General features: G+C 46.2%; 2 protein-coding genes across 4 annotated transcripts; one reads left to right on the forward strand and one right to left on the reverse strand.

Annotated features, from left to right (window-relative positions):
* Nucleotides 1-884: 884 nt before the first annotated feature.
* On the forward strand, nucleotides 885-58,903 carry Zfyve1 (zinc finger FYVE-type containing 1). 2 transcript variants are annotated; one of them, XM_048449110.3, is made up of 12 exons: nucleotides 885-1,097; nucleotides 2,786-3,736; nucleotides 25,925-26,429; nucleotides 32,031-32,245; nucleotides 44,055-44,161; nucleotides 46,749-46,857; nucleotides 47,324-47,421; nucleotides 47,517-47,634; nucleotides 51,600-51,770; nucleotides 53,405-53,585; nucleotides 54,125-54,238; nucleotides 57,293-58,903. In XM_048449110.3, exons 2-12 carry the CDS (start codon nucleotides 3,254-3,256, stop codon nucleotides 57,523-57,525), a joined length of 2,334 nt encoding a protein of 777 aa, XP_048305067.1. In that variant the 5' UTR covers nucleotides 885-1,097; nucleotides 2,786-3,253; the 3' UTR covers nucleotides 57,526-58,903. The 2 variants fall into 2 exon arrangements, with proteins under 2 accessions (XP_048305067.1, XP_048305068.1); XM_048449111.3 differs by lacking the exons at nucleotides 885-1,097; nucleotides 2,786-3,736; nucleotides 25,925-26,429; nucleotides 32,031-32,245 and adding an exon at nucleotides 38,424-38,542.
* A 3,581-nt stretch (nucleotides 58,904-62,484) lies between these two features.
* Nucleotides 62,485-86,750, reverse strand: Dcaf4 (DDB1 and CUL4 associated factor 4). 2 transcript variants are annotated; one of them, XM_048449100.3, is made up of 14 exons: nucleotides 86,634-86,750; nucleotides 78,108-78,288; nucleotides 75,565-75,665; nucleotides 75,065-75,222; nucleotides 74,177-74,259; nucleotides 72,312-72,414; nucleotides 70,687-70,830; nucleotides 69,137-69,186; nucleotides 67,910-67,989; nucleotides 66,525-66,623; nucleotides 66,300-66,397; nucleotides 65,358-65,531; nucleotides 64,782-64,896; nucleotides 62,485-63,632 (listed from the first exon to the last, which is right to left on the reverse strand). In XM_048449100.3, exons 2-14 carry the CDS (start codon nucleotides 78,278-78,280, stop codon nucleotides 63,400-63,402), a joined length of 1,611 nt encoding a protein of 536 aa, XP_048305057.3. In that variant the 5' UTR covers nucleotides 78,281-78,288; nucleotides 86,634-86,750; the 3' UTR covers nucleotides 62,485-63,399. The 2 variants fall into 2 exon arrangements, with proteins under 2 accessions (XP_048305057.3, XP_048305058.1); XM_048449101.3 differs by lacking the exon at nucleotides 86,634-86,750 and having other exon boundaries at nucleotides 78,195-78,310.
* Between the last annotated feature and the right edge of the window lie 28,498 nt (nucleotides 86,751-115,248).

Genomic DNA, 115,248 nt, shown 5'->3' on the forward strand with positions numbered 1-115,248 from the left:
TTAGTTTTCTCTCTCAGGTTAACCATTATCGAGATAAAATCATACAACGTTAAAATTGGCCGAACCTTAGAAATTACACAGCAAAATTCCTTTATTTTATGGAGAGATTAAGTGATTCATGCTAACCACCTATGTAGTTAGCTTTCTTAGGTGTTACAGACCAGTATCTTTTCCACACATCGTGTTTTCTCTCACTGCTGTCGCAAGAAATAAATGAAAAAAAAGTAAAAGCACTAAACAAATATAAAGCTATTTTTAAAAACTCAGATAATAGTGTTAACATTAGCAGGCACAGGAATCTTAATGTTTACTGGAAGGTGTGCTCCCGTTATCTTGCACAATTTAAAAATTAAAATTTATGAAGTCTATATAGGGAAAAAGACAGAGAAAGAGTAGACAGGAACAAAATTACAGTGGGTTTGTTAAATACCTTTGAAGGAAAATCAAAATACCCTCAAGTACACTAATATCCTTTCAATGTTTACTAATCTTTTCCCACTTTAAGCATTTCTGAAGGAAACATGCACATTAATAATATACCGTTCCACTTTTCGCTTACATAAACATTACATTCTTTATCGAATTTACAGAACTTCTTCCCAGGCCACTGCACTAAACAACGGGCTGCTACTTGGGGGGAAAAAAATCCACAGTCGCAGCGGAGACTCCAAGTCCCGAAACGCTCGTCGGCCTATCTGCACCGCCTGTTCGCAAGGGCGACATTTCCATTTGGGAGTTGTAGTCATCTGGAGCCCGTATTTCTGGACTGTGGGACAGAGGGACGCACCTAGAAAACTACACCTCCCAAGAGGCCACGCGCGCCCTTCCCGCCCCGCAGCCGTCGTGCTCCGCCCCTCGGCTGCTCCTCCCTCGCTGGGCTGCGCTGCTCATGCCTTCCTGTTGGTCAGAGCTGGGAGAAGTTCACTCTGATCAGCTGATTCCAACTGACAACAAGAGAGGAGGAAGCCTGGGAGGCAGCAGAGGAGGAGGGGGCGGAGATGTTGCTGAGGATGGATCCGTCGGGGCCCTAGAGCAACCTAGGTCCCGTCGGTAACCCGCGTCGCCCACATCGCCTTGCCGCGGCCAAGCTGCTCCGGGTGGGCTCTGCGGGCCACGACGGGCACAACGGGCAGGGCGGGGGCAGCTCGGCCCAACCCCGGGCGAACGCTAGTCCCGGGGCTCTGGTCGCTCCTAGGAGGAAGGGGGCACGGGTGCGGCTCGGGTGGGGGTGGGGTGGCATAAACAATGGATTCGGCTCCGGGATGTGCGGGTGTGGGAGAGATTTGGGGGGCCTTCTTTGTTCTTCGGCTCCGCTGCCACCCCTCGGGTTGTGGTGGCGGTGTCCGGGAACAAGGTGGGGTAAGGAACCCGGGATTGGAGAGAGGCGTCATGGTGGGGGGCGCGAGAGGGCAGATTGTTTGCTATGCCTGGTAGGGGTCAGGTATTCTAAAGGTTGATTTTTCTGTTTTTCTCAGTAGTGACAAGTTTTGATTTTTGTTTCCCTTTTGGGGAGCTGGCTGGGCACGTCTGAGGTTAGGGTGTAAATAAGGTCCCCTGGTTACTCCGTTGCCTTCCTTGTTTATCTGAAGATCAGATGGATAGATTACTGTAAGGGAGGAGTGACTATCTGAAAGGACTTTACACTTTGTTGTGCTCTTGGAATAGAAGGCAAAGCTAGAGGAAATTAGTGTAATTACATGAAGAAGTGACCCAAACCCCTTTTCTGTCTCCCCACATTTTTTTCTTTAAAGTTACTAAGTTTTTGAGTGTCAAGAGAAAATTAGTTGTTCTGACTTACTATAGGGCCTGACTCTACTGTGCACCAGAGTACAGGAATTCTGCCTCCTGTTGCACCCAGCTCCCTTGCTCTAGACAGAGAAATAAGGAACAAAAGGAAGCATAGTGTTTGAATGTGAAATTGAGACTATTGTTGCCAACTTAGAGCCCTTGCTAGGCCTTTACCTGGCCAAAGCTGAAGCAGTCCACTTGTAAGGATAAGTAGGTTTTGTTCAGGTCTTTCAGGGAGGTCTAAAGTTTATTGTTATAATTTTTTTCTTTGCCTTTCTAAAGACTGCCTTCTTGACTGGGTGGTGGTGGCACATGGTTTTAATCCTAGCACTTGGGAGGCAGAGGCAGGCAGATCTCTCTACAAAGAAAGTTCTTTCTAGGACAGCCAGGACTGTTAGACAGAGAAACCACGTCTCAAACTCCTCCCCACCCCCCAAAAAAAGACTACCTTCTCCATTCCTCACTTAAGGAGCAGGTGCAAAGGGCTAGCCTCCCAAGGACTGTTTGTTTAGTGATTTTGAATCAGAATTTAATAAAACAAACAGAGCATTTTGCCAACAACAAAGCTGTAAAATCTTGTAGAGGCTCTGGGCCCAGAAGTATTTGGTTGTTGATATATGTGAGACAGGGTTTCTGTAGGTAGCCCTGGACTGGTGCGGCTCCATGCAGCCTGGGTGGGCATGGAGTGCTATAAGGCTTTTTGAGGTAAGGTTTTTGTAGGTAGTCCGGTAGCCTTGCTTCAGCCTTTTGAGTGCTTGGGTTACAGATGTACCACCATACCTAGCATGGCGATTGTTTTTTAGAAAGAAGCTCCTTAGCCATCATTTTGAGATGGAATTTCTAGTCCTGGAAGTAAGCCACTGTAAGTTTCTTAAGCAAGAACGAGAGTTCTCTCAGTGGTTTCGGCCTGGCATTTAGGTGTTCTTTTTGTTTGTTCATTTTAAGGTGCACTTCTGCTTTTTTTCCAGCTGAGTGAAATCCTCTTCCCCTGTTCTAGGGAGCCCTTGAAATACTGGCTGGAGGAGGTTCACGAGTGTCAGACAGCTCCTCCCTCCCCACCTTCTTTCGTCACTACGACTTTGTGACTTTGTGGCTGAGGCCCAGCTGATGAGTCTACTACCTTTGTGAACCCAGCAAACCTCTCACCGCACATCCAAGACTCAGCCCAGTTCCTTCTGACCACAACTTTCTCTGCACTTTGCAGAGAATGAAACCTTCAAACTCAGTCGACATTGCTGCTGAAACAAGAGCCTGGGAGGCAGAGCACTAAAAATTTGGACATTTGTGCGTGTGCAAAAATTCTTAGCCCGACAGGTTTTTTTTTTTTTGTTTTGTTTTTTTAAAGTGTTCAGAACCCTGTGGAAGCACTAGCCACCTTCAGACTCAAAGCCTTTGTCTTCCTTCATTCCTGGGAGAGTATAGTAGTGAGTGTTCCAGGTGGGCTGATTTTTAGACAGTCTAAGTTATGAGTGCCCAGGCTTCCCCAGCGGAGAAGGGCCTGAATCCGGGCCTCCTGTGCCAGGAGAGCTATGCCTGCAGTGGGACTGACGAAGCCGTCTTCGAATGTGATGAGTGTTGTAGTTTGCAGTGTCTCCGCTGTGAGGAGGAACTGCACAGGCAGGAGCGCCTTCGAAACCACGAGCGGATAAGACTCAAAGCTGGCCATGTCCCTTACTGTGACCCCTGCAAGGGCCCCAACGGGCATTCTCCAGGTGTGCGGCAGAGGGCCGCCGTGAGGTGCCAGACCTGCAAAATCAACCTGTGTCTGGAATGCCAGAAGAGGACTCATTCGGGAGGCAACAAGCGGAGGCACCCTGTTACTGTGTACCATGTCAGTAAGGTCCAGGAATCCCTGGAGGGGGAAGAGATGGATGAGGAGACCAAGAGGAAGAAGATGACAGAGAGGGTTGTGAGCTTCCTCCTGGTCGATGAAAATGAAGAGATTCAGGTAAGCACCCTGCCATTATGGGACTCCTGTTGGTCTATTGATCTCTGGGAGGTTGCTCTGCAAAACAGTCTTGGAGTGCTCCTTAGAAGCAGAAAAGCCAAGGCCTCAGAAGCCTCCAATTGCCTGGTGTCATCTTTATTTAGTTTTATTGTTATTGTTGTTTGTTTTGAGGAATTTCACTCTGTAGCTCAGCTGGCCTGGAATTCCCAGCAGTCCTCCTGCCTCAGCTTCCTAAGTGCTGGGACTGTAGGTGTGGTAGGTGTGAGCCACTATGCTCACTTGCTGTGTAGTCCAGGCTGGCCTTGATCCTCCTACCTCAGCCTCCTGAGGTGCTGAGACTGTGGAGTGAGATGGAGTTATTTACCAGCTGGATAATTCATTTTCCTTTCCCCTTGGCCTTTGTTTTCTCATCTGTACTGTGGCAGCAGTGGCTGTGTGGTGACATGAGGCGGTGCAGGCTGTCGCTGACCAGCACTGTCATTAGTAATAGCAGGCAGAGCATCTTAGAACAGGGGATCTGCAGGAGAGCACTCAGAAAACCAAGAACAATGCAACAGATAAGGGACTGTGTATCCTCATTATTGAGGGAAGTGTCTTTCCCCGCCCTGCCCCGCCCCCACAGGGTTTCTCTGTGTTACAGTCCTAGCTGTCCTGGAACTTGCTCTGTCGACTAGGCTGGCCCTGACCTCACAGAGATCCACCTGCCTCTGCCTCTGCCTCCCGAGTGCTGGAATTAAAAGTGTGTGCCGCCACCGCCCAGCGAGGGAATTTTTTTTTTACAAAGACAATATTCTTTCTATGGCCTCTTGGTTTTCTTATACAAGCTTCTTAGTCTGTTATTTGTTGCTATAGCAAACTATCTGAATCTAGGTAACTTATTCACGAGGAATAAAAGTTCCTTTTGCTCACAGGACTGGAGGCTGGGAAGTATCTGAGCGCCTGGGGGCTTTATGGTGTGACAGGGGGCTATCAGGGTCCTGCTCAAGGGTCACGACTTGATTAATCACCTCTCCCAGCACAGGGCTCCAGCTTTATGACCTTATCTCAGTTACTTGTAGGGTCCACCTCTAGAACATCAGCATATAAATACCACAAGGATTAGGTGTGGGTGGGGCAGGACTGGTTGTTGGTTTAGAGCAGTGGATTGTTCTTGCAGAGGACCGAAGTTCACTTCCAGCACTCCTATTAGGAGCCGATCAGCAACCTGTAATTCCAGTCCCAGGGATCCAGTGCCCTCTTTGGTCCTCCTGTGCACAAACCTCTACTACACATGAGCATACATCATTTAAAAAATAGTTTCAGAAGAATAATCCAACCATAGTGACTTCTAATGCATAGAAGCCAGTGAGAGTGAGGTCTTCCAGGATGCCTAGAGGGTCTTTGGTTGTTTCCCATGTGGTGGGAGGATTGCAAGAGATAGGAGATGTAAAATAGTAAGTTCAAAGGGCACCTCCCTTAACCTGGGAGGGAGGTGGTGATGGCCTGTGACCATCAGGAGTAGATAATGTTTTTTGTTTTGTTTCTTCTTCTTCTTCTTTTTTTTTTTAAATATTTTCATTTTATTTGCATTAGTGTGTTTGTCTGCATGTGTGTGTGAGGGTGTGAGATCTTGGAGTTACAGACAGTTGTTAGCTGCCATATGGATGCTGGGAATTGAACCCAGGTCCCCCGGAAGAGCAGTCAGTGCTCTTAACCACTGAGCCATTTCTCCAGCCCCATTTTGTTTTGTTTCTTCTTTGTTTGTTTGTTTTGTTTTGGGTTTTTTTTGTTTTTTTGGAGACAAGGTTTCTTAAGTCCTGGCTGTCCTAGAACCCCCCCGTCAGTAGACAAAGATCTACCTGTCTCTGCCTCCCAAGTGCTGGGATTAAAGGCCTATGCTGCCCTGCCCTGCTAGGGAAATGTTATTTATTTATTTATTTATTTGAGTTGGCTTTTTTGTTTGTTTTTTCGAGATAGAGTTTCTCTGTAGCTTTGGAACCTGTCTTGGAACTAGCTCTTATAGACCAGGCTGGCCTTGAAATCACAGAGCTCTGCCTGCCTCTGCTTCCCGAATGCTGGGATTAAAGGTGTGCGCCACCACTGTCCAGCTGTCAGGATAATTTTTAAGAGTTGATTCTCTCCCTCTACATGTTTCCCTAGGACTGAACTCAGTGTTGGTGGTAACAAGCTTCTCACTGGATAAGCCATCTTGATTGAGGCGGACCCTTTAGTTGGCTGTCCAGGGAAGACTGCCTCCGTGTTGACATTCACATGCTAGCCGGTGCTCACAGGCTATGCAGCCACAGCGAGTTAGAGTTATTCCAGCTTCACCATCTCAGCTTCATAGAACTGTTGAGGATTCAGAGATTAGGGGTGGAAAAGACTTATCACCGGGCCTGGAACCTCATGTCCAGTACCAGTTTGTTGTTGCAGTATCCCTGTGGTATTTGTGGCCCACTGACTTAGTACCTGTGGTGATGACTCAGACCTCAGAAGGAGGAAAACCAATATAAGTCACCATTAGCGAGACTTCCCAATTGTCCACTAAGTATGTTTTACCTCTGCCTTTTTCCTATGTGGATAAGCTGATGGAAATGAATTACGTCATGATTCCTATTGGTTTCCACTCTCGCACTGTTGCTGGATACTTGGCTAACACAGACTTCCTTTTATTGGTTTGAGAGGAACTAACAGAGTTATGGAAGAATGACCCAGATCCCATTCTGCCTCCCTTGTCAGCAGTAATGTCTTCATTATGGATTATGCTCTAATTGGGCAACATTGTGGACTGAATATTTTATAAGTGGAGCAGTTGGGTTTGGATGGCTCCTGCTTGTTCTGGTATGATGTCAGCCTCTGAAAGTCCCAGTTCATGCTATTGACACTTTTCCAAAGGGAGAGGAAGATTTTTGAGGAACCAGTAATTTTCTTTCATGAATGAAAAGCTGTGCTCTACTTAAAATTAAGGTCCATGCTCATTTTAAACTGACATTTCCTCCACCCTTTGTGTGAGGGTGAGGGTGGATATGTCTTTTTGCCTGCTGAAGCTAGAGGCCAAGCTTTGTGGTTCTCGGAGACAGGGACAGCCACTGAACATAGAACTCACTGTCTGAAGCTAGACTGTCTGGCTTGAAAGCCCTTGGGATCCTCCTCCCTCTTCTTCCACCGTTAGCCATACCATATGTCAGCACTAGGGTTGCTGCCCCCACACCCCACATCTTCATCTCCTCCTCAAACTCTTCTTTTTAGAGACTTTTAAAAGACATTATCCTCAAACTCTTTGCAATAGAGGATGACCTTAATTTTTTTCCCCCCTATTGAGACAGGGGTCACACCCCTGGATATTCTGTGATTTAATCTTGAGTTAAGATCCCTTTTGGTCTTGAGTTACGATTCCTTTTGACACTACTTGTTCTTGTTTGTTTATTTGTTTGCTTTTTGAAACAGGGTTTTCTAGCTGTCCTGGATACCAACCAGGCTGGCCTCGAACTCAGAGATCCGCCTGCCTCTGCCTCTCCAGTGCTGAAATTAAAGGCATGCACCACCACTGCCTGGTTTGATACCACTTCTTGCTGGGATTGCAGATTGTACCAACACACATGGTTTATCTGGTGCTAGGGTTCGAACCTAGGGCTTGCTTTATCATACTTGGCCAGCACTTGACCAACAGAGCTCCATTCCCAGCACAATCCAGTCAATCTGTCTGTCCATCAGTTTACTTCTATCTTGTTCTCTTAAATTATTTTTTCCCCAAAACAGATTGGAAAAAAAAACCCTCAGTATCATCACTTTCAAATAACCTGATTTTTTTTTTTGTGTGTGGACCAGTATCTTTATTTAGGGGTACTTAAAGGAACATGGGAAGTTTACCAGTGACTACACCCGAGAAGAAAATATTTTCCCTTCCCTAGCAACTATTAAATGCCTAGAGCTTCCCAGGAAGGCATATTTATTTTTTTAATTAAAAATTATTTTTATTTGTGTGTGTGTGCTTGTTTTGAGTTCATGTGTACCACATGTGCTCAGGTGCCAGGGAAGGCCAGATGAGGGTGTTGGAGGGAAACGAGTTATGGGCAGTTGTGACCCACCTAATGTGGTTGCTGGGAAGCAATCTCTGGTTCTCTGCAGGAATGGTATATGCCCTTAACCTCTGAGTCACCTCTCCAGCCCCCTCTTAGAGTTTGTGGCAGGGTCTCACTGTGTACCTGGTGCCATGTTTCTTTCTTTCATTTTTGAGACCGTTTCTCTATACAGCCCTTGCTGTCCTAGAACTCGCTCTGTAGAGTTCTGCCTGCCTCCACCTTCTGAGGGTTGGGATTCAAGGTGTTCGACACCACAAAATAGTCCCTGATTCTTAGCAAGGGATGAAGAAGATAGAAAGAAATGTAATGAGATGAGTCCAGCTCCCTGTGTTGGGAAACAAAAAGTTGTATGATAACAAATGTAGTCTATGAATTTAGCAAGTGTATGCTTGTTTGTCTGACGTGTGCAAGTGCTCTCTCTGCATGGACACCTTTATGCCGGAAGGGAGCATCAGGTCCCACTGACAGATGGTTGTGAGCCACCATGTGGTGCTGGGAGGACCTCTGAAGAGCAGCCAGTGCTCTTAACCTCTGAACTGTCTCTCCAGCACCAACGCGCTCATGTTTTACACCCTGCTATACAGTATCATCTGCAATGGATAAGCACATTATTAGTGTTGACTTCCTTTTTTAGACAGGCTAGGGAGATGGTGCAGTAGGCGAAGATGCTTGTCACCAGGAGAGCCTGGGATACTCTTCCTCCGATTGCCACTTGTGCTCCGTGTCCATCCATGCAGTCTTACACAGAAATAAATAAAAGTTAAAAAAACAGAGTCTTATTATGTAGCCTATGGTCTTGAACTGTAGCTTTGGAGCCTGTCCTCTCCAGGAGATTAAAGCAGCATGCTGCCCAGAACTCTCTCACCTTCATGCTGACTGACCACTGACTGAGAGTCAGAGGGTCTGGGGATTTGTTTTCTGAGGAGACCCTGTGGCTCATAGGGGAAAGAGAGGCTAATGGCGTCTGGTGTGTCAGGCCCTCCTTGTTAGACGCTTCTGTAGGCTACTGGGAACCCAAGCTGAGTCTTCTGCTTTTCCCTTTGCCTGACCGTGGCCTACCTCACCGAGACTGGTCCTTTAAGAAGACCCAACTCACTGCTTGGCTTCCTCACTTGTTTACGGTCCCAGAATAGCGCTGCTCAAAATACTGGGACTTGTCTTTTTCTTTTCTTTTTTTTTTAAATTGGCCAAAAGAGACCTCATTTTAGTAGGCCTCAAAAATGGAAAACAGCTGAGGATGTTTTCTTACTGGATGAGACGTCTTTACCCTGACTGACTGGGCAGGTCTGCCACATTTCTGTTTTCATGTCATGTGCCGTGGGCCTGCTTCACGCTGTGCTCTGGCTCCTGGTCTAGATAGCTTCTCGGGCTCTGCTCCTTCTGGGCCCTCTGGGGGCAGGCTTGTTTAAATCCCCAAGACTTAGTCATTAGCCAGAGGAATCCTAATTTTCTACATTGTTGAACTTTTTTTCCCATTCTTATTTTTAATAGTCAGACAGAAAGTAAGAACTGACTTTGGTACATCTGCAAATTCTGGCCAGAACATAAGGTGCATTTTGCCATTAGTTTTGTAGGTGAAATGCCAAGAAAATAAAACACAAGACTCTCTGCCACTGTCAAAATAATAAGCAATAATTGCATGAATGGTAATGTCCCCCCTCTTTACTCATAGAGAGGAAAAGCCTCTTTGTTTAGTGATGGTGGTGGGCTGGACTGCCTTAAACGGATCCCTGGGAAACAGCATTGGTGATGACTTGGACAGACAGAAAGATGAAAGAGCCTTACATGTGCGTGCCTTCACTCTGCTCAGGGTCTTGGGAGTGTCCTCAGTTTTGGGCTCATTCTGGTGTGACTGACTTCTGGGTTTTAGCCTAGGAGATTATTTTCTTTAGTACAAGGCTGTTTAAAATTTGACCCATACAATCAAAAATCACAGTGGGTCAGCTTTTTAAGGAATGCATCTTTTTTTAGTTTTAATTTATTTATTATGTTTGTAGTGTTCTGGGCACCAGATCTCATTATAGATGGGTGTGAGCCACCATGTGGTTGCTGGGAATTGAACTCGGGACCTCCAAGACAGCAGTCAGTTCTCTAAACCTCTGAGCCATCTCTCCAGCCCTAAGGAATGTGTTTTTAACTGTTATAATTTACCTCCACTTTGTGTGTTCTCCCCATCCTCCGCCCCCTCTTCCTTGTCTGTCAGTTTTGAAGTGATCTTTTTGAATTGGGCAAGTGCTTTTCTTTTGAGCCAAGATTACTATAGAAGGCAGGTTTCTTCTTTGTGCCTTTTCTCTGGGGATGTGCTTGCTGGCTGGGCCACTCCTGGGGCTTTCCTCAGGCGGTGTGGCTCTTGTGGCTGGTCTGTGTGGGGGCACCTGGCCTGCTTTGGAAGGAGTGCCTAGGAGCAACTCAAGAATTGAGCACAACTGATTGGTAATGAGAAATTAGAGGGATCTAGTGGTGGGGAGACCATGACGAAGGGAAGGGACTCAAGGGTATAGAATGTTCCGGGCGTGAACACTTCCAAAAGTCTCTGGGAAAGGACACAGAAGGACTTCCTGAGGCAGGAATGGGTGATGCTTCCTTGGAATTTGTTTCTGTTGCACGCCCCCCCATCCCAGGTAGAATTTTGTGTAGTCCAGGCTGATTGAACTCAGCTGGTAGCTGAGGATGACTCTGAACTTCTGATCCTCAAACTCTACCTTAGAATTGGGATAAGCAGGTTTGCATCTCCACTGATTTATGCAGTGCTGGAGACCATACCCAAGACTCCATCAAACAATCTACCAAGTGAGCTATATTCCCAGCTCTCAATTTTGCCTTTCTTTTTAAAAAATTAAAAACTTTATTATGTGTCTGTGTGCATGACGTGTGGTAGGCATGTGTGTCACTGTCTGAGTGTGGAGGTCAGAGGATAATTTGCACAAATCCATTCTCTGCTTTTTTTTTAATAAAAATATTTATTCATTTATTATGCATTCAATACCTGCCTACGTGTGTGCCTGCAGGCCAGAGAGGACACCAGATCTCATTACAGATGGTTGTGAGCCACCATATGGTTGCTGGGAATTGAACTCAAGACCTTTGGAAGAGCAGACAATGCTCTTAACCACTGAACCATCTCTCCAGCTCCCCATTCTCTGCTTTTAACACGAGGGCTGAGGGTTGAATTTAGGTCATCAGGCTTGGCAACATACGGATTTTCTACATTGAGCCATCTCACCAGCCCCTTGGCCTTATTTATTATTTTTTTTTTTAAAGACAGGTTTTTAACACTGGTTAGCCTGGAACTTGATTTGTAGACCAGGCTGGTCTTAAACTCACAGAGATCCACCTCCCTCTGCCTCCCAAGTGCTAGGATTAAAAGTGTGTACCACCATATCTGGCCATCAGTTAAGAGGTTCATATGATTGATTTGTGGGTCACAGTGGCAGTGTTGGAATTTTAGGGCGGAGAGTCTACTACTTATAGTTAAGAACCCAACCACTGGCTGGACATCTTTGGAGGATGGTTTGATTTTCTGGTAGCCCCTGGAACTCCCCCCCCCCATTTTTCCTAATACTGGATCATTTCTGTTTAAAAAGAGCTAACCAGGTTTGGTCCTTTCAGACACTACAAGTTCAAATTAAGTGACAACACAGTCCTGAGCAGCTTAGCAGTCAAAGAATACTTTAGAAAATTTTCCACTTTCTAATTCAAGCTGTACTTGAATGTCATCCACATGGCTAAACTGTTCTGTATCCTTTTGTAATCTTTTCTTTCAAAGCTCAGACAGACGTCAGTACACTGCCTTGAAATGGAAGTTCTTACTTACTCTGTGCAAACTTTTTCTATCCTGTAGAACTGGGATTCGAACCCGTAGCTTTATGCATGGCAGGCAAATGCTCTGCCGCCGAGCTACATCCCTACCTCACTCCAAAACGTTCTTACAGTGGAAACTCACAATGGTGAGTGAGCCTGGCAGGGGTGATAGAAGCCAGCATTGCTTGGAATGCCCAGTTCTCGGTTGTCCTGAGTAGAGGTTATTTGAGGATTCTGTGTTTTTTTTTGCACAGCCTTTCTGGTCCTGGTGACCATGGTTTTAATTTAGTTAGTAGGTCACTGTTGTGCCCCTCCTCTGCCTGCTGCCTGTGTTTCAGTAAACTCTATTTAGATCTGGATTATTTGGCAGGCAGGCAGACGAGCAAACAACTTCCACCTTCCCTGCTTGCTTCCTTCCTTTCTCGTTTTCCCTTTTCCTCTCCTTTTCCCAACCTCTTTTCTTTCCTGGTTGTGAATTAAGAGTTAAAGTCTCCCATTGTTAGGAAAAACAGTTGGTATAACCAAATACAAGTGATTTTAGGTTACGTTTCGTTCTGGATTGTTCTTGAAATTTTTTTCTTCCTTTACTACAGAAATTTGGCTGTGTGTGCTGTTTATTTATTTATAATGAGTCTCACTATGTAGCCCTTGCTGACCTGTATGTGTACTGAACTGGTCTTGAACTCCAAGAGTTCTGCCTTGGCAGGTAGAGGTAGGAGGATTGGGAATTTAGGAATTGAGAGCCTGTCTATAAGACAGAACTCAACAAAGAACAGAACCCAACTTCATTAAAATGTGTAGTTTTTTTATGAGTTGACAGATGTGTGTATCTATGACCACTACAATCAAGACATGGAGCATTATGTTTGAGAGATGCTTGGTGGCTAAGGGCACTTGTTCTTGCAGAGGACCTGAGTTTGATTCCCAGCACCCACATAGATGACAACCTTCTAATTCCAGTTCCAGGGAATCCAGCTCCCTCTTCTGACTGCCTAGGATACCAAACATGCAAGCATGCATATGGCATATAGATACACATGTAAGTAAAGCATTTATACATATAAATCTTGCCAGGCAGTGGTGGTGCATGCCTTTAATCCCAGCACTTAGGAGGCAGAGGCTGGCAGATCTCTGAGTTCAAGGTTAGCCTGGTCTACAAGAACTGGTTCCAGGATAGCTAAGGTTGTTATACAGAGAAACCCTGTCTCGAGGGGAAAAAAAAACCACATGAAACATTTCCACCAGCTGGGCAGCGGTGCACATGCCTTTCATCCCAGCACTCATGAGGCAGAGAGGCAGATCTCTGAATCTGAGAATTGTATGAACTACAGGGTTAGTTCCAGGAAAGCCAGGGCTATATAGAGAAACCCTGTCTCAGAAAACCAAAAAATAAAACACAAAGAAGAAAAGAAAGAGAAAAATTTCCACCAACTTCAGAGAGTTTTCTTGTGCCTCTAAGAAGTCAGTCTCCAGCAGTCACCGAATGACTTTCTGTCACTATGGATTAGAGATCTAATGCCCTAGAGTTTTATGTAAATGACTGACCATACTCCATCACAATACTAGATAAATTCATAGTCTGGTCCCTGTGAGGACTCCTACCACTGATCACATTGATATACCCTGCCAGTAAGTTGTCCTGGCTGGCCTTGAATTTAGGGTATTCCTTCCTCACTTTCCTAAGTGCCTAGGCTTCTAGCTGTTACACCCAGCTTACTGTGCTTTTGAGAGTCATCCATAGTTTTGTATATTTTTCATGGTAGTTCATTTTATTGCTGAACTATATGGATATACTGTAATTTATTCATTCATTCATTGATGAATATGTTATATGTGTATATATGTATATGTATGTGTATGTGTATATATATATATATATATATATATATATATATATATATAAAATTTATTTGCAGATAGGGTCTTAAACTCATGATCCTTCTGCATCAGTCTTTCTGAGTGCTAGAATTTTAGTTGTGACCCTGGGACTCTGCTTATACTGATATATTTATATTGGATGGCATTCTTCTTTGTATCAGAATGTAAGCTCCAGGAAATAGTTACCTTAGTTACTGTTCTCACTGCTGTGATAAAATGCCCAACAAAGGTGAATTAAGGAATGCAGGATTTTATTCAGGCCTCAGTGCAATGATTTAGTCTCTCATAGCCTGAAAACGGCAGGAGGAAGGTGAGGCAGCTGGTCACATGGCATCTGTAGTCAGGAAACAGAGGAATGCTGGTGCTCAGCTGGCCTTTTTAATTTTTATTTAAATCTGAATCCTTTTCCTTTTTTTTCTATTTTCTCTTTTATTCAGTGGAATTCCAGCTCATGGATAGTGTCCCCCATACTCAGGTGGCTGTTCTATCTTTAGTTAAGCTTCTGGAAACACCTTCATGGATGTGGCCAGAGGGTGAGTCTCCCTGATGCTTCTAGATGGTCAACTTGGCCGTCAAAATAACCATCATAGCCTTAAAAATAGCAGAATAAATTAAATTGCTTCATTCACCTCACAGTGGACAGTTGAGGCCAAGAGAAGTTAACCAAGTGTGTCAAGAGTCAGCTGGACTAAACCTTCCATGGTGACAGTGCTCTTTTCCCTTAGAGGGAACATGGCATCTAGACATTGTGTGTTGCCTTCATCCATTCATTTAACCATACACACTGTTGTGCTAGGCAGGCGATACTGGATAGCATAGACGAGATCCTGCCTCTTCCTCCCTCCCTCCCTCCCTCCCTCTCTCCCTCCCTCCCTCCCTCCCTCCCTTCCTTCCTCTGTTTTCTTTTTTCTTTTTCTTTTTTTTTTTTGTGGCCTGTTTCTTTGTCTTCTAGTCTGGTACTTTCCCTTCTAAGGTCCCATGTGTCACCAGAGCTCATGCTGGTTTTGTTGTAGCTGAATAGGAGTTAGCCATGCTGTGGGAAAGGGGGCTGTGTGTCCATTCGGAAAGGCTTTGACTCTCTTGAGTTGGTGTTTCCTGTCCTCAGGATTGGAAGACTTTTTATTCGGATATAAAAGGAGAGCTGAACTGGGTTAGTTGGGTATGTCAAAGAAACTCGTCATGGAGCTACAAAGAACTGTTCTTGAAGAAGTTGTGTGAACATCACTTCTGTGTGGATGTGTTCTCCTTCTCACTGCTGAGTCAGTGGAGGATCCGTGGGCAGTGTCTGAGTTAGGGCCCGGCACTGTTGGAGAGGTGTAAGACTTGGGAGGGGAATTCCTGACCTTTCAAGTCATGGGACACGTTGGGGACAATGGAGTGGAAGAAAGTGATCTTTGTCCTTACCAAATGTACTGTGTTTGTGAGATCAAACCGTGACTCCAGTCACCTTAAGAAAACCTTTGATAGGGAAGTGGCTGTTTCTAGTGAGGAACTCTGCCATCTCCTGTGAACCTCCAGGGAGTGTGCTCTCTCTTTTGGGAGCAACTGCAGGGAAACCTTCTGAACATCCTGTGATGTAGAAGCAGAGGTTCTAGAATGTTTTGGTTATAGGGATTTTTTTTTCTTTTTTTTTTTTTTCTTTTCGAGACAGTGTTTCTTTGTGTAGCAGCCTCGACTATCCTGGAACTCATTTGTAGACCAGGCTGGCCTTGAACTCAAAGAGATCTGCCTGCCTCTGCTTCATGATTTGTTACTGCTTCAGGGATTTGTTACTGGAATAGAACCTTGGTTGGGACAAAAATACTAGAGTACTGATCTGTTTGACATAGTTTTAGTAAAGTCCTATTTGATTTATTTTTATTTCACGTGCATTGGTGTTTTGCCTGTGCATATGTCTGTATGAGGGTGTCGGATGCCCTGGCACTGGAGTTACAGACAGTTGTGAACTGTCATGTGGTGCCTGGTCCTCTGGAAGAGCATCCCCAGTGCTCTGAACCGCTGAGCCATTTCTGCAGCCCTGTAAAATCCTATTTGAAAAAATTAGAACTTTTTTGGTAGGTTTTTTGAGACAGGGTTTCTCTGTGTAGCTTTGGTGCCCGTCCTGGAACTAGCTTTTGTAGACCAGGCTGGCCTCGAACTCACAGAGATCGGCCTGCCTCTGCCTCCCCAATGCTGGGATTAAAGACATGTGCCACCACTGCCCGCTTAGAACTTTTTATTCAGCCAAATTAGACCATGAACATAAATCATTGCCTGATGTTCTTTTATTTTGGGAGAATTGGAACCTCAAGGGCCTCACAGTGCCCTACCACTGAGCTTCTGATGGTTTTTTAAAAAGGCTTGTTATTTTTATTTATGGGTATGTGTTTATGTCTGTGAGTGAGTGCCATGTGTGTGCAGATACCCATGGATGCCAGGAGAGGATGTCAGAGTCTCTGGAGCAGCATTACAGTAGTTGTGAGCCACCTGACATGGGTTCTGGGACCTGAACTCAGATCCTTTGGAAGAGCAACCAGTGCTTTTAATTGCTGAGACAACTCTCCTGCCCTGTTCTTTTGAATGTGGTGGAAACGACTTTGGGTTTCTCAAGGGGAAATCCCTTCACTTTGCATCTCTTTTCTTCCTCTAGAAGAAGACAAGACTGTATTATCGGGTCTGTGTGTGAGTGAGTGGTTTGTCGTCATCAGGGCAGTGGTGGTTGTGGGCAAGCTCTCTGGATTTAGGGTGTGGTCTCAGTTCTAACTAGAGACTCTTGCTTGGGTTCTTTGACTTTCTTGCTCTGAACTCAGCCAAAAAAGAAAAGAAAGCAAGATGAACTAGAAACCAACAAATAAAAATCATTAATAGAAACTCAATATCGAGAATAACTTACAAATCTCAATGGAAAATTATAAAATAATCGTTGGATGGGGCGGAATTTATCATGAGCTTTCTGTTGTCATGGGATAGTGGAGCTTTTGCAAGCTTGTTGTGTTACTTGGGAAAGGAGTTGAGCTGGAGGTCCTGGCGCTGGGAACAGCTTAGTAAGCTAGAGAGGGATGCCTGATGGTTGGTACAGATGGGATCTTCCTTAGAGGCCAGGACTGGAAGGGCTTTGATGTTGACCGCCATCAGAGCACTTCCTGCTGTCTGTGTGTCTCGTCTTCTGGAGGGTGACTGGGCTGGTGATGTGCTCTTCTTGTTGGGCACTTTCCACCCGTGAAGTACTCTGATTTTCAAATAGAAATAGTGGGTGGGGATCATTGAAAAACATTAATTCATTTTACAAACTGGGCTTGGAGTAAGGGAGGAAAGTGGGAGAGAGAAGTGGGTAAATAGAGGTGTTTTCTGAGTTTCTTTTTGAAAGACTGACCTTTAATTGTGTGTATGTATATGTGTGTATGTGTGTGAGGGCATGTGCATGTGAGTGCAGGTTAGAGACGGTGGGTCCCTGGAGCTGGGCTACATTCCTGGTGTAGGTGCTGGGGGTCCTCTGGAAGAACAGTACATACTGCTGAGCTATCTTTCCAGCTCCTTGTCGGGTTCCTTTCCACTTAGTGAAGTGGTCGCTTTACTAAGAGTAATTATTAATTACTATTAATAATACGCTTTTACGTTAGATTTTTGTTTTGTTTTTTGAGACAGCCTCACCAGGCTTGGCAGCAAGTGCCTTTACCCACTGGGCCATCTTGCCTGACTCCTTGTTTGTCTGTCTCTCTCTTTTTCTTAGACATGGTCTCACTGTGTATCCCTGGCTGGCCTAGAACTCACAGCAGTGAGTTTGCCTTTGCCAGCTGAGTCTTGGGATTCAGACCTGTGCCTTGTTAAATGTTACTTTGGTGAGGGAGAGGAAAGGCATTATTTGAACTGTGCAGTGGAAATGTCCATTTTTAGATAGAAATGGTTTAGATCTGGCCATGCTGCTGACTTAGTGACTTCCTGGATGACAGGCAGGTGTGAGCTGTGTTGCCAGACACTTGGGTGTTTTCCGAATGGGCTGGTTTTAAGTAATAATGGCTCCTGTTCTCCCTCACTGCTGCGCACTGGGCTGTGCCCTTTGCTTTTTTATCTTAGGCAGTGCTTTATCTTAGGCAGTCCTCTGTGTCCCCAGGAGGTTGGATAGTCTGTTGTTATCTAATGTCCCTGAGGCTTCTCAGTGAAGTAGTTCTTTCAGGCCCTGCATTGGCTAAGCCTAGGGTAGAATCTGGGAGCAGCTGACTTGCCTGAGGTCTCGAGTCCAGGCTCTGGTGGGGGAAGGGGGAGCCAAGGTGATAGACTGGAGAGCTGGAGAGGGATGGCTTTGGTGCTGCTCCTGCGTTTGCTGTTGTGGCAGGGCCAAGGTCTATTTCAGAATTGGGTGGGGTGGCAAGGGAGTTCCTTCACCTCAGAAGTGGAGTGAAAATGGGGTTGATGAGTATAAACAGACAGAAATAGAAGAACAGAAATATAGGAATATTGTTCTTTCCGGAGCCTTCCTTCTGTTATCAAAGGGAATCCCCCACCCTCCGTTTTTTGAGATGTGGTTTTACCAGGTAGTCCAGGCTGACTAGAACTCCTGCAGACCTGATCCTCCAGCCACAGCCTCCTGCACACCTGACCTCTTATCTTCCTTGACCTTTGCTTTCCCAGGTTGAAAACCGGTCCTGCTACAAGCTGGATGGTGGTTTAAGCCTTTAATCCCAGCATTTAGAAGGCGGAGACAGGTGGATCTCTGTGAGTTCGAGGATAGCCTGGTCTAAGCAGCAAGTGCCAGGACAGGCTCCAAAGCTGCACAGAGAAACTGCATGGGAAAAACAAAACAAGAGAGGGGAAGAGAAAGGGAGAGAGAGGGAGCGAGAGGGAGAAAAAAGAAAACAGGTCTTGCTGTTACCAAAGTGAAGGCAGCTGAGTCTTTTCTGGCTCAGGGAAAGATGTCCATAGGTGGGGATGTGTTTAAAAGTGTTAGCGTTTGCAGGGCCTACTCTCAGATCTGCCAAGAATCATTTAGTTAGCCACTGTACTTTTCAGTTGGAGCTCACAGTGGTTATGTCCTCACTTTGCCGCTGGTGTGTGCTGATTGTCCGTAGACCATTGGAAGACAAACCTGCCAAAGATTTTGAGTTCTTCCTCTGAGTCTGCTCACTGGTTCAAGAAGCCATACCCAACAAAAGAACATACCTCAGGATATTAAATAAATACCAGATAATATATTCCAGATGTTAGTTTCAGCATCTACACATATATACAAACACACTGAGACAAGTGTATGTATTAATTTTGCTTTTTTTTTTTTGAGTTGGGTCTTATTCTATAGCTTCTGCTGGTCTTGAAATAAAGAGCCTCCTGTCTTTGCCTCCTGATTGTATTATTACAGGAGCCTGTCAGCACATCTGGCTTATTTATATATTACATACATCATTCGACAGCACTTGCTATTAATCTGGAAACAATTCTGTACCTAAAGGCTTCTATATGACTGTTCTTAACCGTATTCTGGGTACCAATTGCTGTTTCTGCACTGACAGTTTTATCACATGGTAGATTTTGAGGGGAAAAACCCAGAAGGCCTGGTCTTTTCTGCCTCAGGAGTGTTTGAGAAAGTGATGGTTCTTCCAGCTGGCTACCCTGACCTTAGCTGACATCTCACCAGTAGAAGTTTATGGGGCTTTTGTTTGTGTCTTGCAGGCCACCTTAGCAACTTAGAACCAGACAGTCTGAGTGACACAGGTCCAAAATGGACTGTTCTGTGTTACTTAAAATTTTTTGTTGGTTTCTTTTTTGAGACAGGGTCTCTGGATGTCCAGGAACTTTCTCTGTAGTTCAGGCTGGCTTCAAACTCACAGAGATTCTCCTGTCTCTGCCTCCAGAGTGCTGGAATTAAAGGCATGTATCACTACACCTGGAGACTTAAAATTTTTTTTGTTTGTCTTTTCTTTTCTTTTCTTTTTTTTTTTAAGACAGGCTTTCGCTGTGTAGTTTTGGAGCCTGTCCTGGAACTCGCTCTGCAGACTTGGCTGCCTCTGGCCTCGAACTCACATAGATCCCCCTGCCTCTGCTTGCTGAGTGCTGGGATTCAGGCTCTAAAGGCTTGTGCCACCACTGCCTAGCTCACTTAATGTTTTTTTAACTACCTGGAGGGACAGCCGTGGGTGCTGGGAACCGAACTCTTACATTTTTTTGTTGTGAGCCTTACAATTTTTTGTTGTTTGTGGCTGAGCCATCCCTCCAGGCCCACTTAAAATTTTTTAACTTAGTGTTTTGAGACAGAGTTTTATTGTGTAGCCCAAGTTAGTCTTGAACTTGTGGACCTCCTGCCTGTTTCCTCAGTGCTGGAATTACAGATCTGAACTCCCAACAGCAGCGTCTGGAGCTCTCATTTCTCAGGGGTGCCAGCTCACTCACGTAGCCCGTCCCCAAGCTTATCAAATGCTGCAGTATTCAGCTCTATGGAAGGGATGGGGCAGGTGAGGGGAATGATTAAAGTTTCCAGCAAGGTGTCGATCTCGTGTAGCAGGCGGACTGTTTCCTAAGTGCCATGCATGCAAAGATAAGGCAGACATGGCCCTGCGCGCTCTGTAGTGTGGGCCCTGTCGCTGCAGGATATTTAGTGAAGTATTGGTATTGTCATCAGCATTAAGGCACTTAATAATCTTAACAATGGTCACATTATTAATAATGAGTGCTTCACTTTGATGAGATTAAAGGAGATAATGGTTCATCTTCACACTCAGTAGTCTGTCTGCATTTCCATTCTCTGTCAAGCTGCAGACACTAGAACCAGACTTATGATTTTTTTTTCTCTGATGGCTGAAAGAAGTTGGTTATAAAGGCTTGTCACTTGTGCTGGATGGTGATTGCATACACCTTTAATCCCAGCACTTGGGAGACACAGGCAGAATCCCTTGAATTTGAGGCCAGCCTGGTCTACAGAGTTCCAGGACAGCCAGGGCTGCATAGAGAAACCCTGCCCTAACAAAACAAAAGGCTTGTTACTCCTGTGGTTAGAGGAGGGAGACCTGTATGGTGGAGGTATTGATGTGGGGTTTTGGGGTCTGTGTAGGGATCCTGAGGGGGGCTTTCTGATACTCTATTCTAGATTTAAAAACAACAACAACAACAAAAAATCCTGACATAGAGAGAGAGACTGTGTGTATATATGTATATGTATTCTGGCTCTTGAGCGCATGTATGGCGAGTGTGAATAGGTTGGAGGACTCCTGGTTACATACAGGTGGTAGCAAGTGAGCCATCCCACCCCTACATGTTCTTTAGCTTGCCAGGGGTTTATGAATGTGTGAAGCTGGAACCGTAAGCTCCTTAAAAACATCACAACTTTATTAAAATGGGATTCACATGCCACAAACCCATCCTTAATTGTATTTCAGAGTTGTCTTTTCAGTGTGAGGCTCAGATGTGGGGCCTTGCACATGCTAGAATAGTCTTGTTCTACGGCACTTGACCAGATTGATCTTTAAAGTGTGCAGTTCATTGGCAGCCCATGCGTGGTCTTCCCCAGCACCACAGATGAAGTAGTAAACGAGTGAGCTAGAGCATTCAGTGCATTTAGTATTTTCATAAAGCACGCAACCCAGGACACCAAGTGATTCCAGAACATTTTCGTCACCCCGAGCAGAGACCTTGTCCCCATTAACAGCCTCTCCGTGTGTCCTCCTCTCCCAGCTGCTGGCAGGCGCTATCTACTTCCTGCCTTATGAATGAGCTTTTTCTGAACATCTGATATAAATGGGTCACATCAAATGTGGTCGTTTGTGTCTGGTTATTGATTTAATTTCATTTTCCTATAATCATGTTTAGCATATGTTGGTACGTAGTTTTTTTAGTCTTCCCAGCATGTCAAGCAAATATTGATCAAATACTGATAGTTGTTACTTTTTGTTGTTGTTTTTGAGACAGGATTTCTCTGCATATCTCTTGCTGTCCTGGAATTCACTTTGTAGACCAGGTTGGCTTTGAAGTCAACATGATCTGTTTGCCTCTGCCTCCTGAGTGCTGGGATTAAAGGTGTGCGCCACCACTGCCTGGCAGTTTTTATTGTTTTTACTGGGATAATATTTTTATTTTTATTTTAGCATCTGTAGTTCTAGTTTGGGGGATGGTGAAGGTGTGCAAAACTGTCATTTGTCCACTCCATAAACACATATAGAGTATTAGATTACAAATAAAAATACTTTGTACCACAAAATGTTGTAAGTTTTTTAATTAGAACTGGAAATCACTTTAATGTAAGACAAATGTGATCCTGTTAATTTCATACAGTTTTCCAATTCAGGAGAAGGTTTGTTTTAAGTGGGGTTTGGGTGAAAAACTAGGATGTGTCTGAGAAGAATATGTCTTATAATAATCACTTTTCCTGCTGAAATGAAATTGAAATGATTTACGATACATTTTTCTAGCGGAATCCTTCAAGATTATAATTCCTCTCCAAAGCTATTCTCAGGCTTTTTGTTTGTTTGTTTGTTTTGCTTTTCTTCGAAACAGGGTTTCTCTGTAGCTTTAGTGCCTGTCCTAGTGAAAGACCCCCGGTGTGGGGAGACTCTCACTCAAGTCTCGGAATAATATGACCCCCCAGTAACTCACGAGAGACTATCCTTGCTACAGTCACATGAGGTTTATCTAACAGGACAGGAACCAGTGCACTGGGGCCGAGACTCATAACCCATGCAGGGGAGGAGTTTGACCCCGCGTATAACTGGGAGAAGGAGCTTTTAAGGGAAGAAACCACAACCCAGGAATCCGAAGGGGATAGGGAGAGCGTCATAGAAAATTCCGAAAATACCAGTGATTATAATCAGCTAGTTCCTGAAAAAGAGTATTCAAAAAATACCAGTGATAATCACAAGGGGGTAACTCCCTGTTTCTCAAGATTATTTTTAAGATTATAATCTTACTTTATCTTTAGCTAATTCCTGAAACAGAGTCACTGAACCTAGATTTTTGGCTCTATTTTTCCTGCTAGAGGGGTCTGGATTTATCCAGGTCTTTCACTGGAACTAGATCTTATAGACCAGGTTGGCCTCGAACTCAGAGATCTGCCTGCCTCTGCCTCCTGAGTGCTAGAATTAAAGGCATGCACCACCACCACCTGGTTTATTCTCAGGCTTTTTATAACCAATCAAAACAGGTCAGTATGGAAGCAGCTTGGTGAATAAGTGCGCCTGAGCTATAGATAGGTGGCCATTATTTCATGCAGTGCATTTTGCTTCCCAGCCGTGGGTCCATGTAGTCTCACTGTAACACTTCTGTCCTCAGCTGACGTTCAGTGAGCAGAGCCTCAGGAAGACTAGAAAGGGAGACCCTACACAGCCAGGACTAGGAACAGGAGTCCCAGAAGATTCAGCAGGTGAAGGTGCTTGCCTCCCTGCCTTGACAGCCTGAGTTTGATCCCTGGGACCTGAACAGTGAAAGGAGAGAACTGATTCCTTCAAGTTGTCCTTTGATCTCTGCAAACACACCATAGTTTACCTGGTGTGTGAGTGCGTGCGCATGAGCGCGCTCTCACACACACACACACACACACACACACAAATAAATAAATAAATAGAATTTAAAAGCTGGGCAGTCATGGCACACACCTTTAATCCCAGCATTAGGGAGGCAGAGGCAGGTGGATCTCTGTGAGTTTGAGGCCCAACCTGGTCTACAAAACAAGTGCCAGGACAGCTAGGACTGTTAACACACACACAATAAAACCTTGTCTCAGGGGCTGGAGAGATGACTCAGCGGTTAAGAGCACTGGCTGTTCTTCCAGAGGTCCTGAGTTTAATTCCCAGCAACCACATAGTGGCTCACAACCATCTGTGATAAGATCTGGTGCCCTCCTCTGGCCTACTGGCAGAACACTGTAAACATAGCAAATAAATCTTTTAAAAAAAAACAACAACAACAAAAAACCCCCAAAAAACCCTTGTCTCAAAAAATCAAAAACCAAGACAACAACAACAACAACAACAAAATAGGATGTAGTTTAAAAAATAGGGTCTGGAGAGATGGCCCAGTAGCATTTGTCGCTCTCCCAGAGAACCCGGGTTCGGTTCTCAGCATGTATATGGTGGCTTCTAGCTGCCTATAGCTCCAGTTCAGGGACTCCGACTTCCTCTCACGGCTTCCAAGGGCTCCAGGCACACATGGTGCATAGACATATAAGCAGGCAAAACACCCATACACATAAAATAATAATTAAACACAAACACATTTAAAAATTTAGCTGGGAATGGTGGCATATACCTTTAATCCCAACACTCTGGGAGGCAGAGGTGGTTGGATCTCTGAGTTTGAGGCAAGACAGTTGTAAGTTCTAGTAAGTTTCACACCAACCAGATCTACACAATGAGACCCTGTCTCAAAAGCAAAACACAACTTTTGCCAAATCAGCAAAAGGCATTTGTGTGCAAGCGTGAGGATCCGAGTTTGAATCCCCAGAGCCCGTGTACAGGTAGTGTGCATCAGTCCTGCCTCTCTCATCCCACTGTTGCTTCAGTGAGACGGGAGGTGGAGACCAGAGAGTCCTGCGAAATCTGCAGACCAGCAGGAGAAACAAAGAGACCCTGTCTCAAGTTGAGGCAAAGACTGCCAGCTGAAGTGACCCTCTGAGCGCCATAGTGTGCCATGGTGCATATGCACTCACAGTCAATACAAATACCCTAGAAATTTCTACAGAATCAGGTGGTAAGGATACATTTAAGCAATGTCTTAAAGGTGCAAATGATAGTTGCAATAATGAATGGAAAAGAGCTCATCCTTTTTTATGACTAAATAATAGTCATTGTGGGGATGTACCCCATTTTGTTCATGCATTCATCAGTTGATAGGCATCTGGGCTGGACTGACGTTTTGATTGGTGTGGCTAACGCTGCTGTTTATGTTCCACACAGAGAGGGTTTCTGTGGATGTGTGTTTTCATTTCTATTGGATATAAATCTAGACGTAGAATTTCTGAGCCATGGCAATCTTGCATATACTCTTTTCTTTATTGCATTTTAAAATTATTTTGTGTGTGGTTGTTTTGTCTGAATGTATGTCTGTGCACCTCGTGCATGTTTGGTGCCCATGAATGCTAGAAGAGGGCATTGGAGCCCCTGAAACTGAAGTTAAAGTTGTTGCTGGCTGCTTTGTGGATGCTGGGAACTGAACCTGGGTCCTGTAAAAGCAACAAGTGCTCTAAACCTCTGAGCCATCTCTTTGGCCCCAACTTTCCCCTGCCTCTTACCTCTCCTTCCTCCTTTTCTCCCATACCTCCTTTCTTCCTTCCTTTTGTACATTCACACACACATACACACACACCACATATGCATACATAATTAGAAAATAAACATTTCTATTATTTTTTCATCAAAACTTGTGTTTTTCCAGTCTCAGTCTCCCTAGGGGGATCATGAACATATGCCGGCATACCTGCTTTTTTTAAAATTAACTATTTCAGTGAGTGCTGCACTATTTCTAAAGTGACCATGCCATTCTGTGTTCCTGCAAGGCTGCAATTTCTGTTGTTGCCAACACTTGTTAATGCCTTTTTGAGTATAGCCATTCTGGTAGATGGGGAAAGTGCTGACATGGTTTTGAGTTGTGTTTCTCCACTGGTGAATGGTATGCAGATTTCAGGTACGTATGGCCATTTCCAGATCTTTGGAGGAATATCTGTTTCAATTCTTGGCTTTTTTTTTTAAAAAAAAAAACAATGCATTAATTTATATTTATTTTGTATGTATGACTGTTTGGCCTGCATATATGTATTTACATCACATGCATACCTGATGCCTGTGGAGACTAGAAGAAAGTATTGGAACCCCTGAGGCTGGAGTTACAGATGATTGTGAGCCAAGATAAGGGTTCTGGGACATGAAGCCCAGTCCTCTGGAAGAGCAGCCAGGGATCTTAACCACTGCGCCATCTCTCCAGCTCATCTTTGCACTGTCGTGGTGGTTTTACAGCACATGGTCTGAACTTAAACTATTAATTTGTCTATCTTTTAGAAACTGCTGCTTAATTCAGTGATTAACGTGTTTTCTTTTAAGAACTTTATGGTTTTAGCCCTTTATTAAGTTTTTTTAAGTTGTGTGTTTGTGTGTGCCTGTGTGCAGATGAATGCAGGTGCCCATTGGAAGCCAGAAGCAGGCATTCGATCCCCTGGAGCTAGAGTTACAGTTATGAGCATCTCAGTGTGGGTTCTGGGAACCAAATTTGGGTTCTCTGCAAGAGCAGCAAATACTTTTAACCATCAAGCTATCTCATTAGCCCCCATTTTAGCTCTTCCATGACTACTAAGTTCCTCCACTGACTGAAGCTTCAGAGGGTCCCATGAGCCGTTTGCTAAGGGTGGAGCTGGGACTTCTTTTTCCTTCCACTTCAACAGGTCAGAAAGGGCCTCGGCCCTGGGAAGCATTTCTGTTTTTTATAGAAGTTAGTTTTTCAGTTTCCATATTTTATTGTCTTTTCCTTTTTTTGTTTTTTTGTTTTTTTTTGTTTTTTGAAGGTAACAAATGAAGAGGACTTTATTAGGAAATTGGACTGTAAGCCTGATCAGCATCTCAAGGTGGTTTCCATTTTTGGAAATACTGGTGATGGAAAGTCCCATACCCTCAACCACACTTTCTTCTATGGCCGAGAAGTCTTCAAAACCTCCCCTGCTCAGGAGTCCTGCACGGTGGGAGTATGGGCAGCCTATGACCCAGTCCATAAAGTAACAGTGATAGACACAGAAGGACTCTTGGGGGCCACTGTGAACCTAAGCCAGAGAACACGGCTGCTGCTAAAGGTCCTGGCCATTTCAGACCTGGTCATCTATCGAACTCATGCAGACCGGCTACATAATGATCTCTTCAAATTCCTTGGGGATGCCTCGGAAGCTTACCTGAAGCACTTTACCAAGGAACTCAAGGCTACCACTGCACGCTGTGGCCTGGATGTCCCCTTATCCACCCTGGGCCCTGCAGTTATTATTTTCCATGAGACTGTGCACACTCAGCTCCTGGGTTCTGGTGAGTAGACAGTGCTGTCTCAGAATGACCTTTTTGGGGAAAAGGAGGTGGCCTCTGGGATGCAATATGGTGATGGTGGAGTGCTCAGGAGTGCCCGGGCAAGACTAAGAAAATGTTCCAGAAATGCTGGAGTAATCAACTATGGCAAGAATTAGGACATGCTAGTGGACTAAAGACCTGGGGTAATGGGGTCAGATGTGTTTCCTTGCAATGCTGGTAGTGAAAGCTCAGTCAGAATGGCATCAAGAGAAGCTAGAAGAGCCAGGGGGAATGATGTATGCCAGTAATTTCAATATTTGGGAACCTGGGGCAGGAGGATTATGAATTTTAGGCCAACCTGGGTTACATAGAGAGACCTTGTCACACTCAAACACAAGAAAGGCAGGTATGGCGGTGTGTGCCTATAGGCCCAGCACTCAAGAGCTAAAGGTCGGAGGATTGGAGGATTCGTATGTTCAAGGCCAGCATAGACTACATGGAACTCTGTCTCAGAAAATCCAGAAAGGAAGAAATGCAACTGTCATTGTCACTATTAAGATCGTGAGGATGTTAAACGAATTCTTTCCAAGAGTTTCACAGCGGGAAGCAGGAGTACAAAGTGGTAGCTAGTGGCTCACGGGGAATTTCTGCGAATTTCCCTCATAAATATTTAAGATATTGGTGTGCTGATGAGATGATTCATTAGAGACAGGGTAAATACAAGAAAGAGACCAGATACCTCCATGCTGGAGGCTCTGGTTGAACCCTGAGCACTAAGTACGTGTCTCAAGCTACCTGCTCGGGGTGACTTCTGCCAGGCCCCTAGCTGAGGTGGATTTGAACGTTCCTGGGTAGGAGCGTGAGAATTAGAATTTTTAGGCAAAAGGAGCATAGATATAGGAGAAATAAGAGACAAAAGCATAGGATAGGTCAGGAGTCCAGTGAATACTGAAGTCGCCCATGTTTAATTTCCATTTCCTTAAGTACCCCATCCCAAAAGGTGAAGTAAGATATATAAAAAAAACTGCATTGACGTGATACAAAGAGTGAACAGGTCAGTTGAAGGACTGCGGGCTACATTCTTAATTAAACATTCTGTCTCCAGAACAAGACAAGTAACGGCTCACACCCTAGACCAAAACATTCAGTAGGCCAACCACTCCCCGAGTGGAATCTATCTTCCAAAGGGAATAGAAACTTAAGTTGGACCTTTGAGGTAGAAATAGATCTACTTTACCTGAAATATCAGGTCTGGATATTAGCCACACCTGTTGACAGTAACCTTGAGAAGCAGAAGTTAGTTCAACTCTACCCCTTAGTCAAGATGGAATGGACCCATACCTCTGGGCCCTGTCAGGTACAAACCTGGGGTCCCAGCACTTAGGAGGCAGTACAATTACTGTAAGTAAGAACAGAAGCAGCTGGAGTGACTCTCGGGTGTAGGAGTTGGCCTAGAACATGACACTCCACCGGTGTTACAGGAGAGAGAATGGAATGTATGGAGGCATATGTGGTGTATACGTTACCTTAGTCTTTGTTTTCTTTGAGAAATACGGAACAGTCTTTTCAGGGGCAGCAATAGTTACTAGCCGTGGTGGGGATAGTAAGTAGTCTGGCCTCTAAAACAATTATACTGTTCACATCTATTTATTCAGCCAAGAAAGTACCCATATCGTGTTCTAAACAGTGAAGTGTAGAGCTAAAAGCACCTACCCTCAGTCTACTTGGAGAGACTGTGTGGGTCTTGGTTTTGTAGCATATGTAGGCAATGGGGCCGTGGGAATGGAGAGGAGGGACCGCACATCTTAGTGGGGTCTTCAGAAGAGGAAGTAGGGCCTGCAGATTGAGTCTCATAGGCAGAAGAGGGGAAGAGCATGTCCCGAGGGGGGCAAATCCCTGGGAATCCTAGAGCAGCCACATGCAGGGGTCTGCAGCTGGCTGTGCAGTCGATTCCTAAACCCCAGCATCAGCTCTTTGATGCCTTCGCTGTCTGCCTCCCAGAGGGCTCTCTTGAAAGAAAAGCTTCATTTATAATTTAGATATCCAGGCTTGTGATATTCCTGCTTGCTTTCTATTACATCAAAATGTAAACCAAGCCAAGAAAAAAAAAAGTAATCCAGTAGCTAGATATTGGCATGTATACCTGTAATCCCGGCACTTAGGAACCTGAGGCAGGAGGAGCTCAAGTTTGAGGCCAGCCTGAGACAGTGAGACCCTGTTCCAGAAACCAAAATAAGAACAAGTATAATCCAAACTCCTGAATGTGGTGCTCTGTCTAACCCCTGTCAGTGTGTCTGGTCACTAGGTATCTCCCCTTGGCCCGCTCCTCACTCTCTGAGTGTGTAGGTAGTATGGGTGTTTGCCCATGGGCACATGCAAATATATATATCTATATACATATGTGAATACACACACACACACACACACACACACACACACACACACACACGCTTCCCACTAGCTATAACACCTTTTTGGTGTCCTCACCTTGGCATACTCCTTCTGTCAGTCTGGACCACTTTGCCCCAGCTATCTGTCTATCTCTTATACTTAGCTCTCGTCTGGGCCAAGCCTTTCCTGACTCTAGGATGTGGTCGTTCCTGCACCCTAGTGTCACATCTGTCCTCTCATCTGCACGCCTCTCATCTGGAGTGTCCTGTGTGTGCTTGTTTGTTTGTGGAGTTATTTCCGTGAGAATGGAAACAACATGAAGGCAGAAACGTTGCCTACCTTACTTACTGCTGCTCGTGTGTTAGAGAACCAAGATGAATATTTGGGGCACAGATGTGTGTTAAATGATACATGAAGAGTTGTGCCCATCTGAAGCATAGCTATTTGTGTACTTGAGGATCAGACTGTGGGAGGCCTTGGATGAGTTCTCTGAAGGATCTTGGGCAGAGCCCGAAATAATGTCAGATCTGTATTTCAGAGCACCACTCCCTGTCCCCATCAACAAGTAGAGGAGCTTGCCTTGTGTTGGGGAGTCTCCATGGTAGTCAGGTAGGGAAATACAGGGACTGAGCCGTGACTGGGGTGGTAAGAGGGCAGAGGGCAGACTGGACCAGAAGAGAGGTTGTTTCGATAGGCCTGGGACTACTTGTTTGTGGTGGTTCCAGTGAGTCATGACTTTCCAGAGTGAAGGAAGAGACAAACAAGAAATGACTGTGAGATTGGTAAGGAAGCAGGAAGTGCTGACTCTAGATCGCCCCTTGCAATCAGCCCTCCTAAGTCATTCTGGGTTTTACAGCCTTAAGGGCAAGGATTGTCCGCCCAGACTTTTGTAATAGCCAGCCCACAGAAGCCATCTTTGTTGCATTGTGCTATGCACCGTGCTGTGTGTAGCAGCCCCAAATGACACAGAGAACTGCTCGCAGTCTGTAGCCAAGGCAGTCCTGGCAGAATTGGGGTGGAACCAAGGTCTTTGAATTCTGAAGTCCAGAGCCTTTTCTGGAGTAAGGCAGCTTCTTGAAGCCTTAGGACAGCGAGAAGAGCAGGGTAGGAGGCGGGTCAAAAAGTGGGCAAATCGAGCATTGCAGTTCTCTTGCTTCAGAGCTGTTTACTTTCAGGTTTCTGTTTGATCTTGCTGCTTTTCTGGATAGAGGAGTGCTAGGTGGGAGGAGTTAAATAGGAAATGGCAGGTTGAGTATTCCTTATGCAGAATGCTTGGGACCAGAAGTAAGATTGTGGGTTTTGGATTTTGGGATGTTTGCAAAGCCTTGTGAAAGGAACGTGCTGAATCTGAAAGTCTGAAATCTGAAGTGTTCTCCTGGTTTGTTTCAGAAGTCAGCTCGACAGAGCCCAGGGTTGCCTGAGGGAGTTTGGGAACAGGCTTGTTCAGATTGGTCTATGGGCATTTTCATGAGATTTTTTTTAAGGGTATGATGCTTTGCCTGCGTGTATCCTGCCCCATGCATGCAGTGTCTGTGAGGGCCAGAAGAGGGCATAATATCCTCTTGGAACTGGAGTTACAGAGGGTTGTTACTAACCATGTGAGTGCTGGGATTTGGACCTAGTCCTCTGAAGAGCAATCAGTGTTGCTTTTACCGAGCCATCTCTCCAGCCCATATTTTCTTAAGAAAAAAAAATTAATATGTGTGGGTTTTTTGTCTACATGTATGCCTATCTACCACATGCATGCCTTGATTCCTGAGGAGACCAGAAGAGGATGTTAGACTCCCTAGGACTCAAGTTACAAATCACTGTGAGCTGCCACGTGGGTGCTGGGAATTGAACCTATGTCCTCTGAATAAGCAGCCAGTGACCTTAACCTCTGGTCTGTCTCCCGCCCCAACCCGTTTTTTGATTGCTAATTAATACTGTGGGCAGTACCATCCCTCTGCAGGTAGGCCTAGGCTGTGCAAGAAAGTAATCTTTTTTCCCCAAGTTGCTTTTGGTCAGCCACAGAAATCAAGCTCCAGGACAGCATTGAAATCGTTTCTGAGTTAGGATATTCATTTTAGGAATGCACTGCCTGGATTTTGTTATATAGGTGAGCAGATGGATTCATTTGGGAGCAGTGATTGTGTGTTCAGGGAAAGGCATGTAGAGATGCTGGCATGAAGGGAAGCAGCCAGGTCAGGATCCTGTGCTGATCTGGAAGAAGACGGGGACTAACACTCCCACCACTTCTTTCAGACCTCAGCATGAGCTGGGTGTAGGGAGTAGGTCCAGAATTCTGATGGCTGCTTGTTAATGACTGCCCCTTTAAATCTGAACTAGTGTCTCTTCAATGTCTGCGTGATTTTATTACAGTGTTGGAGGAAGGTAAACCAAAGCATCTGTCTAAACACACCCTTACCTCTAAAACCTACACTGCCTCTGCCTAGCCCGTGGCTGCTGGACAGGTGCTGAGCCTGTGCGCGAGCCACTTCCCCTGTTTTGCTAGCTTGCCACAGCTTCGCAGCTTCATCGTGCAAGACCAGAGTTCCCGAAGTATAAAATTGTGAGTGCTCACTAGTAGACAACTGGCTAAGTATATCCACAGGCTAGAAAACTGTGTAGCTCCTGAAGAGAACACGGCTCTTCTTCAGTGTATGGTGTAACAGGCGAGTACGAAGCAGGCTGTATATGATGATAAGTGTGGCAGAGAGGGTGAGCGTGTGGGAGGAGGAAGACATGGGCAGTACTTGTCTTTCCCTTTATGCTGACATGTCTATATTTTTCTTCCAGTGAATCCTTTTTAAGATTCTCCTCTGATAGACATACAGACAAGTGCACATTATACCACAGTGTGTAAGGCCGTGCATCACACACCCATGTAATCAGCGGCAGCTTGTGAGATGCTCGTGTCCTCTCCTTGCTCCTTACCAGTCATGGCCAAGCAAATCCTATAATTCTTTCTTTTCGGGGGGTGGGGATGGGGTTGAGACAGGGTTTCTTTGTATAAGAGCCCTGGCTGTCCTGAAACTTACTATATTGACCAGGCTGACCTCGAACTCAGAGATCTGCCTGCCTCTGCCTCCCAGGTGCTAAGATTAAAGGTGTTTACAACCATCGCCTGACGGAATGCTGTAATTCTAAACATGTGCAGAGTAAAATTTATCCTCCGTTTACAGTGAGATGCAGGCGGCTTGTTTTCAGGAAAGGCACTCACCGCCCACACGCCCGTTTCTGTTTGTACAGATCACCCCGCAGAGGCGCCCGAGAAGCTCATCCAGGACCGCTTCAGGAAGTTGGGCCGCTTCCCCGAAGCCTTTAGCTCCATTCATTACAAGGGAACGAGGACTTACAACCCCCCTACAGACTTCTCCGGGCTTCGGCGCGCTTTGGAGCAGCTGCTAGAGAACAATACCACCAGGTCTCCCCGGCACCCGGGGGTCATCTTCAAAGCCCTGAAGGTCAGTTGGCTCCTGCCCTAGCTACTTCTCATGAGCATGCTGGTGGAACACGAGGTCCTCCAGGACTTAGTGCAGGTGCTCCGAGGCCTGGGCTGGAAAGAGTCCCTGTGGTACAGAAGAGGAAGTGCGAGTGGAGGTTGCTCATGCCATATGCCTTCAGCTTGCCAGGAGTTCCAGTGGGAAGGAATCTTGACTCGGTCAAACAGTTGATAAAGAGTGTGGAGGTTGTAGCTTGGTTGGTTGACTGCTTGCCTAGCAGGAATTTAGCTCCGTGTTGGCTCCCCTGTACCGCATGAACTGGGCATGGTTGTACGTGCCTATAATCTGGGTATTGGGGAAATGGAGACTGGAACATCAGAGTTCAAGCACGTTTTGACTGCTAATTATCAAGTTTGGGACTTATGAGCGGGGAATATTCAGGAGGATCTTTGCATGAGACTTTCTTCACAGCAGATGCTGAAACTTTAGGGAAAATCGCAAAGGGGATGATGTCCACCCTGGGATTTGATATCATTTGATGTGTCGCCTACAGGCCTGCCCCAGATCATCTGAAACCCGTTAAGTGATAGCGGGCTCACGGTTTGGGAAACTAACCTTTAAGAATTATATCGTTTTCGCTAGGCATGATGGTACATGCTTATAGAGGTAGATCTGTGAGTTCAAGGCCAGCTTGGTCTACAAAGAGAGTTCCAGGCTATTCAGAGCTACATAAGAGATCTGTCTTAAAGAACAAAACAAAACAAAACTATCATTTTCCTTTAAGTCAGGCGTATTGTGGATCCATTCAGGCGATAGGGTCAATCTGTTGTTTTGCTAGCACAGTGATGTGAAATCCTGTTGTAAAGCCCCTGTCTGACCATTTGTCGCATGTTCTAAGGGAGAGCGCTTACTGCCTTGGAGAGGCCTGCTCTTCAATTATGGCAGGTGCTTAGTAACCTATTAGGCAGATTCTGGTGCCCTTCATTTTTTTTGTTTGTTTGTTTTTGTTTTGTTTTAATTATTTTATTTTATTTGTGTGTATGGGTGTTTTACCTGCCTGTATGTTTGTGAATCAACTGTATTCCTGGTGCTGGTGGAGGCCAGAAGAGGAGACTGGTTTTACAGATGGCTGTGAGTTGCTATACCTGGTGGGTGCTGAGAATCAAACTGGGTCCTCTGCAAGAGCAGCAGTAGGTGCTCTAAACCTCTGAGCCTCCGTCACCCCCGTTTTTGAGACAGGGTCTTACTATGCAGCTCTGACTGTCTTGGAACTCCCAAAGTAGACCAGGCTGGCCTTGAACTCAGAGTGCTGGGACTAAAGGCCTGTGCCACCACCCAGCAAGCTTTATTTTGTAATCGTGCATATGCATATGAATGTGAACGGAGGTGTCCCTGGAAGCCAGAAAGAGACTTTGGATCACTTGGTGGTGGTAGAGTTACAGGCAACTGTGAGCCCCCTGTAGTGGATGCTGGGAAGCACACTTGGGTCCTGTATAAGAGCAGTACCTGCTCTTAACCACTGAGCCACAGGTGGCTTTTTTTAAAAATATTTATTTATTTACTTATTATGTATACAATATTCTGTCTGTGTGTATGCCTGCAGGCCAGAAGAGGGCACCAGACCTCATTACAGATGGTTGTGAGCCACCATGTGGTTGCCGGGAACTGAACTCAGGACCTTTGGAAGAGCAGTCAGTGCTCTTAACCGCTGAGCCATCTCTCAAGCCCCACAGGTGGCTTTTATTTGAGATAGGGTCTCATGTAGCTCAGGCTGGTCACAAATTTGCTGTTTGGAAACTGACCTTGAACTCCTGTTTCTCCTGCCTCTAACCCCAAGTGCTTTATGGAGTTTGCCATCAAGCCTGGTTGTGTTGATCCATATATATATGCTTGGTGTGCACGTGTATGCTTGCGTGCGAGAGTGTGTGCATGTGCTCTGGGCCTTATCTGGGGATATCTCTGCATTGTGTATTGTCTCTGTACTCCTGAAGTGTATCTTTAGTATATATATTTTAATTCACCACTCTTTGTACTAAACTCATTGGCTCATTCTTTCTCTGAGTATATTACTTAGGGTTTTTTTTTTTTTTTTGGTTTTTTGAGACGGTTTTTTCTGTAGCTTTGGAGCCTGTCTTGGAACCAGCTCTTGTAGAGCAGGCTAGCGTCGAACTCACAGAGATCCACATGCCTCCTCCTCCCGAGTGCTGGGAGTAAAGGCCCGACTAGTATACTTCTTTACTACTGTTTGCTTTGTGTTCTGTGTTGTATGCTTGCATGCAACATGCAATGGGTGACAGGAAAGGAGCAGGGTTGTGAGGCAGTGCTAACATTTGAGCTCTTGGAGAGGCACAAAGGGAACGCTGGCCAACAGATGGGAGCTAGGTTGAGGATACCCAGTGACTCAGCGGTTGGACTTGTGGACCTGGGAAGGGTGGGAAGGAAAAGATAGGAGTTGCCATAAAGCTGGGTGGGTTCTGGCTAACATATTCTGGTTTTGCTTACTGCAGTGGGGCACAGTGTAATAGTGAATTCATGGTTTTAGAGTTTTTGTTTTGAGAGTTTTCCTCTGTAGCCCAGGCTAGCTTCCTCCTGCCTTTAGCTTCTTTACCCCAGTGCTGGGATTATGGGTGAATACCACCACACCTGGCTCGTTTGCATAACTTGTGAATTGTATTCCTTAAGTTGTTCTTAAGGCTCTTATGCAAATTCATATGTAGAAATGAAAAGTCAACTGTGGGCCTTAAGGTGGCTTAAGGGTGCTGGCTGCTAAGCCCAATTACCTAATTTTGATCTCCAGGACTCATGGTGGAAGGACAGACCAAGTCTTGCAGACTATCTCCTGACCTCCAGACACATGCTATGGCAGGTGCATCAGCTCCCCATGAACATACATCTATAAATAAATATAATTTTAAAACTTCAGTATCTCCATTCTTGTGTGGCCACTGCTCTTTTGCAGTACTGTGACCTGGTGTCTAGTTTCCTTGCTTCTTTGAAAAACATCGGGTGGTAGCGTACTCCTTTAATCCCAGCATCTGGGAGGTGGAAGGCAGGCGGATCTATGTGTGAGTTAGAAACCAGCCTAGTCTACAGAGTGAGTTCCAGGACAGCCAGGGCTACACAGAGAAACCCTGTCTCAAAACAAACAAACACAAACAAGAAAAGAAAACCATCTTGGTGTGGAAGTGCATGCATGTGATCATTGTACCCTGGAGTCAGGCGGAAGGGTCACTACAAATTCAAGGCCAGTTTGGTCTCCATAGTGGGAGAGACCCAGCTTCTAAAACCCTTTTTTAAAAAAGTCATACAAATTTCTCTTTGGATAATTTGTGGAGTACTTGTTACATCTGTGGCTAGAGTATAGAGTATACTCTGTACTCTGTGTTGGCTACAGTTGTCCTGCTCAACATGTCCGTGTTGTGGCTTTAAGGTGGCAGGCTAGTCTTAAGCAATGCAGGCAGTCTGTGTTATGATGTGCAAAGGATTGTAACTGGTTGCCAGGGGTTGTGAGGTGACTAGGCTGGGGCAGGTTAATAAAGCAGTTTCTAGCCTTTCCCCAAAGGAGCCCAACCTAATTGCTGAGATCATCCTGGAGACACTGTGCTGGGAACAGTGGTGAGCGCTCAGGGACTTTCCCTGAGGAGTTCTGGATGTCCTGCCCAATGTGGATTTGTGAAGAAAACATTGCACTGTCTTCCTTTTTAAAATCTGATTACATCATCATCATCATCATCATTACTATTATTGAGACAGGGTCTCTGAGGTAGCTTTGGCTGTCCTGGAACTTGCTATGCAGACCAGCCTGGCCTTGAGCTCACAGAGACTCACCTGCTGCCGCCTCCTGAGTGATGGAATTAAAGACATTTGCCACCATATCTAACTTGCGGTTGCTTTTTAATGTCTGTGGATATAAATGCCTGGTCAGCCTTGCTGAAGTGTTTGTGACTGGTTAGAGTGGCCTTGAGCTGATATAATTTAGACTGTGAGACAGCTCAGCAAGGTTTGTGTGGCTTCTTCGTAGCCTCTGTACAGCCTTACTTTCTCCAGGGGATGGGGGAGATTTCTCTGGCGTGAGGAGGGAAGTATAACTATTATCAGACAGAAGTAGGTCAGAGAATTTCTCTGTGGTTGATGCTGAGACAGGCAGGTTTGGGGGAGGGTAGGTTAGAGTTCCTTTGAGTTGGAAGAGAAATTCTAGTTTCTATTTCTGTTTTCTGGAATCTTATGTAACCCAGGTTGGTCATGAACTTATGACCCCCCTGCCTCTGTCTCTCCTAGTGCTAGGATTCCCAGCATATACCTTCATACACAATAAAAAAAATGTTTTAGAGCATTTTTCATTAATTTGACAATTTCATACATTTATAAATGTATTTTGACTGTATTCACCCCTCATTACTGTTTTGTCTTCCTCTTACCCTTCTTCTCAATATATTCCCCTGTCTAATTCTCTTCCCCTCTTCCCTCCCCTTCTCAGTTTCCCCTCCCTATTCAGTTTAATTAGTTATTTGTGAATTCTAAATTTCTGTAGCTTTTTTGGGGAGGGAGCTGTAAGCCAGGAACTAAGATACTGTTTATCATAGTATCATGATACTAGTCTATGTCTGGCTTTCCTCCCATTTAATTATGCATCTTAGTGACCTTTTTATATTAGTAAATAATATATAACTTATCCTTTAACATTAATTAATATACAGTGAGGTTCATATCTATAATATCAGCACTTAGCAGACCAAAGTGACAATGGTGCTGGTGCAAGGCCAATGTGGACTAATAGCAAGACCTGCTCACAGAAACAAAAAACTCGCTCTGTTTTTCTGCATGGGTCCTCTGATGGATGCAGCAGCACTGAATTCGAAGGGAGTCCAGCTGCTGCCATGCAGCTGTTGTTCTTTTTCTTTTCTTTTGTTTTCTTCCTTTTTTCTTTTTCTTTTTTCTCTTTTCTTTTCTTTCTTTCTTTTTTTTTTTTTTGAGGCAGTGTGGTGGTTTGAATAAGAATGGCCCACATAGGCTCATCTCTTTGGATGCATGCCATTAGAGCCTGGTGATAGGGATAATGAGGTGCAGTCTTGGAGGAAGTGTGTCATTGGGGCTGGGCTTTGGGGTTTCAAATGCTCAAGCCAAGCCCAGTGCCACTCTCTTCCTGCTGCCTGTGTATCCAGATTTAGAACTCTCTGCTGTTTCTCCAGCACCATGTCTGTCTGTGTACCACCATGCTTCCCCCCATGTCAATAATGAACTAAACCTCTGAACTGTAAGCCAGGCCAAGTAAATGTTTTCCTTTAGGAGAATTGCCTGGACATGGTGTCTCTTCAAAGTAATAGAACAGTAACTAAGACAGACAGGGTCTCACTATGTAGCCCTGGCTAGTCGGGGACTTTCTCTGTAGACTAGGCTAGCCTCTAACAACCCAGAGACCCCTCTGCCTTGCTGGGATTAAAGGATGTGCTACAATGCCTGTTCTTACTTTGTCTTTCTGGTTTTGGAGTTCCTAGGAATTGAAGCCAGGGCCTACGCAGATCATCGGGCAGGTGCTGTCACTGTTCACACTCAGCTCATGTTCATTGCTGAATGGGAAAGATGACTTTGGAAAGAGGACAGAAGCAGTGAGAGGGAGTATGCGCTGGCTGAGACCTGCACAAGTGTCAGCGATGTCTGCGGCCACTAGTGGCTTGCCCATCTGTGCCTGGAAGCGGTTACCTGCTCATAGGATAGTTTTCCCTGTCTTCTGTACACAAGGTGCTCTCCAGGTCCCAGTACCATTCTCTGTTTGTAAAAACTGCCCCTTTCCATGAGGTTCGCAGTAGCACCAGCCTACCCATAAGCATGCTTTCATAGATGCCCAAGTCCCGGTCCAGTAGGGGAAACATTATTGAATGAAAGGGAAATTGAAAATTGAATTAATGTGGATATCTGTACTTACTGTTCTCAGTAGTTGGGAGATGTGTAGGTGTCATGTGATACCTTCTTTAGTCTCCAATCCTTAAATGTAGAAACTCTGACTTTCAAGTTCCATCACATTAGCAAGCATCTGTTGAAGTTATTGCTGGAGGGTGGCAGCAGTGATCGAAGAATGTCCATTTGGAACCAGGCCTTCCACTGCTAGCTCCTGATAACTGGCTAACCTTAAAGGTACAATGGAGAGGGCCCTACTGTTGCCAAGGCAACTAAAGTTCAAGATCATCTGGTCTCCTGGCAACCAGGTCTCCCATTTTGCCTCCAATACTTTCACAGGCCCTCTCAAGAGAAGCCCTGCCCTGCCTTTCCCTGGTAGCTTGGGACCCGAGAAGGAGCAGAGACCAAGAACTATGGAATGATGTGAGATTTGGAAATTGTTTTTCAGTGCTGGGGAATGGACCTAAGACCTCATGCTTGTACATCCCCAGCCTGGGTTTGGAAGTTTTGAATTGGCTGAGCCTATAGGTCAGGTAGTAGGTTATGTCTATACTAGAAACGATTACAATGGAAGGAGGGCAGTTTGTCCTCTAGTCTCATGTCGAAAATATGCTACTTTTGTTTTTTTTTCTCTTAAAGTTACTGTTCTATTCCCATCCTCTTGATTTTCTAAGTCCTCTTAAAGCATGTTGGGGCCGGATATGTTATTTTCAGTGTGTGACATGGGAAAGAAGTGGCATGCTTGTTCTCTTACCCAGTCTCCGAAGGGATTAGGCTGGGTTGTGTAAGAATTCTCTCTCTGATGTCATAAGAGGTTACTGTTGCCTTTGACAATGTAAGCAGCTGTTAGTCTGTCTGGGTCAGAGGATGCTCCACTTTTCAGGGCATGAGTACTATAGGAAAAAGCCACAGCTTGTCTCTTGAAAAGCTCAGAGATACTTTAAAATGATTGTTTTGAAACAGGTGTAGCTCTGGCTGGTCTGGAACTCAGATCCGCTTGCCTCTGCCTCGGGAGTCTGGGATTAAAGGCTTGCGCCACCAGTGGCAAATGCCCGTATGTCTATAAAGAAGTACTGGGCTACATGGGAGGCTAGAACGCGTTCTGTCAGTTTTACTGGGTGACTAATCCCTCCTGAATTCAGCCCATATACTGATGTGTCCTGCCAGCTAGATTTGGTACTGTTTGTCCTCAAGGACAAGTATTGCCAGAGCATGGTGGCAGGCTGTTTGCTGGGACTTAGGAGGTGGCAGTGGAAGGATCAAGAATTCAGGTTAACCTTGGCCACAGAGTGAGTTTGAAGCCAGCCTGGGCTACATGAGACTGTCTCAGAACAAATATAATTAGCTTTTGGCCTATCTGTTGCAAAACTTCCAAGGTTAAAATATCACTATATGCCTTCTGTAGCGTATTCCATGTTCTTTCACTTCTTTTTTTTAAAATTTATTTTATGGTTATTTAACTTTATTTATATGCATTGATGTGAAGGTGTCAGATCCCCTGCAACTGGATCTTCAGACAGTTGTGAGCTGCCATGTGGGTGCTGGAAATTGAACCCAGGTCCTCTGGAAGAGCAGTCGGTGCTCTTAACCACTGAGCCATCTCTCTAGTCCTGTTCCTTCACTTCTTGAGACAGGGTTTCTCTGTGTAACAGTCCTAGCTGCCTGGTAACTCTCTGTAGACTAAGCTGGCCTCAAACTCACTGAGATCTGCCTGCCTCTGCCCTCCAAGTGCTGTGATTAAAGGCTTGTGTTACTATGGTCTGACCCTTCACTGTCTTTCAATTGTATTTTCTGTGACACTTAATTAGATATATAAACATTATCTTGCAGGTGACTGTTCACCTGCAGATGCCAGCAGCTGTGAAGACCAGTAAAGAGAGAGGGTATTTTTCCATTGTTTTGTTTGAGTCAGGGTCTCATTGCCTAGGCTGGCCTCCAACTCACAGTGTAGACAAGGATGATCTTGAATTCCTGGTCCTCCACCTGCACCTTTTTTTTTTTTTTTAAAGATTTACTATGTATAGTGTTTTGTCTGTATGTATGCCTGCACACTAGAAGAGGGCACTGCATCTCATTACATATGGTTGTGAGCCAACATGTAGTTGCTGGGAATTGAATTCAGGACCTGTGGAAGTGCAGTCAGTGTTCTTAACTGCTGAGCTATCTCTCCAGCCCTGCCTGTACCTTTCAAGTGTTGGGATTATAAGCATGTATAGTCTGCGAAAGTGCTTTGGTCCTGTGCATTGTCTGGTTTGGGAGTGAGAATGACTTAGGAAGAATCCCACCATCAAAAACAGCAACAAGGATATAACCAGAGGCGTTTTGTTCTGCCTGGTTCTTCAGCCCTTTAAGCTTAATATTAATTACAAACTGTTTGGCCTGCTAGCTCAGACTTATTACTAATTAACTCTTAGAACTTAAATTAACCCATTTCTATTTTTCTATAGTTTACTACAAGGCTCATGTCTTGTTACCTTACATCCTGCTTCTCTGGCATCTCCAACTCCGTCTTTTCTCTCCTTGTATTGTTTGACTTTCCCGCCTAGCTATATTCTGCACTGTCATAGGTCAAAGCAGCTTTATTCATCAGCCAATAAAAGGAGCACATATTAATAAATATTCATGTACAGAAGGGCACCACACATCACAAGGATGACAGCATCGGCTAACATGCCACATATTCCACATGGTTCTTAGCGTTGTTTGTGAGATCTAGTGAGGAAAGTGGTACAGGTGTGACTCTTAAAAAAGGAAACACAGACAGCGCAGAGCTGTCAGCCACACACTTACGTGACTTTGCAGGCCTTGGGTTTCTATCAGAGTTCTCTAAAGGAACAGAACTGATAGACATATATACAAATATACACGAATTTATTAGAGTGACTTACAGGCTGTGTTCTAAGTAGTCCAGCAGTGACTGTCTCCCATGAAAAGGATCTGGTAGTTGTTCAGTCCACAAGACTGGATGTCTCAGCCATCCCAGTCTGGTGCTGGAGTCCTAGGAAAGCTCTAGAGAGCGGCCATTTCAGTCCACGGTAGAATCCTGAAGAAGTTGGTTCTAACTCCAGTGAAGGCTCAGGGACAGGATAGATAAACTGGCCAGTGAGAGTGAGGGCAAGCAGCCAAAAAGCAAAAGCTCCCTGCTCCCATGTCCTTTTATGTGGGCTGCCACCAGAGGGTGTGGCCCAGATTTAGGGTGTGTCTTCTGATCTCAAAAGGTCCAACCAAGAAGAATTCCTCCCAGGTGTGTCCAGCTGCTTGGGTTTTAGTTAATTCCAGGTGCAGTCAAGCGGAGAGCCACAGCGAACCATCACACTTTCAGTCTTTCTCTTATAAAAATAACTTCCCAAGGGGGCTGGAGAGATGGCTCAGAGGTTAAGAGCACTTGCTGCTCTCCCAGAGGGCCTGGGTTCAATTCCCAGCACCCACATGATGACTTACATCTGTAACTCTAATCCCAGGGGACTCAACACCGTCTTCTGGTGTTCTCAGACACCAGACATAAAGTGGTACGCAGGTATAGATGCAGTCAAAACACCCATACACATAAAATAAAAAATTAGAAATATAACTTCCCAAATCTTTTGGTGATTTAATAAGATGAAGTTTTTCTATCGTAATCCTCATAAATTACTTATACCAACAATGTTATACTATAAATTATATAAATATTATGCCAATAATCTTTGAGAAACACAGCCTTAAGAGTTATCAAAAATTTGGCTATTTAAAGAGTTAAAACTTTGAGGACTTATGGGCACAAGATAAAGGCTGGGGAAAGACCACGACCAGAAGGAAGGGGGTAGGAGTTGATTTAGGAGTGAGGGTTGATGCGATCACCCCATCCCCAGAAGACCTGGTTGGTTGCCTTTGAGGACCGGTGCTGGGGTCTGGAGGTGGCTGCAAAGGAAATTTGCAGTGTTTGTGTCCTAACCTGGGAGGAGAACATGTGAAATCCATCGTGTTCACTTCGGCCTGCTTAGTGCCTAGTTCAGGTATCTGATGCAATTGGTGCTCCCAAGAAGGCTGGAGATGTGGTCTTGAGTGGTTGGGAAGGCTGCAGTGAAAGAGGTGAGACCAGCACATTCCGTGATGAGTAAGTCAGAGCCAATACGTGGGTCCATATGCCCCGGCTATCACTTTATTCTCTTGATTCCACAGACAATTCTAGTCTTCATTTTCAGGTCTTTGTGCTTTTGCTAAGCCCCCAGTAGGTTAGCACTGATACTAACTTGTGAAGTCTTTGTTAGCCTGATCAAGAATTGCTGCTTGGTTGCTATCACTTACAAATGGTGTCTTATGGGCCTCCTGGCTGCCCTTGCAGGATCTGAATTTGAGTGCTTTTGACAGTCAGGGCTGCACAGAGAAACCCTGCTGTGTTCTAGCACATACATGAGTCCCTACCACTGGTCTCACACTGACCGCACTCAGCACTGGCACCACATGGTTCTGTAGCCCTTGAGCCTGCACCTCAGGTTAAGACTTTATAGGAAGAAGAAGAGAAACCTGTTTTAGTGTTTTGCAGTTCTGGGTTAGAATTTATATAGGTGCTAATGCATTCTTAAGCAAGTGCTTGCTCACTGCTAACTTACAGCCCAGCTGTGGGAAGGATCCTCACGTAGGTTCCCATGAAGTGACACTCTTTAAAAAGCTTGGAAAGTGAGCATAGTGACACACTCTTTAATCCCAGCACTTGGGAGGCAGATGAATCTGTGTGACTCTGGGACCCCTCTGGCTACATAGCTAGTTCCAGACTAGCCAGGACAAGCAAAACAAAAACTAATAAATAACCAGGTAGTGGCACATGTCTTTAATCCCAGCACTTGGGAGGCAGAGGCAAGGGGAATCTCTGAGTTCGAGGCCAGCCTGGTCTACAGAGTGAGTTCCAGGACAACCAGGGCTACACAGAGACACTGCTGTGTTACAACACATACATGTAACCCCAGCACTGGGAAGCTGAAGGTAGGAATGTCAGGAGTTCAAGGCCAGCCTGGCTATGTGAGAACCTGTCTCTAAACCACCACTGCAACTCCACTCTGCTGGCCTGCAGTTCCCACCTCAGCACTCCTCACGCCCCTCACTGAAGGAGTAACAGTGACGCTTTTGTTTTCGACCCTTCGCCCTTTTCTTCCATCTGTAGTGCCTGGCTGCCTCAGACTGGGGTTGCTGAAGTTAGGGACACCATCAGAAGGCACAGAGGGCTTTAAAGCCTGGCGTTCCCTTTATTATTTGTATCATCAGGCTGAAGAATACTTCAGCTACAAATAGAGGAATCGATTTGAAATGGAAGGCACTCTCCGCATGAAATGTTCTCTCTGCCTCTCAAACGCTTGATCTTGCATTTCAGTGTTTGGCCATTTGCCAACTTTTGGGTTAATAGAGTTGATAAATGACTGAGAAATAATACATACCATCATTCTTACTGTTTTTCTGTTTTTTTTTTCTTTCTTACAGATTCATTTTTTTTTTCTGTGTTGAGATGGTTCTGTGGCCTAGTAACATGCATTGGGGAGCCAGTGGTTAGAAAGGGGAGGGAACCCTAGGACACTCCCAGCTTGCTTCTTGCCTCCTACCCTTGAGTCTTGAGTTCTTTCCCACAGGAAGTGAGCATCAGTCAGTATTGGTGATGGTTTTAAATAAAATGCTGCATTGTGAGAGGTGCTTCTGACTTCTGAGGCGGTTAAGGGATGGGAGTAACCATTCACTTTTGACCTCTTGGGCAATAAACTGCTTTTTCCAAGGTTTGCTGTGGTGAGAGTTGGTGCAGGTTGGGTCAGGGATGAGAGTGAGGAGTTCGTGTATGGGGCGCTCTCCTCCCTGTGGTCCTTGCCGGAGTCTCTAGGAGTGAGCAGCCATCACTACAGAGGCAGGTGGGGGAGAGCCAAGCCTAGGCTTCTGCTGAGGGCTTTCACGGATCCCTTTCCCTCTTTGGCAGGCGCTGAGCGACCGCTTCAGCGGTGAGATCCCCGATGACCAAATGGCGCACAGTTCATTTTTTCCAGATGAGTACTTCACCTGCTCCTCGCTCTGCCTCAGCTGTGGGTAAGTGAGAGCAGCCCTGCCCATCCTCCAGCTTGGAGTCAGAGGCTGAGAGTTGCTCCTGACTTGGGTGTGTGGCCCAGTCACCTGACTGCTAGTTAAATTAAAGAGGGAGTGGGGTTGGGCGGGCAAGATGGCTCAGCAAGTAGAGGTTCCTGCTGCTAAACCTGAAGACCTGAGTTTGATCCTGGGACTCATGTGGTAGAAAGAGAGAACTGACTCCCAGAAGTTGTCCTCTGACCTCTGCTCATGCAGAGAGAGAGAGAGAGAGAGAGAGAGAGAGAGAGAGAGAGAGAGAGAGAGAGAGAGAGGCCTCATGGTGCATTTCTGATAAAGTCCGGGTAATCCTGGTCTGGAGATCACCTTTGGCGTAGTGAGGGCTTTAGGAATACTTGTTAAGGCGAAGCTTGAAGCCTGGTGTAGATCTGAGTGGTTGGCTTCTGGTGTATCAGGAGACCGGGTTGCTGCTTTTCTCTGGCTCTTCAGCCCCACATTTCAGGGGTGGTTGTTTTTCACACTGGTCTATTTCTCCAGCTAGTGCTCAGGTGTCCCATCCTCCCTCCCTGCTGTGTACGGAGCTCTGCGTTGCATATTTTCTTCATAAGGACAGATCCTTAGAACATAGCAGAATTTTCTAAGGAACATTCAGAATTGAGGCCAAGACCCCCCAGGAGAATCTTGCAGGATCCAGGGATCTTCCCTGGATGGATCTGGGTTGTGCCCTTGCCAGTGGTTGTATTTACAACACTCCTGCGGGTATTCTGAAGTGTCATTAAGCTGAGAGCACTGGGTTAGAATAATTCTCCATCTTCAATCTGTAGCACCTTTAGTCGCTAACGTACAGGCTCTGGGTCAGCAGGTCTGGATGGGGCCTGAGACATGCCTGTGTCCTGATGAAGTTTCCGGGTGCTGCTGTCTGTGGACCCCACCTGGCTGCAGAGGGGTTAGAGCAGTGATTCACAAATGTTCGTATGAACAGAGGAACTCAGAGGGTGTTTAACTGATTGCTTAGTCCCACTTCAGATTTAGTAGATCTGCAAAGAAATCTGAGAATTGGTGGTTTTGAAACCTTCCCAGGTGACGGTGGCACTGCTTATAGACACTGCTTGGGGATGGTTGTATCATTTTAAGCTGTTGAGGGCAATTAAATCACAGTCTTATTCCTTGCCTGATGGATCCTGTGGGTCTAAACATAGTGTGTTAAGGCCATGGTACTTGTAGACACACTTCCAAATTCTCCTTACCTCTGGATTGTTCCCACCATCTATTCCATATCCTCCACCCTTGCCCATTTACAGGAGACCTGATTCTTTATGATTAGCCTTTGACCTTGAACTCTACACCCCATCCGAGGGCTACAGAACCATTTCTGACCTGGGTGAAAAGCCTCTTGAATGTATATACAGAGGAACCCTGTCTCAAAAAACAAATAAAAAAGACGGGTCAGTGGTGGCGCACACCCTTAATTCCAGCATTTGGGAGGCAGAGGCAGGCAGATCTCTGTGAGTTCAAGGCCAGCCTTGTCTACAAAAGCTAGTTCCAGGACAGGCTCCAAAGCAAAAAATGAAACAACAACAACAAAAAGGCCCTTGAGTGGAGGGCGGGGGGCCTTAGGGAACATTCACTTGTGAAGAGCTCAGAAGGAGTGGTATTAGCTGCCGGTGTAACTTCTCACTCTGCCTGAGTCCAGCAGGAGAGGATTGAACACTGTTGGGTCATCACCTTTCATTCTGAACATCTGCAGGATTTCTAGAATTTTCTCTGTTATCACAGAGAAATCCTAAAGTGCTGATCTCTGTTCCTGCCTTGTCAGCATGGCAGAGCTAGCTGTTCACTTGAAAGGTTTTTGTGGTTCATCATTGAGCTTCCCCTGGATACACTGCCAGATTTGGGGGCTTGCTTTTCATTTTTACCTTTTGATAGCCATATAGTTTAACTTTCCTGTCTTAGTTGCTTTTCTGTTGCTGTGAAGAGATACCATGACCAAAGCAACTTACAAAACGGAGCATTTAGTTTGGGGACTCACAATTCCAGAAGATTTGGAGCCCATGGTATCATGGGGGAAGCATGGCAGTGGAGAGAGAGCGCACACGAATGAACCTAACTGGGAATGGTGTGGGCTCTTGAAACCTCAAAGGCCTTCCCAGTGACACACCTGCTCCAACAAGGCCGTGCCTCCTAATCCTTCCCAACCACACCGCCTGGGGACCAAGCATTCAAACATATGACCATATTAGGACTATTCTTTTTTAAACTACCCATCTCCATTTCATTTTTTTTTGTATTTTTAATTTCTTAAGACCTACTTAGCTTTCATCTCTAGTCAAGCTGGTGTCTTCTGTCTCTTCCAATTTTCCTGAGGAACCAGGCCGACTTTTCTCTTCCCCATCCCCCACTCAGGCTGGTGTTCCTGCTCTCTGTTGAGACTGACCATGAGTGCTGCCGAGGGCCTTGTGTGTGGGTGACCCACTCCCTGTGTGCGGGAGCCAGGTCTGGTTTTGGCCCCGTGCCTCTCAGATCCAGACACTTCCTTGTGAGTGATACTGTCGTCTCAGCCCCCTCTCTCACTGTCATGTTTGGCCTCCTTTAGGGTTGGGTGTAAGAACAGCATGAACCACGGCAAGGAAGGAGTGCCTCATGAAGCTAAGAGCCGCTGCAGGTACTCCCACCAGTATGACAACCGAGTTTACACCTGTAAGGTGAGTCTGCTGAGCCACTCCTTCCTCCAACCAGGAAAATTCTAGAAACCCTGTGGATGATCAGAATGAAAAACTCATGACCCATCAGTGCCTACACCTCATTCTGGGGCCTTGTCTCTGATTTTGCTTATTTGTCTCTCCTTCTGTTGAGCTCATGGCTAAGGATCATGAGCTTCTTCTGAGCAGAACTTCTGAGCAGAACTGCTTTTTAGGAAACCAATTTTAATCGATTTTTTTTCTGTCTATGCCAGACATATAATTTAGAGCATAGTTTTGGGTTCCAAGCTAGTTCACAGTTCTTCTCATAGAAGGCATTCACTGACTTCTTTAGAGAATTGACCTCCTTCTGAGGTGCTAAACTCTAGGCATGTACCCCTCAGTTGGTGTGATTTGTGGGGTAGGGGTGTGAGGAGGTCATGAGGCTCAGTGTACCTAGAATAAACTGGCAGAGTACTCCGTATTTCAGGCCTGCTATGAGAGAGGCAAGGAAGTCAGCGTGGTGCCCAAAACATCTGCCTCCACGGACTCTCCCTGGATGGGTCTTGCAAAGTATGCGTGGTCTGGGTGAGTTTGAATAACAAGCTAGAGGTTTTTTCCTGTTTGTTTTCTTAGCACCTGGCAGAGCGACACTGTTGACTTGCCAACTTGCCTCCTTGTAGGTATGTGATCGAATGTCCTAACTGTGGTGTGGTCTACCGGAGCCGGCAGTACTGGTTTGGGAACCAAGATCCTGTGGATACGGTGGTGCGGACGGAGATTGTACATGTGTGGCCTGGAGTAAGACCTGTTCATTGGCTTCCCTCCTGTCTTTTTCCCTGTTCAGTTATCCTGTGTTTGTGTCTAGAGAGGTAGAGCTTGCTCACAGTAGAAAAGTCAGCCGTGAGTGGTTTAGAAAGGCAGATCTGCAGAGCCCATCTTATTCTTCGTTTCTTATTTCTTCATTACGTAATCGATAGCTCAACCTTGGATGAAATAGTCATTCTCAACTAGCAAGTAAGACTTCATTTTGTATGTTCTTACTCGTTTTCCATATGCACATGTACATTTTTTATATATGTCCTTACTGTTCATTTATTTATGTAGAGATGCGGCCTCACTATGCTGTTAGGATGGCCTTGAACTCCCGGACTCAAGTAATTTCCTTGCTTGAGCCTTCTGAGTAGCTGAGACTTAACGCATGCCCCAACAATGCTTGACCAATTATATTTTATGTGCCTTTTTCTTCTGCCATTTTCTCTCTTTTTAAAAATTTTTTAATTAATTTATTGTGTACAGTGTTTCACTTGCATGTCTGCTTGCAAACCAGAAGAGGGCACCAGATCTAATTACAGATGGTTGTGAGCCACCATGTGGTTGCTGGGAATTGAACTCAGGTCCTCTGGAAGAGCAGCCAGTGCTCTTAACCTCTAAACCATCTTACCAGTTCCCTTTTAAATTACTATTTTTTTAAGATTTATTTATTATATGTACAATGTTTTTGTCTTCATGTGTGCCTGCAGGCCAGAAGAGGGCTCCAGATCTCACTGTAGATGGTTGTGAGCCGCCATGTGCTTACTGGGAATTGAACTAACTCAGGACCTCTAGAAGAACAGCCAGAGCTCTTAACCACTGAGCCATCCCTCCCTACCTTTTTCTCATGCTAATTTATTTGACTAAGTACTATGGTTTGATTTACCATTTCCTTATTTTTGACATTTATTCATTTTATGGTTTCCTGTTAATGAAAATGCTTTAGTGACTGCATATGGGAAAGCTATTTCTGTGTTCTGGAGAATTGTATGTGTGTGCGCATGCACACGTGCTCATGCTGGGGAATTGTGTGTGTGTGTGTGTGTGTGTGTGTGTGTGTGCACATGCACACATGCTTATGATGCAGCACGCATGAGGAGGTCAGAGGACAACTTGTGGAAGTTGGTTCTCCCTTTCTCCCATGTGGGTCCTAGGGATTGGGCTCAGGTTATCAGGTTTGACAGCAAATGCCTTTACCTTCTGAGCCAGCATCTAAGATGGGAAGTTTCAGTGAAGTACATTCTAGAAAGTTAGAAGGTTTCTTTTTTTTTTAAATTTATTCAGTATGTATACAATATTCTGTCTGTGTGTATGTCTGCAGCCCAGAAGAGGGTACCAGATCTCATTACAGATGGTTGTGAGCCACCATGTGATTGCTGGAAATTGAACTCAGGACCTTTGGAAGAGCAGGCAGTGCTCCTAACCACTGAGCCAGCTCTCCAGCCCCAGAAAGTTTCTTTTGAGATAGGGTTTTGCTCTATTGTCCAGGATGGCCTCAAGCTTGTGAACCCAGGACTACTGTAGGCTTCTTTTACTGTTTTCCACTTTGACTGGTGAATTTGGGGTGTTGGATAACTAAATCTGTGCAGAAGACTTTCATCCTGTGTCTATCGTTGCTCACAGTTGTCATGGTAGAGTACCTCTGTTTAAGCTCCTGGGGAGACTGAGACAGAATGATGGCTTGGACCCAGGAGTTTGAGTCCAGCTTGGGGCGACATTAGAAAGTACTTGTCTCAGGAAAAAATCAAATCACTATTCATATTTAGAATTACTCAACGAATCGTAACAAATTCAACACACTAATTTTCTTGGAGGGCGTTATTTTATTGTACTGTTCTCCTTGCTGGATAATTGCTGTAGCTATGTTATCTAAACTCACACAGATCATTTAGCCCAGGAGTCATATTGATCAGCTTTCTGTTCCTGTAAGAAATACCTGAGATGACCACCTTATAAAGCAGAAAGGTTTTATTTGGTTTTCTATCTGTGACTAATTGACAGGTTTTGTGACTGTGGTAAAATAGTACATTGTGGTGGGAGTACGTGATGGAGGAAACCCAATTGTCTCCAGGCTAGTAGAGTTTTCTGTCCCACCTGCTAGCTCCCAAACAACCACAGAGAGAGTTATTAATTATAAATGCTTGGCCGATAGCTTAGACTTATTACTAACTAGCTGTTACATCTTAAATTAGCCCATATTTCTTATCTAAGCTCTACCACATGGTTGGTTGGTACCTTTTTGCAGTACAGCATATTCATCTTGTTTTTCTCCCTGCCTCTTCTGTCAACTCTTCCTGCCTAGCTATTGGCCATTTAGCTTTTTATTAAACCAATGATAGCAACACATCTTCACAGTGTACAAAAAGATTGTTCCACAATAGGATGGAGGGAACCCATTTGCTTTGGGGCTAGGAATCAAAAGAGAAGAGACCAGCATCAAGAACATGTCCCTAATGATCTTCAGTGGGTCTTATCCTTTCCCTTCCTCCCTTCCTTCCTTCCTTCCTTCCTTCCTTCCTTCCTTCCTTCCTTCCTTCTTCCTTCCTATTTATAATGTATTTATAGTGTTCTGCCTGCATATACGCCTGCATGACAAAAGAGGGCATCAGATCTTATTACAGATGGTTGTGAGCCACCATGTGGGTTCTGGGAATTGAACTCTGGACCTCTGGAAGAGCAGCCAGTGCTCTTATCTTCAGAGTCATCATCTCTCCAACCCCAGGGGTCTTATCCTTTTCATGTCTAGCGGTGTGTCATAGAGCCAAGCTGCAGAACAAATTAATGGGCAGTCTGGATCCAAGTTGCAATCAAGTCTGTTGCAAATCCGCCGTGGAGCATTCTTGGTTATGCTGGCACATAGAGTTGAGGATTTCTTGCCTTTCTCCGTACGGAATTTCTGGGCCTTCAGATATTTGTTACTGTCATGTGATTTTTTTTTTTTTTTGAGCCTACATATTTGATCTGGTGTCCTTGATGGTGTAGGCTGTCCTGTCTCAAGGCCTTAGAAAGCAGTCAAGTAGTAACTTTAGTTTCTGTCTCATGAAAACAGCACCTCAGCTGCCGTCTTCTTAGTCCTTGGAGCTTGCATTCTGTGTGTCTGTCTGTTCATTCATTTGTCCTTTCATTATTTTAATGTATGTTGTTAAAGTTCTGCATGTCCAGAATCGAGCTAAATACTTGGAATAAGGTAGGTCACTATTCTGAGAGTCCACTGAAGCACGATTAATAAAAACTCAGAGAGAGAGAAATTGGAGTTCAACCTGAAGGTCAAAAAAGCAAAATAGACAGCCATTGGCTCTTACCTCGACCTCAGTCCGAAATGGTGATCCTGCCTCCAGGAGGCTCAGAATGAGACTGTGCCTGAGTGCTGTTTTCTCCTGTTTTAGAATCCTCTCTAGTTCTGGGATTAATGGCATGCACCCCTGGTTTCTATGGCAACTAGTGTGGCCATTGGGATTAAAGGTGTGTGTTACCACTGGTAAGTAAGGCTGGTAGTAAGGCTGACCAGTAGGGCTGTTTTACTCTCCGATTTTCAGACAAGCTTTATTTATTAAAATACAAATAAAATGCCACTATAGTCCACAGTTCAGCAAGTTTTAGATGCACATGTAATATCTACTATACGGACAGAAATAGGATTCTTAGAAATTTTCATGTATTAGGGGAACTAGAGGAAGGGTTCCTAGCTGAGCTCAGTGTGAACCCTCACTGTACTGTAGGGTTGAGTTAGTCTTGATTTGAGCGCCTGTACATCAGACGTCATGGTCGCCTCGGTGAGAATCCATCTGTGCTGACTGGTGCGTGGGATAGCGCTAAGCAGCTAGTGAGAATACCAATCTGTCTCTCTTCTGCCCTGCCTGGTGGTTTACTGTTATGAGTTGGTCCCAGATGGCCCTATCCTTTTCCTCCCTGCACTCAGAGATTAATGAGTCCCTGTGTTTTTTTCATTGTAGACTGATGCATTTCTGAAGGACAACAACAATGCTGCCCAGCGTCTATTGGATGGGATGAACTTTATGGCTCAATCAGTGTCCGAGCTTAGCCTTGGACCCACTAAGGCTGTGACTTCTTGGCTAACAGACCAGATCGCACCTGCCTACTGGAGGCCCAACTCCCAAATCCTGGTATGTTGTAGGAGTCCTCTTGAGTCCCGACATAGACCACTCTGCTTATGCCACTTTGCCTGGTACTCAGCTGGTTCCAAGAGGGAGGCACAAACATTTCCCCCTCCTAGAGTTAGCTCTAGGAGCTTGGGATGGGCTCAACTTTAGGGTGCTTATTTGCTTCTGAACTTCCTTTTATATCCTGTATTTTCTTTGTCATGGATTGTATTTCTGTACCTATGAGAGCCAATTAATATTGCCTAGATGTCAAAATTCCCAGCTACAGAATCTGGAGAAAGGAGTCTTTTGAGGTCATTCTTGTCTTGATCCACAATTCTCTAGGGTCCCCACAACCAGGAGTCAGTTTTTACCCAAACACCTGCACCAGGAAACATTCTACCCCTCTCCTTTCTGCATTCAGGGAGGAATTATAACTAGAAAGAGGGGTGTAGTTGTTTTTTTTAATTTAATTTTTTAAATATATATTTATATATTATGTATATAGTGTTCTGCCTGCATGTATGCCTGCAGGCCAGAAGAGAGCACCAGATCTCACTACAGATGGTTGTGAGCCACCATGTGGTTGCTGGGAATTGAACTCAGAACCTCTGGAAGAACAGTCAGTGCTCTTAACCTCTGAGCCATCTCTCCAGCCCCGTGGTTGATGTTTTACTCTTTGGGGGAACCACCACCCAGCTCCCAAATAAACACACCAAGACTTATTCTTATGAATGCTGGCCTTAACTTGGCTTGTTTCTTTTTCTTTTTCTTTTTTTTTTTACGCTCATTGGTGTTTCCCCATGGGTATTGGGGAACTGGAGTTACAGACAGCTGTGAGCTGCCATGTGGGTATTGGGAATTGAACCCAGGTCCTCTAGCAAGAGCAATCAGTGCTCTTAACCACTAAGCCATCTCTCCAGCCCCAACTTGGCTTGTTTCTAACCTGCTTTTCAAACTTGAATTATCTCATTTCTCCTTAACTACATTTTGACTCTGGGCTTCTTATCTTTCTTTCTTCGATGTATCTTTCTTTCATTCTTACTCCAGGGCTGGCTATGTGGCTGGATGGTTGCCCCTGGCATTCTCCCCTCCTCCTATTCTCGCTCCTCACTCCCTTCCTTAGAGTTCTCCTCCTGTTTATTCTCTCTGCCCTCTACTCCTGCCTATTTCTTTCTTCTATCTAGCTATTGACCTATCAGCTCTTTATTAGACCAATCAGATGTTTTAGGCAGGCAAAGTAACACAGCTTCACAGAGTTAAACAAATGCAACATAAAAGAATGAAACACAGCCGGGCTGTGGTGTTGCACACCTTTAATCACAGCACTCAGGAGACAGAGACAGACAAATCATTGTGAATTTGGGGCCATCCTGGTCTACAAGAGGCAGTTCCAGGACAGGCTCCAAAGTTATAGAGAAACCCTGTCTCAAAAAACAAAACAAACAAAGACTGAAACACACCTTTGCATCATTAAATATTCTGTAGCACAAACGAATGTAACACATCTTAAACTAATATTCCACAACAGTGTGGGTTCTGACTGAGCTGGAACCTATCTTTCCAGCAGTTTGTGGGTGTCCTCATGTCCACTCCCCAGTCAAGCAGGTAGGTATATAGGACCCCTGCCTCTCTGTTTTGTTTTGGACTTGGAACAGAGCTGCAACCAGTGTGCAACATCCTTCAAAGACAACGATACCAAGCATCACTGCCGGGCCTGTGGTGAGGGCTTCTGCGATAGCTGTTCATCCAAGACACGGCCAGTTCCTGAGCGGGGCTGGGGACCTGCGCCCGTCCGGGTGTGTGACAACTGCTACGATGCCAGGAATGTCCAGTTAGGTAACGTGGGCTCAGAAGCTGCCAGGGAGAAGGGGAGTTACCCTCCTTCACTCTCTGATTGTTGGGCACTGGGTGCTCACTGCTCCAACCGTGTCACTCCTGAGAGCAATTGCTTCTCTGGCCGAGGCTAGGCATCCCCTGAGCTCCTTCTTAGCATAGGTCAGCATGATGCTGGTCCTTGGGGGTGGAGATTTGGGAGGCAGTGTTGGGCCTGGCCTGGCCTGAGCTCTGAACTCATTGGTGCTTCTAAGAGAAAAACACCCGTATATAGCTGATGAGTTCTGGTAAGCCAGAGATAAACTTAGATGGAGTCCTCTTTCTGTAGAAAGTTCTAGGTCTTTCTCCCAGAGCCAGTCTGGTTGATTTGAAAAATAAATTACAATCGGTCCTAGAGAGTTGGAGGTAAAGGACAAGAGTTGCCCCTGCCGGTTTCAAGGTCACTTCCTTTCAGTTACTGTGAGAATCCAGAAGCGTTCCACTGTGGCCCCCACTTGAGAAATGACTGTGGAGAGGCAGCAGCTATCCCTTGTCATCCACAGATGTGGCTGAGGTGCAGGCAGATGATGAAGGCGGAACACTGATTGCCCGGAAGGTGGGCGAAGCTGTGCAGAACACCTTGGGAGCCGTGGTGACAGCCATTGATATACCACTAGGTGAGCCTGGGCAGTGCCTCTCTGGTGTAATGCAGGTAGGATGAGGGCATCAGGGTGCCCTAGATGTCATTTTCACATGCTTGCTTCCTGGATTGAATTTGGCAGCAAAGAATGACAGAAAGCTCTGCATTTGCTTTTGTGCTGAATCTGTTGGTGACATCAGCATCATTCCTGGAGGCCTGACTTTCCACCGCCTGTTAATATACATAAAGGCAGGTCCAGGCTACTTGGTCGTAAAGTGGTGTACATCCAATGGTCAGAAAGTCTGCTTATTCCCCCAGGGTCATTGCCTGGAGTCACTGTCTGAAGATTACAGATAGCATCTGAATTGATTTGGAAGGTCCAAGCTGACTTAGGAGGACAGTTAGGAACTGTATTCAGTGGAGCACCCCACTTCTGTGTGTTCTCTGGGCCTTTCCCCATGGAGTCCGTGGTAGAAGACCAGCCTCCAGAGTATCTCAGGGTTTCAAGAGCTCGTGTTTTGGGGCTAGAGAACTGGCTTCATGGTTTAGAGCACTTGCTGCCCTCACGGAGGACCGTGTTCAGGTTCCAGTACCGGTGTTGGGCAACTCACATCCACCTAGAACTCCAGTTCCAAGGAATACTGTACTCTCTTGGGGCTTCCATTTGTCTGTGTACATGTGTACGCACACATAGACACACAGAGCCTTCCATGTCACCCACATTCACATGACTCATGCACATATAAATGAATAAATAAATCTTAAAAAAAAAAAAACTGGCCGGGCAGTGGTGGCACTGTAATCCCAGCACTTGGGAGGCAGAGGCAGGTGAATCTCTGAGTTTGAGGTCAGCCTGATCTACAGAGTGAGTTCCAGTACAGGCTCCAAAGAGCTACACAGAGAAACCCTGTCTCAAAAAAACGAAAAAATAAATAAATAAATAAAATTAAAAAAAAGAAAAAGAAAACAAGCTAATGTATGAAGTGGTACAGGCTTTTAATCCCATCAATCTGGAGATACTAGCAGAGGTGAGGGGGGGCTCTGACTTTGAGACCAGTTTGGTCTACATAGCATGTTCTAGGCCAAGCAGGGACACATAGTAGGGTTCTTTCTCAACAAAAGAAAAAAAAAGAAAGAAAGAAAAAAGGAGGAGGTAGAAACAACTAACACTTTAACATTTGAAGCGATGGGAAGTATGCTTCTGTGATCTGTATTTTACCTGCTGAGGTATTTCATTGGCCAAGCTATTGCTAACTCAGCGTTTAAGATTCCTGCTCACCCGGTGTGGTGGCTCAAGCCTTAAATCCCAGAATTTAGGAGGCAGAGGCAGGTGATCTCTGTGAGTTCAAGGTCTACGGAGCAGAACAGCGAGGGCTACACAGAGAAACCCTGTCTCAAAAACCAAAACAACAACAAAAGATTTCTGCTCTCCCATTGTGAGGGGTACTTACCACCAGAGTGGGGAGAAGAGAGGAGAAGCCAGTACTGGGTGGAGGAGGACTTGGCAGGATAGGTGAGGCCTGAGATGTATTTTGATATTCGGTAAGGGAGAGGCCAGAGACCAGGGCTGCTAGGGATAAAAATTGGCCTAGATCAAACTCACATAGGTAGCACAGAAAATATCCTGTGCTTTTGACTCAGTGGTATAGAGGAGGTGGATTTGCTCTGGCTTGGCCATCTGGGAGGACAGGCTGCCCCCTTGTTGGGGTGATTTGTTTACCAGATGTTCCCTTGCTGCCATCAGGTTGAGTTCGGCAAGTGTTTTCTTTGTTTTTCTTGTTTTTTTCTTTTAGTTTACTGCAAGAGCAACAAGTGCTGTTTTGTTTTCCCTGAGTTTTTGGTTTTTTGTTTTGTTTTGTTTTGTTGAGAATTGGTTTCTCCGGATAGCCCTGGCTGTCCTGAAATTCATTCTGTAGACTACGCTGGCCTTGAACTCAGGCCTGCCTCTGCCTTCCGACTGCTGGGATTAAAGGTTTGCACCACCCTGGCTTGCAAGTGTTCTTAACCACTGAGCCAACTCTCCAGCACAGGCATATGATTCCTGGTTGTTGAGGATAGCTTTAGAGGGGGTTGTTAAAGATGAGTGAGCCCCTAAGAAGTGAACTCACCTTGCTTAATCCCATAGTGTTCATGCTCAGTGGTGCTATGGTTTGACTGAATGTCTGACTACAGAGTCAAGGTTTCTGTGTGGTCCCTTCGATTGGTCTGAGTGCAGCTTCACATTGGTGTCACTTGGAGAGTGTAATAGATAGAGAAATATGGTGCCTCAGCCACAGGTCCTGTGGTCAGGGGTGGAAACCTGACATTTTTTTTTTTTAAAGTTACCTATTGTGTTTGTGTGGCAGATGCGCACTCTTGTATGCATGTGCCATGGCACACATATGTAGGTCAGAGGACAACTTGTAGGAGTTGGCTTTCTCCTTCTACCATGTGAGTCCTAGAGATTGAACTCAGGCTTGGTGGTGAGATCATTCAGCTGTTAAAGGCACCTGGGGCCCTGGAATCCATCTAAATAAAGGTGAAGAAGAGAACAGACTACAAAGTTACATCTGGCTTCCACACAAAGCAGGGCTGAGGTGTGGCTCACTTGGTAGAGTGTTTGGGTGGCATTCCTGCAGCCCTAGGTCTAATGCACTACATAACGTGGGTGTATTGGTGCGTACCTGTAATCCTAGCACTGGAGAAGTGGAGGCAGGAGGATCAGAGGTACAGGGTCATCCTAGCAACAATGAGTCTGACGCCACCCTGGGCTACATGTCTCATAAAATACATGAATAAGGGCTGGCGAGATGACTCAGGGGTTAAGAGAGAGCACTGGCTGCTCTTCCAGAGATCCTGAGTTCAGTTCCCAGCAACCACATGGTGACTCATAATCATCTATAATGAGATCTGGCGCCCTCTTTGGCCTGCAGCCATACATGCAGACAGAATACTTACACACAATAAATAATCTTTTAAAAATTATGAAGAAGAATAAACTGAAAAAACACAGCACAGTAATGTGCCTGTGTGCAGTTGGGATGACAAGCCAAAAACTGTCCTGGGGCAGGGTTCCAGTGTCCTGACTGTTCACGTTCCTTCTCTGATTCAGGCCTGGTGAAAGATGCTGCCAGGCCGGCCTACTGGGTGCCCGACCATGAGATCCTGCACTGCCACAACTGCCGGAAGGAGTTCAGCGTCAAGCTCTCCAAGCACCACTGCCGAGCTTGCGGACAGGGCTTCTGTGATGAGTGCTCCCACGACCGGAGGGCTGTCCCCTCTCGCGGCTGGGACCATCCCGTCCGAGTCTGCTTCAACTGCAATAAAAAGCCCGGTGACCTTTAACCCCAGCTCCCTCTCCGACTCCTTCAGAATTCCTTAGGTTCTCAGGGTTAGAAACAGAAGTCTCACTGAGGTAGGCCTCCTGGTCACCTGTTGTGGTGTGTGTGCTCTCCTTTCACATCCCTGGGCCACTTCCCCTCAGGAGGTGAGCCTGGCTGTCGACCTGAAGGCATGAACCACCTCAGGGCACAGGACCGAGCAGCTCTCAGTAAAGGGGAATGGACTGAGTCCAATACATTTATTTCAGTTAAAAATAATAAATCTATCTACCTGTATCTCCATATATCCATGTAGAGGGAATTTGGAGTGATTAAGGCTGCTTCTGCTCTGAAGACTTACCCCATTGTGTCCCCAGCACAGGGATAAGGTGGCCTTGGGTGCCAGTCTTCCACATGAAGCAGCCAGGTTCAGAGTCACCTTTGCTGATTCTCCCCAAGCTTGGCAGAGGCTTTCCCGCCCTTCCCCCTCCTGCTCCTGAGCTTTCTGGATGGCTGCTTTGGTTTGAACCTCCTCTTGCCTGAAGCAGCCTGGGGTGGGGGTCCACCAGGCTTTCCCAGGGTGAGTTCTGGTCTTTGATTCTAGCCTGTTCTAGGCAGAGATCATTGGCTTCGTGTGCAAGCCACTGGTGTATGTAGAGGGGCAGAGGGGCAGGGACTTGAGACATAAAAATGCAGGTGCTTGTGGCCCCTGCAGTTGGGGCATCCAGGAGGAAGTAGGTCTCCCCTAGCAGGATATCTGCTCCTTGATGCTTCTGTCTCCTCGAGGCTTTCTTAGAAGGCTACACCCCACTCCTTAGTCAGCCCGACACCTCCCCCTTTGCCCTGGAGTCCCAACCTGCTTCTGAGTGTCACACTAGAATTTTTATTACTCAGAGTGTCTTATTCTCTGTTTCCAGACATATAACCCTCTGTCTGTTAGAGGGGAGAGGGTGGTCATGAGAAACCTTCCAGGGAAACAGCACCAAAAGGACTGTTGGTTGTGTTTTTTAAAATATATATATAAATATATATATAAATATTTCAATAGATCATAAGGAAAAAATCTGGTTCTTGCAAGAGAAACCAAATGAACAAATGTTTCTCACCAAGAGCCTGGACATCATATCGATCATGACTGGAAAGACTGTTGTGCTGAACTCCTGTGGGGTGGGGTGGAGTTCATCGTCAGTGGCCAAAAAAGAATTAAAGCAACATTGTTATTGATTGAATTGATGGGTGGGCGGAGCCTTGGGGAGGTATGTGGGCAGTCATTTCTGGGTGTGTATCTGCCTACCGTGAGCCCTGGAATGGATTGGTCCTTCTTAGAGCTGCTCCTTTCTGCCTCCCGAGGCCTGCTCTAGAACTGTTATCCGTTCACCACCATAAAGGAATCTTCCTGCTCAGCAGCTGTGTTGGCTCTTCTTTACTCTCATGGCGCCTTCCTAGTTGGTGGCTAACAGAACAGAAGGCAAGAGAGACGTGTCTAAGAAAGGTAATAGCTTCCGTATAATCTTCAGCTTATTCGAACAAGAGCTATTCTAGTGCCATAAACCCATTTATATTTACACACACACACACACACACACACACACACACACACACACACACACACTTAAGATGGAAAGTCTGCTTCTGTCAGGCTAGTCTTCAGCTTAAGAGCTCATGTGATCCTTCTGCCTCAGCTTCCCAAGGAGCTGGGACTTCAAAAGTGTGTCATCACACTAGATTTAGGATGGGCTTTAGCCAGCCTCCTAATAGTTTACGATCCCCGTGCGCCCCCCCCCACTCCTGTTCTCCATACCAGGTTTCATGTACCCGCACATGCATGTGCGCACACAACACACGCACACATTCCATTCCCTGTTCCAGGTTTCATGTACTCCAGGTGCAGACTTGAGCCTCTGATCATCCTTGCTTCCGCCTTCCAAGTGCTCAGATTACAGGTGTGCACCACCATGCCCGATTTACTGTTGTTAGGTCTCAAACATAAGCCTTCCTGCATGCTAGGCAAGCACTCTGCCAATTGAACTACATCCCTCATTTTCCAGATCAATATCCAACATGCCCCAGATTAGTTTGCCAAGAAGGGCCCTATTTTTTATGATTTTGTGAATGTCCATATGATTGCTGTGAATGTCCCTTCACTTAGAGAAGCGAATTGTGGTCTTGGAATTCTTGGTCGTGACCACAGGGCTCTGTGAGGTCTCACAACACTGACATTCTTCTTCAGACTCCGACATGGAGGGGTGGGAACTGAGAGCTAAGGACAGCAGCTGCCAGGCCAAACATGGCTGGCGTGCTGAGTTGGCGGTTTGTAGCTTGGCACCAGCTGTTTGGTCTGAGCTTCCCGTCTCGGTTGTGTCATGGTGTAGTTTGGGCATTACTACACCCAAACTACAAATGAGGGTCAGTGGGCTACGGAGCCAGTGGGAAACTGTGGTTCTGGGCCTCAGTGGGCCTTGTATGTCCCAGGCATGTGCTTACCACTTGGCTGCCCCTCCGAGCCTCTACTTCCTGCCACCCATTGTGGTGTCGTGTCCCTTTGTTACTCTGACACTGGCCCGCAGCTTTTCCTTTCCCTGTGCCTTCTCTTATTTTTGGGAAGAGAGGTGAACATTGGCTGTGTAAGACCCTGTTGTTCTGTCATTGCTAGGGTACCTGAGTGTGAATCCTGCTAACAATGTGGTGGGGTCATTTCTAGCCTCCGCCTATTTCAGGATCTTCTTACAGAAGATCTTACAGATCTGCAAAACTTCTTTGTGATGTTGAGTCCAGGGGAGGAGAGGAAGCACCTTGGCATCAGAAAGGGGCTCTTTTCTTGGCCAAAGAAACAAACAAATGGAATCCCAGCCTCAGCTAGGGAGGGGGTTGCTAGCTAAATGTAGGCTGAAAACAGGGCCTGCAGAAACTTCCTCAAGCATCGAACCTCTCAGCTTGATTCATTCTCTTCAGCTGGATGCCACAAATCCGACTAGCACCCTGATTAAGAAACAGCATGGCTGCAGTCCAGGAACAGCCCGTCCCTCACAGATGACCCCTGACCCCAGCTGCACAGGTCACTTCCTCACTGGGTCCTTCATCCGGGCTTATAGGTGAGGATGGTCGCTCAACATGAGCACCGTGATTAGGAGGCTAATTGTGGCTAAGCAGTCTCCTCAGCAGTGGCCTGGTGGGACCCTTATCTCCTGGCTTTCTCAGCTGGTACGCTTACTGGGAGTTGGAAAACCATTTAGTTGCCTGCTGCACTGCCAGGTGTTGTGTGAGCTTTGGCTGCGTTCCCCAACCGGCCTGGAAGGTGGGTGATGGTGCTCAGGGGTTTGCTGGTTTTGGTTTTTTGAGACAGGGTTTCTCTGTAGCCTTGAACTCACAGAGATCCGCCTCCCCCCCCCTCCCCGTGGCCGGGATTAAAGGTGTGCGCCAGCCACCGCTGCCTGATGGTGCTCCTGTTTCACAGCTGCTCAGGTTCCGAAGTGCAGATCCGCCCCCTGGTGTCAGTAACCAAGCCCTTAGGGGTGGGGCCAAAGCGACTGCTTCTGTATGTTTTCCTTCCCTTTGCATTTCCAGTAAGGTCAGTACCTTTTCCTTAGGAGGACAGTTTAAAAGCCACTCTCTCCATTATGATCAGGAGGGCTTGGCAGTCTAACCTTTCCCATTTTTGAGGTTCATGGCATGTGACAACAGTAATGTTTCTCTATGCCAGCAACTGGCTCAGAGGTTAAAGGATTGTTCTAGTTGGGAACACAAAGACAGGCTTCCAGGTGTTGTTTAAAAAACAAAAAAAGAAAATGTAAGGTCCTGTTGTAATGCTAATTGTGCAACCATGTTTGTCTTTCCAACTTAGAATCATCTTCAGGGAGGAAATTGGTTCTGTGCCTGAAGCATTTATATTCTTGTTAGTGGAACTAGCTCCATTTGCTGTTTCTAATATATACCGTATGTAGTCTACCCTTGGTGAGCTTCTGTTGCCACGCTCCCCCATGTATTTGTCATGGATCCAGGCACTACATGTGACCTGAGCAGCCTGATGGTCTGTAATCAACAGAACACACGCTGCTTGGTGCTGGCTGAGTGAGCTTAGCCACTGCAGTCCCCTGAGCTGCTCCTTTATCCTTTAGACACCCCCACCCCACAGTTCTATCCTAAGAGCCTGGACTTCGCAGGCTGCTGGGCTCTATCATCTTTGTGTCTTTGCTCAGGTACGGATTTCTTGAAGAGGAGTTAAAACTGCAACAGCTTTTTACCAGAGGCCAGTGCCTTGTGAGCACATGCCGTCCCCCGGGGCCTGGACCCTGGCTTCCTCTGTAAGATGACACTGATATGCTATTTATTCCCTCTCCTTTATGAATTGTTACAGGGATCAGATAAAATGTGAGATACTAAGGATAAGTTATTTATATTAGGGTTCTTGGGAAAAAGAATACTCAATGGGTAATTGCTTAATTGGGGAGCCTTGTGCCTGCCATGTTTGAGACAAATAGAATAGTCATTAGGACATAGAGAGCTGTGTTCCAGTAAAGGCCAAGGCCTCTGGTCACAGACACTCATAGTCCCAACAGGAAGGGAGCCAGATATAGTGGCACATTTGTGCTTTAGTAAATAAAGCTTGCCTGGCGATCAGAGGGCACACTAGCCAGCTGTACAGACCAGGGTGTGGTGGCACACACCTTTAACCCTAGGACTCGGGAGACAGAGGCCCATGGATCTCTGAGTTCAAGGCTACCCTGGGCTACACAAACAAGATGGAGCCAGAAACACCACTGCTCCATTGCTGGGGACAAGGAGGTTGGAGAGGTCTAGAGAGCAGACTCCTGGTGCATAAGCAGAGCACGGCAGTGGAGTCAGAGAACAACCTGGGCTCCAGCAAGCTATTAAAGCTGGCCTCGGTCTCTGCCCACCTTGGCAGGCCCAGTAGGGATTTCCTTAAGCAGACCCATGCTTCCCCAGCTTTAAGGGGAAGAGCTGATTCAGATGCAGAAACAACATATCACAAACACTTCTTTTTACTTTATTATTGGTTGGTAGAAAGGACTTTAACACTATAAATATTCATAAACTGCAGTTCCAAGATTATAAAAAAGTCAAATTTGGTCTTGGGCTTTAGAACTGACACTCAAGTCACTGTAACAGAAGCTGCTGTCCCTTCTATCCTCAAGAAGGCACGAGGATTGGAGCCAGAGCACTTGAAAAGCTTCATCTTCCCCTTCCAATGCCTTGCACAGTAACAAAAGACTCCAGGACTCAGTCACTGTCTGAGAAGGCAGCGTGTAATGGCTTCAAAGCTGGTGAGTCCTCAGAAAGAAAGCCATGCCCGCCGCTCCCTTTGTACCCCCCTGCCTTGCTCCAGGATTCATGCAGCAATGACCACTCAGGTAGTCTCCACCACTGGGTGTTCCTGGTGAAAGCAGCAGTTTTAATTTTGTTTTGCCAATCTTCATTCCATAGGGTCTGCTTTGCCAGCGAAGGGGTGAAGTGTCTAAGGAACTCAATAGGAAAAGCCCGTAAATACCTCCCATGACAAGGCCTTTCATTTCATGCTCCGGGGCCACAATTTAACTGCGCTTTACCGAAGTTATTCCAAATATGCTGCTTGGAATAAAACTATACTTTGCTTTATGTGTATGGGTATTTTGCCTGCATGTTGCCTACACATGCATGCCTGGTCCAGGGGAAGAAGAGGGTGTTGGCTTCTCTGGAACTGGAGTTGAAGACGGTTGTGGGCTGCCATGTGGGTGCTGGGAGTCGAACCCAGGTCCTCTGGAAGAGCAGCCAATGCTCTGAACAGCTGAGTCATCACTCCAGCCCCCCAAGTCAACCATTTTGCACTGCCCACAAGCTAGAATACCATCTGAATACATCAAGCACCATTTAAAAAGTCCTCACTAGAAACGGAAGCTGCCATTCACTTCCACCTGCCTTCCTCCAGATCGCTTGGATAGGATGAGCTATAGGAGAAACAGTAAAGGTCCTGCTGGACGGCCATGAGCAGCCCTGGGGATCCCCGGGGACCCCCAAGGCGAGGAGAAAAGGCCACACTAGGAATGTTGGCCTTGGAGGTGGGGGACGGGGAAGGTATGGTTCTGAGCAGCTGGGCATCATGGAGGCTCCAGATTCTTGTGTAGCAGTCTTGGCCCACTAGGAAAGAGGGACAACACAGCAGGTCAGAGAATGCAAAGACATGTAGTCACGCTCTTAGGACCTCTCAGGCCCAAACACAAACCCACTGGTGGGAGGTATTTCTGCTAATCTATTCTTAAAATTAAGACCATGAGTCAGTCTGTTGCTCCAGAACCCTAACTAGCTGCAGGTGTTCAGAATAACAAGGATACACTGGCTGGCTGTCACACAGCAATGGCTCAGCCGACACCCTGGCTCATGGGTAGGGATTCTTCTCAAGTGGGGAGTCCAGCCCACCTGATCTAGTGCCAGGCAGCTGGGTTCCTTTTGATGAACTAACCAGGAAGATCTCTCAACTTTGTTACATCCTGGCAGAGCAGATGACACTATTTCTGGTTGAAGAATTAGTTAAGTCTGCAGGACTCCTAGTTCTGAGCAATGTGGCATGGGACACCATGGGTTGTGGCAGCCCAGATGCTCTGTGCTCCTAGAGATCTGTGGGGGCTTCAACAATCGTATTTCAATTGGGCACTTAGTGACTGTAGACCCATAGTGTGCCTCAGCAGAGGATGCACTTGGAAGCCATGCAGACACCTGTGCCTGGCTCTCAGCAAGGCTTATCTTCCATACATCTGAAGTTCTAGCACTGTGATGCTGCTTAGCCAAGAATTTAACAGGGAATGCGTGCTGTCTGTAGGGACATTAGCACACGTGAGCCTTCAAGAAGACTGAGAACATGTCAAGGGCCTACAGTTCCATACACAGGAACACTGATTTTTGTGCTGTGGCCTGGAAATAGTACGATCTTTAGTTACTTTAACTCAGGGCTGAAGTGGCCAGACAGCTGCAGTTCCCTGTAGATCATGGGTAACGTTAAAAGGCCAGGATCTCAGCATCCTCTGACAGGAATGTGAGCAGGATGGGCAGTATTTGGACAAGATGATGCCTGATGGAATCCTGTGACTCAGAGGCCTGACCTCCAGCTCCGCCCCCAGCTGCTGTGTTTTGATCTTCATCACTTGCCTGTTTCTGAGGTGATGCTGTCAGTGGCCCCTAATTCCTATTATTCGGTGCTAGTTTTACCACTTTTCCCTCTGCTGTTTAAGGGGCGGGCGAGAGCCCTCACAGAGAGCATTTACTGGGTGGAATCTCCCGTTCCCCACACACCTGCCACCAGAATTCCTTCCTCCTCGTGCACATGCAGGGGCAGGTAGGCATACTCATTCACGTGACCTTCATACTGCCGCACACATTTAGAGGCCCTCATGTCCCATAGCTTGATCTGGGAGAGAAAGCACAAGGGTTACTTGGGAAGGGCCTAGCAGGAACTCAGCTACTACCAGGTATGTAGCTGGGAGGATGAGGTGATCTTCAGTGGCCTTTTCAGAATATGGAGACTGAGGCCTCTAACTCATAAAGCTTGAGTTCATCAAATGACAGAGGCCCTTCTGCACTTTATTTTTTTTTAAAATTTATTTATTATGTATACAATGTTACTCCTGCATGCCAGAAGAGGACACCAGATCTCATTGCAGATGGTTGTGAGCCACCATGTGGTTGTTGAGAATTGAACTCAGGACCTCTGGAACAGCAGCTAGTGCTCTCTCCAGCAGCCCTAGCCGCTTCTACACTTCTATCTAGGCAAAATTCAGCTCATGTGGAGCAGCAAAAGAACTTAGGATAGCCCCACCCTGGTGTCTTGGTACCAGGGTCTCTTAGAGGCCTGCAGTCAGGACTGCCTACCTTTCCAGCCATGTCTGATGCCATCAGGTATTGTTCTTCCTTGAGGACCCGCACAGAGGTCACTGCTGAGTCATGGAAAATGTGGGCGGCCTTCCAGCCTTTGGCTTGACTTGGAGAACGTAGGTCAATGGCAAAGATCTCCCCAGAACGACAGCCATTAAACAGTATGGGAGTCTGTGGAGAGAGGGTCAGTGCCCAGTTTTTACCACCTGCTCCTAAGGATGGAAGGGTGTGTCCTGCCTGGCATTAGGGTTGGTAGGAGTTTGGGTCTCAATGGACTTAGAAGGGAGGCTGCGTTCTTGTGAGTGTTTCTGTCAGTGTCCACCTTGTGGTGAGCCTCTAAGTGCTTGCAGGTAGCTCCACTGTCCCCTCAGGCTTCTCCTTCTTCCTCCCTCCCTCTATTCCTCCCTCCCTCTTTCTTTCTTTGAGACAAGGGTATTTCTACGTAGCCCTGACTGTCCTGGAACTTGCTCTATAGATTCAGAAATCTGCCAGTTCGAGGCTAGCCTGGTCTACAGAGTGAATTACAGGACAGCAAAGGCTACACAGAGAAGCCCTGTCTCGATAAAGCAAGCAAACAAACCAACCCTGCTGGGGATGGTGGCACACACACCTTTAATCTCAGGACTCTGTAGGCTGAGACACAGGGATCTCTAAATTCTAAGATAACTTGGTTGGCCTACAAGTGAGTTCCAGGCCAGCCATGGCTACATAGTGAGATTCTGTCTCAAGTAAACCAAACCAAATCAAACCAGCCAACCAACCAATAAAAAAACCACAAACAAACAAACAAACAAAACAACAAAGTACCCACTGATCATTCTCATGCCTTTTTTCTTGTGAAAGCAGCCGCCCAGATGCTACACCAGGGAAACCCAGTTTGACTCCCACAAACATTTCAATCTAGGGATGTTCTATTATACCTTTCCTGATCCAACCAACCTTCATTGCAAATTGCTGAGCCAAGACATCGCTGTTGGTCCCATATGACTGCCGGTGTCCTGTCACCACGTTGGTCAACAGGACCCTCCGAGACAAACCTTGTGGAGACAAGAAATGGGTCCCAGAGGTCAGAGATGCTCGCAGTCTAGGGAGAGGACCGCTGGGTGGGACCTTCAGTTCTGTGGAGTTCTCTACTCAACACCCAGGGCTGTGGCCAGGGCTCACCTGTACTGAAGCAGTTATCTACCTGGGTGTTCTGGGACCAGGCACAGGACCAGGCACCAGGGATCCGGAAACTGCAGAGCATGCCAGGCTGGTCTGTACCTGTAAAGGAAAACAGGGCTGCCATGTAGGCTCAGGAACGTGTCTCCATGTTACCAGGCTAGCAACCGCCAGATCTGGGACATCACTGGGAGAAGCTGTTCAGAGGCCAGCTGTGGTCCCAGAGTCCAGATTTGCAACAACCACCCCAAGTCAAATGCTATAGAATTTCAGGGATGGAGCCTTTGGGAAGTGATGAGGAGCTGGTGAGGTCATGCAGATGGGCCTCCACAGTGGTAATGGTGGATTTACAGTAGAAAGACATCAGCACTTAATGGATTGCCCTCCCCAGAGGCTGGCACGTGCTGCTGGAATTCCCAGCCTCCAGAACTCTAGGACCAAGACCGGGACCTTTACTGGATTTTGTGGTAACTAGAGAATGATTTGGGGGCATTCACAGTGCTAACAGCTGTCACAGGGTGGTGTGGTGTCACAGGAAATGCGGCTTCAATCCTTGTCCTAACACCAACAGCGTGCTCCAACAATGAGAACTTTGAACTGACAGACATCTCAAGGGGGAAGGAAATCCAACCACGTGCTCACCACTCCAACTAGGAGCTAAGACACACCAGCATCCCAGAAGGCTCCCCCACTTCCCTTTCCGATTTCTACACTTACTTCATATCATTCCCTAAGGGAATTAATATCAAGACTTCTAATACTGAAAAACTAGTTCTGTGGAGCCAAATTTGGCCCGTTCTTTATCTCCGTCTCCTCCTCTGTAAAGTGGTAAGATACATGCCCCACAAATCTGTTGGGCAGCGAGATCCCAACAGGGCTAAATGTTCATGGCCTCATCTACTTCCACGAGAAACCTGCTGGGGTAGGCACTGCCTTCATCTCAGAGGTCAAGCAATGTGCTTGAATGTAGGAATGGGGTAGTTGTGCTTTGGGCCAGCTCTGCCTGATGTCTGCAAACCGCACACACGCAGAGGTCTGCCAGAAGGAGCAGTCAAACTGCTTCCAGCCAGCCAGCACGGCTACCACACTTGGAAACTTAACCAACGCCCTCTGAATGGATGCCACTGGCAGCTCAACCCAGTGTCCTGACATCTTGTGCTGGCTGGTCATGTGAACTTTATCATGGGTACTTTGCTCTGTTGCTGAAATGACCTCAAAGGCTTTATAAAAAGCAGCAAACTCTAAAATGCACTTCCTGGGGCAGGCTCTGGGAACCCTCCCACAGCCTGTCCCATCCCATGTGCTGAACTGGGGTCACCCAGCTTAGATCCCCAGGGAGACAGAGGACACAGGCCTTTCTCAAGACAAAGGAAAGGACTTTGTCATACCTTGGTGAGTACTGACAAACAGTGATGCTGGGAGCAGGGTGGCACAGCCTGGTGTCTCTGCAAGGCCCATGAGGCACAGTCTGAAAAAAAATCTGTTAAGGACAGGCCAGTATAGACTGGGTCTCCTCTGGGAGAAAATGGCCATCAGTATGTTTCAGGGAATTATAAGACAGTAAGGTGGGAAGTCCAGATACAGCGTTTTTGACATTCCCCACATCCGGTCTCAGTTTCTTCAGGAACATAATGTCACACACATGTCACAGTTAAGAGCTCCTAGTCCCTGGAAATCTGTTTCCTGTCTTCTACCAGAGAACCAGGGTTTTCAGAGTGAAGCGAGTTTGTTGGAGGCTAGGGTGTAACATGTCTGCACATGTATTTGCCTGTGCACAGGAGGAACTAAGTCTCAAGTTCAATGGCAGCACATAGGCTTAAGATCTCATCAGCTATGGAATGAATAATGACAAGTGTCTGTTAAATCTTACAGAGAAAGCCCAGGTGGCAATCCCAGTAGGTTACTGTGTTTCCAGAGCAAAGCCCTATTGGCTTGCTGAGAGGCCAGAAACCAATGTGTTCTAAGGGCACAGGTCTGAGATATAGTCTTGTGCTCAGTGTCAAATACTTCTCTTGCCAGGCGGTGGTGATGCATGCCTTTAATCCTAGCACTCAGGAGGCAAAGGCAGGCAGATCTCTGTGAGTTCTAGGCCAGACTGGTCTACAAGAACTAGTTCCAGGACAGGCTCCAAAGCTACAAAGAAACCTTGTTTCAAAAAAACAAAAACAAACAAACAAACCAAAACAATAACAAAGCACTTCCCTCACTGTCTTCCTCAGTGTTCGGCCTCACAGCTGGGTACCACCTTAGGACTGCGCTAATCCCCTTTTCTTCACCAAAGCACTGACACCCCTGGCAGGGATGCTGGGTCTACCTGGTGACCCAAGAGCCCAAGACTGTATGTCAGTGGTAGAGCAGGCAGGGTCTGGAGTTAGGCTTCCTGGGGTCCAATGCTATTTCTAGAAGTTACATACCAAGTCCCAGATGCCTGGCACATAGGTGACATTCAGTCAACAGTCAACTCTGAACTTCAGTTGCTCTGGACCTAGGTATAGTCTTTGTCTAAAAAGTGATATACAAGGGTACAGAACATTCCCCCTCTGCCATCTCCACAGATGCTTAGGTCCATACCAGGTTGTAGTTGTGCACTAGACCCATCACGGATTAAAGGATACAGGATGTGGGAATCCAAGTGACTGAGTGAAGCCCAGCACACAGAGTTCACCTGGAGAAGAAGCAGGGAGAGAGAAAGACTAGGTTGACTGCCACTTGTGGGAATAATGGTCAAATGCTTTTATAGAAAATGGCTTTTAGGGGCTGGAGAGATAGCACAGCACTTGCTATCTCTCCAGATAGCAAGACGATCTGAGTTTGGGTCCTGGTACCACACCCAGTAACTTCAGCTCCAGGAGATCCAGTGTCTTCTGGACACACACAGACACATGTGCACATGTATGTGCATGTATATGCATGCATACATACACACCCCTTAAAATTAAAAAAGGAACACATGACCCTACCAGCTGCCCCCTGCAGCACTGAGACTAAACTCAAAGCTTTGAACACACTAGGCAAGCACTTTACTACTCAGTTAACCCTCAATCCAGAGGTTCTGAACCTGGGAGTCACGACCCCTTTAGGAGGGCTGTCAAGTGGTCCTTTCACAGGGGTCACATACCAGATATCTCACATATCAGATATTTACATTATGATTCATAATAGCAAAATTATACTTATGAAATATCAACAAAATAACTTTATGGTTGGGTTAACCAACATAAGGACATGCATTAAAACATAAGGACATGTATAACATAAGGACATGTATTAAAAAGGGTTATAGCATTAGAGAGGTTGACATGTGATTTCTTTTTTCAGGTTTTGCTCTTAAAATAGGCTGGAAGAAACATCCTGAGGACAGTGGGACTCCCTGTTCAGACATGTTGGGACTTAGGTACAGGAAGGAAGCAAACTTCTTCAACCCTTGCACACCAGGGAGGGTCCCATGCTAAGGTATCTGACACCCCTACCCCTAAGGCAGACCTGCATTTTCTAATCTAATTTACAGGGTCAGGAGATGAGTTTACTCTTAACCAAAGTTGTGCTGTGTCCTGCTTCACCCAGCAGGGGTTTCTTTCTTTCGTTCCTTTCTCTGCCTCCTCTGAGACAGGAAAGAAAATATAGCTAGGCTCACTGTGTAGCTCAGGCCAACTGCAAGCAAACGGCAACCCTCCAGTCTCAGCCATCTTGTGCACTGAGATTCTAGCTACTACACCTGGCTCCCCGAGTCATTTTCAACCTTGTGGCTCATGTCCCTGTTGAACAGGTAGCCACAGCCTCTTGGATGCAATTTAAAAGTTGCTATTGGCCAGAGAGCACCTGACATGTGTGATGCCCATTCAGGCTACGATCACTGCAGCCCACATTCCAGGGACCACGCCCCTTCACATCAGTTCTGATCCTTTAGAAAAGAACACCCCGATGGCCAGTGAAGGCACACACCCCATCCATCTCAACTAGATTTCTCTCCCAACTGAAGATGCTCTGGGCTTTCCTTTTCTTGTGGGCTCTCAGGCACTAACAAGCCATTTGTCCCTCAGAAAGGTGAGACAGCTCTTCCTGCATTCTTCATAAAGCTCCTTTCCCTCTCTGAATGTAGGTAACTACAGCAGGGCCCTAGGCCCAAAAGGCAAGCAAACTGCAAGGCTGGAGCGGCAGGACCTACCTTCCTGTTGGTGAAGTAGAGGTTCTCATGCATGTGCACCTTGAACGTGGGGGCCTTCAGACCCTGCAGGTTGATGATGCCATACTTGGAGCCTCCAATTTTGACATCATTCACTGTGAAGAGGCGGTCGCTGCTAGTATCTGCCTGGAGGGAAACAGGCTATAAGTGATCTCCCAGGCTGAGCCATGCGGCTGCCTAAGCGCCTCTCCATGAGGGAATATGGCAGGGACCTAACTTAAGTGATTTCAAGCAAAGCCCAGAGTCTGCCCTGCCATTTCTGACACATGGATGAAGATGGTAAAGAGAACATGTGGCCAGGAAGTCTCGTGCCCTTAGTGAGCACCTCAGAACTGAGTCTGGGAGGATCTTAATGTTGGCCCAGAGGACTATACCACATCCCACCATGAAGGCCATGGAGAACTGTTGAGTTCTATCATGAACCTCTCAGCTACATAGGGAGATCCTGCTCTATTTAATTTAAAAATAAAACACAGTGCCTGTAGTACCGACACTTAGGAAGCTAACTAAAGCAGGAGAACCGAGTTAGAGGCCAGCCTGTGGCACACAGTTCCTTTGTCCCTCAAAGCCCCCAAACTCCCCTGCTAATAGAACTAACGCTAAACAAAATACAACAGTTATTTCAAACTAAAATCTTCATATTTATCTTTTTAAAAAAATATATATAACCATGTGCTTGTGTGCACAAGTATACATGCATGCACACACACACATTCACATAGGTGAAATTCCCCCTACTCTGCAAGCTTGAAGAGTTAACACGCCTGGATGAACCTACTAGCGGAGAGTCAAATGTAGAAAACTGCCTTCCCAGTCCTCTGGCCATAAGCCAGTTGAACGTGATGCTGGGTGACCGGGAGACTGCTCTATCAAAGGCACCAGGGAGTGCCAGGGAGGGGCACACGAGGACCCACTGCAGCCAAGTATCTACACATTCGAATCACAATGCCATTAGAAGGGCTGCAGCAGTGGAAAATCGGGGCCTGACCCCAGGACTCCTTTCATGGATAGGAGGTCTCAACATCAGCCTCAAGGGTCACTCCGAGGCTTTGGTCTCCTATCCCGCTAGCAGATCACTACTTCCATGGCCTAGTCTCACTTTCCCAGGCTGCCCCTTGGTCTCCAGGAAGGAGACATGCACTCAGGAGGACACAGAAAGGGGAGGATCCTTTATGTGCAGGGTACACTCTGGCTCCCTGACAATATTTCACTGTCCTCAGACTCTAGTAGTTGGTCTTACTTTCCATCCAGCCCAGGTCTCAGTAAATAGAGACCTTCCACTCCCTACAATCGATGTGATGGAGGTATATACATAGGGTCCTGCCACCATGGTCACGGGCACTGAGCAAAGAAACCCACTGTGCTGCAGCCGCTGGCACATTGATCCTGCCCACACTGTGCACCTTTTCAGCTGCACACACCACAACAAGGGAGAAAAAAGATCCTCTGTTCTTAGCATGTGGCTAGACCCAGGCTTTATGTCATGAGACAGGACTAAAGAGTGAGTAATATACACACACATACAGAATTAGCCAGACTTAGTGAACACTCACAATAAGCCAGGGGTGGCAGATGTTCCTGAGCACACACAGACACGTGTCACTTACCAGGATGAAGTTAAACCGGTCACTTGCCAGAGCAGAAGGGTCTGAGCTCTGAATCTCTACCTTTTTCCTCTCCATGCAGCTCACCCGCAGCTCATGGGACAAACTGAAGAGGGAAACAGAAATGCAGGGAGGGCATGGACACCACAGCCAGACCCCCCAGTCTGATGCTGGGTACACTTCTGTAGAATCACCTCCGAGGAAAGATGACTTTTTTTTTTTTAAGATTTTTTATTTTATGTATATGGTGCTCTATCTGCGTGTATGCCAGAACAGGGCATCAGACCCCATTACAGATGGCTGTGAGCCACCAGATGGTTTCTGGGAATTGAACTCAGGACTTCTAGAAGAGCAGCCAGTGCTTTTAAACTCTGAGCCATCTCTCCATCCTAATTTTTTTTTTAGACAGTTTTTCTGTGTAGCCCTGGATGTCCTGGAACTCGCTCTGTAGATCAGGCTGGCTTCGAACTCAGAGGTCAGGCAGATGATTTGAGAATTTTAAGGCCAGTCTAGGCAACACAGCAAGGAGGTCATGTCTCAGCAATTGATAAAAAAAGGCGAACACCTGGGTCTCTGCATTTTCCCACACTCTTCTCCACATCATTTCTCACACAGAATGCTAACGACAGCTAAACAACTGAGTGACCCTCCCCAAATCATAAAGCTAGCTGGACTCTGGAGGGATCTGCTCAGTCACTGAGTACAGGCTCTCTTAGGATGATGAGGCTGTGCCTGGGAGATGAACACGCTGCTGAGGGGTGCAGCCACCCACCTCTCTGCCCCTTTCCTCTCCAGTTCAAGCAGAAGCTGTTTCTGCATAGACTTGGAGGCTGTGTGCTGCCCCTGCACGGCCGGCCTTCCCTGAGGCGGGCACTGGGCTCCCTAACATGCATGGAGAGGTAGAAGTGTGTAGGGGTTAGGATCAGGGGCTGTTTCTGTTTTTATCTGGAGCAAGTCTCTCCACTCTGAACTTCAATTTCCTCTTTAGAAAATGGGAGGGAGTTATCAATTTATCTTACCAGATCTAGTGAGAGCTGTGGCAGCCACCACAAAAATACAGTTCTTGGAAATGCTGGGAGACTGAATCAGACATGTGGATAAGCACAACTCTACACTAAGCTACATTCTGGCCTCCCATCACAAGCATTCTGATGAAGTCGGTACACACTCAATGCCGTATGTGTCACCATACATGGAATGAAGTCTCCACCCCTTGTTGAGGAGAGAAGCAGTTACTCTGAGCTGCTTAAGATGTAGAAGGCAGCAGGACGGTAGTGGTGCACGCCTGTAAGCCCAGCACTCGGGAGGCAGAGGCAGGTGGATCTCTGAGTCTGAGGCCAGTCTGGTCTATACGAGCTAGTTCCAGGACAGGCTCCAAAGCCACAGAGAAACCCTGTCTCGAAAAAAACCAAAAAAGATGTAGAAGGCAGAGCTGAAGAGAGAGGATTTGTGTGATCCATAAAACCAGGGTTAGGGCTGAGATCAAGCCCAGAGGGGCTGAGGAAAGATTGCTCGGGTTCAATTCCCAGCAATTCGCAACTGTTTGTAACTCCAGTCCCAGGGAATCTGTATCCTGAGTTCTGTATCTGAGTTCAGGCAGACAGTAAAGGTGCATGCCTCTGATCCCAGCACTTGAGAGGCAAGAGGCAGGGGGATTTCTGTGAGTTCGAGGCCAGTTTGGTCTACAGAGCTAGTTCCAGGACAGTCAGGGCTACATAGAGAAACTTGTCTTGAAGAACCAAAAAGATGTAGAAAGTAGCCAGCGAGCTGAAGAGCTCAGTTACGAAGACTTCTCACAGAGTAGCAGAAGGGGGGCTACAGAGATAAGGACAGGAGAGAACATTCAAGTCAATAGGGCATCGTCTTACCGGCAATAACTGCTTATGTTGAGAAGACCCAGCTGGTTTTTCCGTAGGATGGAGGATGCGTTAAATCCCACTCTGGTGATTTTCTAAGTTTATTGAAAAAAACAAAACAAAAAACAAAAGGAAGATTCAGTGAAGGCAGCCATGGTGGCGCAGACCTGAAGTTCTAGCACTGGGGAGCTGGATCCTAGACACCAGTTCAAAGTCATCCCTGGACACATAGTACTTTCAAGACCAGTGTGGGTTATGAGACCTTGCCCAAAAAACAAAAACAAAAAGCCACTCAAGATTATCTGTGCTGTGGTATGGGTAACAGGGGTATTGAGTTCCACAGGACACAGTGAGGAAACAGGTAATGGAAAGAAATTCAGTGAATAAAATTTGACGGTATTCTCTCAAAAATCTCCTCTCATTGGCAGGAAGAAAAACCAAGCCCAAGGCAGTCCTGTGGGTTGTGGTGGAGAGTCTGTGCCACGCCTGTCTAGGTTCACTGATAGGCAACAGGTTGATGTGTAGAGCAAGGCCAGATGCCACCGTCTATGTCAGCAAACAGAAAAGGGAGCAGGGCAACAAAGAGGACCCTAAGATACATGGATCTACTCTACATGGGAAGTAAAAAAAGACAAGATCTCCTGAGTAAATTGGGAGCGTGGGGATCATGGAAGAGGAGAAGGGAGGGGAGTGGAGAAAAATAAATAGTTCAATAAAAACAATAAAAAGTAAGAAAAAAAAGTAAATGGGGTTTCCTCATCATTTCCACACCAGGGAGTATCTGACAGCAGTGACAGACCCTCGCGGAGTGTCACAGGGTGTCTGGTTGACAACCTGCGTTCGGTAGCAGGTGGGTGCTGTCGGAGGACAGGCGCTGGGGCGTCAAGGGTGAGAGCCCACCTTTCTCTGCGTGTCCTCCTGGTGCAGCAGCTGCAGCCTCCTGCTCTCCATTTCCTTGTGGCAGATGCCCTCCTTCGTGAGGGGGTTGCAGTTGTTATGACCAGGGAGTAAACGGAAGTAGCGGTTCTTTTCAGGGTCAAAATAAAAGCCTGGAAGTTCTTTAAGAAAAAGAAATCAATTGACTAAATTAAAACACTGACGCACCCAATAATAAAGTCTGTGTGTCTGCTCCGCTGGTTGAGGGAGTCACAGCCAGTCACTGAGTTCTGTACTGGGGAGACCATTTGCCCCAGAATCATTATTCCCCACGCCTGGCACCTTCCTTCAGCAGATCAATTTTCTTTTAGAATTCCCTCAAGTCAAGGATGGACTCCCGACGCCCCAACAAGCGAAGAGACACATCCAAGTCCTGACTGAGGAAGGGTTGTCAGAAAAGACTCACTGCCTGCTTTGAGGCAGGATGAGAACAGGCTAGGGGCCCTACCCAGATTACTGCTTACCTGGTGCAGACGACTCTCCAGCTCTGCTGGATGAGGTTGATGGGGCCTCAGCATCATGGTGGCTGGAATCTTGTGGGCTCTGCGATGTCCCTGTGGTGTCCCTGTTGGCATACAGTTGTGACAATATGAGTGTGTGTGCTCCAGAAGGCCAAAGGACAGTCTTATGTGTCAATCCTTCGGTGCTATCCATCTTTTTGAGACAGGATCTCTCATTGGCCTGGAACTCACAAAGCAGATGGGGCTGGCTGGTGAGCCCCAGGGATATGCCTGCCTCTGCCTTCCTTAGATGGGGAGTACAAGCACATGATGCCACACCTGGCTTTTAAACATGGGTCCCAAACGAGCCCATCTCCCAAGCCCAGTCTGTCATTCTGACTGTAGGTCCTACTTGAGCAGGTCTGTGGCCTTGATCTGACCTTTGTTATTATTTGGGGAGCACAGATACCTACTGCAAACACACTAAAACAAGGGCCAGCCTCTTTTTCTTCTTATGACACTGGTTAAAGGAATTCCTTCTCTGCTCACTTGGGCTTTTTGTTTGTTTGTTTGTTTTGTTTTGTTTTTCGAGACAGAGTTTTTTCTGTATAGCTTTGGAGCCTGTCTTGGAACTAGATCTTGTAGACCAGGCTGACCTCGAACTTACAGAGATTCGCCTGCCTCTGCCTCCTTAGTGCTGGGATTAAAGGTGTGCGCCACCACCACCCAGCTCATTTGGGCATTTTGCATGTTGTGAGGTCTTTCGGAATTTTCCAGGATGAAAAGAAAATCAGAAATCTTTGCCAGTAAGAATGCTACTGCCTGGGCTACCTATCTTCAGCAGCACTTACAAAGCCAGAAGAGTTTCATTCCTCTTGGCTTCAGCAGCAGAAGAGTTTAATTGTATCTGGCTAGGCAACCTTACAGATGGAGAAACTGGGATTCTGGGAACAGAGGTAGTTTCCTCCATAACATCAGGATGGAAGTATGGCTAAGACACTGAATTTGTAAAGCCACTAGTGGTCTCTGTGGCAATGACAGGTTGAAATGCAGGGTGAGAATCCTGAGAGAATCCTTCTCCCCACACACAATAAAAGGAAGTTTGCAAAGCTGGGCTGACGGAAGCAAAGAGCAGCCTGTGTTCTATCAATACCGACGCTGTGCACAGCTGTAGGAAAATTATGTTCTCTCCTTCTTCTGCCCAGAGCTTCCCAAGGCAGCCCATCTGTGATCAGCAGGAGGATGAATTAAGTGTCATGACAAATGTTAGTCTTTCTCATCCAAGGACTGCTGCTCCATTTTTTTCCAGAGCCCAGAAGGTGGCTGTGCCCAACTGGTTTCCAAGCCACTCTGCCAAAACTGGGCTGGGACTCTCATAGATCAATCTTGCTACCTAATTTGGCTTGTGGGAAAGGCCTGTGGCCCAAAAAGTATCCATGGCTCTCCTAACAAAACAAACTAACATTGGGTGTAATGCTGATCTTTCTACAGTATGGGTCAAATTAGAAATTTACACCCAATGAGACCCACTGTGTGCTGAGGGCTCCAAGGGCCAGGCAGCTTATTAAAGGTTTTTATACAGTTAAGCCAGGGTGGCTTGCGGGACAGAGCCCTTTTAGATCCCTGGGACTCACTCACATGGTGAAGAAAGAACTGATTCCCCAAGTTGTCCCCTCACCTTCACATGTATGCCATGGCATGCACGCACGCACACACACGCGCACACACACACACACACACACACACACACACACACACACACACGAAGGACTAACATGTGGAAGAATTTGTAACTGGCATGTGTGCTGTAAAGAAGGAGCAACCCGTGAACTCAAGGGCTGCATGAAGACTTCCTACTGTCAGAAGTCCTGGGAGCCCTCACCCAGGCCGGGTGGGGACAGGGGGCTCTTGTTCTGAGACAAGGATGTTTGTACCTCCTTCATGCAGGATAATAAATGTGGAAAATGTTACACAGGGACTTAACTACAGTCTAAGATGAGCGGGCCCACAGGAGCCACTGCTCTCATCTTTGTGTGTAGAAGATTCAGTGTGCCAGAGGCGGGGGGCGTGGGAGATGTGGGGGGTGGGAGTGGTGGTGGTGGTGCACGCACTATGAGTTCTAGGACAGTCTGGTCTTCAAAGCGAGGTCCAGGGCTGTCAGAGCTATATAGAGACAGACAGACAGACAGACAGCAGACAGACAGCCACACACCCCCAAAAAACAAAAAACCTTGTAGTCCACATAAAGATTTGTATATATTACGTAAATATGCTATACACTACATACATCTACATAAGCAACATGCATGTTAGCTACATATTTTACAAATCCTTTTCCAGGACTTTCACTAGATAATAGTCCCAGAAAGGTTTTTTGCCCCTCCCACGTCTCCAAATGGAAAAGCAGGTCTCCAGTTGTGCAAGAAAACTACCAGTAGTCTCACGGCTGGCACTCTGGTCAGAAGCCAGTCGCCACGAAACAGAGCATGGCTGTGCCCTCACTCTGGAGCAGTGGGCTGGTGGCAACACGGCAAGCTTTGAGCCTACTGGCTTCACTGCTGACTCACTCTGAGAGGCGAGCACATGTGTGTGAGAGCATTGTACTCGACAGCAGAGCAGCACTGGGCAAACCGGCTCCGGACCTGGACACTTGCCTCTCACTAGGGTCACTCTGCCCCAAGGCAGGGCTCTGCTGGCTCCGCTCACGTCGTCTCCTACTCTGCCAGACGCTTCTACCCATTTCTGCTCCTGGAAGAGAAATGCAGAGCATCAGACACCCCAGCCGTGTGCTCTCCCACTCCTGGCAGCCCCACCATGCTCATGATGGTCACTGGTGGGGCTGCCACACAAGCCTTCCCTAAAAAGTCCGCCCCAGCACTTTCCCAGTGCCCCTTCCTACCAGGACAGATGTGATCAGACATGTATACCTGAACTCTTTTCACATCTTCTCCACAAACACTTGTATGAATTCTTTTTCATCCTCCCCCCTCCCCCACGACCCTAGACAGGGTTTCTCTGTGTAGCCCTGGCAGTCAGTCCTGAAACTTGCTCTGTAGAATGGTCAGGCTGGCTTCGAACTCAGAGCCTGTGCCACCAACTGCTTGGCTTTGTGTGAATTCTTACGCGTCTTGAAGAAAGAAACATCTTTCTCGGTGTCTTTCCAAGACGCCCTCCTCACCTAGATGTCATTCTTCCTTGGAGACATCACAGATGTCTAGTTCACGTTTAATGGCTCCCTCTCTAGTCGAAAGGCACGAAACACTCTGGAAAAGTGATCTACATGCAAATTTAATGTCTTTATTTCCCCACCCCAGCATTCGGCAAAATTGCTCTTGCATTAGCAACTAATAATCCTTGGGGTCAAAGGTGGGGAGTCTCAATTAGTCCCTACTCCTGCACTTGACTTTGAATGGCCAAAAGCCTGCACTTGGAAGACAGAGGCAATGAGGTCACTAAGTTAAGGCCAGCCTAAGGCTGCCCAGTGAGTGAGACTCTTGAAAGAACCCAGCAGTTATGAAAGCGTGCACTGCTCTTGCAGCACTGAGGGTCAGTTCCAGCACCAATATTGGGTGGCTCATAACCACTTGTGAACTCCAGCTCCAGAGTATCCAAGGTTCCTTCTGGCTCCGAAGGGCACCCACACTCACATACACAGAAATCAAGAAAAAGCTGAGGGCTGGTGAACTGCTCAAATGGGTGCTAAGGGTGCTCCTCACCAAATATGAGGAGACTGAACCAGGACCCAATGGTAGAATCAACTCCAAGTTGTCCTGACTACTACACGCACACCAAGGCCTTCTTCCAGCACCTACTGCACACAGTACACGGACACACATGCAGGCAGAACGCCCACACATAAAATAAAAAGAAAACTTAGGCCTGGTGGTAGGTACTCTTGTCATCCCCAACACGGCAAGGTAAGTAGGAGGGTCGAATGTTGAAGGTTATCTATCCTTTGGGTTATACAGGGAGATTAAGATCAGCCTGACCTACCAAGACCCTCAAAAACAGAAAGCACCCCCTTACACAAACAAAACAAAACAAACAAACAAACAAAAAAACGGAAAACAAACAAAAACCCAGCTCATGTTCAAGGATGAAAAGTATGTTTTCCTGAAATTCAAGTTCACTCAAGATCCATACTGTGCTTTATATCTGCATGTATTTGTCCATTTTAAACACTGCTATATATTCCTGTCTGGGGTGTGAATTCCTTTTCTGTTTAGCTACAGTGCTGGAGACCTCAGGGCCTTGTGCATGCTAGGCAAGAGATCTAATGTTTTTTTCTATCCTTAGCACCTACTGACCTAGTTGGCTCATGCAAATTACTGCTGAGCAAAAACCAAACCAAATCAAATTTAAAAAAAAAAAACAACCAATAACAAAACCTGCAGCTAGGTACTCTTTTCCTTTTTTTTCTGTTTTGTTTTACGAGACAAGGTTTCTCTGTAGCTTTGGAACCTGTCCTGGAACTAGCTCTTGCAGACCAGGCTGGCCTCAAACTCACAGAGATCCACCTGCCTCTGGCTCCCAAATGCTGGGATTAAAGGCGTGCGCCACCACCGTCCAATGTATTTACTCCTTATTCTGTGGTGCTTGGGATTGAATCCAGGGTCCTGATTCTTACTGTTGAGTTTTACCTCTAGCTCCCTTCACTTATGAGACAGATATTCAATACCAAATGGGTATGGGTATTTTGTCCGTATCTATGTCTGGGTATCACTTGTGTGCCTGACACCCAAAGAGGCCAGGAAGAGGGCTCTGGAACTAGAGTTACAGTTATGAGCTGCCATGTGGGTGCTAGGAATCAAAACTGGGTCCTCTGGAAATTAAAGCCAGTGCTTTAACCACTAAGACATCTCTCTAGCCCTGCTTCACTCTAAACCCTGGGTAGTTTCCCTCTGCTGGATGTATCCTTTAGTGGGTTTTTTGTTTGTTTCTTTGACACATGGTTTCTCTGTAGCCCTAACTGTCCTGGAACTAGCTTTTGTAGACCAGGCTGGCCTTGAACTCACAGAGATCCACCTGTCTCTGCCTCCCGCGTGCACCCCACCACTGCCCAGTTTTCCTTAGTGCTTTATATTTACAGAACAAGCGATGTGCGCCAGGCACTGAGCGTGGCACTGGGAAGTGGGCAGAGCTGTGGCCCCCGCCTCATGACACCACTCACATCCTAGCAGGAGAGCAAGAAGTGACATCCCTGTGTGGACAGGCTACACAACTGGGGGGAGGGGACACGTGAGGAGCCTGTGGACAGTTTGGTCCATTCAGAGCCAAGTACAAGGGACTGCCTAAGAGGCTGGAGAGGCAGGGAGGTCAGGATGAGGAGGGCTCAGGCTTGATGACGGGTCAGGAGAGGAACGAGAGAGGCCGAGGCCACCACAGCAAGGCAAACTCTCACAAACTAGAGAAACAGCACTCGAGTAGAGTCAGGAGGGGAACTTCACAAGACAGGTGGGCTGCAGAGGACCTAGGGCCAGGGAGTGAGTAACTGGAGGTATCAGGAGCCAGGAGCCAGGAGCTCAAAAGCCTGATTTGGGACAACTGATCTCGAGAAGTCAACCTGGGCTTCAGAAGAGACTAGCTGAAAAATATGTAAGGGTGGGGAAGCAAACTTGAGGGAGGGCCAGAATGCTAACATATACGGCTCTTCTAATTTGAAGGTAGGTTAAAAAAAAAAAGGGAAGACATAGATGTGAAACAGACAGTTAGAATTCTACACAGTTAGTTTACTAAGCTGACACTTAGTAAAAGTGATAATTTAGGGAAAGCATATTGTCTTTTCTTAAAGATTTATTTATTACATGTGTGTACATGTGCCACAGCGTACATGTGTGAATATGGGTGCATGTGTGCCACAGTGTACATGTGGATATGGGTGTACACGTGCCACAGCGTACATGTGTGCATATGGGTGTACATGTGCCACAGTGTACATGTGTGGATATGGGTGTACACGTGCCACAGTTCCCTCCTTCCACCAGGTTCAGAGGGTGGAACTCGGGTACACAGGCTTGCAGGCTGCAGGCTTGTCCAGCAAGCACTTTTACCTGCTGAGCCACCTCCTGGCCCTGCATAGTCATTCTTATTCTTGCAAATATAAAAGTCAGCTCCTTTATGAATTAAATGCATTTGAGTTAACTAGAATAGCAACTACTCACAGACTACTAGGAAACCTAAATTAAAAAAATACCCCATTTGCTTCTTCTAAAGATTTCATATACACGCTATCCTAAAAATACATGCCCTTTTGTATCTGCTTTTTTCCCCCACTTACAATGTTTTCACCTATTTCACTTTATTCCTGTTTTATCTCTTTTATGTGTATGGGTGTACCTGTGCATGCATGCCTATCGGCCAGGAGGCCAGAGGGAGTCAGGGTCCCCAGGACTGGAGTTAACGGACAGCTGGGATCCACCATTTGCCCTTGGTTGGAAAGACTAATTTAGACCCCATGATCGGTGCTGTTTCTTTACATTACTATCAGGCAAAATTACCTCTTTGTGAAGTCTCACTGTGTGTATAGCTTTGGAGCCACATCTGACTCAGTCTGTGTCACCACATTCAACGACTTTCAAATATGTTCCTTTAGCTTCGGTTCCTCTCTACGCCCCTTGGAACACACACACACACACACACACACACACACACACACACACACCTGGTCTCCAGAGCAAGTTCCAGGCCAGCCAAGACTATACCCCGGCATAAAAAAACAAAACCAAATCAAAACAAACAAACCAAAAACCAACCAACTAACCAACCAAACAAAAAAAACCCCTAAACTACTTATGACAGCATTACCAATTAGATTAAACATTATATAGCTTGAAATCTTCAATCTTTGGGGAAGGTGATTCTCTACACCTGTATCAAACATGATTCTTCCTGCCTCAGCCCCCCACAGCTGTGTTTACAGATGTGCAACACTGCATCTAGCTTGAAGTCTATAATCTTTTTTTAAATATTTATTTATTTATTATGTATATAATATTCTGTATATGTGTGGATTCTGCAGGCCAGAAGAGGGCACCAGACCTCATTACAGATGGTTGTGAGCCACCATGTGGTTGCCGGGAATTGAACTCAGGACCTTTGGAAGAGCAGGCAATGCTCTTAACCACTGAGCCATCTCCAGCCCCCTTTTTTTGGTTTTTTGAGACAGGGTTTCTCTGTGGCTTTGGAGCCTGTCTTGGAACTCAGTCTGTAGACCAGGCTGGCCTTGAACTCACAGAGATCCACCTGCCTCTGCCTTCCCAGTGCTGGAATTAAAGGCGTGCGCCACCAACCACCTGGCAAAGTCTATAATCTTTTTTTAAAATTTATTTATTTATTATGTACACAACATTCCTTCCATGTATGCTTGCATGCCAGAAGAGGGCACCAGATCTCACCATAGATGACCACGAGCCACCATGTGGAAGCTGGGAATTGAACTGGGGACCTCTGGAAGAGCAGTCAGTGCTCTTAACCTCTGAGCCATCTCTCCAGCCCCCCAAAGTCTATAATCTTAAATGATGAAAAGATCACACATGACTATGGAGGGTATTGAAATGCCCGGGAGCACAGTAATTTATAATCCTTATTTCCGCTCACCAGAGTTTCCTTTAATTAACGCTGCTTTCAGTAGCATTTCATTTTGCCATAACAAGCTACTGTGAAGCTATGCAATTTAAGAATCTAGAGTCTATGGCATCTTGAGATAAAAATGGAAATGGAGAGAAACAAGTGTGCTTGAAATTACCCCACCCTACATCCTACATTCACCAGCTGCTGAGCCTTAGCTGCCAGGTGGATACCTGCCCTGTCCAGGTACTCAAAGACGGGCAGGGATCAGGAGTTCAAGGTGACCATTAGCTATATACCAAGGTCAAGGCCAGCCGGGCCTAAGCCTCCCCCTGGGACTCCCAAGATGCTGGGGTACAGGCCCAGTACCACCAGGTGATCAGCCAGTGTGTTCTTTATAATCTGGGGACCAGCTCAGGCTTCACTCTTTACTGCTTGGGTCAGCAGGAGGCCATCTCATTTTATTTTTACAGTGCTTTCAAAGGTTCAACTCCTTAGGCTCCCAACCTTTCCTTGTGGATGGTCCAGAAGTCCAGCAAACCCAGTTTGTTTGCAGTTTCTTGATGTGGGATTCCCCTTTATATGTGGTGAATACCACTGGTTAATAAAGTAACTGTCTTGAACCCCTGATAGCATAGAACAGAGGTAGGCACGGGGGGGGGGGGGGGGAACTAAACTGAATGCTGGGAGAAAGAGGGCAGAGTCAGGGAAAAGCCATGGAGCCACTGGAGACAGACACTGGGACCTTTACCCAGTAAGCCACAGCCATGTGATGATACACAAACTACTAAAATGGGTTAAATTAATATGTAGGAGTTAGCCAATAAGAAGCTAGAGGTAACGGGCCAAGCAGTGATTTAATCAATACAGTTAGTGATTATTTCAGGGTTAAGAGGACGGGGAGCTAACTAGCGGCCTCCCCCCAACAGTTTCTCAAGCCCTGCTTTACATCTGGGGCTTGGTATGGTCTACTTGTTTCATTCTTTGAGAGGCTTGGTTTTTCTCTGTTGTCAGGCAGTTTCTCACATGTGAAGAGCTAAGGTCTTGTGTGTGGTTTGAGGATCCAACAGCCCACATTCGGCCTGTCCTCTCCTCCAGCGGCTTCTAGGCCTGGCCTCAGTTTTGCCCATGGTGTAGGTCCTAGCAAAGGCTTGGGTTCACTGTGGCTCTGTACACGGCAGTAGGCTCTGGCTAAGCAGCAGATCCCAGAGCCTGCGGCTGGGAGCACTATAAAAACAGCAGCATGTATGGGTGGGGAGCAAACCCTGAGCACTTGGGGGACACCTCAGTTGGGGGGTCCTGGGACTACACTTTACCCCAACACATGGAGGAGGATCTAAGGTTTGGGGATCATGACAAAAATACTTGGGAATAACACAATAACAGTGGCTGTACAGCCTTGGAAATGTACTACATAACAGCATGTTCTGCTATTTAGTGAGGGCTGGGTAGACAGGAGGGTAAGCACTTGCCACTCACATGGGTGGGAATCTCCAGAACAAAGTTTCTCTCCTACTATAAAACATGGGAGATGGAGGTAGGAAACGCCTCAGAAGCTCCAAGGTCAGCCAGCCCAATGAACTAAGAGGGAACAAGAGACCCTGTGTCGACAAGGTAGGTGACAAAGGACACCTCAGGTTGTCCTCTAACTTCCACACAACCACGCTCAACTATACACACAAAAATCAAATAAATAAGGTAAGAAATAACGCAATCATAGGAAAATTCAGGAAGATTCCTAGCACATAGGAAGGCACAAAATGCTAATGCCACTCACTGGTCTGTAGAACCCAGCATAAAATGACCCCTTCAATAAGGTTTCCACCCTCAACCGTGTGGACCATGAACCAGGAGGGAGATGGGAAAAAGCAGATGATTCATTAGGAGTTCTGTCCAGTGCAAAAAATAAAATAAAGGACTGGAGAGATGGCTCTGCAGTTAAGAGCACTTGCTGCTCTTGAAGAAGATCTATCTCAGTTTGGTTTCAGCACCCACCATCAGGCGGTTCAAACCTCCTGTTTGAACCAGTTCCAAGTGATCCAACACAGCCTTCTGGCCTTTCAGGGCGGCATCCACTCACACATACCCCTTTCCTTATTAATTCCATCCCCAAAATCCACAGAAGGAGAACTACCTCCACATGCACAAAAACATTACATGGCAATAATAAAATTAAACCCTACTTCACAGCATGGAAACAGAGGTTTCCAGAACTAACAACAGCTAACTGACAAAGACGCATTAAAGGTGCAGGAGGGGGTCCCCGACACCTCTGGGTGCAATCACCCATACTACAGCACCTCAATCTCCACTGTTATTTACAACTCGATTTCCAGACAGTAGGGTTTTTGACTTCTACAGGAAGTGGATTTATTATCCCCACCCCCGTACTGCCCTGCTCCACACACAAGACTGTGTCTGTGGATCTCCAAAGTGGAGGGATGTTGTGTTCCTCAAGGTTGCTATGGAGACCACAAATGCACCCAGGTTCTGAAGAAATGGTGTGGAAAGACTGCCTTTCTCACTAACGCACAACTTGGTGTGCTGGGGATGGAGGCTGGTCCGCACCAGGGCTTACTCTTTCATATGCCAACCTGTACAAAACCTCAGACAAGCCACCCCTTCACCTCTCTATGTCGAAAATGATACCACTAGGGTTGGAGAGATGGGTCAGGGGTTAAGAGCGCTTGCTGCTCTTCAGAAAACTCTGGTTCCATACTCAGAGCATACATAGAAACTCAGTCTCCAACTACATACAGCTTCAGCAGTCTAACACATTTGGTCTCTTCCATTTTCCACAGACCCACACACACACTAATTTTTTAAAAAAAGAAGCCTCTTTAAAAAGGTGTGTGTGTGTAGACATGGCTCCGTGGTGAACAGCACTAAGGATCTAAATTTGATTCCCAACAGACATGTAAGTGCACATACCCACACATATACTAATAAAAAAAGCCTCTTTAAAAAGGTGTGTGTGTGTGTGTGTGTGTGTGTGTGTGTGTGTAGACCTGACTCCGTGGTTAAGAGCACTGAAGACCTAAATTTGATTCCCAGCATCGTGCATGGCGGCTTACATCATCTGTAACTCCATTTCCACGGGATCTGTCTGACTTCTTTTCGCCTCCATGGACACCAGGCAACCTTGCAGCGCGTGCGCGTGCATGCGTGCGCGCGCGCACACACACGCAAGCCAAATAACCACACATATAAAAATAAAGCAACACGAAACAACAACAACAAGAGCCTCTTCCAAAATGTAATACCAAAATGTACTACTGGGCCGGTGCTCCACCACGGCCCGAATCTCAATGAAGGCGACGGCCTGGGCCGGTAGACCGGACGACCGGACGCTGCAGGTGACCCTGGGGACCCCGCAGGACCGCCAGGCCCGGGCCCACGCCCACTCCGACCGTGTATCATTTGCTCATTCCTCCTGCCCTTAGCCTGGCCTTCCCCGGTCTCTGCCTCGGTACAGCGACACCCTCCTTCGGCACCCACGGGCGCGCCAAGCATCGGAACATGCTTACCTGCCCAGACGGTGCTCTCAGACGCAGCACAGTCCGGCTGAAGTAGAGAGAGGCGTGCGAGGATCCGGAAAATCCTTACGTTCTGTGTTGTCGCAGCCCATAGGACGAAGGAGACCGGCTCTGCCGTCTTATTGGATCAGGCCTCTGCCCATCTATGCCAGTAAGGGCGGTCTTATACGGAGGGCGGGTCTTGGTACTTCCGCTTCGTCCTAGCCCGGCGTGCGGGGACTTGGTGCGCTGGGGCGGGGCTGGAGGTTGCTACCTGCGCCTTGGAGTTCCACTCACGGTCTTGGCAAACAGAGGGAGTCCTTTCGCCTGCTGCAGACCGTACCTGGAAATTTTTTTTTCTGCTTAGGGCCTATATTTAAGCCCGAGTTAACACTGATTTGCTGTGGGGAGAGAGGATTGTATCGTGAAAAGAGCAAAGGAGAATCTGAGTAGGAAAGCGAAAAAGGATTTAAGTAGAGTCGTCGTGACCGCAGAGTAACTAGTAAATCAAGAATATATTCTAATCCAATGATCTCCAGCCCAAAGTTTGTTCATACGGTCAGTATTTCCAGAATGCTATTTGACTTGTCTGTACCAGCTAACATTACGGAGGACCACCTCAAGGAAGATGAAGTTTGTGATAGGTCAGAAGTGAGAGCAGTGTGAGGAGAGCTGGTTCAAATAGACCAGGCTAGGTGGTGACTGAAGTTTCTGCACCCCAATAAGCCTCTCCCCCGACGCAGTTCAAAACAGACCAAATCAAACCGAATTAGAAAAAGCCCAGGTTTAATGAGTAAAACGCTCCCTGATGATTTTCCAGTTCCCCAGAGAGGAGATGGGAAATAGAGACCGGAAAACCACGTGACTGTTTTCTGGGGGACAGTTTAAATACTCTGTGGAAGAGGTCTTGAGCATCTCTGGGGGAGGGGGTAGTTATTTGGCGGGCTTTCTGAGATGTGGCAGGACTTGGAGAGAGACGGGAGAGGGGATTTGGAATGGAATTTCCACCAGAGCATTCCAGAGATTTTAGGTGCCAGGGATTGGGGTGAATCTTCCACCAGAACAGGGACCACTAACAGTCTTGATCTTACTGTATTGGGGGCGGGGGGGGGGGAGGGGTGGGAGAAGGGGGGAAGGGATCCAAACCGACAGACTAGGTAGCTGGAAGCCTGTTTCAGCTAGTGGTTGGGCTGGCCGTGAGGAACTCGGAAGCTTTAGCAAGGTGAACGGGACTACAGAACAGCCTCAGGGGCAGGGAAAACACGTGAGGCTCCAGGGACTGGAACAACTAAATCTGTGCTTAGGGGAAGTCTCTTGGGTGGAGCAGCAGTCGCTGTGAAGGTAGGCAGGGAGGTTACAGCTGGGATACAGGGCGGGTGGATGGGAGACGGATCTGGAGGAGAATCTCCGACTTGAACTCTGGGAGGTCCTTGCAGTTTCTGGAGGATTGAGGAGGAGGAGGTAACTGGGGACTTGTGAAGTGAAGGACTGACAAACAGCCAGCCAACTGACAGGCGTCATGAATACCCACAATTAGAACAGGGTAGACATCAGTTTTGCCTTGGAAATCTGTAACACACACACAATTTACCAAGGAAACTTGGCTTGAAGCAAGCCATGGGGCATCCCCAGCTCAGTTTTCTCTTGGGTTGTAATGCCCAGAATCAGGTGCTTGGTCTATGGCTTCCAGTGACTAAGCACTTTGTGTTACAAATTTGATTTGGTGTTTAGATGGTGTATAATATCCAGATGTAACACACACACACACACACCAAAACAAAGAGCGAACCTCACGTCCAGGGCATGGAGACATGGCTCAGTGGTTAAGAGCACGGTCCAGTGTACCAGGCCTGGGAGAAATGAAGATCTTCTAAAGAGACACCTGTGTCTCTCATTCTGTCAAATTGTTGAAACAATGGTCCCCAAAGAAATGGAAATTTCCCTGGGAACCTCATGCCGGGAGAAGGGACCAGCCAGCCAGAGGGAGAGCTTGTCTCCCGGACCGAGATGTTACAGAGTGCCAACAACTTGTTAGACCTCCTTACAGGATGAGACTGAAGTCTAGAGCAAAAGCCATAGCTCTCCTCTTGAAGGGAACAGAGATAGTTTATTCCGATGTCATTGTTAGTGACCATGACCTGGGAACATATTTAGGTTACTCCAAATTCCAAGTTTCAACCTGGAAGCTGTTTAAAGAAGTTTGTCGGCTTTAATAGAGCAAAGAAAGTCACGAATCAAAGCAAGTTACGTCAGAGACAGAGGTACAGCGAGGCAGGGGAAGCTTTGTACAGAGCCACGATGCTTTCTGAGTTTCTGGGTTGGTGGAAGCTACTGGTTCGCTACGTTAATAGATTCCAAAAGGTTTTGTCCCTTACGGCCATTCCGGAGGGTTAGTTTGCTCAATATATTTGTCCCTTTTTGCTATGTGCCATGTGGAATAAACCACCTTTTTCCACTTTCCACTTTTAAGTTGAACTCTTAGTTGGCTTATTGAGGATGGATGGCTGGACCTGACTTGGGGTACAACTTGGGTACCAGGCATCTGCTAACTCCAGTTCCCGGGGATCTGGTGCCCTCTACAGGCCTCCAAGGGTACCAGGCATACAGATGCTGCACAGACATACATGCAGGCAAAACATCCATAAAATAAAATATAAATATAAAAATTAGTTTTCAGAATCTGAAACCAAGACAAATTTCTCTTTGAAATTCAATCTGGAATAAATCAGTATTAACTATTTCTACCTAAAAATTACCCAGGGGCTGGGAAGATGGCTCAATCTGTAAAGGGCTTGCTAGCCAAGCATGTAAAATGCTAGGTGAAGGGATGTTTGAGTGTAAAATCCCAGCACTAGGGAGGCAAAGTATAAAGATCTCTGGGGCTTGCTGGCCCAGACTAACCCAAAGATGTCAAGCCCCAGGTCTGTCCCAGTGGGATACTGAGCCTCAAACAAACAAACCAAAAGAACAAAACAACAACAACAAAAAAAACAAAAAAAACAAAACCAAGATGTGTAGAGATATGTAGCTCTGGCCCCCATACACCTGTGTGACGGGTTAGGGGGTCTTGATTGGCTTTATTTTTGCTGCCAGCAAAATACTTAAAAGGCAGGAAAAATCTCAAGTGTGGCAGTAGAGAGATCTCAAACACACAGACAACAACAGAAGGGTGTTTATTGGAAGGGAGGGAACACACAAATACAGCAGATACACAGAAAAAAAGGCCTTCTACAAAGGAGAGGGGAGAACTCAGAGGCTGGAAAATCCAGTCTTTTCTTGAGAGCCGAGGTCTCAGAAGAGTTTTAATTGGTCAGTTTGAAGAAAGAGCGGGTGGTTGATTGGCCCACAACCATTTCCTAACCTGTCCTGACCAGGCCTGGAACTGGTTGAGCCAGTCCATCAGCAGGAGGCCCGCCGATAAAAAGCCGAGAAGACATTTGTCTGGCTTTTGTATCAAGTCTGGAGGCTGAGGGAGAGGAAGAAGCCCCCCATCTTGCGAGTTCACTATCTTTTGGTATTTTTGTTGTTGTTGTTGTTGTTTTTGTTTGTTTTGATTTGATTTTAAAGACAGGGTCTCACTGGGCCTGCTGGCCCACATCTTTAACTCCAGCTCTCCGAAGTTAAAGGCCAGCCTGTTCTACATAGTGAGTTATAGTCCAGGCAGTTTCAACAGTGTAAACAATTCAGCGTCTCTAAAATCAATACCAAGGGGTTTACCCTTACGTTACAAAATCTGGCTGCCAGGAAGATACATCCCTGTACATGAGTGCACGCAGAAGCAGCTTTAATACTGTTATGTCCCAACCTTGAAGTCTCCAAAAGCCAACAAGGAGACTGAGTCCCGTATGTAAAAGCAAAGAGCCTTTATTTTAATCAAGTTTGCAAACTCAGTCTCTCCGCATGTCCAATGTATTGGAATAAACAGAGAGCCCCGAGCTCAGCTAGAATTGGGTTTTTATAGTAGTAAAGGTGGGGGTGAGGGGTTTCTGAGGTTCAGAACCCCTGATTGGCTGACATCTGTCTAGGGGTGTCCTGGTGAGTGTGTACTGGCAGGTGGTCATATCCACAGCAGTTAGAATGTTAGATATTTCCTTTGGATGGTCTGGTTTTGGGTGGTGCTAGGTAATCTCAGTTTGTGGTTCTTTCTGCAACCAGGTATTGCCTCGGTAAACTACTGAGACTCGGGCCTCTTATTAGATTTATCCATAGCCTAGTTCTACTCTGGCAGGTGATAATGGTTGAAAGTAAAGAACTTTGTTTGGGTGACCTGCCCATACTTAGCTTATCATGGCTGCCCCCCGCCCCGCCCCAGGAGGGGGACTTCATGGATTTGGGCATAACAACTACCTCATTAAACCAGCCTTGTTTTAAATCCTGTCTTTCATAAATCTTGATTTTAGGACAGGACAGCAATTATCATACAGAAATCCATCCTAATCCAAATTATCTTGGAGACCCGTTGTCTCCTAGGTAGGTCTGTTCCATGTGGTTCACTCTTTTTTTTTTTATTTTATTTTTTTTCAAGACAGGGTTTCTCTGTAGTTTTGGTGCCTGTCCTGGAACTAGCACTTGTAGACTAGGCTGGCCTCGAACTCACAGAGATCCACCTGCCTCTGCCTCCCGAGTGCTGGGATTAAAGGCGTGCACCACCAACGCCCGACTTGTGGTTCACCTTTAATCAATGTCTGTGAAGCCTTATAACCTTCCTCTTCTCCATCCTTAGTCAAAATGGTGACTGCCCACATAACTGTACTTAATCAGGGGGGTGGCAAACCACATGCTGGTCTCCAGAACAGTTCCAATTAGGAGTTATACCTTTTAAGTTAACTTTTTGTTACAGATTTTTTATCATATCCAATTCCTTAGCTGTTTTTTTTAAATAAGGCAGAATGGCATAAAGTAATTTTAATATTATTTATACCCAAATGACATATGAATTTCTGTCATTATTATATCAGATTCAGTGGCCAGAAAGCCCAGAGGCGAATTCTGAGCCTAGGCAGCTAGTTGCAATAGTAACAGCTGAGCTATTACCAAGACAAATCAGGCAACCAAGGCCAGTCAGAAGCAAACATGCAGGGGCCACATACACTTCTATGTTTAACTGAGCCTGTGTCATTTTGTGTGGCTCCCATGTCCGCAGGAAAACATACAGGCACAGCTCCATCCATCCATACAAAATAGACAGGACTTTTCAACAGTGAGATGAACAAAATTTTCCATGGGAAACAGACTTTGTTACAAATTATATAGATTTTAAACCATGGCAGATGAGCATCTTACAAATCCTGAAATCAGAGTTTACAGCATAGAGCAGCATGCAAGAGCTATAGGGATAGAAGATTTTCAGGAGTGAGGAAGTAGAACTTCGGAGGTAAGGGGTTTTTGGAAGTGTTGCAGAGTAAGTTTAGGTATGAGGTATTAGGGACCCTTTGCCTGTGGCAGTAGCGGTTGTTAACGATTTGTGAGGATTTGGGAATTTTAAGTTTGCCAATTTTGGCCATTGATTTGTATTGAGGCCAAGCTGATAAAATAAAATCTGAGTCCATGGGGGAGAGAGAGGGTCGTAAAGATGGTCTGCAGGACATAAGAGCCAGAACCATGAGAAGAATACAGTGGGCTAGATCTTAAGCTGTGGATCTCCCAGGCTTCCGGGAGAGGGGGCAAGCAGGAGAGATGTCCGTGTGGGTACAGTGGCTGCAGTGTCCATGTGGAAAGTCATGTAGGTAAAGGGAGATCAGCTGCCGCTGCCAGGGAGAACGGGCATGTGCTGGGCACAAAGCAGCTGGCCTCTCTGGCTGACGCCATGTTGTAACAAGAATGGGACATTTACGTAGTTTAGGGTGGGAAAGCAGATAGAAACAGATGAAGAGAAATGAATCTGTTGAGGGAAGAATCCCAGCATGACCAGATCGAATGCCAAGAGAGCGGGAGGATTGAAAGCTAGAGGCCAGTATTGACAGCATAGCAGGACTCTGTCTCAAAAAATTAAAAAAGGTTAATAAACTAAAAGTACATGCTTAATGCAGAAGACTCAAGAAACAGAAAATCAGGGCTGGAGAGATGGCTCAGCGGTTAAGAGTACCGCCTGCTCTTCCAAAGGTCCTGAGTTCAATTCCCAGCAACCACATGGTGGCTCACAACCATCTGTAATGAGGTCTGGTGCCCTCTTCAGGCCTTCAGGCATACACAGACAGAATATTGTATACATAATAAGTAAATATTAAAAAAAGAAACAGAAAATCATACCACTATCATCCAAATTATGTGGGATAAATCTATCACTCTAGATAAAGATTTGTAACAGCTGTCTTCTCCCTGGAGAATGTGGGCGTTGTCTTTATTCATATAACCCTTCTTCCAACTCATTTAGCAGACAGTCTTTGGACAAAACTTCGTCAATCTTCGAGCATGCTCTTGATTTTTGGCACACTGTATGCCGAGCTCACCCAGTAGTTTCTTTACACCAAATTTGGGGTGAGTCATTTTCTCTGGAGCCTTCATCCTACTCCAAATGGAGATCGGGGATCTGGAAGCTGAGATGTGCACTTCCTTCCTGCTCATGGCAATTAGGGTCCCCCTTCCAGTGCTCTTTCCCTGATTACAGTTGGAAATATGTGCTGGATAGTTTTATGTCAATGTAACATAAGCTAGTGTCATCGGAGAGGAAGGCCCAGCGCAGAAGGCTAACTGTTCAAAGTCATTCTTGACTATATAGCAAGTTTGAATCAGAATGAACTACATGAGACCACTGTTTAAAAAAAAAAGCTGGGTTTTGGGGTCTCTAGAGGACTCAGTGAGTTGAGACAATTGCTACCAAGATTGACTGCCTGAGTTTTATCCCAGGAATCTACATGGTGGAAGGAGAGAACAGACCAGACTTGCCCTCTGACCTCCACAAGTTCTGTGTGGCATGCACAAGCATGTCCCTCCCCACAAAATAAATAAGTGGAAGAAGAAAAGATACTGTCAACCATCACCCAAAACACAGCGATGCAGTTCAGACTGCTGTGTGCCAAGGAGCCTGCTGGCCTGGGTTCAAATTCTTGTTCTTTCACAGTTTCACATTAACTGGAGGCCCTGGGACATGTTTAACCTCCATGCGCCTCAGTTTTCCCATCTGAAAGGCAAGGAGACTAAGCCCTTCTTTTGAGGACTAGACACCCTCAGATGGATCCTGCAAAGCACTTGGAACAGTGCCTACCCAGGGTGAGCACTCAGGATTCCCTGACCCAAGAGCTTTTCTCCCTGGGACAGCTTAGCTCAGTTTAGCGGGATCCCATAAGAACAAGCTGGGGAAGTGAAGGAGAATTGCCCAGTTGGGGGTTTCCGGCAACTGTTTTCCTACCCAGAGTCATGGGTATGATTTCTTCCAGCTCACAGGCTAAGATTGAGTCTCGCCATGTCCCTGCCTCAGAAGACTGAGCCACCTCCTCTCCAGGGTGAAGGCTTCTCTTTCTATAAATGGCATCTCCTGCTACCTCCGATTTCTAATGGGGAGGGGGAGGGCGGGCTGGCTCATTTTCTGGAGCTAAATAAGCATTCGTTCCCACTAGCCCCATAGCATGAGCGCTACCGTTAATGAGCTGCAGTGTTGCCCATTGCTGTAGGCATCATTAGAAAAACCCCGGCAGAGTTCCGTTTATTGCCAGGGGAGGTGTCAGAGGCAGAGAAAGCACAGCTGGGGCTCCCAGCGCTGGGCACACTGTACAGTTTGGGAGGCTGGAATAATCAGACTTGTAGAATCAGACATAAACTCTAAGAGGAATAAAACTGGGTGAGATAGAGGAAGTATGTGTGTGTGTGTATCTGTGTATTTGTGTGTATGTATGTGTGAATGTGTGTGTTTCTGTGTCTCTTTGTGTGTATGAATGTGTGTGTATGTGAGAGTGTATGAGTGTTTGTCTATCTCTGTGTGAATGTATGAGTGTGTGTCTGTGTTTCTGAGTGAGTATATGTGTGAATGTGTATGTATCTGTCTCTGTGTGTGTGTATGTATGAATGTGTGTGTATGTGAGAGTGTATGAGTGCTTGTCTATCTCTGTGTGAATGTATGAGTGTGTGTCTGTGTTTCTGAGTGAGTATATGTGTGAATGTGTATGTATCTGTCTCTGTGTGTGTGTATGTATGAATGTGTGTGTATGTGAGCGTGTATGAGTGTGTGTCCGTCTCTGTGTGTGAGTGTGTGTATATATGTGTGTGTATGAATGTGTGTGTGAGTCTGTCTCTGTGTGTGTATGAATGTGTGTATGTGTAATTGTGTGAGTGTGTCTGTGTCTCCTACTGAGTATATGTGTGAATGTGTGTATGTGTGTCTGTGTCCCTTTTTGTGTGTATGAATGTGTGTCTGTGTATTTGTGTGTGTCTGTGTTTCTGCATGCGTGAGTGTATGTATGTATGTATGTGTGTAATGTGTGTATTGGACCAGGGTGGTGGTTATAACCCTTTTTCTTTTTCTTTTTTAGGTTTCTGAAAGATGAATACCTTAAGGCACCAGGGTAGTGAAACTGAAAGCCCAGAAAGGTCCTAAGGGGGCAGCTAGTTGAGCAGTGCCCTATTGAGGACTATGCTGAGCTCTGAGCTGGTGTCCTAGGTCAAGATTGTGCTCGTTACTGCTCAGTAAATATGCATTGAAGGTGATGTAGATCAGCTGAGCCACTGGGGACAGCCCAAGAATGACTTGGGTTCATCACAGCACAACATATACACAGTGTGTGACAAAACCCACTGGTCTCTTTGCTGCGAGACTGAACAAGCCTGCAGAGGGTTAGAGACTGTGCACGGATGACTGTCAGAGAATACTGAATTTACACAGAACACTCACCTTGCTTAAGACAGGCCAGACTTCCACAGAATGAAGGTGCTGGATTCAGTTGCAGTTGCCTTTGACTGACTGTGGGTGGGTCTACATGATTTTGCTGGGATTGATGTTAAAACGTGTCATAGGCCAGGCGATGGTGGCACTCACCTTTAATCCCAGCACTTGGGAAACAGAGGCAGGCGGGTCTCTGTGAGTTTGAGGCCAACTTGTGTTGTAAAAGGAGCGGCAGGCTGCTTCCCGCCGCCCGACTAGCTTTACCCGAAATAATTACACAGAAACTGTATTCTTTTAAACACTGCCTGGCCCATTATATCTAGCCTCTTCTTGGCTAACTCTCACATCTTGCTTTAACCCATATCTAGTAATCTGTGAATCGCCACCGGGTTGTGGCTTACTGGGAAGATTCTAACCTATGTCCATCTTGGGCCGGAGCTTCATGGCGTCTGCCTGACTGCCTTCTTCCTCCCAGCATTCTGTTCTGTCTACTCCACCCACCTAATTTTCTGCCCTATTAAAAGGCCAAGGCAGTCTCTTTATTTAACCAATGAAAGCAACAGAAATACAGAAGGACCTCCTACATCAAACTTGGTCTTCAAGAGCTATTTCCAGGACAGGCGCCAAAGCTACACAGAGAAAGCCTGTCTCAAAAAATCAAAAAACCTGACTGACTGACCAACCAACCAAACAAACAAACAAATGAAAAAACCGAGTCACAGACTGGGTGGTGGTAGATAACAGAAATGAAGTTTCTTACAGTTTGGGAAGGTTAGACGTTCATTCATCAGCAGATTTGGCTTTCCTGAGGCTCCTCCCGTTGACTCACAGCTGGCTTTTCCTCCGTGGGCAAACAACCCCCAGCGTCTCTTCATGGTCACATTTCTTGTTGTCTGGGAACATGGCTCAGTTGGGTCTGCTTCCATGTGCCACCTGGCAAGGTGATGTATTCTGGTGGTGGAGGCAGAAGAATCAGAAGTCCAAGAGCATGCAAGGTTGCATAATGACCCGGGCTACATGGGACCCTGTTTCCAAAAACAAAACAAAATAGAAGGGACATGGATTAAATTGAATTAGGACCCACCCTAATTTGTTCACCTCTTTTGAAGGTCTATATCCAAATTTAGGCATGTTCTGAGGTGGGAGTTAGCAGCACTTCCTTGGCTCCCTCCCCACTTCTGGATGCCTGTGGCATGACCTAGTAGGTGGGTACATCGAGAACAAGAGTCAGGGCTCTCACTGTCACAGAAGGAACTACAGATCCAGGAAGACACTAAGCTGGAATTGAGGTGCTAAAGGGAAGTCACAAGTGTATTTATGCCCTATATCTGTGTTTGTCCCTCTCACTGATGCAAATGCACGAGGCACACAGCTGTCTGTTCCCTCCCTCTGGTCCCTGAGAGGATTAGGAAGCAGCGACCTTGCAAGAGCCTTGCGATGCTTGAAAGTGGTTTCTAGACGCTCTGTTCTGGAAGGAACCAGAGCTTTGGTTGTCGTTGTTTTCTGAGAAGTGACTGGTTCCGGCGTTAAGGCAGAGAAATTCTAAAAGTGGGAGAGAACTATTCTGAGGTGGCATCAAATTGGCAAAATTTGGGGGTATTTGAGCATCAAGAGAAAAGTGGTAGTGATGGCTCGTATAACTCACTCAGTAAGTGAGAAGCGCTACATCTATGCTGGTAAACCTTGCAGGGTGAACAGACAGAGGAAGGGGGGTGTTTTCTGTAGCAGAATGCCAATGAACAAATGGAGACTGGATGTTCAAATCATAAAAATCCAAAGACATGGGAACGCATGCTGAAACTAGGGGCCTCAATGTGGTGAGGTAAGCTTATATACATACTTTATTTTTCATTCTTATTAATTAACTTACTTATTTTAGATAGAATCTCTCTATACAGTCCTGGATGTCCTGGAATTCTCTTTGTAGACCAACCTGGCCTTGAACTCACAGAGATCCTCCTGCCCCTGCCTCCTGAGCCACTTGTGGGGTGGTTTTCAATATCACTTGCCACATAAACTGCATTCCATAGTGAGAGGCCCAGACACAGAGAAGTGCAAATTAGCTATGAGATGTTGCTTTTCCGCCATTAAATTGGCAAAAGTACCTAAGAGCCAACCCACCTGCTGCCAGCAGGAGGAAGGGTAGCGAGATCTCACCCACTGCTGGCAGGACTGGAAAGCGCTCTGGCCTTGTTTGGAAGGCAATCTGGCAATATCTATTAAAAACAAAACAAAAAAAACACACAATTCCCTTAATTCCCGAATCCCGCTCCATGGACAGTGCTTATTGGTAAGGCCAATGTGCAAGCATGTTTATTACAGCAGTGTTTGTGGCTGCCAAGAACTGAGATCATAATGGATGGTCATTAATCAGGGAATGGCTGAAAAATTAAAATATATTACTCTATAGAATATTATATGGCGATTCAATGGAATGAGTTATAGCCTTGCCAGATGTCAGTGAGATCTGCGAGGTACCCATGACTGAGGAGAGTCAGATGTGAAATGAGGGTTATGTGATTTCATTATTGGAAAAAGAACAAAATTCTCCCTGTGTGTTGATGTCTATGAAGACGCATGTGTATGATTGTATGTGTGTATATATGTGTGCATATGATATATATATATAAAAGATTATATATATATATCTATATCACATGTACTTTAAGTTACTAATGGGAGGACAGGGAGAGAGAGCAGCTGCCCGTAATAAAAGTACCAGGTATAATAGGACTCTACTCATGCAAACTGCGGAGATGTCTGTGCATGTATGTGGTAAATATGGGTGCATGTTTATGCTCTGAAGGATGTCAACTTTGTTGTTATTTGTTAAGATGTTGAGATTTGGCCAGCGAAATGACTCAAGTCTGATGACCCCAGAGTTCATGTGGCGGAAAGAGAGAGCCAATTTTCAAATGTTGTCCTCTGATCTCCATACTGGGGCTTTAAATAATGTCCCTTCATCCCTAAATGAATAAGTATATGTGAAAAAATATGTTGGTCAGGTATGGTGGTGAATGACTTTAATTCCAGCGCTTAGGAGGCAGAAGCAGGTTGGATCTTTATGATTTTGAGGCCAGCCTGGTCTAAGCGGGGAGATCTAGGTCAGCCAAGGCTACCTAGTGAGAACCTGTCTCAAAACAAAAGTAAACAAAATGAAGTAAAAGGAAAGATGCTGAGGTTTCAGGGACTTTTATTTTTATCCTTGCATCTTCATGTGTTTTTTTTTTCAATTTTTTATAATAGGCATGTAATATTTTTTTATACCCATGGAGAGAAAGAAGTTCTTCGCAATTCCAAAGTGAAACAACAAAACCCAAATCAACCCGAAACTGGAAATGCTACTGTACTCAGAAGCACAGACTTTCTTATTTACAGTCGTCTTGAGGGGGCTCAGCTTGAAAAACGGATGGAAACGAATGAGCGAAGGGAACTCTGATTGCTCAGAAGTATTACCTTCACTGGAAATTATGGGGCAGCCGGGACGGTGTTTAAAGTCACACTTGTATTTGCTACAGCCCGTCTTTCTGATGGCCTTCCTGTGTCAGCAGAATCGTTTGCCGCTCTCAGTAAACTTTAGAAGGCTTTTAGTAGGAGTTTGAGATCTGGTCCAGTGCTCTCTCCCATATGTGCTAGGTACAGCAGTAACCTAGTTTTGAAATTCCCCCCTCCCCCCCAAGATGAGAACACAGAGGCAGAGAAAGGAAAGTCTGGAGCCAAAGGTGGGGCATCTATGACTGTGGGGACACGGCTCTGTATTGCCTGTTGATTTCAAGGTCTGGTTTTATTGGTTTGTGCATGAGGTTTCCTCCTTGCCTTGTATATAGGTAGCTAATGAAGACAGCATTGTGTGATGTCACAAACCCATTGTTGCCAGTTTTAGACTCAAGTGTAAAAATTCATGTTTGTACTTTGAACCCGAAAGTAGGTTATTTGGAGTGCTACTTAGAGACCAGGAAACTTGATCTTATTTTAAGTTGAGGCTGTTCCTTAGAATGTTGTGTTGGTCACTTCCCGCCTTGTTGTGATTGACACCATGGCCAAGATGACTTACAGAAGGAAGGATTTACTTTGGCTTCTGGTTCCAGGGGGCAAGAGTCCATCATGAACGGACTGTGGTGGTGCATGTCTTTAATCCCAGCACTCTGGAGGTAGAGGCAGGCGAAGCTCTATGAGTTTGGGGCCAACTTTATCTACAAAATGAGTTCTAGGTCAGCTAGAGTTGTTACACGGAGAAACACTATCTTGAAAAACAAAGAAAGAAAGAAAGAAAGAAAAAGAAGAGTCCATCATGGCAGCAGGGAGGAAAAGAAGCTAAGGGCTCACATCTTGCATCAAAAACATGAGGCAGAGATAGCCAACTAGGAGTAGGGTTTTGCCCTAAGCTCCCAAAGTCTGTGTCTCCAGGCACATGCCTCCTTCATTAAGAACAACTCTCCTCAACCTCTCAGACAGCGCCACCAACTGGGGACCAAGTGTTCAAGTACACGAGTCTTTGGGAGCAGTCTCATTCAAACCACTGTAGAGGAGCTTCTTTGAATCATAAACCATTTGTAAACAGAGATGCTGCAAAAGGAGGCTCCTCCTTTAGGGAAGGAGGTGTTGGGAGTTCCTTCCAAATGCTCACAAGGATAAAAGGCTTTCAAACTTGGACTTGGGAGATACTAGCCAAAGGCGATTCTTATTGCTATGCATCTTTTCTATCTTGCATGGGAAATGCAAAGAACTTTTTTTTTTTTGAAATGCCCTTTAAAGCATTGATGTAGTTTAAGATTCAGAGACACTGTCTGAATTACTCAGTGTATGATATACCTCACTTGAGACCGTGAACTCAAGGGCACTAAATTCTATTTGAGGGTAAAATTCAATCAGCGGTTACAGATAGTCAACTTATAAAGAGGTTTAGGGACTTAATAGATCTCGAAGTATTTTTGATTTCTTTAAATAGCTGTGTTTCAACAATTCAGGCATGACTAATGTTCTGATTGCCACAGAATGTGAGTCTAGCCATTGGGATAGCTAATAGACTTCCTATCGGATGTCATTACTTCCTTTTCCTCTTCCTCCTCCTCTTCCTTCTTCCTCCCTCCTACCCCCTTGTTTTCTCCTTTAAATTTTTTTTTAACTTAAAGATAATGTCTTATGTAATCTTGAACTCACTGTGGTGAGGATGACCTTGAACTTCGGATCTTGCCTCTGCCTATACTGTGCTAAGATTACAGGTGTATATTCACTATACTTGATTTATGTAGTGCCGGGGGTTGAGCCCAGAGTTTTGTGCATTCTTGACAAGTGCTTTACCAATTGAACTGTTTATCAACATCTCTGCCCCCCCCAAATGTCTTGTCTTTTAACAGTTAAAAATAAGTCCCAGGGGTGGGGAGGGGTTAGAGAGATGGCACAGTGGGTAAGAGCACTGGCTCTTAGTTCAGTTCTCAGCACCCACAAGGCAGCTCATAACCATCTGAAGCAGTTATAATTAAAATATAGGGGATCTGAAGCCCTCTTCTGGCCTCCGAAAGCATTACACACACATTATCCATATACACACATATATACATACAGACCTGCAGGCAAAAGCAGGTATGGTATTTAAAAAGCAAGCAAGCAACAGCAACAACACCAGAGGTAAACGGCAGAACTTTGCTCTTGGACGTGGTGTTTTGCTTCATCCTGGCACACTGTCAGAGCCCATGTGACCTCTGAGTTCTGAAAGCAGTCCTGCTTCTTCTTTCTTCCGTTTCTGCCTGAACTATTTCCACTCATCCATTAAGAGAGCACTTGAGTCAGGAAGAGGAGGAGAGAGGCCCCACATGGCTTTGCTAGGGAGCCCCCTGGCGGGCTCCCAGAAATCAGAGCGGCTGTTGAGTGTTGGCCACAGAGCCTTGTTTCTCTCCTTGCTCCATGGGCTTCTTACCTAAAATGGAAGCCGGTTACAAGGGTGCCATTGGTGGCTGGCCACTCTGCCTCCTTACCTTGCTTTTAGAAACAGTAAGCTCATGTTGCCGGGATCCGCTTCCTAAAAGGCTTGGTCTGGGACGGCTTTGAGTTCCCTGTCCGCCAGCATCTCATGTGCCTGAAGCCCCAAGGCCCCTGCTCTCTCTTTGTTCTCCTGGCCCCGGAAAGAAGATCGGGAATAACCACTCTGTTCTCTGGGGAACTGTGCTGGTTAGTCGTGTTTGCCCCACTTTTCCCACCTCCTGCCCAGGATTTGTTTCTCTGTGTAGCCCTAGCTATCCTGGAACTCTCTTTGTAGACCAGACTGGCTTTGAACACAAAGATACAGCTGCACCTGTCTCCTGAGTGCTGGAATTAAAGGCATGCACCACCATGCCCAGCCTGTTTTTTTTTTTTTAAATTTGTTTATTATTTTTGACACAAGCAAGGGTCATCTGGGAAAAGGTAACATCAGTTGAGGAATTGCCCCCATCACATTGGCCTGTGGGCAAGTCTGTGGGGGCATGCTCTTGATTCATGATTGACAGGGGAGGGCTCAGAGCACTGTTGGCAGCGCCACCCCTAGGCAGGTGGGCCTGGGTTACAAAAGCAGATGAGCGAACAAGCCTTGACGATCAAGCCGGTAAGCAGTGGTTCCCAAGGTTTCAGTTCCCACCTCCAGGGTCCTGCCTTGAGTTTCTGTCCCGATTCCCCCTCACGATAGACTACTGCTGTAAGCTGAAATAAACCCTTTCTCCCATAAGTTGTTGGTCAGGGTGTTTATCGCAGCCACCTAACTAACACAGAACCCGCTAAAGTGACCCAGGCACAGAGGCTAGGGAGACGGCTTAGCAATGAAGAGCACTTGTTGCTCTTACAGAGGACCAGAGTTCAGTTCTCAGCGCTCATACTAAGTAGCTCACAACGGCCTGTAACTTCAGCTCTTGAGTGTCAGACACCTCTGGTCTCAGCGGGCACCAACCCCCGCAGATGCACATACACTAAAAATGAAAATAAAAGCTTTAAAAAAGAACATAGGTGACATAAAGGTGTCCCTTGGAGACTTCCATGTCAAATAGTAATCATCTGAAGCTTCGGCCATCCGTAGGCCCAGTTTTGGGAGTTCTTCTGAAAGGCCTAGGCTGTAAAACAGATCTTGGGCCATTTTTCTGCATTTTCCTTTCAGGTAATTGACCATTGCCTGGCTCGAGTCTCAGAGCTTTTGTGTGACGGTCACAAAGAGGAAGCAGAAGGTGCTACACTTCAGGTGCAAGGGGAGCAACCTCGGTCGAACTCTGCATTCTCACTGTAGGGACAGTGTGGCTCCAGATTCTCAGAGCAGGGAGGACGTGGGTTCCGAGGCTCCGATGGTGAGCTAGCCCAGCTATTTAGGCTCTCTGCTCGAAGCCCATCTGGGCATGCTAGGCCCGTTCCCTCCACCCTTTCAGGCAAGCCCACACTGCGATGGCCAGGCAATACTTGCCTCATGAGACCGAATCCACCGAATCTTCGCAAACTGGAGGTATGTCAGTGTGGTTAGGGTTTCTCTTCCACTGCCAAGCAGACGGATGCCAGCACTGCTTTGGCTGTGGAAGTGGTGTGCTTCCTCCACTGGAGCCAGCACATGTGATAAAAACATCCTCCTGTTAGCTTTATGGGTTTCCCCATACATGCAACTATGTGTGGGTTGTCTTTTTCTGAGAGGCAAACCACATTCCCTACTTTGAAAGTGGACTCATCAAAACACAGAGAAGAAAAAAAAAGTTCTGATGACAGCATGCTGTGTGTGCGTGTAGGTACACACGTCCCTGTTTGTGTCCTGCTCCCGTGTGCTCTACCTTAGTCTCTCATTCCCAGTGAGATTTATTACAGAATCTGGAGGTAGGCCAGAGAACAGCAAGCTTCAACAATTCTCCTGTCTCATGTGGTCCCCCTCCCCCACTAAGAGGCTTGTGACCAGGCCTAGCTTTTAAGGTGGGTGCTGGGGATTTGAACTCAGATCCTCATGCTTGAGCTGCAAGCGCTCTCGCTCACTAAGCTATCTCCCTAGGGCTATCAGATGCTTTTTGTGTTGCCCCATTATAACAAATTGTTTAACTCCAGCTACTAAGCTTGGTGTGGGCAAGTATGTTGTCATAACAACAAAGAAAGCAGTAACTAATATGCCTCCCCGCGGTTCCTTTCCACCTGTATCGTAAATCTGAGCAGCCAAATTTCCCTCTGCTAAGTTGGCTTGGCAGGTGCTGTAGTCATTACAGTCAACACTGTTCTGGCACCAAGCCAGGACGGTCTGCCACAAACTTAGTGCCGTTCTTTCCTCCAGCCTCCGTCCTGGGAAGACCCACCCTGCTTTTGAACGTCCCCATGAAAGGACTTGGTTACACTGCGCTTGCTCTTTAAGTTTTTAAAATAGTTTTAAAATATGTGTGTGAAATAAAAAAAATAAATAAACAAATAAAATGCACGTGCGCGCGCGCGCGTGTGTGTAAACTCGCGCGAGCACCCACGCGCATGCTCCTGAGGTCAGAGGTCCACTTTCAGGCCCGAGCTCTCTCCTTCCACCACATGAATTCCCGGAATCGAAACTCAGGTCATCAGGTTAGGCAGCAGTGTCTTTACCGCTTGAACCATCGCTTCCGCTCCACATTTGCACTTTATAGGGACCCCTCCCCACCCTCGATATCCATATCCATGTAAAATATTGCCGTTCGGGACTTCTAGGAGCTTCTCACCTTTTTTTTTTAAACAAATGTGTCTTCCCACTAACTGACACTAGAGGGCACTCAATTGCCAGTGACAAATTTGGGTCCTGGACTTTGTGTGCAGTTCCACCTTCGGGGTTACTGTTTTCCATAGCGAACCGTGGTGCGTCCCCCACCTTCCTCACAACCGGACATTACTAGAGGAGGTACGCTCATGAGATCTAGACATTGGTTTCCAACACACCAGGCTTTTGAAACATCCCTGTTAGCAGTGAATAACTAGTGTGTCCTGGGTATTAGAGTTTAAACCCTTCCCATGGTCCTCTGCCTCATCCATTTCTAACTCCGTGATTCCCCAAAAGGAAAGCCTTGACAGGACGGACCCCTTCCTAAGATGAGGGATTCCCAACAGGCCACACTGCCCTCATTTGACTCTAGTTGTTCTGATACCTCTTTACCTTCACATAGGAAGGACTTGGCTCCCTCTGTGGTCCAGGATTATTTGGCTTCAGATTTGGTGACCTCTGGTTCCTGTAACTCCCCTACTCCTTGCTATTTATTTATTTAATTCCTTTATCTCCTCAGCAACCAATCTTTGGTCTTTCATTCACAACCAGTCTTGGCCCTTTCATTCACTGGCCGGCAGAGAGAAGTAGCTCTCAAGGGCTTTCTGTGGGTCAGTTCCCCCTCCTCCACCTCCTTTTATTTTTCCTCCTCTTCCTTCTCCTTCTGCTTTCTATTTCTCTTCCTTCTCCTCTTCTTTCGTGGTTCTGGAAATGGACCCTAGGGCCTTGTGCGTACCAGGTAGGTGCTCTGCCATTGAGCCATGTTCCCAGCTCAGTCATTCGTCTTTTAAGAAATGACTCAGTTAATTAGCACGGGGAGCACACGTGCCGTGGCGTCCACAGGGAGGTCAGAGGATGGCCTGTGGGAGTCAGTTCCTTCCTTTCACTACGCGGGCCTCTGGGATCGAACGCCGGTTGTCAGTCTCTGTGGCAGGTACTTTTGTCTGCCGAATTATTTTGTCGGCCCTGCCAATGACACGTCTATGTATCACCTACACTGTCATATATAGAAGCTGCTATGAAGTGTTCCATTTACAGAGGACTAATAGGAGGTGCAGGATTAAGTTACTTGCCAGTAGTTAATTTTCTGATTTATTTAAATTTTTTTTTCTATTTCTTCTGTACTTTCATATTTAATGTTGCCATAAGTGTTTCAGTTCATTTTATGAGAGCTTATAAAAAAAAACCACAATTCGTGATAAAACCAGTTAAAGACACTATGTGAGGCATGGTGGGTATACCTGTAATCATTCAGGAGGTAGAGGCAGTCTGACCAGGAGTTCGAGGCCAGCCTTGACTGTATAGCATGCTTGAGGCCAGCCTTGACTGTATAGCATGCTTGAGGCCAGCCTTGGTTATATAGCATGCTTGAGGCTACTGGCATTTGTTATGAGGAGGGATATTTTGAAACATTATCAAGACCTAACTCACTCACCACACAGGCTCCTTCCCCAGGGTGTGGTTCAATGACTTTTGGAATGTTCAGAGATGTGTGACCACTACCACATCAGTTTCAGAACTTTTTTTTTAATCTCCTAAAGGAGGAATATTGTGAAGCCTGGAGGCATGGCTCAGGGGTTAAGAACATTTGCTCCTCTTACGGAGGACCCAAGTTCAGTTCCCTGCGCCCTTATCTGGTGGCTCACAATCACCTGGCTTAACCCTGCAACTCTAGTTCCAGGGAATCTGACAGCCTCCTCTGGCCTCCTCGGGTCCCCACACATATTTTTGTGTGGACATGCAGATACACAGGCACATAAATAAAGATAAAATAAGTCTCAAAAACAGAAAACAGGGGCTGGAGAGATGGCTCAGCGGTTAAGAGCACTAACTGTTCTTCCAGAGGACCTGAGTTCAATTCCCAGCAACCACATGGCGGCTCACAGCCATCTGTAATGAGATCTGGTGCCCTCTTTTGGCCTAGAGGCATACATGGAGACATAATGTTGTATACATAATAAATAAATAAAGTCTTAAAAACAAAAACAGAAAACATGACCTCTATCATCTTCTTATTCCCGCACTCCCACCCCTCTAGCCCTAAGAAAGTGCTGGGTACTCTCCTCTCTGCACTTCTCTATGCTGGAATCACATGGCCTGTGACCTTGTGACCGGATTCTTATTATTAATTACATGTATTGTGTGTGCACATGAGTGCAGGTACCCTTGGAGACCAGAGGCTTTGGGTCCCACAAGAGCCATGTCTAGGTGGTTATGAGTCACTTGATGTGGGGCCAGGAACTGAACTCAGTAAAAGTAGAACTCAATGATGCTCTTAAGGCCAGAGTCATCTCTCCAGGCTTTATTTATCCATTTGTCTGCTAGTAGATATTTGACTTGCTTCCATTTTTTGTTTTGTATGAGTATTTTAAAAAAAATGAGACAGGACCTTATGTAACCTGGTCTAACCTGGAACTTCCTGTGTAGTTCCTGGTCCTCCTTACTCCATTTCTCATGTCCTGAGAATACAGTTGGGTGCCACCACATCTGTTTCTGTTTCCATCTTTTAAATGTTACAAATAATGCTGCTTTCAATATTCAAGTCAAGTCTCTGGGTATAGTTAATGGTTTTCGTTCTTCTTGAGTGGGATTGCTAGGTCATACAGTAATCCTGTGTTTGTTTGTGGACCAGATAAGACTGTCTTACAAAGCAGTGGAGCAAGCTCCCCATCACTGTATGGATCTTTGACAATATGCATTTTCTAAATTTTGTTTTTCTTTTAGACAGGATCTTACTACATAGCCCAGGTTGGCCCTAACCTGCTATCATCTTGCCTGGGGCCTCCAGAGTGCTGGGATTATAGGAGAATATTAGCATGTTTGGCTTCTTTATTATTTTAGCCATCCCTAATAGGTGTAAATAGAGATTTTTTTCAAGTAGGGTAAGATCTATACCACTAAATTTAGTTACTTATGGTTTCATTGAACTTTTAATTACCAGTTGTTAACCAGTGACTAGACTGTGGCCAGGCACTGGAGGTCTCAAATTAGCAATCATATCTGTCCTCCATGCCTTGGGAGGTGGGAAAACAGAATATCGCAAGTATATATTTTTAGATATTTTATTATTTCTTATTATTTTACCTATGTGAACATTTTGCCTGCATGTATGTCTGTACACCATTTTCATGCAGTGTTGGCAGAGGCCAGAGGAGAGCATTGGATCCCCTGGAACTAGAGTTACAGTGTGTAGTTGGGAATCAAACCTGGGTTCTTGGGAAGAGCAGCCAGTGCTCGTAACTGCTGAGCTATCTCTCAGCTCCAGAAAATGATAAGCATTTTAACAGAGCTATGTATGAAATTTTGCAAGAGTCAAAAGTAGCATGTGAGTAAGCCGAGATCCATTGAACGCAATAGGTTTAAGTTCAAGCTGCCAACACTGAATATCTGCAGGATGTAATGGTACATGCCTATAATTCCAGCCCTTGGACAGTGGCAGGTAGGATGGGCAGGAGTTCAAGGTCATTCTGACAACAAAATGAATTTGAGATTATATAAGGCTATTATTATTTCTAACAGTCCTGACTCTTGGGAGGGTGAGGCAGTTCTGCTGTATATTCAAGGCTAGCATAAGCTATGGAGTTATAACCAACCATCATCCAACCAATGAGCATAAAAGTAGAAGGTGAGATAAGAATCCTAGCCCAACTGCCTGTCTTGTGTTAAAAGTCTTTAAAAGTCTTTTTCCTTTTTCTTCCTCTTCCTCCCGTCCTCCTTCCCTCTCTCCGTCCTTTCTCTCTCTCTCTCTCTCTCTCTCTCTCTCTCTCTGTCTGCCTTTCTGCTTTTGCTCCCCCCCCCCCCAGGTATGGTTTCTCTGTTCCCTGGCTGTCCTGGAACTCACTTCGTAGACCAGGCTGGCCTTGAACTCACAGAGATCTACCTCTGCCGCCCCTGCCTTTATTTGGGAGTGGGAGGGGAGGCGACAGGGTCTTGCTATGTAGATAAGGTTGGCCTGGGACATGTGACTGTCCCAGCTCCCAGCTTCCCGCGTGCTGGGATTTTAGGGCAGCACCAGCACCGCTGGCACTTAAGCCGGTTGCTGCCTCTTTTAATTTTGGAGCAAACACGAAGCGAAGGTCCTTCTGCAGTTATGCAGGTCAGAGTTCATTGCCTTTGAGCTGTCAGAGCGTAGAAAACACCTGCTTAAAACCAGCAGGCCTCTGTCCCAGTCCTTGCCAGGGTGTGGGACATTTTAGGTCTCGTGGCTTCTGTCCATCTCTCTCGCTGGTAGACACCTATTTTTATATGGTAGTGTAAATATCAACAGAACAACAAGACTTGATGTGCCCTCCTGTGCTTGGCTGGTAGACTTTGGGATGACTCCTCACCTAGTGCCAGAGCCGAGAAGCCCGAGGTCATGTAAGTGGGGTGAGTGAGGGAAACAGGTGCCTGGGAGTGTTAACCACACTTAAAGCAACACCCTGCAGTGGGCCCTCTTGGGGGACCCTGGGGGAGCTACCTCTGCAGATGGGAAGACTACCTAGGAAATGGCCGAAGAGAGTGCACTTCTTTCCAATGTGTGTATGACTGTAGAGAAATTCGAGTCACTTCTATCTTGTCACACTTTGGTGACAGTGGCCAGTATTTTCCTCCCCCCGGGTGCAAGAGTCCTTGCCAGGGCTTTAACTTAGGATGTCAGAGCTCCCAGGGTTTCATCCATCTCCACGGGCAAGGCAAAGCTTGGCGAATCAGACTTGGCAGGTAGGGGGTAAAGAGAGCGCATTAGCTATTTTAAAAAGAGCTACAAGGGCATTGCAGCCAGCGGCTCACTGGGAAGGAGCTCCAAGACCAGCTCGGGCTGGACAGGCCTGGGAGGCGGAAAAGGGGCAAGGACTGGTTCTCTATGAGGACTGGGGTTCTGGGTGTGGTCAGAGAGGAGAAAGATGGGGGTCGGGGAAATGTCCTGTCTGTTGTCTTTCCTGGTGCTTGGAGTTTGGTGACTACTTAGTTATGGTGTGTGTGTGTGTGTTTTGTGCATCTCAAGAGGTTTTTTTTTGAGATCTCTATGTAGCCCAGGCTGTCCTGGGAGTCTTAATCTTCCAGCCTTGCCTGTCACACACAGAGATTATAGGTATGTGCTATCGCACCTAGCTGATGAGGTCTTGATCTCTTCCTGTGAGCAGATGGTAGAGTCCTAATTTTTTTTCCCCCTTTGAGACAAGGTTTCTCTGAGTAAAAGCCCTGGCTGTCCTAGAACTCACTACGTAGACCAGTCTGGCCTACTCTCAGAATCACAGAGATCCGCCTGCCTCTGCTTCTTGAGTGCTGGGATTAAAGGTGTGTGCCACCACCACCGGGTTCTAAGGTGTGTTCTTTTTTTTTTTTTGTTAAAAATAAAATATGCATTTATTATGCATATAATATCTGCCTACTTGTATGCCTGCAGGCCAGAGAGGGCACCAGACCTCATTACAGATGGTTGTGAGCCACCATGTGGTTGCTGGGAATTGAACTCAGAACCTTTGGAAGAGCAAGCAATGCTCTTAACCACTGAGCCATTTCTCCAGCCCCTCTAAGGTGTGTTCTTAAAGGCAGAAGCTAACCGGGAGGAACCCTCCTAACTTTTACACTGTCTTCGAGGGCAAGGGCAGGGGTAGCAGGAGGGGCATGGGCTGGACGAGGCCCCAGATAAAAGCGGCGTACAAAGCCAGGTGTGACTTTTTTTTCTACCATCCTAACACTTGGGAGGATGAGGCAGGGTTACTATGAATTCAAGGCCATCTTGGGCTACCCAGTAAGCTCTGGGTCAGTGTGAGCTGTGGAGTAAGGGTACCCCAAACCTACCTACAAACCAACAAAAATAGAAATGGTAGAGAGGGGAGTCAAGAGAATCCCAGCCCAGGTCACTATCACCCTGGAAAAAAAGATTTGTTCCAGTGACCGGGGAAGAGAGGAACTGTTGAAGACCCTTGGAGTAGGGCAAGCCTCAGCCAACAGCGGAAAGTAGCGGTGTTTCAGTGCCTCCCAGGCCTTGTCGCATGGCCACGACTGCCATTTCTTTCTTCTTTTTTAAAGATTTATTTTTTATTGTGTATAGGTTTCCTTCTGCATGTGTGCCTGTGGGCCAGAAGAGGGCGCCAGATCTCATGATATATGGTTGTGAGCCAACCTATGGTTGCTAGGAATTGACCTCAAAACGGTGGAAGAGCAGTCAGTGTTTTTAACCCAGGAGCATCTGTCTGACTTCTCCCTTGTTCCTCAAGCTCTTGGATAGCTGGCAACCAAAGCCCACAAGTTCTTCTCCAGAAACCACTGATTCTGCCCCTTACCATCATCCTCAGGCCTAAGCCTCGGGTGTCTCAGCCTCCTAAGGGCTTTCCTGACCTGTATCCCAGCCTCCTGTACCCGAATCACGGCTCTTTTCTTCTCATTTTCAGTCATAGCTTACAACCTTTTGATGTTGGCCAATTGCCTCCAGGACCAAGTGCCACATTCTTTAGTATTTATATCCTGCCTCCTCTCTCCAGTGGTTTTTTTTCTCACCCATCCTGCATAACTATTTTCCCACTTGAATGGATTGCTCACAAGTCCAATGCTCTCTTACAAACGTCTCTGAAGGTGCTGTCACCCCTCCCCATTATTCTCATTTGAGAGTGAGCTCAGGCACACCCTCTTCTAAGGGGATGATATTTGGTCCTAGTTGGTGTTTCTTGCTTTACCCCAGGTGCCCAATGCTTCCTTCTGCTTTTCAAATATCATCTAGTCTTCTTCTATGTAGGGGTTGTCCTTAGCTTTTCCGTGCCCAAGGCCCAGCAGCAGGGAATCTGCAAACACTTACTATGTAAAGTAGCTGTTGCTAGGTTATATTTTTAGTCTAGAAGGCCCTTTACCCTTTTGTCTCATTTCTAAGGTCTCCTTAAATGAACCAAACTAATTGATATCTTTCTTCATGGAGGCTTTCCCTCTCCTGATGCTGGAATGGCTCAGTCCCTCTACTCAGGCCTATTGACATCTGTCACTTCTTTGTCTCATGCTAATGTACAGAAACCTCCATACTCTGGGCCCTTGACAATCCTAAAAAGTAGGTGCACCCAATAAACACTTAAGGATATGACCTTTGGGATTGTGTGCACCAGGCCACAGTGGAAGATGGATGGGGTCCCTTTTAAGTCACATAAAGCAATTGCTCCGCTTGCTTGTAGGTTTGTCTGACTGTCTTTGTTCGCTCTGCAGATGGATGGGAATTGCATTTTGAGGGTTGTTCCCATGCCTGATTTGTTTATTTATTTATTTATTTATTCATTTACTTGGATTTTCAGACGGTTTCTCTATATAGCTTTGATTGTCCTGAAACTTGTTCTGTAGACTAGACTGGCCTTGAACTCAGAGATCTGCCTTCTGAGTGCTGGGATTAAAGGGTGTGCACCACCCCCCCCACCCCCGACTGCCTGGTTTATTTTTATCTTGAAACCTATACCTAGCACCATGCCCCCCTCAAGAGAAAACCCCCTGTTCATGGATAAATGAATGAAGGAAGTAAGGAACAAATCCCTGGGAAGCAGCAAGCGTTGTTTCCATTTGACTCTGCCCTGAAATAGTTTCATAGGCCTCACCTGAGAGTTTTTACTATGCCCACAGCTTCATTTGGGGGAGGTGTTTTGAGATATTGAGAAAGGGACAACACCTCTGTCCTCATTCCTCAAGGTGAGAAAAGCAGGATTTTTTTGGGGGGGGGCAGATAGGATCTCATGAGGTCCAAGCTGGTTTCAAACTTACTGTATAGATAAGACTGACCCTGAAATTCTGATCTCTCTACCTCTGTTCCCAAATGGCTAGGATTACAGGCATGATTTGCCACTCTTGCCTTAGCCCGTACTTAAACCTTTTTATTTTTATTCTTTCATGACAGGGTTTTTCTGTGTAACAGTCCTGACTGTCCTGGAACTAGCTTTGTAGACCAGACTGGTCTCAAACTCACTGAGATCTGCCTGCCTCTGCCACTCAAGTGCTGGGATTAAAGGCGTGCACCCCCCACTATTTTTTTTTAAATATAGAGTTCTATATATTCTAGCCCTGCCTCTAATTCATAATGTAGTTCAGGATGACCTTGAATTTCTGATTTCTGATCTTCCATTTCCTGATTGATGGGATTACAGTCACGTAGGAGGTACCACACCCAGAATATATGGTGCTAGAGATTGAACCCAGGCCTTTTCCCTTTTTCTGAGACAAGGTTTCTCCTCCTAGCTTTGGAGCCTGTTCTGGAACTTGCTCTGCAGACCAGGCTGGCCTTGAACTCACAGAGATCCGCCTGCCTCTGCCTCCTGAGTGCTGGGAAAACCCAGGGCTTTTGCATGCTAAGAAAGCATACTACTGACTGAGCCAAGCCTCAGACGATGGCCACAGGTATTATTATTCTTGTTGTTGTGGATTTTCAAGACAGGGTCTCTCTGTGTAGCTCTGGCTGTCCTGGAACTCACTTTGTAGACTGGGCTGTCCTTGAACTCAAAAATCTGCCTTCCTCTGCCTCCCAAATGCTAGAATGAAAGGCCTGCGCCTACACCTTTGCTGGCCATAATTTTAATGATTCATTTTCTTCAAATGAATTTTGTTTCATCAGTGCTTAGAACACAGCAGAGCGGGTTGTAGACCTCAGGAAACTACTTACTGAGGTCATGGCTGCCTGTGCTGTGGCTGAATGGAGAGATGGAAGGGAGCTTGCACTTGTTTTTAATCAAATCCTTCGAGCTCCCAGAGACCTTGAGGAACCGCGTTCATTTCAGATGGCTTTTGTGGCACACTTACTTTGTTTTGGTTGAGGGATGATACTGAGGATTGAGCCTAGGTCCTTGGGCCTGCTAAGTAAGCGCTGTAGCACTTGGCTGTTCCCCTAACACTTCTCTTACTTTGTCAAGGATTTATTTTTATTTCATGTGTTTGGGTTGTTTTGCCTGCTTAGTGTTGCTATGTATCAGGTGCAGTACCCACGAAGGCCAGAAGAGGGGATAAGATCCCTTGGAACTGTAGTCATAGAATGTTGTGAGAATGTGTGGGTCCTGGAAAGGGAACTAGGTCCTCTGCAAGAGCAGCAAGTGCTTTTAACTGCTGAGCCGTCTCTCCAGTCCTACTACTTGTATGTATGTATGTATGTATGTATTTATTTATTATTTTGAGGCATGGCCTCACTAAGTTATTCAGGGTGGACTTGAACTCCATCTGTGGCCTAGGTAGACTGGACCTTACTCTCTTCCTCCCTGAGTCTATTGGGTAGATAGAATTGTAAATGCACACCATGAGACCTGACTCACACTCTTTCATAGGGATCCTTTGGCTGTTTGGGGTACCCATGTCTCCTCTCAGGTGTGTTGTAAAGGTCACACCTCCTCATGTCTCCACGCTTTGCCTTTGTCTGCAGATGGCCTCAGAATTTAGGAGTAAACAGAAATGGGTACCGTGCGGTTTCGGTTCTTGGTCACCTGATGTACACTTGAGCTGTGTGGGGAGGTTTGCTCACAGACGTCAATACCGAGCTAGAGAAAGCTATGCAGGAGGAAGTTATTGAGACTGAGGATGGGCCCTACCTTCCTTCCCCATGTATAAAGGCTATATGATAAAACACAACCCGGGCCACAGGTGTTATGTGAAATTTCCTAGTAGCCACATTTTAAAAAGGTAAAAAGAAATATATGAAATTAGTTTCACCGACGTTTATTTAATTTAGGAAACCCCAAGTATAATGTCAACATGTGATCAATATAAAATAATTCAGTTATTGGGAGGGAGGAAGTTTAATAATAATAAGTTAAGGTTAAGGTTGGGCATAATGCACACCTTTAATTTCAGCACTCATGAGGCTGCCAGGGCTACCTCATGAAACCCTATTTTAAAAAAACAGGACATATTAATATAGATATGAGGGTTGAGGGAGAGAGACATTCAAAAAAAAAAAAGGGTGCTTTTGAGCTAGGGTGTGGCCTAAGAGAGCCAACTCAGATGTAAACTCAATTTACATCTTTTTACATGAGGGGGGCTAAGTCTATGAAATTGTATATTTGGCACATCTCAGAATTACCATGTATCAAATGCTCAGTAGTCTCCTGGGCTCTGGACAACCATGTCAGACAGTGAAGCTCATAGCTACCGGGGTGTGATAGAGACACGGTCACTCCGGTTTGCTTCTCCATTCCAAATAGCCTGCCTAGTCACCCAGACCAAGTGGAAAAGATGGAGTTTGTATTGACATGAGACCAACAGAGCTTTAGAAATGGGATTTTGCTCCCTCTTCCTTAACCCCTTCCCTTTATCACTCTCTCTCCTTTTCCTTTCTTCCTTGTGCTATCAGGAATTGAACCCAGAGTCAGATATATATTTGGCTGGCACTGAGCTAACTCTTGACATGTAATTAAAAAATGTTTAGATTTATTTAATTTTCTGTGTGTTTTGCTTACAGATGTGTTTGTGCACCACGTGTGTGTCTTGTGCCCAGATTGTTCATGAGAGGGCATCAGATCCCCCTGGAGCTGTTGTTAGGTGGTTGTAGGTCACCATGCATGTGCTGGGAGTTGCCCCCAGTCCTCATCAGGAGCAGCACATGCTGTTACCCACTAAACCATCTCTCTAGCCCCTGAAACGTAATTTAAAAAAAAGTGTTTCGCCATCACTATCAGTGAGAAGGGTTTTAAATCTATAGAGTTATGTAGATCCTGGAAACACTGCTACCAATGCTGTTCATTTGCTCTAACCAATGGGTTTCAGAAGTGGAGCGTTTCTGCTCCATTCTGTTGCCGTCTTGTTGAGATTCCCTATACTCTTTATGTCACCAGCTGGCAAATGGTGGGCAGCGGATGGATTTCAGAGCCTATGTTACTATTGCTCAGCATTGCTAAATACTAGACTTTAATTCTGGCCAAGAGTCCTGTCTCTAAGCATGTTTACTCTAAGTCCCTTGCTTTGGAAGATTCCGGTCCAAAGTTGTGTCCTTTTGATCTATGATACAAAAACCAAAGTTAATAATACCTCTTTTATTTCTCAGCAGTGATAAAAAGTGATTATAGCCAGGTGGTGGTGGTGGCGGTGCACGCTTTTAATGCCAGCACTCGGGAGGCAGAGGCAGGAGGATCTCTGAGTTTGAGGCCAGCCTGGTCTACAGATCTAGTTCCAGGACAACC

Source organism: Myodes glareolus, chromosome 11 (genome assembly GCF_982192425.1).
Source record: "Myodes glareolus chromosome 11, mMyoGla1.1, whole genome shotgun sequence".
In the NCBI taxonomy this organism is placed as follows: domain Eukaryota; kingdom Metazoa; phylum Chordata; class Mammalia; order Rodentia; family Cricetidae; genus Myodes; species Myodes glareolus.

Excerpts from the sequence above, each read along its gene's own strand:
- Zfyve1 (XM_048449110.3), top strand. The coding sequence starts at position 3,254 with ATGAGTGCCCAGGCTTCCCCAGCGGAGAAGGGCCTGAATCCGGGCCTC. Across the intron at positions 26,430-32,030 it reads CACTCAGCTCCTGGGTTCTG|ATCACCCCGCAGAGGCGCCC; the intron begins GTGAGTAGACAG and ends CTGTTTGTACAG. Across the intron at positions 47,422-47,516 it reads GCAAAGTATGCGTGGTCTGG|GTATGTGATCGAATGTCCTA; the intron begins GTGAGTTTGAAT and ends GCCTCCTTGTAG.
- Dcaf4 (XM_048449100.3), bottom strand. The coding sequence starts at position 78,280 with ATGGGTAGAAGCGTCTGGCAGAGTAGGAGACGACGTGAGCGGAGCCAG. Across the intron at positions 74,260-75,064 it reads AGGAGGACACGCAGAGAAAG|AAAATCACCAGAGTGGGATT; the intron begins GTGGGCTCTCAC and ends CAATAAACTTAG. Across the intron at positions 72,415-74,176 it reads AACATAAGCAGTTATTGCCG|TTTGTCCCATGAGCTGCGGG; the intron begins GTAAGACGATGC and ends TTCCCTCTTCAG.